A 144,179-nucleotide genomic window follows, 5' to 3' on the forward strand; every position below is an offset into this window, starting at 1 on the left:
TGCTTTGTTTTCCCTGAATTCCTGTAAGCCAAGACTTTAGATCTGAATCAGTCCCTTATTCCTTGGACCACTGTCCAAGCCTACTACTGAGTAGTTTAGGCTTATGTCTCAGCAGCTAGAGAAGGAACATACGTTGGCTCCTGATCTTTCTTTAAACAGATATGACAGGTATGGAAGGGATAGGAGCATCAGGATGCTACTCTTCTGGCTTTAAAGATAAGCATCAGTGAATCTCCATGCTTATGTGACTTTTTCCAGGCTTCTTGATTATCAGGACAATCTTAACTTTCCACAGGACTGCAATCCTTGAGACATACAGCATCACATCCCTAGTCACAGCTTGTCCTCTACTTCACTCACAGAAGCTGGCCAGAAATTATAATCAGCAATAAACACCAGCAACCTGAAGGAAATGTGGATTTGAATGATAGATTTTTCAATGAAAGTAAGTACAGTGGGGTGTGAGGGCTTGTGGCTTGGGAGAAGAAGCCCAGGGAAATAAAACTTCCCTAGTTTGATTGTATCCCATAGTGAGAGCTGGTGGAAACTTTCTTTCACTCTGCCAGTCTCTCAGATATCTCAGCAGCCACTACACATTGTTATAGTCTCTCATATATGGGAATGGTTCAACCTGATAATCTTGAAGGTCTTTTCCAACCTGGTTGATTCCATGACTCCTTGTATGTGAATACACAGTAATAGCATGCCTGTGGCAGACTCTTAAACATAGGTTCCCAGTCTATCTGTAAGGAGCCCAAATCTGTCACGCAGCAGGGATGGTTTATCTCCAAGTTCATCACTATGTCCACACACACGTCTCAGCGGATTCCCAATCCTAAATCAGACAGCAGTTGGTTGATCCCCCAGCCTCCACCTCAGAACAAGAGCACTAACAAATGAGGAACATGCAGAACATATACATCTACTTTAATTTCTAAATCTCAAGAATTTACCTGATGAGGTCTCAGCTGAGGCACAGCAGTGGAGACAACACTATGATAGCCCTTCCTTGATGAATGCCCACAAGAGCTGTCTTGTTTTTAAACACAGAAATAATGATGATGATAATTGACAAGGGCAGCCTCAGATGATTTCATGAGTTCTTGCTATGTGAGGTAGCAGGTACAGAAGCAACCTTATCTCTTAGCTGTCAGTAAAGGGCAGGTAACCTTATATTGCTTTTATGCATTGGCAAGTAATCAACCACCCCAAGCCCATTACCATAACAAAGCATCTCCCTGCAGTGATACTCAGCCTCAAATAAGGGCTCATTGCAAGTATACAGATTTATTCCATATTTATGTTCTGCATATTCCTCTGTACAATCTATATAATCTGCTATTGTTCAAGTTTCAGGGCTTATTGGAAGAGCTTGAACTCCACTACATGGTCTACCAGACTCCCAGCCATAGATTATCATTTTGTTTAAATAAGCACAGCCTATTCCTCAGCAGGTTACCACCTGTGTAAGACCAAGGGACATCAGGTATCTAAAAATTAAGCCAGGAAGTATATATATCAAAAAGGGTAAAAACAATTTCCCAGTTGAGCGATTGTTCATAAAGGTCCAAATGCAAAACAGAGGGCTATAGGTACTGAAATCACAAGGCAGGCCATGGAACGTCTGGGCTTTGCTGTTGCACAGATGCCTGTAACACACCCTCCCCACCTATTAAAGATGCTCTGCAGTGAAGGAGAACAGAAACCTTTCAGAAAAAAGGAGACATGCTATCAGCTTGGTAGCTGGCAACACACAGGGAAAAAACAAGACGTCACTCAGACCTAAGCTAACCCAGAAAGCAGATGTGGCCGTGACTTCTTTTCCCCTTTCCTCTTTTTAAACTTACTGACCACAATTTGATTTTTGGGAAAAGAGAGCGAGACAGTGGAGCTTCACCACAAGCAAAGCTGGGTCCAGGGGCGATCTCAGGATAGCTGTGGACGGCTGGCCTTCCTCCCCTGCAGAAGAGGCGATGTTTCTCACCAGGGCAGGGATGGCTCTTGCAGAGCCCAGCCTCCCCAGGCAGCCCCTAGCAGTGGTGATGCAGCAGGGCAGGGGAAGGGCTCTGCTTGGAAAAGGTTTTCCTGCAATCAGCGCTCTTCTGAAAAGATCTTTGGTGAAGTTCTCTGGCAAGCAGCAGTACAACAAAGATGCAGCCCCAAGGGATCTTGATGGAGTGTGTAAAATAAGGGCAATGAGATGAGTCAGTGGCGAATGTGCTGTGATATAAAAAATAAGGGGCAATTTGGATAAAATGGTGAAAAGTGGTACTAGTCTTCAGAATAGTTACTGTAATGGGCAACTTCCCATCGATACGTGGGATCTATTGAGGAAAATTTGGGGATTGCTTGCCAGCCATGAAAAAATGGTTTTGCCCGTGTTCCTGAAAATGAATGTACTGCAGATGTGCTGCGGGCCTTGAGTTAAAATGGCCAGCTTGGCACTAGTGCACATGAAAGAAGGGCTGCTTTGAAGTCTCCCCCTGCCCCAGCAGCTTTCCTGCGAGTGAGCAGAGGGGTCAGCTGAAGTCTCAGGCCTGGGGAAAGCCAGCATTGTGCAGTTCCCACTTCAGCCTCCCTCCTGCAAGCTTCAGCTGTTTAAAATCAGCTGCATTCCCTGGCAGCAGGCCGGCTCGCCTCCATGAGGGAACCAGCTCCATATGCTGGGCTGACAAAACCCCTCACTTTCTTCAGGAACACTTAAGTCTTTGGCTTTCCTTTTGTTTCTGTTGGCTTTAGTCCATTCTTAGTCACCACTGTGATAGCAATGGCATTCAAAGCCTCTCCTTTCCTACTTCGCAATAAGGACGCAAAATACTAATGGGACAACAGAAATAATGGACATTTTTCAGTTCAAGTGCTGTGTAAATATTGACCATCTAATCTTCACAGCAAACTGGACAGACAAATGTTTCTGCTCCAGTTACTGCCTCCAGCACCTTGAGTTACACAATCACAAAGCCGGAGCTCCCTGTGCCCTTCTCTGGGCTGTTCTCCCAGTTGAGTGACAGCTCTTCAGCACACGGTGTGCTCATTGCTTTAGCTCTTCCCACACTTGACAGTCATGGGCACCAGCACCAGCCCTCTGTAGGTCATAAAAAATCACACCAGTTTTTGACCATTCTGTTTTTCCCCATCTCTTTCCCGTTTGTAAAGTGAGGGGCTACCACCTCCTATTTCTTTAGCTCTCTGTTTGTTCATCTCTTTTGGCTGGACACCAAAATCATGACAAAGCAGGAGGAGCGCTTTTACATGGATGCACTACAATCCAGGCTTGGATGGGGGATCTGCTTTTTGTGGACCTCAGACGTTCATAGATTCATAGAACCACAGAATGCCTTGGGTAGGAAGGGACCTTAAAAGCTCATCCAGTTCCAACCCCCCTACCATGGGCAGGGACAACTTCCACTAGGCCACCTTGCTCAAACCCCTGTCCTTGAACACTTCCAGGTATGGGGCAGCCACAATTTCTCTGGACAACTTGTTCCAGTGTCTCACCACCCTCACAATGAAGAATTTCTTCCTGGTATCTGACCTAAATCTATCTGACCTAAAACCTCTTTCAGTTTAAAACCATTCCCCCTTGTCCTGTCACTACATGCCTTTGTAAGACGTTCTTCTCCAGATTTTCTGGAGACTCCTTTAGGTCCTGGCAGGCTGCCGTAAGGTCTCCCGTGAGCCTTCTCTTCCCCAGGCTGAACAAGCCCAACTCTCTCAGCCTGTCTTCACAGGAAAGGTGCTCCAGCCGTCAGATCTTCATGGCCTCCTCCTCTGGGACTCATTCCAGCAGGTCCACATCCTTCTTATATTCGGGGCCCCAGAGCTGAACAGATCCACTGCAGGTGGCATCTCATGAGAGCAGAGTAGAGGGGGAGAATCACCTCCCTTTACCTGCTGGTGGCGCTTTTGATGCAGCCCAGTATATAATTGACTTTGTGGCCTGTAAGTGCACATTGCTGGCTCATGTTGAGCTTCCTACCAATCAACATTGTTGCAGTATAAAAACCAGCACCAGACTGGGTGTATCTATTGGAAAGTAATAATAGAGACCACTTGATGAAAGTTCCTGGTCATTATTTTCTCAAGGTATTTTGTGGAAGCACTGACATTTCACTGAAGCTGAAGAAATACATTTAATTTCATTTAATTCTTTTCTGCAATTTCTGCCTCAGGGTGTTACATATTATTGTGTGCTGCTAAGTACCTGTTGTGTTTTATTCCAAGGTGACTGAAATAATTATTTTTTGAGTTACTAAAGCATTTGGAGAGCTTCCAGGATGAAAGTGAATACAGGAATGCCAAACATCTACTATTCGAATAGATTGCCATCAGTTCTCCATGAACTATCCTATCTAATCCAAAAAACCACTGTGATTTCACAAAGAGTCTTGAGAACATTTGCTTTAAATTGAAATACTCTATTTCTGCTATACCAAGAACACTGTTAATATTGATCCAGGTGCTCTATGGAGCAATCTAATCTTTCCATTGTGGCACTATTGAAAATCTGGTCTAGTGCACTGGTAAAACTGCATCTCTCAAAGTTATCAACATTAAAAAAGCAAATGGTTACATTTTTCATTAACTAAAAAAGGCTTACAATAGCATTAATGATCCTTTCATCAGAGTGTGTCATTTAGGTAATGGCAGCCTAACACATTAACTTCCCTCGGCTTCGCCTCGGCCTTCTAACTCCTCCAACTGATTATTACCTAATTTGTAAAGTCTCCCAAATGGGTCATTAGCTCTTAAATAGATTTCTCCTGCTGTTTGGTATATACCGTGGAAACAGTAGGCTGTCAGAGACATAACTGGTTTCAAAGTAGCTCTTTCTGGGAAAAAAAAAAAGAGGCAAAAGAAACGCCAGATTAAATTAAGTTTGTGAAATGCATTATGGCTTGCAATATCCCTGGAACACAATTAACTAAGACATCACACATTTCCCCCACCCCTCCACAAAGGAGGACCGGCATCAGAATGTGTGCAAGCATATGTGCCCTTGTAAGCACCTGCAACTCCTGCTGCTTCCGATCCTTAACAGGCAATCGTGCAACCAAGCAGTCAATGTGCTAAACCGGGAAACCAAGGAGAAAGGCTCAAGAGATCAGATTCTGTGCTTCTGGCATGGTTACCTTTCCTCTCTGCCTCCCCAGCTCAGCCTAGAAACTGTGAACCAAAGGCAGAGCAACCTCAGACCGCAAGAAATCAGCAGCATTTGGCCCAGGATACACTACACTCACTGACCAAATTTGTGGTAATAGCCACTGCCAAGTGAGGAAAGAAAAAGTTTGGCCTTTCTCAGCCATAAAATTACATTTTCCTATTTTTTGTTCTTACAATATGACGTAGAGCATTAGACTGAAACAAGTCAGTGTGACTAAGTAAAAACTCCTTGTGCTAACCCACTCATCTGCAAGCTATTCATGTGAAACAGAATAAATGACTACTGGCCAGCAGTATCTGCACTGCAGGAACTTCGAATATGTAGGTGTTAAATAAATTACATGTTTCCACACAAAGAAAATAACACTTAAGGTATAATAACACTCCAACTTTTTCAACTAAACTCAACTAATATAACTTCAGTATTAGCGAATGCTTCCATTTGTTTATGCAGCAACTTTTGTTCTACTCTTTTACTTTTATAAATCTTTCAGACTCCTTCCTTTTCTCTGGCTCTCTCAGTTTTACATATTTTCAATACAAAATCACCACCTCTTTCTGAAAACAGGCTACTCTGTACTAGTTCTACCTGCTTTGCTGAAAGGGCAATACCCTTTCATGTAATATAAAACACCTTTATGTTTTATGCCCTTAACAAGGACAGGAGATGTGTCCTTGGAGACTAAAATCACTGCCTGGTATGGCTCCATATATAGCGATCTGCAGAACATTAATTGACCTACTAAATTCAACATCCTCACTAATGTTTTCATAGCAAACAAACAGTTCTCTATCACTATGAAATTCCCAATTTCCTATTCCCATAATTTTCCCATGAAATAAGCCATGTATACATTGTATGTACTTCAGTCACTGGCCTTTATATACCATCACTGACCCGCAATACCATCAGAAGCAACATGCAATCATAAAGCTGAAAGCAGAGGACTTCATGATCAAACACTTCTAGCTATTTTCCAGAAATGCCTTTTTATTTAAGAAATCTGCTTTATAACTTGTTCTGACAAATGTCACGGCCGGAGAAATTCTTCCACTAAGGGAAGATTTATGATCTATAGTTTTCTTTCTCTGTATTTTTCAGGACACTGGATTCATCAAACACAACTGCTCTTTGATTTGTGTGTCTGCATGTTCAGCACAAAGAAATGAAGCACAAGAATGGGAAAAATGACAATACTCTTTATCTATAGGTAACATTTTGGCACAGAAATAGCATCTGGTGTGATCAACTGGAAAGTGCTGAGGTACGAGCACAGAATGATGTGGTAGGAACAGGATTTCCCACAGAGAAAATTATGCTTATTCTGTTCTTCATGCTGGTCACCATGTTGGCAGGCACATCAATATCCCAGCAGATGGTTTTGAGTAGGGACTGAAAACATACTGCATGCAGAAGGTTGCCCTTCATGGGGAGGATTTCATCTGAGGAACATCCATCTCTTGAGAGGTCAAGGGTACCAGCTGAAATGTCACAGGACATAGCCCACAGCAGCAGAGCAGAAGCAGTTGTAAGGATAACCTAGTTCAGGACTTGTCACATCTGAGCAGCAAAACAGAAGTTACTTCCTTGGAGTCTTCAAGGAACCAGCACCTACCAAAACCTGTGATGGAGCTCAGTCTTCCACTGACTGGGTTACAAATGCCTAGGTAGACAGTGGGCCTCTGACTCAAGGCTCAGTTTGGCCAAGGGTCACAACACAGATCTTCTGAACTGGTGAGGACTGAGGCGATTTCCGCTTTCAAGTGGGGTTTCAAGAGGATAAAGTTAGTCAGCCTGGAAAGGACAAATACCACTACAAAATCTGAGCAAGAACACTCAATAAGATCTTGTTTACCAGAAAGCCTCTGAATAACTTTTATGTTCAAAGTCATAAAGTTGCTTGAGTGCTTCCTGGAATTGGGACTGAATGCCAAAAATACCAGACTTAGGCTGTCAGCTGACTTCACTGAGATATGGCACCTTTTGCAAGCTGCTTTCTTATTCATTAATACACTGATAAACCTGAAGAGAAAATGAGGGCTACACTGGAAAACATCTAAATACATTCTGATCTTTGGTAATCAGTAGTAATCTGCAGTCTCTCCCTCTGAAACAGACCTCATGCCACAGCTGTCCTGGACTCTAGGTGCCATATTTTTGTCACCTTTCACTGTTTTGGCTGTATCATGCTCAAACTGCCCAGCCACCCAACTCAAGCTAAGGGTGTTCAGCACTTTTAAATCCTGAAAGAGAACCCCTGTCTTTGTGGTTTGCATATAAAAATGAGAAAAATGTTAGCCTCACAATTGAAGGATGATTCTTTACATTCTGAGATACTCTCTTTTGAAGTAAAACGGCTGCCTCTGAATTACAGTTAACTTCATAAGTATATAGAAAATTTTAAGTCATAAGGGTCTGGACTTCATATAGTAGAGGGTAAGTAATTTTGAAGAACATGCATGACAAATGCATAAAAGTATTATTCGGTGACTTACAGTTTTAAAAAGGCCAAGACAACAGTCAAAAGTAATCTGATGCTCATCTCTTTGGTTAGGCCGAGTATCATTTTTACTGGCAAAAAATATGATAATAGAAGTCTTTATGCAATCCAATTGAAGATAAAAATGTGATGTTTGAGTATTTGGTTTGTGTTTCTTCTCCCACTTGTGAGTGTTCCTGATTCAGTATTTTAAAAAAATCAAAGTATCATTTGCTGATAAAAAGGCATTGTAGAATATTTCCAATGTATACAGTTTTTAAGACCAGAGAAATTAGCTATAAATTAGTGTTTCACATATAAAAATGCTCTTTATGTTTTACCTTTCATACCACAAACTAGTCTCACACTATTTAAAAGTAGGCACTTAAAAAACCTGCACTTGGCCAAAAAAATAATACCCGTCATTTTTGGTTACTGAGTAACTCTGACAGCACTTCTCCCTGTAATGTGCTTATCAGACCAACATGCACAGCTGATCACTGGATATTATCAGTCTGAAGTAGAAACTGAAAATAGCTTCAGTCTTCCTTGTTCTTCCTTATAATCCTCATTTTAAGGAAAGGCGTAACACATACTTGAAGGCAACAGTTGGACGTTCCCCCAGAATAAGCCCCAGCAGCTGCCTCTTGTGCTTTTGAAACAGCTTGTTGAACCATTTGTAGCACTTGCATGTTCTTGGGAAGACCCCCACTCCTGTGTGCTGTAAGGGGCTGCAGGTGAAGCTAAGCACTAATGCTAAGCACTGCATCATCAGGCACTAAGTTGCAGGAACCGTTTCTTTGGTTATGCATTGCTTCATCATGAAACATGGAAGGTCCAGAGTGATCAGTATTTTTCTCCATCCTGAGCCATGGCGACCCTCCCAGGTTATTTCAACACTTAGCCATATGTGTTGATGCAGACCCCATCATATCTGTCCCTGAGCCGATAATATTTGTCCTAATGGTGCTGGCTGTTTCAACAGGCAGTTAATATCCATGTGAAGCCATGTAGTTATTTCCCTGGATATCCAGGGTATGGAGGGGGTGGGGGATACTGTATCGAAGTCTGTGGGGTTGGAGTATAAGGTGGAGGTAGGTCAACTGGGTACTCCATTTCATATTCATAACTGTATGGTGGTGGAGCCACTGGAATGGGAGAAAGAAGAAGACATAGTTACAAATCTTTTTATTCAGATGCAGGCCCCCAGATATTTTCTAGTTGACATTCAGACTTCCTTACAACAGATGTAAAGTCTCCTAGCAATGCACTTTCTTTGTTTTTAGACTGTCATTATACAGCTACTTCATGTCAATGTAAGTTCTGCTTAGCTGTGTGCTCACCAGCATGCTGTGCTGGTAACAGTGTTTGAGTGGCCATACAGCAGATGACACCAGGATGATGTGGCAGAGCTAAACTTTTTTAGGGGAGGAAGGTTAGGTTTTTATCAGATCCATTCCATTCCATCCCCGTCAGCAGCAACATGGATTTATGTTGTCTCAACATGACAATGTATTTTTTTCTGATCTCCACAGACCTCTCAACCACCCTCTCGATCCCCAGGAGGTGTGTGACATGCCATATCATGCCAAACATAACAGCATCACACTTCCCAGAGCAAACGCTGGACATCTTCCCAGGGCTCAAGCTGAGTTCAAACAAAGCTTTCGCCTTGTTCACCCTAAAAGAGACATGCGAGGAGAACCCAGCATTTGTAAACTGGATCAGGCAGTTTTGTTAAGAAACAACAAAAATATTCACAAACAGCTGAAAACATTTTCTCAACTACTTCCACTAAAACTTAAAGAGAAGAAGAATTCGTTACTGCACAGTAAATGCTGCAGAATGACAGCATGGTAGGAAATGAAGGCTCCATATCAGGACTCCATTAGTCTACAAATGTTAAGGTCCAGAGTCTGCTCATGTCTCCACAGATGGAGATATATCCCCTCCCTAGATGCCTCAAGCAGACTGGCAGTGAAATAGCACTTGAGTAGAGAGGAAACAGAAACCTAAGATGCATATGATGGGGGGAAGAGACATAAATCCCACTGTGCCATGGAAAGCACTCCCTGCCTTCTGAAAACCCAGCTTTTGCTGTGGCTGAGGCCAAAGGAAGGGCATCCACTTGGCTGCTCCCATCCAAAACAGGTAATGGCAGTGGGGAGGGTTTGTCACAAATCCTGCAGCCAAAGCCAGGCCAGTCATTACTCCAGAATGTTCATGACAGCAGGGAACATAGAAACCATTTCAGAGCTTCCCCATCCTCTAAAAACTGCTGCTGCTGCTGATAGGAAAAACTGCTCGAACTAATGTTTGCAGCAGGAACCAGGAGCGTGCAGAGTCAAACTGCCTGGAGGTGGAGATTGGGGTGAGTCATTGCAGGAACAGACTTGGGGAGCAAAAGGCTACAGCCCTGGAATCTTCATTTTGCTCTTGTTCTTACAGCTTGTAACAACTATTATCTTCTGAAGTAGTTCTTCAGCAATTCATGGTTGAGACTATTGCAGTTTTCTTTCATTACTCATCTCTCTATGCAAAACAGTATTGCAATGATAAGACTGATTATAGATGGTTTTAGTTTAACTGGAAAGTAAGAACATGAAGGAGCAAACAGACACTGACAGCAGTGAATATGATAAAGGAACTCATAAAAAATATTGCATAGCTTGCCTATAAGCATCCATAATGCACCTGGGATTTACTGCAACCTTCGCAACACTAGGGAATATAAAGGCAGGGATCTCTGAGTGGGATAAGGGAACTTAATCCCTGAAACACCATTGCCTTTTATTACAGTGAACTCAAATTATCCCAAGGCAATCACTCCTGGATTTGTAATTAATAATGCCACTGAAGCAGAGGCACAGCTGCATTGTATAAACACCGTTAGACTGCTTCCAGGGCCAGCTCTGCTCTTCAGCAATGTGGCCACTTTCACATGGTGGGGAGTCCAGACAATTGAGCCTTGCAAGACCCCAGCTGGCTCAGTGCCGATCCACCTTTGGAGCTCCTGCACCCCAGTCATAGACTGATGCAAACTGACAAGTGTGGTGCAGAACGTGGCTTTGCACAGAGCTACCTCAGGTACAGTGTGATGTACCAATCCCCACTCACTATGGGCACAACTGGACTGTAGCAGATGCATGAGGGGCCCTTATTCTCCCCCGGGGTGCTTCAGGGCCTGTGACAGCTGACTAGCTCAGTGCCAGAACTGACTTAGGCTCTGTGCTGAGCCTAGAATTGTGTCTGGTGCTGCCCTCCACCTAAAAAACATTATGTCAAAGCAATTTTAACCCACAGACAAGCCTGCACTGAGCATATTCAACACTCAGCTAACTTTGACCAAGGCACAGCAGACATCTCTGCACCATGCTACAAGTTCTTATCAGTCTAGGCGTGGTGCAAGGCTGATGCAGAGAACTAGCTGGGATCCAGCACCGCATGCCAGGCAGCAGTTCCTCCTGGGACTCACAGCAGAGAACACCCTGCAAAGATGCCTGTGTGCCTCTGGAGAACTCATCTGGGATCCTGCATCACCCAGCAGGGCTGGTGAGCTTTGCCCACAAATAATACCAGCCAGCTTGGGATGCATGAGACTTCACACAGCATCACTTGAAGCCTTTGTGCTATGATCCACAGACCTTATTGTCCAGGTTTTTCCCTTGTTGTGGTATGCCGGGAACCTGTTACATTAGGCAATGAAAGGGATCTGACTGCACATGAACATGAGCAAATACAAGAACTGGAATACAAAAGAAGAACAACTGATCCATTGCCAGAGAGCCTCTGGCACAGGAGAAGGTCTATCAGCACAGTGCAGCACTGCCCTGAGCGAGGTCCCATCCTGCTACTGCAGGCACCGCAAGCCATACAGCTGTGTGAGTATGGCACCCGGCCAGACCTCATTAGCCCACTGAGTAGCTGAATAAATTCGCCCAGGCAGAATGCTGCACTGACGAACACTGTGCACGCTGAGCTGTCTTGCGTTTCTCAGCAAGGCTTCATGCCGTTCCCCTCCAGGCTGAGAACAGCCTCCTGCTGTATTCACATCCCCTGTTTACTGTGGAGCCATAACTATCCAAAGATACGCTATCGCAAACACCGGCGCTCTTGGAGGGGTGTCATTTCGCTTCCTTACCTGGGTATGTGCTGATAGTGTTGATGTGCGTAGTTCGGATGACCCCTACTCGAGTCCCACGGCTGTTCTTCATGCACATGCAGATACAGATGGCAATCCCCGCAATCACTCCCATTATAAATACAATACCGAAAACGATTCCAGCTATCGCTGTGCCTCTGCAAGGAGAATGAAAACATGCAGTCAGTCTCAGTTTACAAAACAAAATTCTCTCCCAGGAGCAGCCCCCAGTTGAGAAAAGAAGTGCATATTGATTACTGGAAGTGCTGCAAATTCTGATCCATCATAGCATCTGAATAGAAGAAAGATCTTTGAGACCAAATTGACAAACTCTGTCAAGGTCGGTTTCGCAATCGTGCCAGCTCACTCTGTCAATTTACCATATATTAAATCCTCCCATTCCAGGGCCATCTGAATTTAACAACTTTTAAATATTACCAAGAATAATTTCTTCCCTTTCCCCTCATCACACAAGACTTTTTTTTTTTTCTCCCTAATAGCACTGGTATGATTTTCTTTTGAAAAGAAAGAGTAAGTTATCCCCAGTAATACATTCCAGAAGCATCCTAAAGCGCCTGCACGCTGTGCTTCCAGAGGAAAGCTTTTGTCATTGTTTTATCTTAGGTCAAGAAGTCTTTCTGCTGTGCTTCTGAGCCTGCACGTTAAGGAGAGCCTCCTCTTCTTTAGGATGAGCAGCAAGAAGCAAAGCAAAAGCCTGCTCTTCCACACATCTGCTGCTGCAGCTGGCACAAGTATTTGAGGCTTAAATGATTTCTTTTAAAAAGGTCCAGAGGAAAGAATTTAGCTCATCCCCTGAAGTAATGAATCACACCTTCCTTGAAATTATATAGAGAAAGGAAAGAAAGCCTTATTGCACAGATACATGGGAGAAAAACCTCACCAAGAGGCACTGAAGAGCTCCCAATAATACTGAGGGCAAAATCAGCCTTTCTGATGAACCCTAGTTCACTCAGCTTTGTTGTCAGGTACAGGCAATGATGCACAAGTTATATGAAAGATGGTATTTACAGCCTACCCTTTTATGAAAAAAACCACAGTGACTTGCCAGAATATTCTTACTCTGTGCATCTCTTCATCTTCCAGCAAAGACTTCAAATAGCAACCTTGCGGGCACCTTTTTTACTGGACATTTTAATTAATCCAAACTGATAACCTGATAACATGCATAAACTCCACCAGGAAGCACTTCCCCATAGAAGTGTGGGAACACATAGCAGGCCTGAGTTTCAAATTGCTGACTTACACCGCACTGGCTGCCACAAAGTCACCAAGGGTCAGGGTGCACTCAGTATTTGAAAAATCAGACCTTCTGCTTAGGAACCTAAGTATGAGTTTAAGAGCTTGTTTTTAGGCCCCAACTCCATTCAGGAACTTGGCCAAGATTTGCAGTACAATTGTGGAATTGCATAGCATAAATAAACACAGACAATTTGCTGTCTTTCTAAAATACACTGCCAGGGAGCTAAACTGCTCTCTGCTGTTATGTAGCAATGAATGAGGAGTGTGCAGGGAGAGCAAACCTGTTAATATTTTGCAGAATATATAAAGGCCTAATTTACAAAACCCTTTGTCATGGCAGCAAGCACCTGGCCATAAAACCAGTAGCTCAAAACACTGCTGTGACCAAGTGCTTTGGTATTAACCACCATGAGTAACAGAGACACTCCTCCCTGACCCCTTCGTATCCCCATTAGTTTGCTTCTAATAAACCCAAAGTCTGATGCTTTTGGAAGATGTGACCAAAATACCTCATTTTTTTCCATCCTGCTCTTGCTGGGAACATTATCACTACTGTGAGAGAAAACTACTGTATGAGAAAACAGTTCGATTCAGGAGGCACTTTAACACAATACTCTCTTAATTCCAGAAAGTTTTCTTATAATATCATGATTTAAAAATCAGACATAAAGCACAGAACCCCTAGTATTAATAACAGAGAACCACTACTGCCTTTGCTACGTCCCTGAGTGATGGCAGCATTGCATTACAGACTTGCGGGGAACTCTGACGCTGAAATAATCCCTCTCCTAGGTGGAAGAAGCAGGACCAGCCACTGTTGACTACTGGCCTCAAGCCCTAAATACATTTCTGCTTTTTACACAGTCCACTGCTGCCCATCTCCTGCATCCCAAGTACGTTCTGCCTGTGCGATCTTCTCAAATCCAGAAACCGCAAAGGTTTCTTGCACTTCCGACCAGCTGTACCCTGAGGAAAACCCAACCTTCATCCTAAGGGCTGACAGAAGTGGGTAACACACAACATGTGTTACCTTTCCACTGCTAACTTACAACTTCTATATGAATAAAGCCCATTTTAAACACAGTTTAGAGTTCGTCTCAGCAACAGTATCCCATTCATTCCAGAAGTGGTCAGCCAGATGCCATTTGCTCATCTGCCCTGAGTAATGAGTTGCACTCTTCGTGTGCCAGTGCCTACCAGACACCCCAGCCTCACACCCAAGCCCACTCTACCCTTCTGCATGAACAGTAACTGCTCCAAAGCAGTATCACTCCACTAGTTTAAATGATGATTCTGTGATACTTTACATAAGAAGTATTCATAAGGTAAAAAAGATTACAAAAGGTCTGATACCATCTTCAAAAGAAGTTTGCACCTTTCCTGAGATATTAAGCAGATAATTATAGACTTGCCAGCTTGCTTTGGGTAATAATGCCAAGATCTGAGGACTCACTTGCAGTCCTACAGCTTTTCCTACTGACCCCTTGGAGTTGCTGGTTGACCGGTGCTGTGCTGTCTCTGAAAAGACACACTGGCAGAGCAAGTAAAAGCTGTAGAAAGCCCCTCTGTATCTGCCTGTACCTGAAAGCCAAAAAGGGCTAAGTCTACCGGCAAAACTTCCAAGTTGGAAAAGGCCTCTCAGACTAGATGCAACCACACTGGAAAGCAAAATCCACTTCTAGCCAGAGTAGCAAACTTAGGTCAGTAAGCAAAATACGGAATATCCACTAAAGCATTCTTTGCTGATCCCCTCCTTGTGTAGCTCCTGCTGGTACAGCCATGAACCAGAAACAAAAATGGTCACTGATGAAAATACTCACCAGCTTAGCTTTGCTGACAAGACTGGTAAGTGCAAGTCTTGCTCACAGCTCTGAAATCAGGACAAAAAGTGGTTTAAATAGCCAGACCCACTGCTGCTTGTGGATTCAGGTTTTCACACTGCAGTGGTAAATTTAGACCCCCTATGGATGGTTACGCAAGGACAGCCTGAGATACAGAGCAGAAGATGTAGGTCACTTTTTAAATTCATTTACAGCCTGAGTACCAGCAGAAAGGTGCTTTCTGGCCTCGGTGGGCTTCAGATCAGACCCAATGCCACACACCTGAAATTGTTCCAGGAATCAAGTGTTTGAGTTGAAAAGGATCTGTCTGAGAGGACTTCAGGAGATGTACTCTCCTGAATATATATAATGCTGTGCCACTCTCTGACGGTGAGTTAAAGCATAAACTCAACCTAATTCAGAGACCCGCAGCTCTTGCCACTCACAGTGGCCCTCAATAAAACCATGAGCACTCTGCCTCTAAACATCAGGCTGCACCTCCTCAGCACTAAATCCTGGCAGCACAATGGTCACGCAATACCTGTTGTGGGCACACAGCACAAAAATAAATGCTTGTTCTTCCTGTGGAAAGCTGATGGTATAACTAGAAGGGATGGAGAAAAATAAGCATGCATTTTTTACAAAATGGTGAAGTTTCGCTTCATGCTAGTGGGTAATTTTTGAAAATAAAGACCCCATTAACTAAGCATTCCTTGGCTTATATTTAAAGATGCTTGCTTCGCCTCTGTCTCACTCACATTTTATACCTCTGCATAGAGACACAGAAGATACAGAGATTTTTTATGCTATCACCACCACAGAGCTGTTCAAGGAAAAGTGCCTAAGAGGAAAAGGACACTATAAAGCAAAAGAAGGCCTAGAAACCACACAGCAGAGTCACATAGCAACTAGGAAGTTAGAAATAAAGGATAAACTTTGAAATGGAGCAACCTGAAGGAAAACATTATGCAGTCTTCTACAGAAACAAAGCCAACGAAGGGAAAAAGACTGCTACAGAAAAATGATACAGAGAAAAGTAAAGATGGAGAGGGGGAGAAGTAATTTTAAAGCTGCAGAAGCGTCAAGAGTCATTGTCAAGGTAAAAATCAGATGTTCAAAGCAGCAGCTTTCCACCGGCTTTTAGCAACATCCTGCTGGAGAGCATATAAATCTTGTTCACAGTTTAACATTTCTGGCCCAGCAGAACCCAGTGCGGGGGATCAGGCCTTTTGCTGGGTGGCACCAAGGCCCTGGCAATGCTGGAGCAGGGCAGAGCTCTCACTGCTCCTGGACTTGGTGCAGCTGAGGTACTTGGGGTCAGATAACCCATCCCTTAGGGGATCTAGTAACCTGGGTGTTTTACCACAAGTGGCAGAGGTGTCACCAGATAGCTGGAGAAAAGGTGAGAGACTGAAGAGCAGCCCTGAACCTGAGTGGGAATGGAGTTCATTTAGTGCCCCTTTCCCTTCCATAAGGCTCCTACTTTGGGAGTTAGGCAAGCAAAGTGGATGGCAAACCTGCCCAAGATGAATACCACTTCCATGGTCTTCTGCGCTTCGGAGACAATGGGTCTCAGGGGCCTACAAATCTTATGGCTCAATAGGATAGTGTTTCCTGAAGGAAGAATGATTACTGGGTAGGCAACTTTTAAATGCATTGCCAACATTTGGGAGCCAGGCATACATGGCAGGCATTGCTGTATGGCAGGGACTTTGTAGTCTGTTGGCCTCTGGTTTTCCTTCTCAGGTTCTGCCTTAACTTCATACGTGGAGCATAAAACTTTGTCATGGAGCCTAGTTTATTAGTACAGAAATAACTACAAAGAAAAGAAAAATCTTTTCAGACAGATTTTTCAGAAAGCACACAGACTGCAGTGCAAAATGTGATAAGCCCCATTGCCACTGAGACTGTCACTCCTGAGGCTTCCTATCTGCCCCTGCTTTCCAGCCAGGGATCTTCAGCAAAGTGCATGTCCCAAACCCCCCACAGCACTGCAGCCAAGGAATGCTGTGCAGGATGTCCCCTCTAGCCTTCTTCTGCCTCTGAAGTGAGCTCAGAACTGGCTCCAGTTATGGGTCAGGGCTCACCAGGTGAAGCACAGAGGGGGATGCTCACCAACCCAGCCAAGCTCCATCACAGACCTCCAGCCACATGCTTGCATCCCAATGCTGCTTCAATCTCCACCCAAGCCCCTCCTGCTGAAGCTTGGAATGCTCTCCTTCCCTAATGTTTGCACTCATTCCTCCACGTTTGCATCTACTCAGTGTGCCAGGACAGCCCCAGCTGCTGGCACTGTTCTCCTCCAAGGAAGCCATGGGGACAGTTACCATTTGCACATCCTCCCATATCCCCATCTGGCAGCACCCCTTACCCCCAGGTGCCTTGGAGGGAGCGGATGATGCCTGGCACTCTGCTGGCTGTGTCTGCACCCCTGACTCCTCAGCTTTGTGTGACCCTCACACCCCTGGCCTTTCTGCATTTGTTGTCCTTCACAAGCAGATAGTTTCTCTTGATTCCTACTTTTCTTTAGCCTTTCCCCTCTCTGGAACACCTTTAAAGGCTGGAGAAGCTACTAGGGGCATGTAGTCCAAAGATGCCTTGGGAAGAGCCTAAGAAAACTTTCCTGGCCTCCTCCAGTGATCCATAGCTCAGCAACTTTCTGACCCAGACACGTCGGTTTGGTTTTTAACTGTACCACTCAGTGGAGTTCTCCTCTGCAAACCTGCTCTGCCTCATCCGGAGCTCATGTAAATTTTAGCATCCACAGCCTCATGGGGCAAAGAGCTCCCAGCTTAATTACGTATCTGAGGAACTGTCTTCTCTGGTCTATCCTGAACTGAATGTGATTTTACAGACCTTTAGCATCACACCCGGCAGGAGCCTCACTCCTATCTGGCTGTTCTGTGTACAGGGAATGTTTCATTACTCTCATCACCCTGGCCAGCCCTCCTTGCACTTTTTCTCATCCTCTTCTGTTGTTTTCTGACAGCTGCAGCAGAAGCACATAGAACACAGAGGCACAGTTAACATTTGCTGGTTTCTTCTCTGTTTTCTTCTCAAATAACCCACGGTATTAGATCTGTTTCTGCTTGACTGTCACACAGTTAGAACTAAGGTTTTATGGCACTATTTACCACAATACCAAGCTTCATTTCTGAGAGATGTCAGCCCAGAGCCCATCACTTCATGTGGGAGTTTGGCTTGTTTCTCCCTGTATGCATTATGTAGCATTTATAGGCTGTGCCTTGGTGACTCATACCTCTACCAGAGGGCACAGGCTAAAGTTAGCACAGGTGAGCTTAAGCCACCATCTTTTCCAAAGCCCAGCACACTCTGTAATACAGCATCAACTTAGAAACTAGAATTGCAGAATTGACAGAGCTCCACATCAGAGATATGTGTACATTGGCATAAAGGTCTTTTAATCCTGTAATAGCTCATGCTAGCAATTTTACAGCCATCTGACCGAGTACGGCAAGAAGTTGTTACAAGCATGTGAAGATCAGTATTCCCACTCTGCCCGTGCTATATTTCATTATCATATTAGTGCAAGGAAGACATGACATTCTCAGTCTTCACTTTGCACAGCTGATCTCTTCCACCTCGTCTTTCCTAATTTCCAGTACTTTTTTAGTTCTCCAGTTAATTTATTGCCAACTCTCTGTATCTGTGATTTGCTGGCACTGCATCTCTAGAATGGTATTAATAATGAATGCAACACATTTTGGAATACTACTACTAATACTAATATATACTCCTTAATTTTCCCCTTTCCGGGCATTCAAAAAGAAGTTGGTAAGGGATTTTTTTTAAAACCTCATTCTCTGAGATAAAACAATATTTAAAAAATCAATGAGCTTTGATGATCTGATCCAGACACTGACATTTTGAAAAACGTACTCTTTGGACTCTTCATCACACTTGATGCTACTTGGAAGGAGGAGGTGTTGGGCTATTTATTTAATTTGGTTGGCAAGCCCTGTTTTACTTGGATTGACAGCAGAAGTCAGCAGGGTCATGCACTGTTTCCTCTGCCTCTGAGGGAGCAAGCAGACTCATTCTGGGGCTTGTCCCTTTGTTTTCATAAGGAAAAAAACACGCAGTGAATGATCTGTGAACGATCTGAAAATGATAGTGACTGTGCAGGGCACACTTTAAAGATGGGCTACCTTGAGAACCCCATGTCAAAATCTGATAAAGGAGTGCCTGAATCAGCTGCGGTGCTCCACAGCTGAACCAGAAGCCTTCTCACCAGTTTTACAGCCCTGGAATGCAGATATCAGGGTAGTAGGGACTGAAAAGCCATCCAAGTCAAGAAGCAGTTAAATAGCCAGCTAGCTGCTGCCTCCTGTTTAAAATTAAATACTCAGTTTACAGAGTAGCAACTCACATGGACCAGCCTTGTCTTTGAGAGGTTCCTTTGCAAGTTGCACTTAGACAAAATTCCAACTTGTACTTCCTTTAAATACACTTTTTACTGCAAGGAGGAAGGAGATGATTGTCTGCTTCCGTAAACAAATCCCTCCTGCCTGTTAAAACTGGGTACAGACTGTACTTGGACAGTACTCCCCTTCTTTTCCTCCTACTCAGTTGTATTTAAGGTGTGTTGTTAATGTTTAATTCCTTCCAAATGGTTTCCTCTGTGCCATTCCCTCTCTACCTTGTTATATTTGCAGGATTATTAACTCAAGCACCAAAATGTCCTGAGTACCACCTGTACAATGAAAAGGTAGTGCGTAATCATTCCAATTCCTGACCTCCCTCCTCCCAGCTCCTTGTGGACGGGTCAGCACTTTGCTCCATATTGTTAAGCTACATAATCCTACAAAGGGTTAAAAGCAGTACTTTCTCCCTTTTAGAATTACCAGTGCCTGAGCAATAGGGTATCTTCTGCAGCTTGTTAGAAGGCTGCTGAGCCACTGAAGCGTAACTGTGGCACACTTGCAAAAGTAAAGAGAAAATCATATAAACTGCAAACCAAAAGGATATATAATCACAGCTTGCTCTGGTTTGGGCTATTGGCAGAAGGGCTTTTCAGCCAATTTGCCTTTGAGAAATACACAGACATTTTGTGCTTACTTCCTTTATATGAAACCATATGCTTTTCTCCCCACCACGCTGCTCAGCTGCTGCTTGGCCACTAGTGCTGCAAAGTGCCTCAAAAGAAGTGATCCTGGAAAGGCCAACGTTGCTCCTCCAGTAGAGTAAAGAAAGCGAGCTCTTCCTCTAGCTGGTTCCCAAACTGCTTTCCCCACCTGTGTACAAGGCTGAGATCCCCCTGCTGCCCTAGCCAGAGCGGGGAGAGAGAGGGATGGCATTGTTCCCACCCTGCTTAAGACTTAGTGCACGGCTGGCTCAGAAATAATTTTATGGACAGAGGAAATGATGCATGAAATATACCTGGGAGGTTCATGCCGCAATATAGCAAACACAATACTTAATACGCAGCGGTGTTATTAACTGATCGTGGCTAAGCAAATATGTTTTTATCAGTCCCAGCCTGTCCAGCATTTTCACCAGACTAATATTGTGCACACATGTGGATACTGGTTTTGAAACACTGAGTTTGTCTGACAGTTAAAAAAATTCAGCACATTACCAGAATATGAAAAAAACCCCAAACCCTACAATGCGTTTTTAAATTGAAATGAGACTTCAAACAAGTCAGAAATACAGAAGTAACGGGGGCAAGCTGGTTTGGGGTTTTTTTTGACCTTTCATGTGAAAGAAGTCTGATTAAAATACTGCAAGGTTTCCAGTTGCCACTTTCCACCCTCATGCTCTCTTGCTGCTTCTCTGTCCTTGTTTTGCAGCAGCTCCTCTTGCCCCACCTTTCCCTCTCAGACATCCTGTGCTGTTCCCTGCAGTCATGACCTTCCCTTGCTCTGTAATGTGTTTCACATGCTTCCCTGGAAAGGAAACAGAAGCCATAATGCAATTTCCACTTTCCAAAATGTTCCTGATTGTGCTCCTGAACCCAAAGCCAACCTGATGTTGACTTAAATAGAAACTTACAGCACAAATGTACCTAATGTAGCCTTTGCTTTAATTTAGGGGATTTTATTATTTTTATGCTTGCAGCTTGCATTGCTGGCTGAGCTTTCCATTTAAAACACTTTCTGAATCAACAGCAATGGGAGAGGCTGAAACTGCTGCTCAACTTCCAGCCCTTTAAGCGTTGAAGTACAAGGTCAGGACAATACAATAGGCTTCCAATAAGACCACAAGGTTAGTAACCCCTAGTAATAGCTCATTTCTGGCAGCCAGGTAACTGAGTATAAACACTTACGAGAATCCCAGGAATACTGTCTTTTTGGTAATTCTTAACAGACTCTTTCTGACAGTGATTTTATTTACACCAGCTTCTACAAATGCTTGGTTTTGCACACTCCGTGAGCTCAGTGCAGGAGAATCCTGCAGCTCTCTTGTGGGAAGCTCTTGCTGTAGAAGCCTGACTTACTATTGTGACCTCTCGCCTGTCACATCTCTGAGCTATCGACAGTCAAACCTGCCTAGTTCTACCCAGGCACATTTTTACCCAGCCTTGCCAGAAAGGTTGACAATTCAGCCCCTTTTATTATGGCTGCTCCCTGCTTTGTGCCTGTAGCAAATCTCACAGCCAGACATGCGTGATGTGTTTTTGATGTGCCAAGGAACACTCTGCACAGGGCTGTTTTTTGCCCAGTGAAACAAGTGTGTAGATACTAAGGGAAAATGCCAACAGATGGGGCTCTTAACTCTTGCTCTGGGAGGCAGGGTGGAGGTGACCTGCAGATTGATTAATTTCAAAAGAGAAAGAACTGTAATGTCTGTAATTAAAAGGAGCATTTCCTCACAAAGGAGAGCTCTGCCACACTCCAGGATGCCTTCTGGGCCCTTCCTTCATTTTCTTGCTGTTCACATTCATGTCCATCTTACAGTTTCACGTCACTAAGCCCATTCCTATCAACTTCACTTGCACAGTTTTGCACAGTGAAGGCTGGTCCTTACTGTATTCAATATTTTCCACATAAGACTGTCCCCTCAACAGCCTTCTGTGTGCCACCTAGCCACTACCCCATGCACTGTGGCATGAGTATGGGTGGTGGCAGAGCTGTGACCTGATGACCACACTTCCTTTAACTGGAACTAAGAAACCAGGGAAACAGAATGAACTGGTTTTTGGCAAAACTCCCTCTGCTTCTTAACATGACAATCACAAATTTTGATTGTCGTTTGTGAAAAATGTCAACAAAACCAACAACAAAAATAGTAGTAGCACTCTCAGTGTTCCATTTGGGTGGGAGGGTGCAAGGCATCAGGGTGACTCTCCTCAGCTGTTCAGAGCTGGAACCTGATCGCTGGATAAGTCATCCTCCAGGCATTTCACGGAAGTGCTCCTGCTGGCACAGCAGAGACCAGGGCTGGGTGGCTCAGGACGGCAGCACTGGAAAAGACTTCCCCATTGCTTGAGGCAGCACAAGCTCATACGAAACGCAACTGACCATGTATCCCTGGCTGAAACTCAGTGAGTAAAACAAGGTAGAAACACATTATTTTCCTGCCAGTTAAATATTTTCCAGGACAGGGCTGTCCTTGAGATGCAAATGCCACTTAATATAACTCTAAGACAATTTTATCGTTTCATTTGCTAATGAGAAAACTGTTTGTATTATGTAACTGTGGCTCTTCTAAGCTGCAACCCTGGATGTTCTACGTTCCCATAGGGGCTCCCTAAGAGGCCCTGGTTCAAGCGTTAATGTTCAAAATACTCTAATGGAGGCAAAAGCCCAAACTTGGTATTTTGCATTCAGTCCATGCTTCATATAAAATTGCATATGGCTGACTCAAGAACTCCTTCCCAATTACGGAAAAGTTGATGCCAAGAAAAACATTTATTTCCTTTTTGGTAGTCAGTTCTGAAGACAGAAGTAGCCTCGATGCCAACCTAGCAGCTTATGTGGATTGCTAAGTAAGACATATTTTTAATATTGAAAGATTTCTGCCTAGATGCAATGTAGCCCCTAAAACCACTGGGTGAATCACTGCAAAGAAGTGCACTATCAGCTCCCAACGGGGACAGCACAAGCAAAATACGAGCTTTCAGAGGAATGAATACCACAGAGTGCAGAGGGAGAAACGACCAAGCAAGTGCCACAGACCAGATACTACAAAACCAGTTGCAGTTTTGTTGCACAAATTGAACTGGAAAAGCATCGTAGAGACTCTCATTCCATAAATGCTCCCTGCTCATCAAGTCCATTTTTCAGGAGTTCATCGCTTTCCCTCAAGAAGGACAGCAGACCTACCTCTGGCATCGTAAGATATATCATCTATTTAAAAGTTGCATGGGACCCCAGATCATCTGGAGTAACTTCTTTTCAGGAATGCACTGTTTCTTCATGGATTGCCTCTCTGAAACAAGCTCTGTCTTAGGAGAGATCAGTAGACACTTGAACACAGCAATGCCAGGAATGCAAACTGTATTTGTCCACATCACTGGAAAATCATCCCAAAAGCATAATCAGATTGCAGGCTTTGGCTCCTCCCCCACCTCGCACCTTCAGGAAAGCACAGCAAATGCTCCTGCTCCCTGTAATGGAATGTCATGTGGACACCAGCACCATGAGGGAAGGAGCATGGTGACCCACTTGCTGAGGCAGTGTTAGGGCTGGTGCTGGTTACCTGCTGACTACATCTGCAACTGCAAACCAACTTTGACAGTGAAAAGCCAAGCCCTTTCCAGTTCCTGCAGAATTCGTTGCACATCATCAGCAATTTGTGATCCTTTCCTAACTAATATTGATGTTTCAGTTGTACTCTGACATTAGTGAGCTATAAGTTACTCCTGGAGCAGAAGCTTATTAGCTCTTTTTTTAATGATATAGAGGAAGAATATTGCCATTTTATGCAACAAAGAAGAGGAAGGTTGGAACCAAAAATCCTTTTTCACAACAACAACATAAAAATAACAGAGAATAAGGCAAGGCAATATAATACCTGAAAATGAACTGCAAACAACACTGCTTTATGGACCAGAAAAAAAAAGGTGTTGACTTTTTGAGAAATCTGATTCTCAGAACATCAAACTGTAGCTCCAAAATGCATTTATGATTTATTAAATATCAACCCCAATTGGAAGATTTTACTGCTCTTAGAATTCTGTCTGTTAAGACAAATGAAAAAGATGCAGGGTTTTTGGTTTTTTTTTGTACACTGAATAATCTGAAGTGGTTTCTGGAAGATCTGGGAGAAAAAGTCTGGATTAAGAGATTAAAACCCCAGTGCCATAAATTATGTTTCCATTTTAAAAAGAAAATAAATTACGTGCATTGCCTGAGTAACAGTGCAATAGCTTTTTAAAAAGGCAGCTCTAGCTAGCACTGTATATTTTGAGTTGAAATAAATCTATCTGGGTTTTGAATTATCCAGCATAGGGATTTTTCCCTCGTATCTTCCAATAAAAATATTAAGACACTGAGAGTTTAGTTTTAGAAATACTGGAGCAGAGTGAAAGAAAAAAAATGCTTTTCATCTTCTCTTTCCATCTCCCTTTTCTAATATACTTTAATATTCAACTCTTACCCCTGTGAAAGCAATAAAAGAGCCTCTTCTGCATTCTTTTCTGCATCAGATTTATGGCACCAATTACATTTTTCTTCCTCATTCTCTCTTCCCAGGTGCTGTGTCAGAGCTTACGAGGACCACAAAGACCCACTGAGTCTAAGCCAGTGGACATTCTGGCTCTAAATCACCATTTGCAAAAACCTACAATGAGCTTGAAAGTATTTACATAAGTCTTTGCAGGATTCAAACCTTATTATGTAGCATAAGCAAATTATGGTTTTAGTGGTTTGGAATACCCTCATTAAGCATGCATGAAGTGCCATTTACAAATGTAAAAAGAGTTAAGTGCTTGGGTATATGAATCATTTTATGTTTCTGGAGAAAGGACTATGAGTCAGAAAACTAAAAAAACCTGAAAATCAAACTGCAGTTACAAAAACATGCTGTGGCTCTTACAGATTCCATAAAATGATGAAAGTTGTTTTATCTGAAGGCAGCTATGCTGAGGATGCAGAAGTCACCACATGAGAAAGATGTGTGCACATGCTACATTAAGTAGCACTGAGCTAGATTTGACCTCTTCCACTTCAGGAGATGTTTGGGGGCTGGAGAAGAGCCAGTTACTGATGAATCAGCAGTAACTTCCCTCAGAAGTACATGAAATCCTGTTTCATCTGAATGGCCTGGATGAAGGACAGGGAAATCCCATAGAGCAGCGCGAGAGAGCGGACTGACCACTTCCTCCCCTATCCCAGGAGATGGGACATTGCTTATTCCTATAGAGCTGTGCACAAGAGATACCCCTTTGTGCTGGTCCCTTCCTCACAGTTTTGGTGTCACTTTACCTTGCTTTTTATGCTAATAAGTTGTAGCAAATAAGGAGCCCTGATTTCTTTGGGCACAGAGCCCAATGCCTTTTTCCCTCTCATGCAGGGTGAGAAGCGTTTTTCCCAAAAGCATCGCTTGGAAACCTCAGGAATGAACTTAAACATATGCTTAGGTTTAAATATCACACCTCCAATGAAACCAACAGACTTCATGTGCTTTGATGAATAAAAGCCTAAATTCACTGTCTGTCAGACAATTAAAATGCTATCCTTCCATTTGAGTTTTGCCTAAGGTAACAGCTTTGATGCTTGTTTGACTATTTGAGAGGAAACGCTCTGTTCCCTCCTTTCAGAAATGGGAGGAAGCCTGGCAGAAGGCTCTCCCATGCTGTGATTATCACATCTTGACAGTAGTTAAGCACAACCAGGAATGCCAAAGTGCAGCCAACCTTCAGGTATCCTTTCCCATAGTGTATGCTCTAGCAAGTTCATGCTCTTTAACAGGGCTCAGTGTCATGGCTCCGTGAAACAACAACGGCATCCACCAGCCAGAATGGCTCATATCCATGCAACTATCTCTGGCAGCAAAAAGAGACGTAGCAGCAATCTGAGTTATTTTGACAGAACGATCTGTAAACATAACATTTTGCAAAGTTTTCCTTGAGGCTCTAAGTACTGCTGCTATGTCAGGACCTGTTACTAATCTAGACTTTACACCATTTTGTACAGTGTGAAGGAGGTGACTGAATGCCATTATATGACTCGCAAATTATCCAACATCAGAAGCATTCCCAACATATTAATACAGTTTTCATTAAGATATATGTTCACAGGGTAATTTATTTTTTTTTTCCAAGTGTCCCAGTCAATTACCGTCATTTCAGACTGTAGCTGTTGGAAAGATCAGACGGGTCAGTCAACAGCGTGGTAAACTAACATAGAAAAATGTTTCCCCAGGAAAACAGACTGAATTATGTCCCTTGGTGTAAGCAAACCATGTGCCTGACTGATTAAACAAGAATTACATGCTTGAAACAAGAAAGGTACTTTAGCCTACACAGTCAACTAATGTACTGAAGAGGAACACTGTGATATACACAAGGACATACACTCTGCCACACAGCATCCCCCTGTAACAACTCTAGTCTGGAAACACTCATCATTAAGAAGGGATTGAAAATGCTATTTCACAGTTTTATATCAAAATGGCATATGCAGGGTCAATGCAGAGATGTATTACTGAAACTAACACACTTGTAGAGAAAGCTTGAGATTTTCAATAATCAGTTAATAAAAGAATATTTTCAATGATGAGAAGAGATGGCTCTGGAACATCTTTCCAGTAGATGTGGCAGGGGTTAGCTACTTGGGAGGTGTGAATATTGAGCTTGGCACATTTATGAAAGCAATTGTGTGATGGGTTGCCTGTGATAGCGGGAGCCCAGTTGCAATGACCCAGGACTGCAATGCAAGCAGAAGTTCTGAATTCTGAGCTAAGCTGCTGTAGGTACAAAAAAAAAAATATGCAAAGACATCAAAAGGACTCATGTCTCTGAGTCAGTGCGAAGTCACCAAAGCTCCGGGCAAGCTCTGGCTCAGCGATAGAGGGAGGGATCTAATTAGCAGCCTCCATTCCAAACCTCTCTGCATTTTCAATTCTTTTATTTCTGAAGCAGCTGCATGTACCAACTGTTCTCATACAAACACAGGAACGCTCTTGTATCCAGCAAACATCTACTCCAGCACCGATTTTTTTATCATGTCCAGAAAAATGGAGGTGAGATAGTACCCTTGGACAGATCTCATGGTCACTTGCCTGATGGTACCAGAAGCATGTCATAGCCCAGCCAATCTGAACTGACAACTCAATAATTAAATTGTACTGTACAGCAGATTTTCTGAGGCACAAAGTAGAATTATGCTTCCCAACTCTGGGGAAGACAAGTGGTAAATGAAAGAACAGAATGATGTGAAGCAGAAAGGCAGATGGTAGAATAAGGCAAAGAAAGTAAAAATGGAAATCTGAGAGCAACTCCACTGAAGAACCAAAAAGACCAATAAAAGAAAGAATTAATTGGTCCTCTCTGTGCTGCTGAGGATCTCTCCTTGTGCCTCTCAAACTTCAAAGGCTACTTGTACTCAGACAGGCCGAGTTGAATGCAAAGGTCCTGACTCAACAAAACACTTCATCACTTAGAGTGGAACATATGTTTAAATGCTTTGTGGCACTGGGACTCCAGAGCATAAGGGGAATGAAGAAAGCAGGAACACAAAAGTAAGTGGCAGTATGTTGGAGTTGGCAGAAGCAGTGGAATGCGCTGCATCTAATGCGTGACAAGAGCTGAAATGGAAGGAGGCTGTGAACAGAGTTAAGAATTGACAGGGTTTTAAGTACTAACAGCCTAGATGACATAACAACTGAGAAGGTCTAATCCTGAAGTGAAGTTAATGAGGCATGCTGATTCTCTAAAACAGAGTTTCATAAGCAGTGGTGCTGTACCTTTGGATTGTGCCTCTCTATGGCACAAATGCTGCTTCTCATCCTTTACGTGAATTGTAAACATTTCAACCAGCCTCAATGTTTGGGACAAGCACACTTTAGGAAGAGGACAGCAATGGCAAACACAGTGTGGGAGTGAGTGAGCAGGGGTGTGTGACAGGAGTATCTAGATTCTGGATGCATGACATGGGAGCATCCAGGAGTAGCAGAAATGCACCAGAAACCTGTGGCTGTATCACCTGGCACACACGTACACCCATCACAGAATGAGAATCCATCATGGGAAGCCACAGCATTTTGGCCTCATGATGAAATTGCACAGGCACAAATTGCAAAAAAAGGTGATGGAGAATGAGAACAGCAATTGAAGTGAGGTGTCAGCTGTGTTAATTAGCAAATTAGCCACTCTTGTAGGAAATGGAGGAAATTCAATCACTGCCCAAAAGCAAAGCATCACCAGGAACACTGAAGAAAACTTTTAAGACTTCAAAAAAAGGAGAAAAGCAAAACATGACTCTGTAGGATGAAGAAACTAGAGAATGCAGGAAAAAAACATGAAGGTGTTTTATCATATGGTTCTCATTTTCAGGCTTTTGCAACAGACAAGTTTACATTCTGAGTCATTTTTTTGCAGTTTCACTATTTCATACTTCAGCTATGTATGTGTGCCTGAACAAAAACCATGACTTAACAATCACGTAAATGCGTATTTATCTGCCAGTCTTTAATGCTGCCCTCATGTCTACAGCACTGCATAGAAGGTAAAGTCGATACGAAACCTATACAGCAAGAGAATATAATGCCTGGTGTATGGGACTTAATGATGTAATTTATTGGACCTATTTCCTGCCATAAAAACGCACTTGTGCCTGTCTTATGACCTGCCAGCTTGTGAGTAATGAAGTATGCTATCTTCTAGCACTTAATTACTGTAATGTTTTTGTAGTTTGGTTTTGCTTAGGAATTATTTAATAATCCTTTTTTCCCCATTGTGTATATGCCCTCCTTTATCACACAGATAATTACAAAGAAAGAGATTTACAGTTTCTTTTGGTTTTTTTTTTCAGATCAAAGAACTCATGTGGATAAAGTAACATACATGCTTGCATGTTTTCTAAGACTTAATTTCAAACATTAGGATATCACCTGGTTTTCAACCTTCATCTCTTTCACTCACCAAAGAAGACAAAGCTTATAACAGGATTGTGACATTATTTTTAAGAAGCTATTTTCATTTTTTTAAGTGAATATAAGAAAATAAAATAAAAAGCAGTCACTGTATTTCCAACATCTAAGATATCTATGTTGGAGCTACCATTCAGTATATGCCTCATAGCACAGTCACCATAGTAAGATATAAATACTGCAGCTGTCAAGAAAGTAGCATGAAGTATCCAAGGAATCATTTCAGTCCCTCTGTGCTTCTGCTTTCTTTTGTCAGCAACTTCTCTTGAAAGGTGTTTCATCTATTTAAAAATGTTTTTACAACCCCCTCATTTCTTTAATGGCTTTGGGGATTATGAACAAACCCTCCCACCACAAGGGAATCAGATAATGCTCTGATAAACATCTGTTTAGAGACTGAAGGTTGTGCTAGACCCATTACCAGAATACGGGTAGTCTGGAGACCCTGTTGTAAACACTAACTTTTGGGAAGCAGAGAAACAGATAAATTAAATCCTTCCATTTCAAAACAGCAATTTGACAAAGTGCTTTTTCCTTTCTTTTTTTTTCTTTCCCTTCAAAAACAGGGTTCAGGATATTTCAGAGAAAAAGGTTTTCACTACTGATCAGAGGCTTAGCTTAAAGCTCATATGATTTGTGTCTGCCTTTCTTCCTATTTAGTTGTCAAAGGGAATAGCCATGTTTTAATTTTGCCTTTTCCTCATTTGCTAATTGCACAGAAATCTGTTTCATTTAGTTTATTTAGTTCCTTACGGAATTAAACTCTACAAAAACTAAATGTAAATAATGCTCAATCATTGACAGTTTAGACTACCAGCAAGCAGTCAGGTCTGATATGAAGTGAGAGAGTTTAAATGCATATCCAACACAGAAGTCATTATGAAATACTCTGCTCTTCCTAGCCTTACAGCTGTGCTGGATTTCCAGAGGTGCACACTAAGACAAGGGTTTTGATTGCCTTTAACTGGTGTTTTGCACCATGCTTCTGGTCCCACTGCTCAACCTTAAGCCTCAAGTGAACAAGCTGTCTCAAGGTGAGGAAAACCAGGCTGTCGGGAGAGATCTCCTTCCCAGCTTCCTAAAGAGCCTCACTTCTTTTTAATTAATCAACACCATGCATGTGTGACAATATTCACAATATGGAAAACAGCTTCTCCTTTCTTTCCAGAGGACAAAAAAGTTGTTTCAGACCCCCAGCTGGCTGGAGAGAACACAGGTCTATGAAAGTTGACAAATATTAATGCAGATACTCACCAGCCAACGACCTAGCCCAGAGGGTTTCAGAATATAACTTCTCCTTCAAATAACCCTTATGGTACTTCCTCCCTGTATATGGTCAGAGAGAGAGAAGAAATAGTTTCTACAGCTCCTACAGCACTGTATCAAGCAGGTACCCGCAGTGCAGCCCAGTAAGGAGAGCAAGCTGGAGCAGGCAAAAGGTGTGAGGAGCAACAAAGCCAAGCTGTGACAGACACACCACACCTCTCATTCCCCATCCCACTTTGTGTTGGTCATGGTGGGGAGGCAGACGAGCTGGGGATGAAGGAGTGAAGTTGAACCTGCGATAAAGCCTGGAGGAAGGAGGTAAGGGGAAGGACTTTTAGTTATTGTCCCATTTCTCACCATCCAAATCTGTATTTAACTGAAAAATAAATTAAATTCATTTTCCACTGATTGAGTCTGGTTTGTCCATGAAGGCAGTTGGTAAATGACCTCCTTGTCCTCATCTCAACCCACAGCATTTGCTATCTTATTTTCTTTCCCTGTCATGCTCAGGAGGGGGAGCAATCAGGTGGCTGGGAAGGCATCTGACAACCATACAAGGCCAAATCACCACAAGCAGATAAATAATCTAAAGCCCTAAATCAAATATTCTTCAATGACTCAAGCTCTTGGAGAGAGATGTTCCAAAAAATCCAAGTAACCAGCACCTATACCAGCAGGAGTCAGATTTTTACCTGAGTGGAAGGGAGGATCTATCATAGAAACCCCTAGGATTAGTCCTTAGCTGCCCAGATGTTCCCATACACACTGCAGGTACTGCTCAGGTTTCTGCTAATTACTTACTAAACTGCCACAAATTACAGCTTGATGTATTAAGAGAACACAGACGTGGACTGAGGTTACTGTAACTGAAGCTTGACTGCCATTTTTGGGGAGGCAGCACATCTTTTCATTGAATGTCAGAGCTTTTGTTTTGTTTTGGCAATGTTAATGTGACCTCCAGCTCAGGACAGTAGAAAGTTCTGCCTCTTCCAAAGTTTTCTGCTTGGTGCAGGCAAATACAAAGCAATTCACTATAGACATACCAGAACTGGCACAGACCAGCAAAGAATACATTCTATTTAAAAACGTAACACGCAGGTGCTCAGAGGCAAAGCTCACCTATTCTCGTCTCAAGCTGACATGACATAAAATCAGAGGTAGAACAGCTTTTGTGAACTGAGCTGAGGGAACAGGGCATTCATTAAAATGTCATACTGAAACATTGGAGATAAGTAACAATAGTTTAAATGGAAAGAAAAAATAGAATTGAGGGGCAGAAAAATTCCCTGTGTAGCAGTCCAGTAACATTTAAAAGGACAGTAGCTGGTTAACCATCATTTCCAGAAAACCCCCAAATCTCCATGGCTGAATGTGGAAAGAGAAAAATAAAGACAACCCCAATGCTACAAAAGTAAAGGAAACACATTTTCGTCGTTAAGGATAAACTCACCGAACACCTGTGTATCATCTAGATTTATGAAGATAAAGCTGTATCACACCTATTGCAAATACCTGTGCCCACCAACCTCCCACATGGAAACTTTAGGTGCTTTTTTTGGTATGCAGCGTCCTGTTATGGGGAGTTGCAAAGAAATTAGTGAGTGCTAGAAGGGCAAAGCTGGGAAATGCAGCCAAGAGAATCATAGCCTAGAATTTAAGAGTGGTGGCAGAAAGCATATTTGCCGCTGTCCTGAGGCTAACAGGGAGAAGTGGATGATATTTAGTCCTTTCGCAACCTACCAGTCTCCACTCCTGGTGACAAGATCTGAGTAAGTTTGACTGAAGCAATCAAATAAAATGGAGATGTACTGGAAGGAATAGCATGTCTATGGTAACTAGAGGTCACAGGCTGGATTTTGCCTCCAGTGCCTGTCTTAAGATAGTGAAGAGAAATCTGAAAAGACAGATGGATTCTTTAAACATTCACTCCTATGTAACAGATTTGCTTTGCCAAGATAAGCACTAGAAACCACATTTTCTAAGTTGTGGAAGTTGATGCTGGTGTCCCTAACTGGGTTTTACAATCTTGTTTAGGACAGCAAATTTGCTTTATAAAAGCACTCCTGTAAGGTAAATAAACAATAACCCTATTTGATAAAAGGAGGCACAAGAGGTTGAACTACAGCAGTTACTGACAAAGAACCAAGGATTTTAAGTCCTCACTTGTGTTAGCTGCTTCCCACAGGCATCCACCTCTCTATTGCAAAATAAAGCTTTATAATTTCCGAGTGTTTCACTGCATTGATGTGAAGATACTGAAAAGCAATGCTAGAGGCTTCCTCAACAGCTGGAGCACAAAGGTCTGTAAAGAATTGCAGAGTTCGATGCAGGCTGTAGGATCTCTTCCCTTCCCTTAGCATATGCATTCAGAAGGTCTAACACATAAAGAATGTGCTTCAAAATGGTGCTGTGCTGAAGAGCCCTTCAGTGATTCAGTCTGACTCCAGGCTTGATTTTCCTTCACTATTTGCAGGGAGTTCTCACCCAGAGAAGCTGGCAGACATAAATAAATGTACAGCAGTTTGTGGCTACCAGCAAATTTCCATGATCCATCAGTTTGGATCTGGGCTAAATATGAACTGAAACTGAAGAAGTAACGAGCCAAGGGCACTGATGTACAAGCAAGGCTGGCAATAAATGGGAAAGTCCAGCCCCAGAAGGTACTACAGACAGTTTCAATTTCATCCAGGCATCTCTAGTCAAAAACAGGCTTTGGGTTTACTGGGTGCTTCTCCTGACTCAGGCACCCTGGCAAATGGGAAGCTTACTGAAACACTAACCCTTGATGTGCTCAATACACAAGCACTGAGGGCTGCAGGTAAGCTGCATATAGCTGCTGAAAGCAGTAAACTTTAAGCATTTCCCCTCTTTTGTAGAGTAACCATTAGATTTTTTTTTCCTCCTTTGACTGGATGATGAATGGAAAGGGTGAATCCAAGGCAGATTTACATTGTTGGTTGGTTTGTTGTGTGAAACCAGGGGAAAAGGTTTCCAGCTTTCTTGAGGTCCATGTAAATACAGAGTACTTCTTTTAGTTGGCACCAAGTCATGGGGCAAGAAGCTGGGTGGGATGGAGTCACTCCCTGGGAGAAATGTGATTTCCCTTTATTTGTTAATAAACAGGGAAACAGTCTGGCAGCACATCCCATTCTTCATAGTGCCTTGCACTTCATGTGGCCATTTACATTCATGCAAAAGGTAAAAAGTCTGCAAATTAGAAAGGCAGGAGTTTAAACTCATTCTGTTCCTATATTACCACGCAAGAGGAAAAGCAGTGGAGGGAGGAAGAAGGTAAATGGTGCATGCATTCACAAGAGAAGAGGTAGGAAAAAGATTGTAATGCTTCCATGAAATCTTCATGGCAGATTGTGGAAGAGCTTTTTAAGCACAACGCAGACAGTGCCTGGGACACTGTCATGCCCTACAGGTATGAAGTCCATGGCCCAAAGCCCCCGTGGATTCCTATGATACTCCTTTCACACAACTGGTGTTTGACAAGCAAAATGCATTTCTCAGACCATTAATACATGCTCAGACCTTAAAAACCAGGAGTGAAACGGTGGCACGAATGTAATACAAGAAGACGGTACCCATTCCCCTGGCAATCCTAATGGCACTGCTGTGCACTTCTGAACCATACAGAAAAGCCAAGAAGGTATGTAATAAAATATAAATGAGCTTTTGTAGAACAAGTCTGATCAAAATCCCCACAATGTTTTTCCCCTTTTCAACATTTCAGGTCTTTTAATCTGTGTCAACCTTCCCATGTTTCAAATAAACCAGGAACTATTAATGCATTTTCTTTCATTTTAGGAACCAGGCAGGTTCTTGGCTCAGGACTTGGTGATTGTAAACAGTTACTTTTGAGTCTGCATGCACATGAAATGGTTTGGAAGCCACAATGACACTGGCAACATAATTCTTTCAGTGTTATCTATGCGTTGTAAATCCAACCTTTTTTGAAATTCATTGCCTGCCAGGCAGAACTATTCATGCATAATACATATCTTGGAGCAGGACACAAGATTACTGACGTTATACTACTCCCTATTTCTTTTGTTGTGAAAACTCTGTGTTCCTGGCAAACAGAAAAAAAAAATAAAATAAAAAAATCTCACATCTTTTATAAAAAAAGACCTCTCAACCATTTCTGAGCACTGACTCAAAGTTTGGCATCAGTGTAAGAGTTACTCCTGCCCCTCCTTGTCATAAAGTTTTAAATTTGTTTGCATCGTTCATAAACTACCCTCAAAATGACAATAATAAGGGGCATGCTTTTACAACAAGCACCATCACAGTACAAGTAACAGCATGCGGTATAAAGAAGGTATGTATCAGTCATTCTTGGGGTAATTCTAGCTGTTACAAAACAAAAAATGAAGCAACTCTGAAATTAAGCCTGTAATTTTCCTCTGAAAGCTGCAAGTCTACATTCTGCTAATATTCTTCACACTTTCATAAGGCAAGTCAGTGCCACATTTTAGCTCTGCTGTGTTGTCTTTTTGAACCTAAGCTTCTCATTAACCACCCTCAAAACAAATACTTGTTCTCAGGAAAAAATATGTATTTACTGTGTTGCATATGTATGGGCTGTGCATCCTGGACACAACAGGACTGCAGATATTCAGGAAGAAAACCTTAAAACCATGCCAGGCAAACTGTCTCTGTGTCAATGGTATAATTCCTACTCCTAAGGTTTGCCAGCTATGGAAACTTTGGCCTTACTGTGTACAGCCCTTTCCTTTGGGCACAGATGGTCTTACCTGGGGTGTTTGAAAAGGAAATCCTTCTGGTTACAGGAAGTCCCAGGACACAGCACCAAGTCTGCACTAAGAAGGCCCATCCCTCACTCACACCTCTATGAGCATGACAGATCAGCCAGAGATGGGTTTGACAGATTACAGAATCACAGAATCATAGAAAGGTTTGGGATGGAATGGACCTTTAAAGCTCATCTAGTTCAACCCCCCTTTAACAACCAGGGATGTCTTCAACGAGGTCAGGTTGCTGAAGGCCCCATCTAACCTGATCTTGAATGTTTCCAGGGATGGGGTATCTACCATATCTCTGAGTAACCTGTTCTGTGTTACACTCATGTAACTCAATGTCACACTCATTCATGGTAAAATAATTCTTCCCCTTTATTGAGCTTGAATCTACTCTCTTCTAGTTTAAAACCATTCAAATAATTTCTAGGGACTAGCAGTGCATCAAATGGAAAAGAAATTCAGCCTCCGAGATAAATAAACAGCCTGTAACCATGTCTTTCTGAGTTGTGCCACTGGCCATTTGGAAGTGTAACTGTTCACCTGATCAAAGTTATTCTTAAGGTGCTTCCAAGAAGGTGTTTTTGAGGAAATCGGTGCGATTTAAACTCTCAGCTTTGTACTAGATAACAGTACAGTGAGCAGGAGAGATATGCAGAATTAAATTCTGGAGCAGAAGTCAAGCTGGCAGCAGCTGGTAGCATGGACCTACAAACATTCAAGCCTCTGACTCAGGTGTATCGGGTTCTTCCCCCACTGTTAATCACATCCGAGTCAGTATTTCTTTCAAGGATTATACGGAGTACAATGATAGTAGGAGTACAATGACAACATCTGTACTAGCAAATTATGCAAAATAATACATGGTAATTTCTTGGTAGTTTCAAAATAAGGAAATCGAGCTAAGAGGTCTTTAGGATAGCTTTTCAGCAGTGACAATATGCCCACTGATGGAGGGAAGTATTTGATTCTGCCATCTCACTACTGTGATTTTTTTTTTAAAAACAGAGTAATTGTTAAATCCAGTCTGCTTTCACTTCAGAATCTGAAATGACAGGGCTTAAAGATTCCCTTGTGTGGTTCAAGTTTCTTTCATTATAACTCCTCCCTCCTGGTTTATTTCCCTATATAGGTGTGTTTACTCAACCTGCCTTGGGGAACAAGGATGAAGAAAAACAGTGGAGAAGATGGGCACCAGGGCAGTTTGCAGGAAGACACCAACATGACTGCCAGAAGAGGAAAAAGGAACTTCTTACATGCTAAAGTTATTTTCCATTCTATTCAGAAGTAAATTTAGTCTTGTATGAAAAATCACTTTAAATATGTGACAGTCTCTGCTACCGCTTTGGCAAAAGTGACTTTTCCTTCTGAGCAGCCGTTCAAGATTATTTTCATTCTGCTGGTTTCCACACTTGGCCAGGCTGATCTCCTGCCAAGGGCTACTGCTAAGCTCTCCACACCTCTGGTTCTCACAGCATCTCCACCAGTGCTACCTCAGGAGGAAGAGGGTGGCTCAGACAGTCAGCCCTGGGAGAAGCTAACCTCTAAATACACCAATCAAAGGGAGCCATGCTATTGCCAAGAAGGGACAGCAACAAATCACACTCCATTGCCTCTCACATGGAACCATTTAAAGGCTCCAGAGAAAGAAAAACCCTCTCCTTCCTACTGTGTCCAGCAGGATATTTCTTACTGAAAACCAAGACTGAAATAAACCTCCAGAACCTTGCCACCACATGTAGAAGCAGATGCAAACCATGCCCTGTTTTTCCAGGGGTAAAGTGACACAAACTCAGAAATACAAGACCAGAATTTTCCATTTAAAAATTATACCACAATTTGTAGTCCTGATAGAACTTCAGGATTTTTACCTTTCTGATTCATAAATCAGTAATTTCCTTCCCAAGGGTAAAGAAAGGATTTATATTTGAAAGAGTATTTAGGATTTATTGGCAGGATTTGTACTGTAAAGGCAAAGAAGGATTTGTAAATCTAATTTCTGACTTATAAAAGCTTTTGAGGATTTTTGTATGGTAAATCCAATTAATGTAATTTTAATGTCATGATTAAAAATCAGGCAACCCTGCCCAACAAATTTTGAACTGTGTCATATCCTCAGCAATGACAGCCACTGGAATAGTTAAGGGTGCCCTGCCATTGAGCAAGGTCGTCTGGAAAAAGCCTCAGCTGCATACCTCAGGGGCAAGGCAAACAAGGAGCATGGCTACCAGTCAGATGGGTGCTGAAGAAGAAGAAGAAACACTGACCATACAGAGGTCCTTGACTTTTTTCTCAATACCTTCTTTGTTTGCTCGTTGCTGCCTCTCCTGAGCCACAGCAGGGAAACAGCCAGAGCTATTATCCACAGAGAGGCAGATGGGAGACTCACCTCCTCCTTTGGACCCAGCTGTGTCCCCTCTCCCAGCTCATCCAGGGCAGCAAATATAATGAAAGAAAAGGATCTGGTGGGTGATCAACCCACAGTTTGGGACAGCTGTCTGCAGAGCATGGCTGTCTCCAGTGTGATGAACACAACTGCACTTCTGGATGCTTTGACTTTCATGGACCTCTCTTCTGCATCTACCTCTGTTTGAGTCAGGGCCGTTCCAAACATACAGAGTTGGCACCTGGGGAAAGCCTGGGTGAGGAAGGGAAAAACACTGCCCAGCAGTGAGGGGAAAAGGGTCAGAAACAGCCCTGCGAGCCCCGAGTGGAGAGGAAGACAAGGAGGGGATGTGACAGAGGCATCCCCAGCAGCCCCTGGAGAGACCACACTGGAGCAAGTATTCACACTGCAGCCATGGACAACCCCACACTGGAGCAGAGTATGCCCTGAAGGAAGCTGCAGCCCATGGGAAGGACCCATCCTAGAGCAGGTTTGTCCTGAAGGAATGTAGCCCATCAAAAGCCCACACTGGAGCAGTGGAAAAGTGTGTAGAGGAAGAAGGGACAGAGGGGAGATGCTTATGGACCAACAACAACCCCCCCATCTCCTAAAACCCCCTTGCACTGCTGTCCTGGGTTCAGCAGTAGCAGTCATTTTTCTCCTTCTTAGTAGCTGGTGCAGCACTGTGGTTTTGACTTTCGGCCTGGGAACAGCGCTGATAACACCCATGTTTTCAGTTACTGCTCAAATGTTTGGTCTGACCAAGGACTTTCTGAGCCTCATGCTCTGCCAGGGAGAAGGGGAAGCCGGGAGGAAGCAGAGACAGGACACCTGACCCAAACTGACCAAAGAGGTATTCCATACCACAGCATGTCATGCCCTGGAGTAACTGAGAGTTTCCTGGAAGGGCTAGTTCACTGGGAGGTTGGACGAGGTTATTGGTCAGTGCTTGGTTGGGCTGGGGGGCCGGGTTATCGGTCGGTGGGTGTTGAGATGTTGTATTCTCTTCCCTTGTTATTTCCTTTATCATTACTATTATTGGTGGTAGCAGTAGTGATTTGTGTTATACCTTAGTTACTAAACTGTTCTTATCTCAACCCGTGGGAGTTGCACTCTTTTGACTCTCCTCTCCATCCCTCCAGGAGCAGGGGGAGGGCAAAAAGGGGGGGGGGGGAGGGGGAGTGAGAGAGTGACTGCATGATTTATGGCTGGCTGACTGTGTTTAAACCTTGACAACTGCCCAAAGGAGGAGAGAAGAGAAGGAGCTGGTGATGAAGGACTGAAGTTGAGCCTGGGGAATGGGGAGGTGGCAGACCTAAGATGTAGTTTTTAACTTTGTTTGTCACCATCTGACTCTATTCTAACTGGCACTAAATTGAATTAAATTCCCACAGGTCAAGTCTGTTTTCCCACTTTTGGTAACTGGTAAGTGATCTCCTTGCCCTGATGCTGACCCTCATGATGTCTCATGATGACAAGCTTTGTCGTCTCGTTTTCTTCCACTTGTCCCCCTGCTGAAGAGTGGCAGTGAGAAAGTGGTTGGGTGGGTGCCCAGCAGCCAGCCAAAGTCAACCCACCATAGAAACAGAGGTCCTGGCACAATTCAGGCTGTGGTGGTAGCAGCACCCGTCATATTCTTTTCCCATCACTAAAGTACCTTGTTTCACCATTCTTCCTTGCCAGCCTGTCAATACTTTCACTTGTTAACCTAATCATGAGTTTACATTTTAGAGAAAAACAACAACCACCCTGTTCCTGATGTTTGAAACAGCTAATGCAAGACAAAAGAACTCCAAGTACTTAATTATCCACAAGAAATTGGCCAAGTTGATTACAGTAGCATTAAAAACAACTGGTATCACATATGCACTTGGATTTTAACCAGAGTCTGTTTTCTGCATTCAAATTTGCCAATCAGTTTCTAAGACTCCAGTGTCAGTCTGCTTCTTTTCAGATAATGAAAACGACTTTTAAAGAAACCAGATTCCAAGGGTAAGATCAGGGACTGAGTCCATTACTATGCCAGGCCCTGTCATCTGTATCTGGTAAAGATTTGCAGTTAGTGGAGCAAGGGACTGGGTATCAGGAGAAATGGGTTGTGAGTGGTGATACAATTCCATCCCTTGCTCGTTAAAAATGTTTAGACAACTCACTGCATCTCATGGTCCCTCACTCCAAACACAGGGGGAGAGGGAGGGAAGGAATGATTTTCTGCTACTTCCAAATGGAGCTGTAAAGCAGTATCTAGTTCCTAGCAGCTTTGGGATTGCGGGGCAGTATAAAATGTGGAGGCAATTCTGATTTAATTTCTCTCTTAAATTCTGTCAAAGTGCATCCAGTAAACAGGGAATATTCTTTATTATGACTAACAGTACCACAGGGTTTCAACCAAGACTATGAACCTACTCAGCCAGGAAGAAAAAAGAAAACAGAAAAGACTGTATATACATGCTCACAGATTGGGGAATGCTTGATTCCTTCAACGTGCTTATAGGCTGCGCTGATCACAGCTTGCCCAAGGCTGCCTGGGACATCAGTGCCAGAGCCAAGAATTTACCTGTGACTTTCACTAGTCCTTATCCAGCACTTCAACCTAATTATTTCCTTGGTACTTTCACAAAATAAACCAAGAGGGAGGAAATCCCAGGATTAGCTAATTCTGGTGAATCACAAAAACTACAGTCTGCCTGGAACATCCATTTCTCCCCCACGCATCAGAAACAGGGACGATGCAGATAATCCCCAACAAACCACTGGCTTGGTAAAACAATTAATTATTGACCTTATGAAGGTTTAACAGGATAAAATATCCTGCTAACAGAAGAGCACAATGCACAATTAAGATTTATCTCCTGATGAAGAAACCTCATTTGTACTAAAATATTGGGTGATTTATATTTTCTGTTTCAACAGATCGTTTAAGATTTAACAGATTGCTGAATAAATTGTTTAAATATGCAAATCATCTGGGCATTTTGTAATATTTCTCCAAGGGCTTTTTCCCAGTAGTTCTCACCAGATCATGCAAATTACTACCGGTTCAGAAAAGGAAGCATATAACATTCTAATTGACAGAGTGTTTATTTCTGCTCCAGTTCTTTTACATCTTCCCTCTCAGATTAACTAGAAACATATGACCTCCAGGAATCCCCACATTTTGTGGGGTTCATGACAAAATCAAGTATTGAAGGAGATGGAGCACCGGAAATTAAGTGTTTCTTAGATAAAATGAGCTGACTTGGGGAATATAAATCGTACTAAATTAGACTATATAGCGTGCCCTGTACACCTCATTTCCATGATGAAAGACGAGCTGTAATGGGCATTCATACACTCCTTGCACATTATCCCCAGAACTTCATCTTGCCTCTCCCCTCATTCTGCTTAGAGGGGACACTGCTTCCCAGAGGTTGCGGGGTAACCCTGCAAAGGGAGCACAGCCATCAGGGTGGGGGCAGCTCACCTGCCTGTGGTTTCAGCCACCACACACTGCTGCAGCGCAACCCCATTTCCATGAAGCACTCTCCACTTGATGCTCAGGGAGTCCACATTTCCACCTCAAAACCACAAAAAGGAAAGAAGGTTTTATCCTTCTTTACCGTAACTGTCTCCTGAGACTAACTCTTTAATTACCCTGCTTAACCACCAGCAGTCCAAAATCTGAACCTCTGGGACACAAAATGGGGAAAAAAACTCAGAAGGAGAAAAAAAGGCAGTTTTTGAGTCATGTACTGATTTCACTTACCCAATACCTGGTGAACCAGGCAATGCATTTGTGATTGCATCACAGAGTAACATTAGACACAACAGTATCTTTTATTCCTGTTTTCTTAAAGCCCAACCTCTGTACCAACTTAAAAAGCAAGCAACACAAATCATATCCCCACCAGCCAAATGGCTTCCCTCTTACACTTCTGCTGAGAAGCAAACCCTGCAGTGGCAGATTTGGGTACCCTGGCTTCAGCATATGCACAGTTCCCCAGTGATCCACTTCAATCTGAATCTGAAAAGAGCAATTCCAGCCCTGCAGCGTGGTGTGAGCTCTGCTACCTCATGCATTATTTCAGCATGAAATATTTATAAACTGGAGAACAGGGGCAGGCTCCTTCTTTAAAGAGTGCAATGAATTTTTTTTTTTTTTTCAATGCAGGAACACAAGAATCTGCAACTTGTTTGACATCCTGGGTTTAACAGCCCAGTCCCCACTCCTCCTCTACATAAAAGGAGCCAAGATTTCACCTTGCAATTGATTTCCCTTTAAAACCAAGACCAAGCAGGTATTTTTACATCTTAGGGCTAATTTTGTTTTTCTTTACATTAGCTCTCAAGACCACACCTGGGTGTTTTTTTTCTGTAGAAAATAAAAAAAAAAACAACTCACAGTATTTGTATCATCATTATCTTTCCCCTGGCAGCAGTTTGTGTTCTGAAATTAAAGCAGTGGTCACAGTCTACAGTGACACACTGTCACAGAACTGGCCCTTGGAAAGCCACTGCTAAATCTGACAACTTCAGGGCCAAACCAGTATTTCCATAATACAAAGCAGTCGGTGGGTAAGATTCCCTCGCTCTACCTGATTAGAGCTATAAAACACAGCTCCTGTTTCAGTTGGAAACCAGAAGGTGGAACTTCAAAAAAGCTGCAGGTAAATTGGTCCTCTGTGGGCACCAGGGCTCTCGAGTGAGTGCAGCAGTCTTGTCTTATAGCTTGGAGGACCTGTGGCCAAAGAGCACAAATCTCTGCAAATTAATCTTCTGCTTTGACATGTAACTCTGCAAATGAATTCTGCAGAAGCAGTTACACAATTGACCTGTTCTCTGTAGCACTGATGAAGCTTTGCTCTTTTTTCACCTACAGATTTAGAAACATTTACCAGGAGAGAACTAATTGACTCTCAGGAGAACAAACCCAATTCTACTTCCTTTGAAACATCAGGAAAACAATTCCAGATGCGTAGCACCTAGCGAACAGGAATGCAGCAATTGTTAGTACCTAGCATTTCTGAAGTAATTTGATTACAGAATAACTAATTATTTTTATTTTTTATGAAACATGGAATAATTTCATGTACATTTTTTTGCATTTCCTATTTGCCAAAACAAAGGGTAACTGACCTGCCTTCCACTCAACCCTAAAACATGTCCTATCTCTGATACCTGCTAGTGTACACCTTAATTTATGTTTCAATCAAGCCTGCACTATAAATAGACTTCTGTGGAGGTACTGCATGTGCAGACCCTTATAAATACCAGAACTACTGTGAATCCAGCCCAGAGAGCCAAGAGATGGGCATGGAGCTGAGCAGCTGAGCATGCCCACAAGCCTCTGCCAGCTAAGGGGAGCTCAGCTTTCAGGGTGAATGGGCAATTCCTAAGTATCCTGCACACATGCACACACATACAAAGGTATGTCCAGTGAGAGAATGCTAAGAATTAGTTATAACTTGGATTATCTGTGGAATTTTAAATTCCTGGTTTGGAAACTGCACTGTTTAAACATCAGGACAGATGCACCAGAGCCAAGTTAGTCCTCTGAAACAAGTAATTTGCATCCCCTTACTAAAGTGTTAACAGGAGAGTACTAAAGTGAGTTGCTAAAAAGATTATGCTGTTACTTTATGAAGGGTACCTTACATAGCTTTAACCACTTAATCAGTACAATCTTCCAGGAAATCAGCCATTTGCTTAAGCCAGTAACTCTTCTGCCTGGGGTCATCACTCGCCTTTGGTCATTCATTCCTACAGAGCATCGTCTGTTCCACTAGCAGTTAAAGGTACTATGTAAGGAAGAAAACTCTGTACTTAATCTATTTCTATCTTGCTGAACATATCCTTACCAGCACCAACAAAAAAGGCTCAATTGCACTCAGTGCAGCACAGGCTGTGCTAAACCTATGCCATCTGGTGCAGATGCACACAGTAAGTACCTACTTAAATTTAGAGAGCAGTTACAGCATGACCTGCAGACCATGGCAGTAGATATTCATGTCTGAACAACAGTATGTGCTTCCATTATCACCCTGCCTTTTAAATGGAGCCCTAAAGCTGACAGCACATTAGCTATTTTTGCAGGTAATGTCTGTGCAACACATCACCTTCTTCGTGGCAATATAACTAATTCACAGGAAACTGCCAGGCATGGACTGTACATTGCAATATTCACTGTTCTGCTTTCTGGCATTAAATGAATAGATTCAAAATGCATTGGCTTTACATCAAAGCACCTCTCTTGGAGTCAAACTGCAGTCCTGTGTTTAGTATATGGCTTTGCTTCAGGTTCTAAATGGAGATTACACCGATTTTTAAATGTGCTGCTTCACAGCATGAGACATCAAGGGTAGCTGTAATAAAATTTATATCCATGTGATCAGTTCAGAAATACTGCTGTAAGATCAGCAGTGAAATGATTTGATAGCTTCAGTCCACTTTTTGAACTGAAAGGGACCCAGCTCCCAACAACCATAACTGGCTATTAAGCCACCATAACTGGCACCAGTCATGAGGCTGACTGGTGAAGGCAGCAGTAGGACTGAAAAGCAAATGCCGTTTCTGCTCAGATGGGGGAACAGAGGGTAGTATTACCACAGGAAGGTGACAGCCCTCTATTCTCTCTCACCACAGCCCATAAAATAGAGTGTGAAACTTCCTGCTGATTCCCTGGGAGCTGAGCTAGGACCCAAGTTACAAACCAAGCAGATGTTAACAGTTTATTACAAAGAAAACAAAAAAAGAAACCACCTACCTGAGTTACAGCAAATCCATACACTCTCGGCACAACCACTTATACTTACACAATAAACAGTATTTTAAACAACACTTACAAAGCTATTCTGGTTCCCACTAAACACAAAGGCTTTCAGAAACTTGTACCATGCTGGACAGGTCACTTAGGTTCAGACATCATTGTATTTTGCAAGAGATGCCTTCTTAAAAGTTGCTAGATCTGTGCAGTAAACCACAGGGAAGGCAGACAGTCTCAGAGGAAATTTCTAGAGCCCATTTACTGTATGAATTTGGGTGGTACACACGCTGGTTCACAAAGAGATGGAAGAATGCCACAAAGATTCTACACGGATAATGCACTGCTATGCTGACTGGGCTTCAATCATCATTTCCATACATTTTATTTCAGAGATTAAAATGGCACATGTGAACCATGCATCAACCATCAGTATGCAGGTGGACCAGAGACATTTTGTTACCAGGCCAGTCCTACAGCTTCAACAAGATTCCTGTTAAGTTCAAGATAAATAAAGTTAGTATTTTTCTGACCATTGGAAATCTGTTTTCAGACTGTAGGTATTAAACCCCAGAAAGACATCTAAAGGCAGATTTTAGATTCTTTTTAAAGAAAGTCTTGAAAATATCTTGTTAAATATACACCTAAAAAAAATCCCATTTCACAGATTAAATATAACACTATTTCCATAGCTATCTCCTAGCTATGAAAAATATGCTAAGTAGCTGAAGAGAAAAAAATATATTGCTACCGAAATCTATTTCAAACAGGATAGAGCTTATTTTTACTCTCTTCTTGACCTTTACATGAGAAGATGCCCTAAAATGCTAGGTATCTCGTATTACATCTGATGTCACTAATTCACAGGAGTTTTCAACCTATATCAAACTATCAGAGATGACAAAAGAATCTAAGCTTTCCCTCCCCCACTTAATTCACCATCTTGGAGAGCTTTCAAAAACAGGAATGCAGTCACATCTGATTAAGAGTTTATTTATTATATTCCATGGTTTCACAGAAATAATGTAAAGATGGTAGTGAAAGTATGGAAGGGTCAAGAGTAACTGAGTATGCAGAGAACACAAAGGCTTTTTGAGGTGTCCATGTGTGTGTGTGGGGGGCTTGTTTTCTTTTTTTAAAAAGAGAAAAAAAAAGCCCAACAGGAAAAAGCCACATTGATGAGACTAAAAAGTCAGGAAGTGCACTGAAGTTAGCGTACACAAAGGCATGCAGTTTTCCAGTACAGTCGGTAAAATGTTAGTCACACAAAGCAAATGTCCCAAAAGCCAGGGGTGACTCCACAGGAGACCACCTGCAAAAAGTCTGAGTCTTTTGAGGCCTCCCAGAACCTGTGCTCTGGAAGTAAGCCTCTTCCTGGATAGATGAAAATGGGACCTGGGATGTTAAACACTTTAAACATAGGGGCTGGAAAGCACGTTGTTATGTTTTTTTAATTAGGTTGCATAGATCATTTGTATTGTCAGTGAATTTCTGAAACACCACAATAAAAATGACAACTAGTATGCTGAAATTTCTGTTGTCTTTCCTTAACGTGCTAACATCACAGAACACAAATTGTTTGTGTTCAGGTAAGTTACTACACAGAAAACAAGAAAAAAGCATCCCTGCACTGCCTTGCTAGCTGTTGCTTGCCTTGGCCAGGAGGTACTGACTCTCCAAGGAGGAGGCGCACACAGTTCTCTAGCGCTTGACCTTCTGAGCCACCCAACTAATATTTTGCCTGGCACCAGCTGTGATGAATTTTGGTTTTAATTAGTAACATCCAGAATAAGGCCAGAAACGTATTTCACATGAGCCAGTAACGAATTTTGGCCATCAAAGGCCTGAGCCACTTACAGGTCTGAAATCTCGCATCAAGACCAGAGAAGGGCTTCCACACTACTACATGCAATGAGCATTAAGGGGCCAAGTTTAAATCTGTATGAAGATGTACCTACCCTTATGAATTTAAGACATCTCCATGGAAGATTATATGAATATATATGAATATTAGAATCCCACTGCTCTGTTAAATCCATGTAATGGAAGGCTGCACCACAAAAGTATACAAAAGAGGAATAAATTAAGGTCACAGAAACACCCTTAAATCTGCCATCTGAGAAATTCCGAAGTGTGTTCATTTAAAATGTATCTTTCTCACACACACATTTACAACTGATAGCGGAATAGACTCCACAACTTCGTTAAAGTTGTAAAGTAGGTATGCTTTATTCAGCTGAAGACGCACGGGGGATTGGTCCTCCAAAAGGCATGCGTGCCTCAGTGTTGTTTCCCTCTACATTTATCCTCTAAAGTTACAAGGTTGCACAATACGCCTATACATATTCATATTCTATCCCCGCTTCGTATTATAATGACCTAGAAAGTCCTCTGCGCCTGCGCAGTGCCCCCTCTGGTCATGGGCAGGGGTCTCAAGATGAAGTAAATGAGTCTTCCTCCTGTGGGTAGGGGTCTTCAAGATGAAGTAAATGAGTCTTCCTCTTCTTGAACTTGTCACCTTTTAGTCTTTACACATATGGCCTTAGGGTTTGGTCGGTGCCCCAGCCATAAACCATCTGCTTCTTCCCGTATCCGGCGCCTGCTTTTCCTTATCAATAGCTACTTATCATTATAATCAGGTGTCTGCTTATCAATACGACCAGGTGCCTGCTTTTGCTTATCAATAGGACTTGGTGTCTTTGTTCTGCTTAGTAAGCACTTACAACAGACAATACCTTGTCTAGGCAAGTAAATTCCTCTAACACAAGTAAATTCCTCTAACGCAAGCAAATTCCTCTAACCCCCCTGTACAACCCCCCTGTACATTGGTCAACCCTCTGCATCACAACCAGGGATTTCGCATTTACATCCTAGGTCCTGATTGGCATTGGAAAATTTTCAGCGCTAGTACTAATCCCCGAAGAACCTTACTACAAACAGCCCTCTAATTCTTTGCTGCCTCCACTTTTCGACACGTCAGCCAGTTCTTAATCCTTTTAACTTCTTAATGAAGTAGTAGTTACACAACAGCAGTGTCCTGTGGAAGATCACTGATCTGTCCCTTGAGAGCGCTTCCCTGGCACATGGTATGGAGACAAGGGCTGGGATAATGCCCGCAGGGACAGCCAGCTCTGGGAGGATGGGGCTCCCACCCTGCAGCAGCAGGCATTTAGGGCTGAGGAGTTACACTGCTGGAATGCTTAACTTCCTCTGAAGAGATGTCCTTCTTGCAGCTCAGCTCCCTGGGCAGAGGCAGTGACAACTCCCACGCACAGGCTGCAGCCTGACCTCCTTCGGGATGGCTGGTCCATGCCTCCACTCATCCCCACAGCACGAGAGGCACAGCATTGTCCCCTAGGGAATGGCAGCAATGACACTGAGCCTATGCACACATGAGAAAAGAGAGCTTTCCTCTCTGAACTGTCACAGTCCTGCAGCAGATAAGCCACACTTTCTAGTCCAAACTGGTTTTATTTTGGCTCCCAGCCTGTTTGGAGCTGCTGCAGCAGAAAAGCAAATGCCTGGCGAGGGGAACTTTTCCAAGCGACATGCTCATGGGTGAGGCTTTTGTGTCCTGCAGCCACCATGAGGGCTTTCCAAGACCACTGGCAGGCCAGGCAGGTGGACACAGACAGAAAGTAACTCCGTTTTCTGATGAATAAGCAGCTAAAACCCACAGGAATAAAATAGGACTGGAAACACTTGGCTACAAAACAGGGGGCCAGACTGAAGCTCAGCCTCAAGCAATTTCTTAAGTAGGTCAGAGCACAAAACCCAAAGCTGAATATCTGCATTCACAGGGGAAGAAACCTCCAATCCCTATTTTATGGCACAAGCATTTGGACAGAAAGGTTTGTGTTGCTCTTGTGAAGCCAATATGAGGATTTTGTTGACAATACAAAGGAAGAAGGTACTTTTCACACCTGAGCATGGCCAGAGAGAACAGGGGATCCTTATGGTGGAGCTGCTCTTCTGGACAGACCAGACACAGCCCAAAATCTCATAGCTCTTCTCATGCTGAACCATATTTTCAGTCAGTGCATATCAAGTGATTTGAGGATTTGGCCCAGTTAATTGACAGTTTGCATCTTGTGACACAAGCTGAAAAAACAATGAGAGTGATAAAAAATATGGCAACAGCTATAGCAATGCTACTGGTGGTTGTGAAGGAGCTGTTAGTTCTGGCAGTTATTAAAAGCTTTCAACGTTAAGTGACAGATAACAGTAATAAATTAGCGGACTTGTTTCTCATATCCACACATGCAGTTTTTTCTGTGAGCACAGAAAAACAACAGCATCTCATCACAAAGCTCTATCAGGACTTGCAACATGTATTAAATTATTAACCATAACGAAGCCTAAGTGAAAACCCTCACTTGAGGGTGCAAACAGATTTAAAACAGCAGCTGCTAACTAGTAAGTTGCTTTCCAGTTGCTAGTCTAGCAAAGCAGTAATTGCTTTTATATTAGCTAAAAGAGGTAATGCATTTTCCCTCAATGCTGTATCATGATGAGGTGGCTCTGGGAGCCTACCGGGAAGGTGCAAGAGGGCACCCATGCAGCACATCTTCATCACCCACAAGGCCTCCATATCTTCCCTGTGGAGGATCCAGCCTCTCCCAGGGCCTCTGGTCACCCCCTGCTTGCCAGGCAAAAGATAACCAGGTTGGACCAAAATGCCTGAAACTGTGCCCTCCCCAGGGCATGGCACCATGGGCAGAGGCAGGGAGGAGGAGATGCGGCTGCCCACAGCTGCATCTACAGTGATGGGCAGATGATGGGCAGGAGGGTCAGGCACCCACTGAGTGACCACGCTTGGGGAAGAGTCCATAGCTACTGAGGTATAACCTGCTCTTTTCTTTCAATTCAGGAGCACAAATGTCGTGAACAATTCTCCTTTAAACCCCAGTGTAGGATGAGGCATAGAGAGTACCAAGCAGCAGTTTTCCATTTTGACTCAGCCCTGATCCTCAGAAGCCCTGGTGATTTTCTGGGTAAGCCAGCTAGGCTCTTCCCTGGGGAGTAACCTTCCCAGCTTTTAAGAAACAAGAACTTCCAAGTAATGTAGCTTCTTCACAGAAGAGATGAGTCAGCCTTTAATGGGAGTGTAATCTATTAGTTGCAAGTTCCTGGGAAAATAAACCAGAAGTATACAGAAGTGTAACTAATGCTGTCTCAAGGGCACCTGACTGTACCTGTACCTGATAGATCTCAAATGTCAGGCACTATTTTTATGCACTCCTAAACATATCCAATGATCTAGTGGACACTCAGAAAAGAGCCCAGGGAGAAGCCCTGGGCTAGCAATCACACCAGCCCTCCCCACTGCTCACCTGCCCTAGTGGAATCTCCAGCAAGGCTTCCCAGCCCTTTGGAGGGATTGCAGGCCTCTTCAGGTGCCTACTGGGGCACCCTTCTTGGTAACTACTCACAGATACGCAAAACAAGCCCCACCTCACTGGAGGTAAAAAGAAGACCCTCCCTGCTTTAAACAAGGACCTACAGCTCAGAACCAAATAAACTTGCTGGAGTGGTATAAACCAGGGCTGTTTCCCTAGCAGTGCACAGGCCAGTTCACACACAGAGGTGACCATCCCTGCTGGCTAAACAATACCAGTCACTGTCTGCTGTGCAAACAGCAGTCTGAAGGTCAGCTTGTAAGCAGCTGCTGTGAGCCCAGGGCTGCAGAGGAACATGGGAGAGAGATCCTGTACCTGCCAGCTTGCTGAGAGCTTCAGAATGTTTGATCAGCCCAGGTCCAAACCAGAACAAATTCTTCCTTCTGTGCCCAATGTGAAAAGACCCTCCCAGACCAGCAGATCCATCCCCTGCTAGTACAGGCAGCCATGCCAAAGGCTATTTCATCCTCACCTACTTCAGAGGAAAGGATGACTGGGGAGAGATGTGAGGAACAAGCAGGAAAATGCTATAGAATTTTAATGCAAAATAAATCATGTCAGAAGATAGGGACAATGTAAGCTTACCAAATACAGATGTTAAACCCCAGTTTCCCTCTTAATCTCAGAACATTATCTTAATGTAGCATATTATATGAAACATACAGCAGACATGCCACTATGTTTACAGCACCCCTGTCACACAGCAATTTTGAAAGCATTATTGTCAAGCTGACATTTTATTACATTTCTGGAAATATGCTAATTCAATCATTAGGTTTCAGCCATGAAGGCTCAGGAACAAAGAAGCATTGTGCTTTACTTCAGACAATTTTAAATGTTGCTGAAAACAGAGAAAGGGGGCAGTAACTTTTAATGCATTCCCTATCCCCTTGAATCTCTATTCTTTCGCTCTCCACTGGAATTTAGTATCAAATTATCCCTCCAAGGAGCCACTGGAGGAAAGCAGTGCAAGCTAAGCAGACTGGTGATCCTGTCATCCATTTTCATAATTTCAGTTTATGTAAATAGGCCATCTATTTCCAAGCCAAACACAGGGTTACTGCCATGGACTGAAAGAACAGTATTAGCTTTCAGCCACGTAAATACATTAGCCATCATCAGACAAAGCCTCACCAAGGTCTTTGGGGACCACAACCATGCAGCACAGCAAGCACTCATCACGCTGCAGTGTGGGGGAAGCTGTGCCCCACAGCAGAGATCTCGACAAACAGGCAGGGAGATGAAAATAACTCATCTTAAAAGAAAACAACATTTGCACATGACAAAATAGGTTTGTGGGAAGGTTACTACTTAGATTAGATTAACATCAATGCTTCTCACTCACAGCTGACAGCACTTTTGTACTGGACATGGCACACAAGGACTCCTCACATGCAAGGTCATTCTCCATCTCAAGAGGTTTTCATCTGAATATGTTTATCGATGGCATTTTCAATGCCTATATTCAGACATCAAACTTTGGCTCTAAGTAATCAAAATCCTGCCCATAACCCAAACAATCTGTGTTTGTAGTAGTTTACACTGCTTTTAGAACTGAGGAGCCCCATCACCAGCAGAAGCACACTCTGTGTGAATGGCAGACAGGATATTGTGAGCATAAGACTGAAACAATAGACAATTTTAAGTATTTTGAAACCCTTGGAAGATAATATCCTACCCAAGTGGAAAGTAAAGATGATTACAAAAAATTCTGTATTCTTTATACAAAATATTGCACTAACAAAATTCTTGCTACTCTACCTGGAAAATTGAGAAGATTCCAAGAGATATGATTCAAATACAAGGTCTTGTACAAAATACTCTTAGAGTTGCTTTAACGCCAACAATGAAAAGTGAAGTGTTAAATTTATGCTGGCTGCTTATTTTCTCTTCTCTTGGTTTACATTTTTGAAGCAGCAGACAAGGAGAGGACAGAAAGTCAGGGACTTGAAGGATCTGATGCAAACAAAAGAATTTTAAGAGCTGCTGTCATATACCATTTAAACACCATTATATTACAAGTGCTACTTATATGTAAGCAATTAATTTTGGGTCTCTCCACTGCTTGTCTTCCATTTCTGAAATCCTCCTCAGTCTGTTACCACAGTATTTCTGCTTCTCTTTTTCTCCACCAGTCTACTGCATTGGCATCATGACATGGGAACAAGTGCTCTGCCATGTTGCTCCCTCCTCCTTGTTCACCACTCCTGCCAAAATCACAGAGGCTGTCCAACATGGAGTGCTCCTGACACCACAGCACCTTAAACCTGAACCCTGACTCACGTTGATGGGCAACAGTGATGTGGTGCTTCAACACAGATACCAGAACAGTACTGTAATGCAGCCAGTTCTCTAGATGGTTTTAGTGTTGTAGGAAATCAGTAAAGTAGATTTTCAGAAGTAAATACATTATAAGATAATAATTGTGTGTATACACAAACACATGCATGTACACATTATGCATGAAAGAAAACAGGCAGCAGCTGCAATCCCCTGCCCTCCCCTTGACAACCTTCCTGTTCCCCCCAGTTTATGTTACCCTACCTGGAGGGTTGCAAACTGCTTCCGGGGGGCTCTGTCCTCTGAAGGGCAAGACATATGCTGCTGAAGGTGCTGCCTCCTCCTCCATGAAGGGACATGCCACTGGCCAAGGCTAACTGATTCCCTCCTGTCCCAAAAGGGTTATTTGTATTTTATTCCTTTTACTGGGGATGAGGAGGAAGCAGCAGTGATGAGGGGAGGAAAGGGAAGGGAAGAAAAGGAAGGGATGTGCTTACATCCAGGCCCTGTCTTACCATGACATTGGAAGGGAAAAGTGAAATGCACAGGAGCGATAGGAATAAGCAGTATATGGTACCGGAGATCAAGCCTGCAGTTAATGTGATAGCATAAGCACACACATTTGAAACTGCATTTCATATGTTATTACTAGTTTACTAACACTGGTGCCCTATTGTCTGCTCAGCAGCTGCAAACAGCTACAGCATAGCAGTATCCAAATTACACCTTCACTAGGTCATCCTGATCATGGACTATACAAACGACTGGAGTAGAGAGAGTTCATGCAGCCCCTTTATGCTTCAACAGCAGTGTAGCAACTCCACAAGGCACCTAAAAATAAGGTTCACCGAATCTTGGCTATTGAACAAATGTTTCAACAACAGTTGTAGAGTCTTAGTACCTCTTGTGTTTGTGCCAAACTGTACCACGGGCCTCAATAAAGACAAAGAAGCTGGAACATTCAGCAGCAAACCAAGCCTCCCTTGTGAACAGGAGTAACTGCATTTAATGGTAGCAGTAAAAAATCTCTTATCTGTGTGGATGAGCCAACAGAGGGAGACAAGATGATGAAACATGCCTGCCCAGTTTGTGAGATGAGCATTTCTCCATCCTATACTAAATACTTATGTATAGAGTAAGTCCCAGCAGAAATATTTCACAAAAATAATTCATTACAGGGAAAAAAAAAAAGAGAGAGGAAAAAAAAAAAGAAGGATTTAATGGTAGTGGAAGTGATGCTGAAGGTAAAAGTCAAAGCTTTTTCCTTTTTTAAACAGAAAAATAATTGAGAAAACTTAACTGAATTTCTAAGGATTATATTAACTATAGAATTTCTATCCAGTTGTGATAAATCTCAAAGGAACTTGTGGCTGCCCTGTGAATTAACAGTTCATTTTCTTTAATTTTTAGTAACTCACTTACATACGCCAAACTTTGTATCTGTGCCTTAAAAAGGCACATGAAGATCAGAATGGGTTTATCTTTCTAGGACAATATTGTCCAAATATTGAATTAGTGCACCTAGTTTTATTTGGATTGGCTTCAATTACACTGCACTGCATCATATGGACCTCATGCACAGCTTCTGACCCAGAAGTATCTTCATTAATAAATGTTCACAGTTGGTGTGATACTACTTGCTACAGAGCAACCAGTACAAAGCACAACAGATTAATCCTCTGAGAATCAAGCTCAGTGAAATCTCAGAATTAGCCAATAAAACAGAACCCACCTGGGGGTAGGGGAGGCATATATGCATTGAATGTGCAGGGAACAGATGGATCAGATGAGGTGGGATTTGGCCTGTGTCCCTCCTGACCCTCCAGGAGTGACACACCTCCTTAAGCAGTACTTGGACTGGGAACAAGAAAGCATGAAGTGACACTGAATGTGGAAGGTATCACGGTTATTAAAAGAAAAAAAAGAAAGAAACTTGGATACAATGAGATACTTCAGCTTACACCTTGTCCCATTAGAGCCAAGTGCATGAAATCCCCACTGAAGTAATTAGCTTATTGATTTCAACAGCATGAGGACTTTCTCCATGGCTTCCACTCACCACCTTGAAGTTACAAATGCATTTAACTACTTTGCTGAACTGGTGCCTAGCAGACTATCTGAATTCTCTCGAAGCTTTGGATGTACAGATGACTGAACATAGTTACAGATACTTACAAAATTTGGAGGTGGACCTTGCCACCATTTGAAAAAGGGAAAGATGTGTGAGGGGGGCATACAATAACAGGCAGAGGGTAAAATTCTCACAAAGAAAGGACAATCCTCTGTGATCAGCATAATCCCTAGGCTCAGTCTTTACATCAGTCCTACTAAGTGTTAAGGAAACATTTATCTTGTGCATGACCCAACCTTATGGGAAAATCCTGCAGGCTTCCAAAACAGACCACTGCAAGTGATAAACACAAAATTATCTCTCCTTTTCACTAAAAACATATTTTCAAAGTAGTACAGTATAAGCAAGTTAATTTCACTGAACTCCTCATGAATGTTTGTTTTCTCCCCCTCAGAGTCTTCTCTAAGCCACAGAGAGCATTTCAGTGATTTATACCTTAATGGTTCCACTTTCAGGACAGATTTTAACAATCTTCCAAATGATGAGAACCAGATGATCCACAGGGATGTCAACAACTCAAGTTTTAGCACAAAACAGTGCTAGCCTTTTTTCTTCTGAACAACTGAACTTGCATATTTACAAAGACTTCCAGTTTTCACTGAAAAAACTACTCTAGTTCTTATGGCTACCTATTAATATAAAAAACCCCTAAACTCTCAAAACTGATCAAACAAATGAACCTAATCCCGTTAGTCCCAAACATTTCAAAACAGTTAGACATTCCCTTCAAAAAAGAGGTGGGAAACTTGAAGTAGGAGCTATCTTTTGAGAGCTGCTGTTTGGCAAGCAAAACAGTTTTTTCCCCATTTTGAGCTGCCTGTCACAACACAGGGTCAGAAATGAAAACACAAAGGGCCAAAGAAGAGGCACCCTGTGTTTTAATTCTGGTGCTGACAAGGGTTTCCTCTGCAGCCGTCATCAATAGCAGATAGCTCTCTGGTCATAAATCTGATCACACATTCTCTGCTAAAGGATATGAACTGGGACAATAGGCATGGAACAAACAACAACTGGAAGTTCAAACACTTCACAAAGGTCACATTTTGAATACTAGTTTTCTCTCCAGCAGATCTTGCAATGCAGATGTGGTCCTGGATCTTTTTCTAATCTGTGGTTAATCAACCCCCTGCACAGAGGGAGAGTTGGATACCTCTTTTGTGGAGGTCTTCCTATGCTGAAGCACGGAGAGCATGCTTCCACAGATGTTGAAGACCAAGGATTGAAAGGCTGAACTGTTATTCACCTCTTAGAAGAAAAGGGAAATGGTTATCAGTCTTGCCCTTACTGATGACATGTTTAAAGCCAGCCCCAAGCACTCAGCACAAGCATCTTCAGGCTTCACTGCGTGTGCTCACTCAGGAAGACTCTCCCGATCAGAAGCCACAACTCAAGTCACATTGAAAACATAAATTATTAAACCAGGCCTTTGGCGCACCTCTGGCATCGTATCAGGAGTCTCAGAGCCAGAGGCATGATACGACAACAACCAGGTAAATACAGTTTGCAGCTTTATGTATCAGCCCAAAGTACTTCAGTCGTGGGAATTTGTGAACATTGCGTTGATGAAGAAAAACGCAATTTTATTTTAAGCAGAGTACCATACAACTGCCGTGCAGACACGCAACCATCCCCAACCCATATGCTGCTTCACATATTTACTGTGGGATGCCTGAGAGTGTCTAATTTTAATTATTTGGAATCTACAGTGAATACCAAGCTTCCTGATTTTTTTATTCACTATGAACTCCAGAGGTTACATCTCAATATTCCTAACTCTTAAAATGTTAATTCTGTCCTTTGGCACACTTTAACTCCGTACCCAGCCTCCATCCCATATACTCATATTAAAGGAATCAGCTTAAGGGACATTTTCTGAGGTCAGCTGCTTTTCTCAAAAGTACTACTGGTTATAAAATACTCCACGTCAGATGCCACACTTAAATACACTACTCATGGCTTTTTCTTTGGTTATACAGGCTGAGGCATGCACACAATTTTTATGTTAAATGTACTCTCTGCCTCTTTTCCTCCCATTCTGTCTGCCTTCCTTCCTGGCCACATTGTGCAACCTCTCGACTTAAAACAAAACAAAAATACACCCAAAAAACTCAGTCCTTCCAACAGAGATTATGGTCATGTAAATAACACCTGATATTTCAGTCGTAACTACACAGGCTGTTGCATACTCTTTACCTCTGGTAAGACTTTTCCACCTACGCTCTTGCAAATAATCATCCACTAACTGCAATGAGATCACAGTTCTCTAAAGTTTTTACTTTTTTCCTCCAGTTACTTTTGAAGTCCTTGGAATCATGTGTTTTACTTTGTTTTCCTAACTAAAAGTTGCCTTAGAGTAAGTCATTCTGAAGACATTTACCAAGAAAATTCATACACTTTACAATGTAAGTTAGCATCACTGCATCTTAGCTTTCTTCTGCTTAAGTCAGTAGTTCAGTTTACTCCCCTTAAAGGCTTAAGCAGGAAAATACAGACCAATCACCAGGGCTGAGTATTTTATCAATGAGTTTTCTTAAATACTGTAGACCAAATCTGGGTGTAATCCCCTTCATTTCCCACTGAATATTCAACTGGCCCAGAAGCATTCATTTGAAAGAACAGCTCGACTTTCTGTTCTTTTTACTCCACTATTTAACTTGGAATCTGGGTTTATTTCACATCAACTCACAGCTTTTGGCCATGAAGTTGCTGTGCAAGAGCAAAGACAGCATCCAGAACCACTCCTGACAGCATGCATCTACTGGCATCTCTGCCCAGAGAGTCTCTGTGGCTCAGAAATTACCTATGAGCCATGATAAACACAAGGCACAACATGGAGAAGACAAAAAAAGTTGGAAATGAGCTGACAGAAAATCCACCAGGGAAAGCATAAGGGCCAGACAATTTGGGGCCTCTCAGAAGCAAAAACAAAAAGTGCTGTCAGAAGCACAAATTCAAATTTGGGTTCTGCAGAAGAAACCGCTTTCATACCAACTCCCACCTCTGAGGAGCACTGGGGTTTGAGGCTGGAGCTGAAGGCAATAACCAGATGTCTCCAACTCCTCAGTCAAAATGCTGCTGGTTTGATAGTTAGGAAGATACTGTTGTGGGCAAACCTGGAGCACCCGTCACAAGAAATAACACTGCAGTTGTCGCAGTCCCTAGCCTGGTAGCGAGCTGCAGAAGCAGACGGAGCACAGAGAAACTGATAAAAGGTCAGTCACAAATGAGTCCAATTGCTTAGAAACTACCTTCTGAAGGGCAGTCTCAGTTTCCTGACTCTAAGATCTGGGATGACGCTGAAGGCTGGGAAGGATGCCTCCAAGGTTTCTTCTGGTGGGGAATGAAAAGGTGGGCAGGAGGAACAGTTTGAGCACCCAAGGATCCCTGCACCTTTCCTTCATCCTACAGACACATCTCTATTATGTTGCACAAGTTCAAAAATAAATACGTAATTTGTCAAAAAAACCCCAACACAAACCAAACCCTTTTTAGAAGGGCGAACTATTAAGCAGTAGATGCCAAGCAAATAAACAGGAGGAAATACATATGCATCAGAAGAAATAATGCCAGGCTGTAGCTATTGAAAACTAGTAGGAAGGGAAATATAGCTGGAACATTAATGCTGTAACAACTTGCTCTGAAAGGGCATCATGAAGCAGGCAGAGGAGGAGGAAGGATGTATTACTTTACATTAGAGATGCTCATGGGACTACAGATGATTCAATCACAGACCTTGAAGCCTTACAGATTATACCTGTAGTCCAACTAAAGACGGAGTTACTGGAACTTCTCTCACAGGCCCTGAAATCCTAATACTAGAGTAAGCTTATAACTCTGCATCTGTTCTTCATGTGTGGAAAGAAAAACAGGCTAATCAGAGATGCACACAGCCAGGAGGATGTTTGCTGAAAACCTCATCTGACTGAAGAAAAAAATTTCCCTGGTGTCCTAAAAAGATGACGATTTCCTAAAATAGGAAATTCTAAACCCTTACATGGAATAATTCAATGTTGATCTCATTTTAATGAGTGAAGAGAGTTAAATTAATCACCTAAAAGCTACAAGCAACATAAGTATCAATGAGCATGATCTAGTCACACTGATTTTGTTTTAAAATCAGTATATACATCACTGCCTGGTGTTTATAGCCTGTCTGCACAATTGCTGGCATATGGGTCTAGAGAAAGAAGAGTGAGAAGCATGAAACAAAACAGAAAATTGTTTAAAAAGAACCTATTGCATGCCAAGAGGCTTTTCCAAAACGGCAACAGAGAGTTATGCTTGTGAAATAAAAATCAACCCAGAAAAGATAAAGAACAGAAACTTCAGAACGACATACAGATTTATAAAGAATAGACAGAGCACAGAAATTAGTGGTAAACACATGAAGCACAGACAATCTCTAAAGAAGGAGAGGAGCCAAAACAACACTGAGGACTACTAATGGTGTTTAAGACAGTAAAAAGACACTTCTGAAAGCACTCATGCAAGATCAAGTGCACTGTTTGGTGTAGACAGTAGGATCAAAAATGGTGACACAGGAAAAGAAGGGTATTTAAAGAACAGCATTCCATGGAACTAGCAGAACACGTAATTTGTTGGATTAAAAATCATTCTTTAAAAGATTTCAATACACAGTTGTTAACAGAAAGACATAGGCAGGTAAGTAGCTAGTGGCCATTTCCCAATTCCAGGGATTGTGTCTCCTTCTAATGCAATTTCATTGGTTTGTCATTTGAGGGTGAGGCAACATGAAACTTCTGTGTGAAAAGCTTGCACATAAAAGACCAATATAATGCCAAATAATGAAAAGGGAAGGTTATTCTTATGGATCATACTTAAAAGTCACAATAACGTCTTTTGCAAGGCTATAAATGCAAGGTAGTAAGCCTAGCAAAGAACAGTTTGCAGGCTTAAAGCAGTAGACATGCTTTGAAGACCTTGGCTTAAAGACTTAGAGCTGGAACGAATTGCTAAGGTTGTTTATGTCTTCTGTGATGATCACAGATAGCTGCTTCAGAATAGGTACTCAAAGAAAGATACAGGAAAAAAAATAATCCTGGCAAGGCTTCTGTCAAAACCGCATGCTCAGCCCTACTAGCCATGCTTCAACAAATACTAGAGGGAGCTCAAAGGAAGGCCAAAGTATTGACCCCAGAGCAGGGCAAAGCAAAACAAAGCAAATCTTGCATGTGAGGCTGACAAGAGTTCATCCGTCTCAGCAATAAGGTTTAGAGCTGTCATGATGACTACTTAGGGCCACATTTCAAATTTGCAGGTAAGTTAAGAGTTGACAGTAGGATTCCAACATGCATTTCCCAGCAAAATTTCTCAGCAATGTTAGTAAATGAACTACCGAACAGTTTACCAGGAGAGATGGTCAACTCATTAATGCCTGAAGTTTTCAGGGAGATTACACACATTTAAAAAAGACACCCCCAAAACAGATTTTAGGGGACAAAAAAAATAATCTTTGCTCAATCACACAAAACGTCAGCTCAGAAGAGTATAATGACTCCTGGTCTTCCAGTCTATGAACTGGAGTGCTTAACCATAAAAAATTAGAAGAATCAAATGTCTCCTTTGAGACATGTTGTGGCAAATGGCACTTTTAAGAGCCCCTCCAGTATTTAAACCCATCCAAACACACACAAATGCTTCCAGTGTGTCAAAGCCACTGGCACTCAGCTCTAATTTAATAGCTGTTTACATTTGTTAAATAAACATACAAAAGATTCTGTGTTGACCTGGTGCTGAAGGCACGGTTTGAACATTTCAGCAGTTGCTCTAAAGAATTCCCTGGTCGATCCTTCTCAAAGCACAGCTCTGTCATTAGGCTGGACAAATGCCACTGATGCTCACATGGAAGTGGGAGATGAAATCCATGCACTCTATGGGATACCTCTTTCTTATAATGTGATATCCTAGGCTACTGTGTCTGTTGTGTCTAACCATACACGAGCTGGAATAAAGTACCCTAAACCAGCACCTCCTTCCACACATGTAAATGGGAAAGCAATTTTGGAATGAGAAAAGAAAAAAACACCACCAAATAAATCAAAGCAGACGTTCCCTAGGTAAGCAGGAAAAAAGATTTGTTGTCATTCCCCAACAGTAATCAATCTTAAGTACATGTTTTTTTCTTCCCAGAGCAATGAAGGATTCTAGTGCTCTATTATAATTTTATTTACTTTAGTCCAGGAAGTGTCTGATCTGCTTTAAAAACTGTGGATTGATTCTGTATTAAAACACCATCACTCTGCCTACTCCCTCAAAGTGCTATAAAATATGCTGAAGGGAAGGAACACTGGCATGCTCCCCAGGTACCATGGCTGAAACAAAAACTGCAAGAGAGGAGTCTTTTTAGAGAAAGCAACTATCACCTTCCCACTCACTCCTCCCAAAGCACCAAGCAGTCTGTATGACGAGCCTCCTTTTCCTTTTCTGGTTTAGTCAAGAATATAAACCAAAAATACATTATAGAACACATGTTAAAAGTTAAGGAGCTTACTGGTGGGGTTGATGAAAGAGAAGGTAAGATGCCCTACCCTGAAGGTGAGGTTGATGAAACAGAAAGTAAGATACCCCGTCCTGAAGAACAACAGATTTAGATTAGGAATTCTTCACTATGAGGCTGGTGATGCAGCAGAACAGGTTACACAAGTAGCTGTGAATACGCCATCCCTGGCAGTGTTCAAGGCCAGGAATGTTCTTGGATGGATGGGGCTTTGAGCAACCTAGTCTAATTGAAGGTGTCCCTGCCCATGGCAGGGGGCTGGAACTAGATGATCTTTAAGGTCCCTTCCAACCCAAATCATTCTATGACTACGATTTTATGTTTCATTTAGATTTGTCCTCACACATGAACATAATACTTGAGGGTTTTCACTTAAATTAAGCCCAAAGCCTAGAGTCAGGTTCACTAGCACTCAAACTTATTTTCTTCCTCACTGATGTATAGCTGAACAGCTTCACTAGAGCTTATGTTTTTAATCAACAAGTTACTCCTATATTTTTCTCTAGATGAGAAATATTCACAACTACCCCACTTCACCTGCTGTGGTCTTTTTTAAGCACTGTGAAACATGCTATTCATACCATAGTGTTAAAGGGTCAGATTACCCTCACCTAGAATCTACTCCGTAAATTCCAGGAAAAGCCAAAACACCACTTAATAAAAACAAACAAGTCATTAAAAAGAAAAGGGGGTTTTTACTCAAAGCAAAAGGTCTCAAATTCAAGTGGTTTGACTCAGGTAGTGTAACAAAGCATTTCAACAAACCCCACAAGATTTCTATTCACAGTCCTTTTCATCTGAAGAGCTCAAAACAAAGTTCTCACTACCTCTAAAGCTTACGCCCACAAATTATATTATTGTACACAGGCTAAATACATAACCCTCAATTTTAGCATACTTAAGCATATTTTCTGGTATGCTTCAAAAATATATGTAACATGAGACTTCAGAGGAATACCAGTGTTTGTTACCAGCAAGAAAAATAACACACCAAACCAAAATCCCAAAACCCCAAACCCTGCCACCGTTTACTGCCAAAACAGAGTTTCCTGCCCCCTGAGTTTAGTGTTCATGAACACAGCACATCATTCCTTTTCAAAGTGCAGATATACTTACGAAAGGACATTCCCAATGTAGGCATAATATGAACAGCAGTAGGGAGCAGTCCCATCACAGCAGTAAGCTTTGCAGTCATTATCACACTGAGCCAGGCAATCTTCTGCTGAATAAAAATAACATTCACGCAGTCAAACAGCAGCAACAACAAAATGCTGTACAGCTCAGCTTTGAAGAAAATGCAATCTAACAGTTTTACACAATCACAGGACTTCACTCAAGGCACAGTCTGACCCTGTAATCCTAGTGGCAGCCCATTCCCACTCATTCTGCATTTCAGAGTTAGATGCTTTGTGCATGGGTATTTTATATCAGGCCATATCAGTTTATTCTCATGCTTAATACTTTAAAATAAAATAAAAAGGCATTTTTTTAAACCTAAAGACACCACAGACCACCTCCTTCCATTCCAGCAAGGAGTCCAGAGGGAAACCTGAGGCCACGCTGCCTGTCTTGCTCAGCTGCTGGGTGGCAGAAGAGAAGGAAGCTGCCTGGGAACTGGCTACCTCCCCCCAGTCCCTGCCCAGCCCTAGCCTGGGTGCAGGTTAGAGCTGCCTGGGGCTCCCTCATCCCCTGCCAGGTGGTGGCAATCCCCTCACTCTGCTCCAGCTCCATGGTCATGGCCAGCGTGGCACGGTGGTGCCCATCAGCCCCACTGCCGAAGGCTTTGTCTTGCCCAGCCAGGGCCGCAAATGTTTCCAGCAGCAATGCTGTGTCAGACTGAGGAACAGCACACGCTGTGACACAAGAGAGCTCTTTACAATTAAGAAATGTGGAAGAACACGTATCCTTTTATTGCTGTGAAAAGCTATTTTAAAGCTATCGGCCTCTTGTGCTGTCGCAATTCAGTGTTTTCAAAGCCCTAAGTCAGGTAAATAACACCCTACAGTATCTGGGTACTGACACTGCACTGTAAAAACTCCCTCAGGGATCCTGTGCTTCCCAGCTTTCTTCCCCACTGCCAGGTCCTCAGCTGCAGCCTGGATGAATCCAAATGGACTCCCTGCCCCACACACCGCCACCCCTGGTGACCTCTTTGGTCACACACTGGCAGAGCACAGACCCGAAAAACGAAGATGGCAAACAATGCGGAAGCATTCCTGTTCCCTAAGCAGCAGATCATGCTAAGTGGTTCCCACTCCCATTCCATTACTGACTTTTATACTTGCTGACCCAACTTTCCACGTGCTGGGATCTGGGCAACCCTGCCTCATATCAGCTGTTGACACAGTCCTGTTCCCGTCCCACCTCTGTCCGTAAGTTCCCCCCTTGCACCAAGGCTCCTTTGCGCACTGACTGCCCAGTGAATGGCTCATGCTGATGATCCATCCCAAAACCTTAATCCTGCTTGCTACATTTCCACAGGTCAGCTCTCCGAACCTGCTCATGCTTGGTCTCTGCTTGAAAACAAGCACCAAGGGTGAGGGCTGGAGAAGGCTACCCAACACATCACAAGGGGCAGCTCATGCAGCTGTGCCCTCAGCCTGTACCCTTGTGCTGAGGAAACTCACAAGCACAAAACATGGAACAAGTGACCCATCAGTTGAAGGCCAGCCCCTCGGTCAAGTGAACTGCAGCCAGATGGACTTCTTGCCTCCACAAAGAGGAGAGAGGAAGCCAGCAACTGGCATGGGCTCTACTATGAGGTAACCTCCATGCCTGAACGAGGGACGCTCGGTGGCATGCCCTTCACACCATTACCCCGCAGGACCCCCTTGACAGCAGCTTCAGCCGTTTGCACCATTACCCACTTTTTCGGCACACGCACCTACAGCTGTGCCAGCAACATGATCGGTAAGCACAGCTCCTGGACCAGCCGCCTCCTGGGGCTCCTGCTCTCTCACAACACCCAGCGCTACCGAGGGGTGCGGGGCAGGACACCACACCTCATCTCTCCCGTAGGACACGCATTTAACCTCCCTCCAGCCCGAGAAGGGCTCGCACACAGCACTCTCTGCCCGAGAGAGCTCTGCTGGGACACCCCGAACAGCGCCTTCCACCTCTGCTGCCAATTCCACCTCCAGCAACCAGGTGAAGACCCTGCGCCTGCCGTAACCCGCTGTGCCCCGGCCCTCGCAGCCCTCCCAGCACCTCTCGCACCCTCTGCCTGCGGCTTCGCGGCTCCCCCTGCCCCACGCACCCGCCCGGGGCCGCTGACCTGCTAGGAGGAGGAGGAGGAGGAGCGGGGGGTGCAGCACCCTCCAGGCGGGGCGCCCCTCAGCTGGGCCGCGCTGCCCCGCTGCCTCCATGCCGGCGGCGGGCTCGGAGCCGCCGGCCGCCCCAGCGCGAAGGCGGGCCGGGGGCGGCGGCGGGCCGGGGTGGGGAGTGTAGCGGGCGGGCCGTCGGGGCCGGGCCGGGCCCGCTGCCCCCTGCCGTGCCGGGGCCGCCCCCGGGCTGGCCCGAAGGCGCCGTGTGTTGCGGCGGTGGGGCCGCCCCGTCGCGGTGCGGCTCTTCACTCTTCCCCGCCTCTCGCCGGCTTTGTCCGCCTCGGCCCTGCACGGCCGGGCCTGGCTGCGGGGGGAGCCCCGGAGGGCTGTGAGAGGTTGCGCTCGTCGTTCTCCCACCGCCTTGGTCAGGCGCTGCGTTCGAGGGGTTGTCTGAGAACTGGTATCAGAACCGCGGTTGGTTTGTAAGCCCAAGAGCAGAACCGGTGTGTGGGACGCGCTCCGGTGAAGGTGATGCTGGCCATGCTGGGGGCTGTGATGTTGGTTAACACCTGAGTGCTTCCAGCATGGTGGCCTGTGCCCGTCCTGCGCTGTTTGCCCCCAGGAGCCACAGCATGACCCCGGCACTGGCCAGAAACCCCGGGCACAGTTCTCTGCTGCTCGGTATTAAGGGTTTTCCATGACCAGGCCAGAACCATGCTCCATCTGAAGTGGTTTTCAGGAGTCCTTTTTTATAGTTGTTTAAATGCAGCTGCAACTAACCCTGTGTGAGAGTTCCCGCAAACAGGCCCCCAAGCCAAAATATTTACCCCATGGTCTCACAAACCAAGTGGGTGAGCTATGACTTTGCATGAAGGGCTGCAAGCCAAGGAATGCCCTTTGAAATGTTGAAGTATGCACACAAAAATGAGAAACATCCACAGGTGTTTCTGCTCATAAAGGGCTTCCTGCTGCCGGCAGCTTAGAGGGAAAGGCTGACACAGAAACACATAATGAAATATATTTTTTAAAGGAGTTAGCGATTCCACACCTGTGACAGCAACAAAACCCCGAACCACCAAGCCATTGCTTTGTTGATCAATGCACAGCTGAGTGTTTTTCCAAATGTATGCCAGAAACTGTCAACAAAGAAAAACAACTTCTCATGTTTTTAACTACCCTGCAGTGTGTATCCCTTAGTTTATGCAACAGCCTGAGTTTAATGTATGAAAGGAAATTTCAGTTATATATTAGCTGCTGAGAGTAAAGCTCGGACCAGGTGGGTTGCTTAATTTCAAAGGAATTGCGTCTTCTCCCTGCGTCTTTGACTGGTCAACAGGTCACAGTTTGTCCCTGAACAAAAGCTTGAAAAAAAAAATTTGCCAATAGACAGCATTGGTAGTAAAGGAAAGGAATTTATCAGATAAAAGAGGCTCAGATCTGGTAGATAACTCCCAGAAACCCAGATTTTAATTAATCACCTTCAATCACCATGCCAGCCTGTCTTAGATAAAAAATCTTTTGTTGGTATTTATTTTTTCTCTCCTTCCATTTTTTGTTGTTCATTCCTTCCTTTGCAGTGCCCCCCCCTTCGTAGCTCTCTTGGCAAAACACATTTAAGTATTTTCCCAAAATGCTGGGTAAAATGGCCCGCAGTTGTAAGCCAGTGTAGCATGCTTGGTTTCAGTACTGATTTATGGGCCTTGTGTAGCTGTTACTTTATTCTGTCAGGAAGGTCAAGTCCTTTGAACCTCTCTCACACTCCCCAGCCCTAATTATTCCCAAGTACTGTCTTTTTGACCAACGATTAAAAGGTCCATCTGACATGAGGAAATGTATCTTCAAATTAATGTTGAAAATAATCCATGAAAAAAAATCAATCTAAGGTTTTACCTGCTTACTCCAGTGGATTTTTCTTTTTCTTGGGAGAGAATAAGGTATATGTGGGGAAAATCACAAAATTCATCCTCTGGCACTGTGTTTTCAGCCTTTAACCCTCTCCTGCAAGTGAGCCAGGGTAAGAGAGCTGGGGGCAGTGTGGTGCTGCTTCTGTTACAAGTTATCACCCTGCTCCTGGCAGACCCCTGCCTGTGTGAAAAGGGCATCCAGAAGAAGAATCATAGCCCTGGGCTTGCGCATCATTTAGGCTCTACTGTCTGCTCTGAAAATGAAGAAATCTGCTGGAAGAAGGCATTCTCAACTTGTCTCCTACTCTGTCCTCTTTCTGCTGCTCCCAGCATCATGCGGGGCATTTGTAGAAGGCTGAAAAGAGGGAGAACAACGTGAGGGTGGTATTATCTGGTTGTGCTGGGGTGAGGTGAGGGCCTTCAGGGACCAAAAACTGTTTCATGTTCTCAGAAAGAGATTTTAAAGGTAGACTAATTCATAGTGAAGAACAACAAAAGATTAACACTAAAATCCTAGCCACGATGATACTCGTTATAACCAACTCCATATCAGCATCACATGATGGCAAAATCATCTCATCAGAAGTGTTTCTTGAAAAATGGTTTTGAAAAGCATGCAGGATTGATAACATTATGTTAAGTGTACAACCCTGAAGTGCTGATCTTCAGGCACAGTTCAAGGAGAAAATCCCACTCCCAGTGCACTAGTGTTTTGAAACTCACTATAATCAGGCATCTCCGTCTCTAGAAGCTTAATTAGCAGTTTAGAAACAGTAATTATCACACGTAGAGCACTAGAGGAAACTTAATAGAGGAGAAGGCACATACTTAGGACAAGCATTTAAACTTCTTTACCTCTAGACTACCCCTAGAGAAATCACTTCAAAACGATTAACAGGATACCTGTATGCATACTAAAGATGTCTCTTGTTGAACTCAAGCTGCTGAGTGGATCAACATGAGGAATGGTAAGTCTTCTACGTTTTCCGGCATGTGGCAAGCTGAAAAACTTCTGAGTATCTCCACAAGAGCCGGGACATCCTTTGCAGCAGCAGGGGAGCTGTTGAGTTGGGCAAACCCCTGGTTCTGGAAAAAGGGGTGGCTGGAAAGATGTTTCTTCAGCTCTGCCCCATGCTACCCTGTAATGGCATGGAGAGGTAGTCTCATCCTTTGAGCTCTATCGACCCCTGAGCATCACTTTCTCCTCCTGGCTCTGCAAGATTCGGGTGCACGTTCTCAGAAGCAGTGCCTGGATCTGCTCTGGTACCTGGGAGAAGTGTAAATATCACCCTTGTTTTCCTTGTGTTCCTTGGCAATGTCCAGCGGTAGGGAGTACAACAGATACACTGTACTTCACATGTGAAATATAGTTTCATTGTACATTTCATTTTGTATTTTCCCTTTTCCTACACCATAAAATAACAACCAGGATTAACTGACAGAGGACCTACTGCAGCCTCTGCTGAAGCTAGTGAAAGGCTTCCCAATGACTCCACTCTTAGATGGACTGGGCTTTTAATTTCTGATTCCCTTATGTCTCCCATTACTTACCTACCCACTAGTCAAAAAGGCTTAATCTTTTCTCCTCCTTCAAATTGAAATCTTTTCACACTTCTAATCACTTTGATTGCCACTTTGGGATGCAGTTTCTGCTAAATCTTTTTCTGATGATGAATACTAAATACAATATTTAAAATGGATTTTCAATATCAAGCTCTGGCCTCCTTTGACAGAGTGCCATGTCTTTTCCTGACCACTCCATTAGCATGCATTAGGCCTATTGTAGTATTGGCATATAGTTACACTACACTATTAATGACTATAACACAAAAAAATATATGCTTGCTTTCTTTTTCAAAAACGTTGTCTATGATTATATAGCTACGTATCTACACGCAAGCCACTGTATTATCTCCTTTGGGGTTTCTGACTTCTGACAGCATCTTTGACAATGGAGATTTATCACAGAGAACCTGGAAGGCTACAAGACAGCCTTATTCTTACTGTACATCCTGCTGGTCTCTGTCACATGAGGAATGTACTCAACACTCCTGCCTGTTCCTGTGTAAAGCTCACAAAAAGCATAGTGCAGGAATGCCATTATTCACAGTATCACAGTATCACAGTGTGCTAGAGATTGGAAGGGACCTCAAAAGATCATCTAGTCCGATCCCCCTGCTGGAGCAGGAACACCTAGATAAGGTTACACAGGAACGTGTCCAGGCGGGTTTTGAATGTCTCCAGAGAAGGAGACTCCACAACCTCCCTGGGCAGCCTGTTCCAGTGTTCTGTCACCCTCACTGAGAAGAAGTTTCTTCTCAAGTTTAAGTGGAACCTCTTGTGTTCCTAGGCAGCAAACAACATCTCTTACGGGCCCTTCAGTTATATCTACTATGTTAAGGTAGATGTAATCTCTACAGTATAGTGGTTTTATTTGTCAGAATTATTTTAATTCTACAGATAGAAATATTATTTTTGGTGACTTGTGTAAAAGCTAGTGAAATCTTTACCTACATTTTACCTCCAGAAGTGTAAGGCAGATGTTTCTACATACATACCATCTTCACACATTTGCCTGCAGGAAGGGAAATAGTGGAACAACTCTGGCATTATTACTGTTAAGAGCAAGAAGTGTCTCAAAAATGCTGTATCCTTTCTGGCAGAGCAGCAGACAGTGATTTATAAACCTATGGTGACTGTAGGGATCTGCTAAAAGGCTCAATTTCATTCAGATTTGATGAACACAATTTAAAAATACAGGCACTTGTGTGCTTTATTGGCTTCCTTAATGAAACATTTATTCAATAAACTGATCAGTAGTGCTTGGTGAAGCTTAGCAAATGGTAACAACATCTGGAGAAAATTGACTAACCACACAAGTCTTGGGTTTAGGCATTAGCATTGACGTTTTCTCTCCTTCAGATCGCACCCTTCTCAGACAATTATTTTTTTTCATATTTGTGTCAGTGACACTAGATAATGGTCCGTGGTGAAACACACAAAAATAGAACAGTACTGTTTGGCACCAGTTGTGGGAACATAACCTTGAAAATAGGGGAGTTAACACCGCTGTTTGCAAAAGGGAGTCTTATACCAGTTGCAAGACACATCAGGTAATGGTCCGTCGTGCCTCCTCCTTGAAAACTCCCGCTTTGACTCCTATCTGGAAAGTCCTGCTTTGGAAATCCCCAAAAAGTCCCCAACCCCCAGGGACCCTTTTTGTAATCCATAGCTGGATACACTTCTTCCAGTGTAGGCTGCTCCCCTACATCAGAATGAGTGTGCATTTTCCACTTTTAGTGTAAAAGCCCGAGCCTCATGCGATGTGGGGAGGCAGACCCTCCTAACACCCAGGTCAACGTTGCCTCCGCAGGGATGCCTGCTAAGGTTGAACCTGTCACCTCGCATTGCAGTGATGTTTCTCAGAGCTGGTTTCCTGATCATCATCATATAGTCTTTGAGGTTGGTAAGATAACCAGACATCAGCAGTATCCTTTAGTGTATCTTCTATTATCTCTAGATTCTCCCTGTATTAATAAACTAGTTGTGATTTCTCTATTGTGTTTCATTTCTCTCAGCCCGGAATCCCCAAACTCTGGAACAATAATTCAGCATGAGAATTCAGAATCTGAGTAATTAAATGGTCTTTCTTAAATATCTGTATTGCTTTTGAGGATGTATGGATCAAAATAAAAAATGTAAGAACTTAATCCATACTAGATTTCTATTTCCATTTGAAACAAAGCATTAGTCATTAGACACCTGTGACATGAAACTCACGGTTGAAGTGAGTTAACTATCAAAGTAGAAGGTACAGCTAGGAGAGCTAGTTTATCATCTGGCTCATAATCCTCTTTTCAGGGGCTTTATTGTGAAAATTTTATCCTGCACATGGTTTTAAGGGACAATGACAAGTTTTTGTGAACAGCATCCTTTGTCAGAATGATAGTCAGTCAGGAAGATATGTAAGGGGATGAGCACCAAGATGGAGATTACCAAGCTAAAATGTGGTATTGATGTCCTGGTAACTGTTACTTTTCACATTCCTTTTACAGAGCATTTTAAATGATCAGCCAAACCTTCAACTATGTTGGAAAGCACTGAAATAATATGGAAAGCTCTGTACCAAATTATCTCAGTTCCAGGAAATGTGATGTACCCCAGAAAGCAATAAATCCCCATAGTTTGTCAGTGGCTATTACCAGCAGGCGAGATTTAGCATTATTCTGATACTTAGTTTTGTTCTATAGGAAAAATCCATCAGCCCAGGATTCAGGGAACCATCAACATGATTTAAAGTTCTCTTTCACATTGATTCAGGATGCTACGTGTAAGAATTTGGCTTTGAATATTTAAATTATCTAAAATGCTTGTAGAAGATATTTAGAAAATACTAAATATTATCTTTAATGAAGTTGATAGTTTACAAGTATGTATTACTGTACTCTAAGCTTCATAGGAACTGTTGGCCTCTGTCACATTCAGTGTAAACAAAGCAAGACCTCTGAAGACATGGCAGAGGCTAACATTGCAGAATTATTTACAAGAAGCAGATGAAATTTGTGAACTTCAAGTTTCTGCTCTGAACGGAATGCTTTTTTAAACAGAATCATGCAGAGCACAGGCACGATGCCTCCACCATTCAATGCTGAGTGGCATTTTAAAAGCTTATGTTCGGGATAGGTCGATGAAGGCTTCACTGTATCAGCAGTTGCTGGTGAAGGGTGTGTTAGAGTCCAAAGAACAGCTCTGTCTGGTACAGTACATTTTCTCTTCCAAAGTATGGCCTATCTTCTGTCATTCCAACACATCATGTATTATCTCAGTTTGTTATTTAGCACCTATGATCATGCAAATGTTGGTGGAATGTTGCTAGCTCAGGGAATACCCTATGCTAATACGCCCTGCTTATCCCCTTCAGTATCCTGTTTCCGTGGATTGAAACAGGAGGGTGCTATTTGGTAACATGATTCTGTTAAACTCTCACACAAGAAAGAGTCAAATCCCTGTTAGCTGGAGTCAGTGCCTTGAATCAAAATTCTTTTGACCTGAATGTCTACACCTCAAATTCATATATAAATTGATGAGGCACAGCATTGGTAGATGAGGAGGTGGTCAGATAGGGAAGATAAAGAAACCCAACTACCATAATCACAATTTTACAACTGTGAGAGAGCTCAAAGCCACATCTTTATGTGGCCACTTTCATTAGCTTCAGTATTAGAACTGCTGTAGTCAAAATGAGGTGGCTCTTCCTTGAGCAACTTAAGGCGGTGGAAACAAATTTTTTGGCTATTTCTGCCTTACATTAGGATGCTTTCAGAAGTGGCAGTGTACTGTCTTTGAAAAAAAACACCAAAATGTTCTAAACTTTTCAGTTAAAGAAGATGACAAATGTTTTGGAGCATGGTAGAACTCATTCAAGTTGGAGACAGAGAGAAGGGTCAAGACAGCACCACTTATATTCAGTAATGTTCCTAATCATCATGGCCAGTGGCACTGGAATTACTATTCAGACTGTATGCTCATTAGCACCTGGCAGCTTGCTAGTTCATTAGAACTGGCAATAGAAACAAGTGATTTGAATTAATAAACTGCGGAAAAAACACATCTTCACAATTGCTTGATGTTTTTCAGCTTCCCAAAAAAAGCTCAGCTGAACAACTTGTGTCTACTATTTTCAGTGCTTTATTGAAGTGCCTATGTATCAATCCCCGTGAACTAGAGGATGTTAGAATAAATACATTGTCAGTGTTCTTACAGTGGTGTTCTGCTTCCTGGTCTGTAAGGAGATGTGGGAGAGAGACTACATGGCTTTTCTAATCCACAATGAAAAGTCAGTGACAGAACCAAGATTTGAATCTAAATGATTCTAGGCTCTTCCTTCAAGTGCAGTCATGAACGCCAGCCTGAATGCAGCTCTTGAAATATTAAGTAGAGTGGTTTTGTGAACAGGTTCTGTTGAGAAAGTTAAGACAAAGCTGGCATATCTTGCCATCACACTCTGGTCACATGCATTAATGCAAAAATCTGCTTCAAGAACTATGGCTCTGCTCTGGTTCAAAATGCAGAGATTGGGTAACCCCATATAGAAGTTATAAACATGTTCCCCCTAGTAATACACTAAATGCACTTATACATGCATATATATATAGATATTTTTACGTGCATACATACATATGCACAGACACATAAATACACATATGTGCATAAATAGGCAATGAGCCTGAGTTCTGATAAACAAGCACACAAAAGTCCCCAGCCATTTGGAAGTTTAGTGAAGCCGGGGGAAGGAAGCTGAATTGCAGTGCAGAATTCATACATATCACTCATGTTGTAAATGAATAGCGGTTGGATGCCGCAGAAGGAGGAGAAGGGACACAGCCTAATGGTATCCTCTTAACATTACTGCTGTTCTGTTAGCTAGATGGTGGGTAATCCCAAGCCTTACTGCTCACTTCCAAGCCTCACAAGATGTTACAGCAGAAAAGTGAGTAGTGATAAGTCTCGTCTGTAGCAGGCAGCAGGAAACACCAGGGCTGTTTGTTCTGGTTCTTGGTAGTCTGGCCTCTGGGTACAAGGGCAGCACAAGATGCTCATTGTGGAGCCAGTGCTTCTGGCTAAGGTTAAGAGGCAGAGTCCATAGAAGGCACTGGATTCAGAGGAGGAAACTGCAGGTGTCAGAGACTCCCCTCATGCTCTTCTGTGGTAGCACTGTGTTCTGGCCCTTATGTGAAGCAGCCACAGGCTTCCTCTTCAGATCCTGAGACCTGATGTAGTTGACAGTCTTCAAGTCCTGGGCTAGAGACAGAGGAAAAACACAGGGATTCAAAAGTCAGTGCCAAGGACTACTAAGTGGAAGATTAAAGCTTACCCTTCTGAGAAATGCCCCACAGACATCTCACAATGACTTATTTTCATAAGAAGGACTTACTGGAATAAAGGAGCTGTTAAAACAAATAAATACTGTTAACAACAACATGTGTATCAAGTTACAAAGGCACCTTTTCTTTCCAGACATTTGGTCCTTTGAAGGTCCTGCTCCCTCTGACAGAGATCAAGGCTCAGAGGCTTTCATTTAAGGAATAATTTTTGAAGCAAATGTTTTCAAGAGATTTAATGGTCAGCTACTGTAACAGTTCAGGTGATCTGTTTTCAAGCAATGGACCACTTTTCATGGTATGCCTTAGCTTTGGGGGTGGAAGGTTTTCAATCAGCATCTTTTTAAGGTTTTTCTTTTGAATTGGGAGGCAGCTCGCATGCAATGTCACCCTTGCCAGCAGCACAGCAGCTGTTAATTGTATTCCACAGAGTTCGTCATGTGGTGACACAAGATAGGGAACTGAAAAGCAAAGGGCTGGAACAGCACAGGCATATAATCATAACAGGGGCCTGTTATAATCAAGCCATATACATACCGTTTGGGAACTGAAAGAACTATCTTTTCAGAGTGATGAAAGACTTGGTAAATTGGACTGTAGGAGTTAAGCCAAGAGATTACTAACTTAATCAGAAGAGAAGGCATCTCCGTGTACATTTACATTTAATTGCATCTATCCAGAATTATCCTGTTGTAGTGGATCAGACAATAGATTACCCAATATGCAATTAGTAAGTGTTTTTATAAAGGGTAGGGAAAAAGTGAGCTCTTCTCTACTGTGTTAATCCACGGGCACTGGATGCAGTAGGGGTAATATTTTATCAAGTACTTCAGCCCTCACCCATAGGGACATTCTCTCTGAAGCTTCTATTTAGACATGAGAATGGGTCAGCTTGTGAAAACTTGCAGCACAGGACATGGCCCTTACCATGTCATGAAAGCAACACTCTGTGGCAGACTTACTTATGGTGCTGTGAAGGTGGGCAATGGAGGAAAAAGAGATATAGGGAACTCTATATCCATGCATGGATGCTGAGTGGCTAAAACTCTGTTCTGTTGGAAAATTGTGTCTCTACAGCTTTCCAGCACCTAGCTTGTCTATGTGTCAAATTTGATAGGTACGAATTTTTACAAAGAACACACCAATGCAATCATGCAATTCACTTACAGTTTAGCTGCCTAGCCTCTCCTACCATCTTGGAGCAATACCCATGAAAAACAGTGGCATTATGTCAGTATGGACAGCTGTAACTAAGCTTAGTCCTCCCAACACCTTACACAACAGCTTACTTCAAAATAAGCCACCTCATTACACACCTGTGCTCCCATTCTGCTCCTCGTATCCCCTTCTCTTGTTCCGGCTTGGGAACTGGTGGCATTGCCTGGTGAGGAGGACTGGGAAACTTCTCTGGGATAACCATTGCTTCCTTTTTTATTTTTTTTAATAATCTTTTCTGGTTGGATGATTTTGGGGGAGCAGAACTAGGCCAAATTGCTGTGCAAGGCACAACATATGTACTCAGTATATCTTTTCCATTTCTTTTGTTCTATCTGAAGTCCCTGTCTAAGATAGCAGCCTTCTACGTTGTATTCATTATTTCTCTTTCTGTCAGACATTCCTGTGATACAGCATGAGTTTAGAATTCCATTCACCTGTTCACAGTGATCAGGGGTTATTACTGTAACTGTTTGATGACCAATGAGGGTCACTTCAGGGAAATCAGCTAGAAAACTGAAGCTATGAGAGGTCATTTTTAATCAATTTCTCTCCTGAAAAAGAGAAGGTCTCTTACTTCTGCTTGTTTACCCAGCCAGGAATGCAACACTGATTAAAAAAAAGAATACAAATAACCTCAAAGATGCTTCACAGCCTATGCATAAGCTTAAATTTCATTTGTTACAATAAAGTGATTGTCAATGAAAATCAGGATTTGCAGTTATCCCACAATGACTGGTATTTGCTCTATTCAGAACAGAAAAGATTTCTACCTACAAAATCGTTGATGTCTTAATTATAACCACTATTTTACACCAGCTGGCCACATGCAGCTTTACTAAAATGTTAAAAAGAAGTTGGCACATATAATACATATGTGTTCATTAACATAACTCTCAAAGAAATACCATTTTGGCTTCCTAAAGACAAGGCTGTTGGTCAATATTATGTGTGTCCATATGACAAGCAGTCAAGGAGTGACCTCTTCAGGAAACAGTGATATTCTAACTTCTGTTTGACAGAGGCGTGATGGCACCTGGAATAATATAAAAAAGAAAAAGAAAATACCTATAAAAAAACCCCAGTGTTCTTGAGGATTAGGTAAATCCTGTGTTAGCATTCAGATTAAAAACCCCCACTAAATTCATGGTAGATATTTGAAACATGCCATTTATGTCTGGAATTTGTGACTAAAGCCTTTGCTGTTGTAAACTGCAGCAGACCCACTGAAATCTGAGCAGTTACACCAGACTGCAGCGAACAAGGACCTGGCTCAGTATGTTTATTCACAAAGCTTGTAGAAGGTGCAAACTGCAGGAAAACATGAATGCATACTCATAACTGCAAAGGTATTAAACCACAGGATCAAACCCCAATTACTTTTTGGAAGCCACAATGGGAAACAGAGTAATAGGAAAAGAGGGCTGAAAACAAAACTTTCAGAAGTGGCAAGGATTTCCTTTGTAAGCTCCCTAACCTTTGTAGTCCTTGTTTATCAAACCATAAATTAAATTGGACAATAACATCTATCCACAGCTACCTACAGTAACAGCTGTATGACAGCTACCTTAATTGTTTTGTGAGATACGTTGAAACCCACAGACAGAATCTGCAATAGAACATAAGTTATACCTTCTGGTTCAAATTCTACAGGTGTAATAAATCAGTAAGTAATAAATTGAAATGTTTAATGCTTTTTTGTATTGTCAGCATGACAGTAGCAGAAAGAAGGATTTTTTTGATAACCCAAAGATTGCTGGTGAACTTGTGTGACAGTAAGAAACATCGTAACCAAAATTCAGAGAAGAAAAGTCTCGGTCATTTGGCAGCAGAGAATGTAAAAATGAGGCTTTAAAAACTTTTCTTGTTCTTTGTTCCATTATCATACCAGGATAAAAGAAGTCTTTACTAATATGCTCTGCAAGTGAATGCATAGTCCATGGTAGCATCCACATCTGAAGACCAGAATGTAGCTGAATATATCCAAGGCTGTATGTTATTTGGAGGAAGAAAGAGAACTGGCATCATCCACATTTTCCAGAACAGAGGTAATTTTACGGATTTTAATAGGCTTGGATTTTAAAGGTCTGTTTCCTACAAGAGCTGCTTTTGAGCCCAGGGATTCCTGCTCAGTCTCTTCTTCAAATTCTATGACAAAGACCACCACCCCCCTCTTCCTAGTTTCAAAAATATTTTTTACCTAAATTCTGTGTCCACAGAATTCCACAAAAAACTTTTTAAAATCTCTGTAAAAGTGCAGTTGATTATGCTGGCAGAGGAGAGTATTAGAAAGCTACAATAGTATTTAAATTGTTTGTAAAAAATACCTGCTTTTCTTCCTTCTGACAGTAAACTTGTGTAAGCCTTTTACAGGTATCTAGGATATGAGGAATGTGGGCATTTATCAATTTGGGCATATTCTTCTTCTGTGCAAAACTAAAAAGATGAAAAACCTAATTTTTACTATTTCTAGGCACGGTCTCATTACTTTGGCTAGCATAGGACTACCTGTTTGGTAAAGTTAAGCTTGTGCTTAAAAGCATTGCTGGATCAACACGGGAAAAGTTGTAACTTTTACCAGATCATTTACTTTTGCAGATCAGTGCTCATGGAGGAATCCATTAAAAGTGGTGGTCCTGCATATTTTATTGAAAATTGCAGTATTAAAGTGTCATTTTAAGGCATTTTTAATTGCGTACATAATGTATTAAAGTATAATAAAAACATGTTAGAAGTCTCTAGAAACTATTTAAAAGAAATCACTCTTCAGTGTTGATGTTTTCAAACTGAGAACCTTCTCCTACTCATCCTTAATTTTGATAATTTTGATTCACTTCAAAGGAAGAAAACGTGTGTCAGTATTTGCTAAACAAGGATGAGTTTAATTCATAAAAGCTTCCATGAAATAGTCCTGCTACCATTAGCTTTATTGCATGTTTATTCTGTCATTAGTCAGGACAAAAGTACCATATATTTATATGTCATTCTCATGTTAAGGCAAATTATTTTTGTGGTGGCAGATTTTTCTAAATCTCAGATGCTGATATATGATTCATGATACGGATTTGGCAGGCTTGGAGAAGCCCCATGAGAGGCAGCAACAAGCAGAAGGTAAGTGAGGCACTCTAGATGCAGTTTTTTTGTATGACTAAGACTTCCCTGACATGTTGGATAACATATATTCCTTCATGCCTGCCTCACTAACAACTCAAAATGTATTTTCAGTTGAATAAATGAAACTTTATTACATACACAGATGAACAAGAGTACTGTCTTTAGAAAATTTAATGGATTTGAATGACTCTGCCTTAAATGGTAAATAAAATTTGAATAAAAGGTGCAATTGCCTATTTACCAGATAGACTAGAGCAACTTCTGTATTGTCATTCTGGTCTGCTGAGTACATAATATGCTTTAAAAAAAGCTTAATTACATACTTAGCTGATAGACTAATAGCTCCGGTGGGAGCAATTTTGCTCTATTAAGTATGAATAAATATGTATTTACCCAAGATGGAGCCTTCCTAGTCTCCTGAATGAAATGTACAGAATTGTTGGTTTCTACCTAGACATGAAAGAATAATAATTAACAGAAACCCAAAACCAGAAAAAGGGAAAAATAAGGTATTCATACCTACTAGAACAACTGTAAAAACAAACACATGAATAAGATTTCACAGACAACAAAGCATTAAAGCAACACTTTTCCAGTCTCTTCCCAGATACTATTCCAGCTATAAATACCTGCAGGTGAGAAGGAAACTTCTCTTACATCTTTAAAATGCCAACAGCTATATAATAATTTCCTTCCTTGCAGGACAAATTGTGCTACAGAGAATACAGGGGCATGCAAGCTGGGAGATACTTGTGTTCCATGGGGCTTGACAGACATCAAGAGGGACCTTGGGGAGAGAGTCCTTCCAGGTGCTCTGAGGGGCTGCATAAGCAGCTCCACACCAGCCTGTTCAGCACACATGAACAGGTGTACCCAGTTCTCTTTGGATGTGCTTGAGAAGTGCCTGGCATCCCTGTGCATCCCAGAACAGGTAGGTGCTGTAAGTCTAATTCAACATGCTGCTCTAAGCAGAGCTAACTTCAAAGTCAGAGTACGTTAGTCAGTCTTTGTACAGTCATAGTTTCAAGTATTTCCAAGGACAGATATTCTGAAAATTCACTGGGCAACTGAAGCCAGTGGTTAAACACCATACTTGTGATCTTTCTACCTTACAGTTGGAATTTCCCTCATTGTCACTTGTGAACATTGCGTCCTGTCCTTTTGCTGCGCACCTCCATGCATTCTGAGTCTGTCTTTTCTAGAAACCCCAGAAAACAGCTGAAGGAGGTAATTAGTCCCCTAGCCACCCAGAAGCCATCTATTCTCCAGTATAAACAAACTCCTCAGCCTCTACTTGCACATCACATGCACCAGCCCCTTAGTGTCCTAGTGATCTGCCTGAAGACTCGCTCCAGTGTGTCTTTCTCTTGCCAGTACTCCAGCTGATGCCTCCGTACAATTCTAAACATCCATTGGACTGACTATGTGTCTAATGTCACTGTCCTCGAACAGGCAGGGGTCACCAGCATCGAGGCCACATTGCTGAAACTGCAGCTGCGCTGGGCAGGGCACGTCTCTAGAATGAAGGATCACCGCCTCCCCAAGATCGTGTTTTATGGTGAACTTGCCACTGGTAGCCGCAAGAGAGGTGCCCCAAAGAAGAGATACAAGGACTCCCTGAAACAATACCTTAGCCTTGGCCATATTGACTACCATCAGTGGTCCACCTTGGCCTCCAATCGGGAGACTTGGAGGCACACCATACATAATGCCGCTGACTCCTTTGAGAGTTCACGAAGAACTAGTCTCGAGGAGAAAAGACAACGCAGGAAGAATCGTGTCCCACCTGTTCCACCCAAGGAGACCTTCTGCTGTGCTTTTTGTAGCCGGATTTGCCTATCCCACATTGGCCTTCTTAGTCATCAGCGCGCTTGTAGTAAGTGTGGGTAAATGCCCTTCCCAAATCTTCGTTCGCGAAGTCAAGCCATGACTCCAGCTGAGGCTGAGAAGAGCTGCATATAGAAGCATCACTTCCTCTGACCTGCTGGTTACACTCTAACTCTACCCAGTATCTGTGGTAGGCTTGCATTACTGCAAGGGTGCACTGCTGCTCATGTTCAACCTGTCAGCCACCAGCACGCCCAGCTCCTTCTCTGTAAAGCTGCCTCCTAACTGGACAGGTTCCAGCCTGTGCTGCTTCAACAGGATTGTTCAATACAAGATGAAAATCTGCATTTGTCTTTGTTGAACTTGAGGAGGATTTTTCCAGCCCATTTCCCTAGCTGCTTGGGTCTCTCTGCATACAGGTATATCCTCTGCCTTGTCAACCACTTACCCTTGGTTTGGAATTATCCATGAAGCTGAATCCAGTCACATGGCTCAGGCCACAGGTGGAAATGTCAAACACCTGGGCTCAGTACTCAGCTGTTAGTAATGCTGTCATTAATCAACTGCTAGCTAGATTTTGAACCACTATTTTTGAGACCAATGCTCTTGTCAGCTCTTCACCCATTTTATAGTCCACCTATCCAGTTCACACTCTTCAAATTGACTACAAGGATGAGAGATAAATGGTTTGTTTTTTTACTTTATCACTTTTAGTCCATACCATGACTCCATACAGATGCTGAATGGAAAAAGAGAGAAAGAAGTGATCCTTGTAGCAATCCAGAAATGCAATTTCAGAATGCAGCTTGCCATCCTCCCTATGCATTCAGTACATTTCTCTATTTAAGTGTACACCCTTGACCATATATCATTTTTCTGATGAAAAACTACAGTACTGCATGACCAAGAGTGTGAGTTCCTGCACAGAAGCTCAGAATGATGAAAATGGCCCTCCGTCATCATAAGGAAGACATACATTAGGATTCTTAATCCCTGTTCTGGTCCAAATCTGTATTGCTCCATGTCTAAGGTACACAATACAAGGAGTGTATTTGCAGCTAGTTTTTAACTATATTTTTCCTAAGAGCTTGCTATGGAATGGCAGATACAACACTGAAGTAGCTTCAGTGGATGAAGGATTGGCTTCTCCACCCACAATTGGCCCACTGATAATTTGAAGTTGAAAGGAGTTCTTCCCTTGTTTTGATCAATAATTTCACCAGGAGCTCAGGGATAGCCTTCAATGGTCAGAAAGGAAATAGGGTGGATTTGTAAGATCAAGACTCTGCAGGGAAGGCTGATAGCTTTTCAAAGCAAGCATATACAGAACTGAGATAAGGATGGCCTAACTGTATAGAAAGCACAGATCCATGGAACATAGGAAAACTTGCTGAATGTGTGATTATCATACTTCTAATGTGATGAAATAATAATAGTTTAACATAAGAATTCCTGGTCCAGGACACAGTGGATGCCTACTTCATTCAGTACTATGTCTATGATGGTGGCTTAGAAGGGATGCATAGCCACACAAAACGACAAACCCCCAAAACCCCACAAAAAACACTCTGCAATGCTTCTTCAGTCTGAGACTCAGACTTCTTTTTTTTTTTGGTAACCCTTAAAGGACCTTTTTTATATGAATGTGTCTGAATTTCTGTCTGAACCCCTGAGAAAGCTTATGGTACTCAGCCCCTAGCAGTCAGGGACTCCACACTTGAGCTATGGATTGCATAAAAAGGTGACTTCTTTTGATTGCTTTGAGCCTGTTGCTTTTATGGTTCATTTGATGAACCCTTTGTCCTTATCCTGGGAAGCAGTGAATAGTCACCCTTTATTTACCTCTGCATTATTAGGAGTTTGTAGATATCATAAAGGTAATTTATCTTCAGGCGGAAGGGTTCTAGTCAGCTTAATTTCTTCTTGTAAGGAAGCTCCACACCTTAACCATCTGTGTTACATTTTGTGCACCTTTGTTACCATTTGTGTGCACCTTTGTTACCATTTGTGCACCTTTTCTAATAGTACGGTACTCTCTTTAGATGGGGGGGGGGTGTGAAGGTTATGCATCCTACTGAGGATGCAGTTACCATCTAGATCTATACAGCAGCCTAGTGTTGTTTGTTCTTTTGTTATCTGTTCTATTTGCTTTTTGACCACTGCCAAGCTTTGAGCTGACATTTACAAAGAACCATTTACTGTAATTCTAGGTTCTCTTTTCTGAATGGTAATTGCTAGTTCACAGCCCATCATTCTATAAGCAAAGTGGGGGTTGTTTTCCTCTCGTGAATCACCTCACAAACAGTGAAATTCATATGCTGTTTTGTTCACCCATCATTCTTCTAAAAACCTCCTGCAGCCTGTCACAGTTGACGTTTTTCTTTTCTTTTGACCACTGCCCTGAAAAATTTAGTATCATCTGCAAATTGACACGAACTCATTTGAAGATCATTTAGAGATGTTAGATGGTATAGGTCCTAGCATCAATTTCTGCAACCTCTCTCCTTTTGTAAAGATGCCATTTGTTCCTACCTTTTGTTTCATGCCTTTTAGTAAAGTACTAATACATGTGAGGACTTTCCCCTTTTAGTCTGGAGCAACTGAGCCTCTTGAAGAGATTTCTGCTTGGAGAGGGAAGGAAATCTTGCTGAAAGCCTTCAGGAGGTGAAGCAGACCATAAGCCTGCAATACGTGTATGTGTGCTTAGTCCACTCAATCCACTTCAGGGGATTAATGCGTATTTGTGAGGCATGACTTGCCTTTACAGAAACATAATGTGAAATAATGTGATATTTGCCAATGTCATATTTGTCTGTGAATTTATGAACTTGTTTTTATAGTGCAGCTTCTGTCAGGATGCCTTACACTGATATCAGGCCTACAGGTCTTAATTTTCTAGTGTAAAACGAAAATACAAGAAAAATGATGCTGCTAAAAGTTGTTGGGGAAAGGAAGTGTCAATGTTTTGTTTTCTGCTCTGAATCATCTCTGGTGAATTCTCTATCCCACTAGATTTACTCCCTGTTATAGTGTATAATAGGGTGCTACAATAGCTATTCTCCCCTTACAATGATAATCTGAGGTGCAGTTAATGAGAAGAATGACAAGGCTCCTCATGCAAGGACATGGCTGACCTTGGACTCCTCATGCAGATCCTAAACAGCGTTCTCTTGAATTAAAGTTTTGCACATGCAAAGACTGATTTAAAAAATCCCACCAGTAAAGACCTCAGATTTGGTCTGGTTATTTATGGACACGGCTATGTGTTGATGTTTACTGAAGCCCACCTTAATATGGCTTTTCCCCTGTCCTTCAGTATTTTAAAAAGGTAAATAGTAGTTTCATAGGATACTTGGATCTTTATGCATGCCATATGACAATAAGGTTGCCATGGAGACTTCTCATCCTCTGTACTGATGTAATTAACATACAATAACTCATCTCCTTTTATCTGCATGAAAGTTACAAGACAGTCTTCCTTTTTGTTGACCTTTTTTTTCCTAGTGAATATGGATGTTTTGTGTCACAGAGCAAACCACGTAAATCTGCAGCCTCCTGACCTCAGAAATAATGCAGAAAACATACAAATACAATGTTTGCTGCTGCAAGCAGAGACTGTGATTACAGCCTATGTGAAAAATGCATCAGTAACAACACAATAGCAGCTACTTGCAGTAGGATGCATACAGAACAGAAGGAAAGCTGGAAACATGATGAATCACAAAATGGCAGCTACTCTCTGATACTCCTCTTCCTTGAGTACCAGTAATAATTTGTCACATATGAGATGGAAATATCTCTTTAATTCTTTGAGAGCTTAGTAGTCACCCAACCTACAAAAATATGACCTAGAAATGCTCCTTTACCTGACGCTGCAGAAGTACGTGTGGTGTTGTTTGGAGAGTATCACCAAAAGCAACAAGTTGCATTGAAAATGTAATGCTTTAAAAAAAAAGAAGGAATTTGTGTATTTAAGAGCTTTTGGATGAAGAAAGGGATATTGGCTTTAAGTGAGAGGAAAGATTCTCCTGCAATTCTGTGTAATTTTTTATTTACATTTGGGATGATCTCCAAGGCTGGACTAAAGTTGGGCTGCCTTATATATTAAGACCTTTTTGTGCTTTCCTTCCACCCTGTCTATCACTAGGGATTTGGATCTTGCCTGGGCTGGATGATTCTTTTCACTGCAGAACTGCCAAAACCATGACTGCATGAAAGACAAGAAAATGCCCTATTACAATGAAATAGGGTTTTGACACAACTGTTTAAAAGTATTAGTTTGCTTTTGTTAGCACCTATTTAATAACTTCAGTACCTCATATTCTGTATAAATCAGCAAGATTCTGTTAAAATTTCTACACCCCCAGAGTTTCCCTTCAGAATTTGAAATAAACAACCATTAGACTGTCTCCTGACAGAAAAAAAACCCAACGTGTTATTTATGGTTTTATATATTCCAGAGTATGCTGTCAGTAGAAAGTAATATATGTTCGCAAGTCATGTTAATTAACTCAGATCAAATGCTGAAAGACAGTCTCTCATGCTGAACTTACTTAATGGTCTTTTTTCCCTCATAGAGACATAAACTAAGTTACAAATCAGGCAGAACTTAAGGACAACTGTAAAAAGCATAGAAAACATCACCTTTCAAACTCTTTGCTATTCCATCTGATATTCAGTAGAGCTTCCAGCAGTCACAAAATTTCTTTTTTCACCTGTATACTTCCATCCTCTCTGCTAGTTTTGAAGTGGAAATGTAGGAGAAATAGCTAATGATAAAAGCCATGCAACTTGGTCCTTGTGACTTTATTTTTGTGAGACTAATTGAGGTAAGCAGACCTCATCTTTCCCTTCAGCACATGCACTGTTTTTACACCTACCAATGAAATTGTCAGGTAGACTTAAAATGAAACAGACTCCAGGAACAGCAATATCTCCTAGCATACAGGTAAGAGAGGCCAGACCAAGTGGCAGTGCTGCAGCTGGGCAGAGTACAACCAATGGCTATTGTTAAAAGCAGACTTTCAGAGAACATATTACTTCTGCCCCCTGCAATAGTTGTCCCTTAGTCAGAAGCCCAGGGACTGGACTGGAAAACAGAGGCTGTGATCTCAATTTCTGTCTCCCTCACAAGCTTCTTGGGGACCATATACTCAAAGGGTTTTAAAGGACCTGATGTGAACAGAGGTGCCCAACGACTTCGAAGACACTGGGCTGGAGTTCCCTGTCCATCAGCAAGTCTCTTCTCATCTTTCTCCTTTCAGCCTCTTGTTCATCCTGTCTTTTAAGACTGAGAGTAATCCTTTATTTGTACTGTACAGAACACCTTATTTAACTGAAAACTTGCACTCATGTAATATGGATAAATTAGTGGATGAGATGTACCCACAGGGGATGTGGCTGGCACACTGCTCTTTGTCCTCATAATAGTTGATATGAGCCAGGTGGGCCCAAAGGGTGCCTCATGCCATCTGAGTGGGACCCTACATTGGCTTCATCAATGGAAAGGGAAGAGCATAGAAAGGCTGGAAACAAGCCTTCCTAGGAGTTGGGAGCTGTCAGACCTCTCCACACAGGACTTTATTAGGTGTGTTGGGCCCTAATATAGTTACATTCTTCATGGGAACATATGGTATTAAGCAAGAGAAAGACACACAGAGAGGGAGAGGGGCAGTGTCTCTGCACGCATGATTGTGCCTCTGTGACTAGAATGTTATTGAGGTAACAATAGACATAGAGCTTGTGGCAGCCTTTGATGTTCTTTTGGTGTAGCCATTAAGAAACTTAAACCATCAGATTCCAGTTTCTGGAGCCTGTCCACAGCTTGCTGCAAAACTTCTGTTATAGAAAATGTATGCACCTGTATTTTCATTTCACCTTTAGGTTAATTTCTAAGGGTCCTTCTGTCTTAATTTTAAGAATTCAATTGAAAGTGATTACAAAATGATGGTGAACAAGCAGAGCCAGCCACGGAATGCCTGACATCTCTAGTGAATTGCAATGACCCATATGGAATAAGAAATAGGACCGACTTTCCTATCTGAGAGTATTTTACTGACAAGAGTTTTGAGATTTTGTTTTCACTTACAGAAAAATGTTGTCAATAGAAGCAGATCTCCCTGACATATGTGTAGACAGAAAGGTTATTAACAACATTTGTTGTCCAAACATTGCAGGTGGTGAGCTCAATTTGAGGCACAGGGATTATTATGTGGTATAATTTGTTCTGTGCTATTTCTGGTTCACAGAAGTTGAAAGGAAAGGAGAAATAAGAGTTTGTGCGTACCATTGTTCCTTGGAAAGCATATTACTGTGTCAGTGTGCAAAGTAGCCTGTTGGCAATTATACTGCAAATGGCCAGGTAACACTAACGCACTTTAAAAGGAAGCCCGTGTCAGCAGCCAAATTTTATTTAGTGAGCAAGAAACCAGAACTGCCATGCTGGCTGCTGCGAGGTGTCAGTATCAGATGGGAATGCAGAAAGACCATGGGTTGCCTGAAGCACTGTTTTGTTCCCTATGTGGTTTATGTGATGTGTGACACCTAACTCCACTCTGCTATTGGTCTGATCCTGAGTGAGTTCTCCTGCATGATTCCTTATGCTGGCACACACTTCCTTTTAGAAAGTTGGGAATACTGCTAGCCATTGCAGTGAAAAATACCTGCCTTTGTGTGCTGTTAGCATTTGTCATTTCTGCCCTTGGGAGTATGGGTGTCCCAGCAAGGATGAGCTTGTTCTGATGGGACCTGTGGGATGGGACCTGGCTCGAGAAGGAGGGCACCACACTTCCCTAATGGCCTCACATCCCCCTTCTTCCCCATGCAGGAATTGACTGAGGTATTTAAATTACCCATTGCTTTTTCTTTTTAAAATCTTAATAAACCACAAGATATTTGGCTCTCTGACTGCAAAGCCTGGCTTTCTTATTTCTAATCGGAAGGAGTGCCTCAGATTTGCAGTCATCACTGATACCAACACTGAGCATTAAAGCAAAACCCCAAAATCAGGTGTATCTTCTGCTCCTCTTTACCCCCATTGATACAGTCAAAGATTGCATCGGCTACATCAGTCATGTGATTGCATGTGTGGTTTTGCTGACTGCTACCATGAGCTCTTACTCCAGTGTGACCTCCCAGATGTGAGGCTACACCATGCTGTATTGAGAGGAAGATGGCTTGCTAGCTTGCCTCCCACTTATCTGGATGACTCTGAATCAGTGACTTCATCCTTTCTGCTATTGGCTGATGTCCTACCACTTGTGTTCATGCTAACTTTGTTAGCAATGATTTTATAGAGTCTTACAGAACACAATTCAAATGTTAAACAGCACAAAAACAAAGCCAGAGATAGAAAAGTCTTCAGAGAGAGCCAGCAACCCCACTGCATGTCATTTTTGACAACTATATTTGAGATAACGTCACTTAAGCCAGTTTAGATCCCTTTAGTGAGTATCAGGTTGATTTTGAATTATTCTTATTTCTTGACCAAAATACAGAATAGTGTCCACTCAGGCAAACTGCATAAGCCAAAATACATTACCTCCATATGTTCCATTTATTAACAATATTTATGATGACCTAAAATTATTATTTTTTTTTAATAAAGAGGTGTGTGTAGGCTGGTGTGCTATGTCACAGCTTCAAAGAGACATAACAGATACACCGCATTTTTCTGGTATGGGTTAAAAACAGTGTTCTTACTGAGGAATCTGTATTTTGTCCAGTATCACTTTATGGTATATGCCTATAATAAGCTCCCAAGCACAGGACTGTTAGAAAGATCTATGATATTTTGATTTTGCTTTTCAGAAAGTATAATCCCAATTCTGCTGTCTTCAGTCACATTCAGATGTTTATTCATCAAGCATTTACTTGAATTCATGGGGAATTCACAGATTAAGAGCACATTCAATGCAAGAAAAAGTAACAGGATCCAGTTCTAAACAGCAGTATATGAATGCATATGGTGTTTGAACGATTGTTTTGAAAGTATATGACAGTAATAACCCATTACCTTCCCAATAAATAGAAGTGACCTGTATTCTCACAGTTATAGCATGTTATCCTTCTCGATGGGTCAGATTCTCAAGAAACCTTCAAGCTTCTGATTTTTTCTGCCCCTGCCCCCACCCCCAGCCGAGGAACACTTCTCAAGTGATCTGCTGAAGCTTATACAACACATGCTTTAAAATCAGTAAGAGTGTGAATTTCCCAGTGCTGCCTGATTTCTTTTACATCATCAAAATGTTTTCAAAAGACAGGAGTAAAGCACTCACCGTGGCAGAAACAACTATTATGAGAAAAATTATAGTGATAAAATCAGTTTCTAGTAGTAACGATGCTGTCAGGCAGACACAAATGCAATATGAATCTTAGGTTTTCCCAAAGCTATGCACTGCATTTTATGGTTATAAAATGAGGAACTTCCACAATGAAAAATGAGATGAGTTTACTCCTGATGTTCGCTCTTCTTACCATGAATTTCCCCACTAACTGATGCTTTGGCAATGAGATCTTTTTATTTTCTAGGAAGTAAGTTGTTATTTTAGTAGAGTGAAACGGACTGTTCACAGAGTAAATGACTGAGAAGTGTGTTGAGAAAGATGTCCCCTGCCCCAACAGGGTCCTGTTCTTCATTTCTCTGCTTTGGTAAATATTCTCACTGAAATAAACAGGATTGCTTTCATTGCAGGCGTCTGCAGAAATGTGTGTAATTGATGTCACTGCTTGCATCCAGTTATGCAGTCTGATGCTGAGGATGAAGAAGAGTGCTGGATCCGACTAATACCAGTCAATTCCCTGTGGCATGGGAAGATCTTATTCCAAGGTTCAAGGGAGAACTACTTTGAGCAGCCACTGGGTAGTGCAAAACCATGAAATGACAAAGCAATAGCAGAAAATATTGTTAATTGAGTTTCAGTGTATTTTATTTGACTGGCATAAGAACAGTGAAAACACACACTGCTAAATACACTTTTGGCTGTTCCAAGTCATCCACAGACCCACGAGGGTTAGAGCTGGATTTCTAATGTTCCCAGAGAAATCTTTTTTTAAGTTCTCCCTTTATTTCTATTAATCACAAAGAATGTACAATGCTTATTCCAAAATTATTTTTAACAGGCAGTTCAATTCTGACAGCTGCTGTTATCCTCTTCGAATGCATTATCTTTTCATGTTTTATGGGTCACAGACTGAGGTATGTGAAAACTTCCCTTCATGCTGATAGCACAGGACAGCCAGACACAAATCCCTCTACCTATATAATTAGGCTATCAGACCACAGAATTTCTGTTTCGTTTTATTACTGCTGCTCAGCACCCGGGCAAAATTCAGATGCAATCACGATCATTTCCTTAATGTGATTCTCCCATAATTGTGAAAAAGGGGGTTGGGATGAAAAAACCACAGTTCTTACTGGAACAACATGTTCTTCTCTTGCCTCTGTGTGCTTGAAGCACTAGTCTTGGATGCAGATTTGGATTTTCTAACTGGCTTTCATGAGCTCTGGAGACTTTGGGGACTTCACTGGCTGTATCTGTGCCTTGTTTTTCAAGCTGTGCAAGTAACATACACATACTGCCTCTCTTGCTGGCAGAGTGCTGAATAGAGAGGGGCTCCAACAACCAAATCAAGAAAACCCATCAAAGTCATCTCATCTGTAACACCTCACTCCAAATAGGTCTGAAAACCTTTCAGCACCTTTCACTGAATCATACTCATAAAATCATAAAATCACAGAATCACAGAATGGTTTGGGTTGGAAGGGACCTTAAAGATCATCCAGTTCCAACTCCCTGCCATGGGCAGGGAAATCTTGCACTAGACCACGTTGCTCAAAACCCTGTCCAACCTGGCCTTAAACACTTCCAGGGATGGGGCATCAGCAGCTTCTCTGGGCAACCTGTACCAGTGCATCACTGCCCTCACAGTGAGGAACTTTTTCCTTACATCTAATCTAAATCTACCCACTTTCAGTTTCTTGCCCTATCCCTACCTGCCCTTTTAAAAAGTCCCTCTCCAGGTTCCATGTAGGCCCCCTTTAGGTACTGGGAGCTGCTATAAGGTCTTCCTGGAGCCTTCTCTTCTTCAGGCTGAACAAGCCCAACTGTCTCAGCCTGTCTTCATAGGAGAGGTGCTCTGGCCCTTGAATTTTCTTCATGGCCTTCCTCTGGACTTGCTCAAGCAGGCCCACATCCTTCTTATGTTGGGGACACCAGAACTGCACACAGTATTCCAGATGAGGTCTCACAAGAGCAGAGTAGAGGGGCAGGATCACCTCCTTTGACCTGCTGGTCACGCTCTTTTTGATTGCAGCCCAGCACACCATTGGTTTCTGGGCTGCGAGTGCACTTTGCTGGCTCATGTTAAGTTTCTCATCAATCCATAAGTTGATATACCATAAGTCAGTACCAGCAGAGATAAGCAGGACGTTAATGTGTCCCTACAGAGGAAGAAAGCTGATGGATTTTTTTCCCCCATTTTTTCTAAAACTTCAGAATCAAGTTTTCAGTTTGGGTTGTCAGTCAGAGGAGCTGTGACTATTTCCTCCTGCTGAAAGGGTCTGCCTACTATGTCTTTCTTTAGCTGCGTGATATGATGCTGAAGAAATGCAATTTTAGGGCTAATATTAAATTCTTTTATCACAAAGCTGTTGTCATATCAAATACAGTATCAGCATGTGTCAAAGGAGAATCGTGAGAATAACAACACTGAGAAAGCCCCGTAATTCTATTTTTAGTGGGAGTAAAATCTGTTTGAAACAATTCCAGAGCACATGAAATGCAGCAAACTGAGTCATACTGCAATGATGGGAAAGAGATCAGTCCTTCTGATGAAAGTTTAGAAGCAACTGTAATTGCCGTGATCATGTCTATCTATTTAATACAGGTTAGATACAGCAGTCTTTTAGACTAGTTTACTTAATGTGATTCAGAATCTTGCCTGCTGCAGGTAGAAGCCTTCAGCCAACCCACTCACAGTTCTGCCATTTAAAAGTACTCCAACTCAAATCCAGAAGAGGTACTGGGTAAGTGACATTGGTGATCACCAAGTTTATGTCTGGTTCCTGAGGCCACTAATGGGCCTGACTGTCCCTGACCTGTTTCTTTGAGGCTCAGTCACCTGCCCATGGCTCAGGACCCCATCCCAGCCCCCCCCAGGGCCATCGGCCCCTACTCCAGTGATGCTGCAGCCATGGGTTCCCCAACCTGGGCCCACCCATCCCCAGAAGGTGACTGATGACCAGGGCTGGGACTGCCCCATGCCCTGGCTGGGAAGGAGGATGGGCCCTGCCATCCTGCCATTCCCAGTATCCTCATTCCCAAGAAGCTGATGACCCAGGCAGAGCATGGGCAATGTAGGCCCAGGGTCAACTTTCTGAATAAAATCTATATATTATAAGCAATTTTTGGTCAGAGTCTCAGATTTCAAGGTTAAGAAAGATTCGCAAAAGATTTTTCATCATCATTCAACTGTTGAAACTATAAATATGGAAAAAGAAATAGTCTCTCTGGGTCTTCAAACTGTCTAGGGAAAATCCAACTAGGCTGGTTTTCAGTGTCTTAATAAGCATGCTTATTCTGGATAGATCATGGAAACACAGCATATGGTAGGAGAAATCTAATGTTTCACATTAGGTAAACACATAAACAGAAGTTTGCGCTCCATCATTGAGATGTGTGTGCTCATGCGTGAGTGTGGTAACAGCAGGCACAGCCTGGAATCACTGCTGCAGAGCAATGCGAGTGGGATCTTGTTTCCCCAACCAAAACCAACAACAAGAAGTATTCCTCAATAAAATTCTTTTACAGCAAGGCAGATACACATAAATAAAGGAAAATTGCGGTTGTGATTATATAGACAGCATCCTCTTATTAGAATATTGATCTTCATAAAGGTTAACCCCTTTCAGGAATAACTTCACCATTCCCCACAGACTTATAGTTCCTTGGAGAGAAGGAAGAGGTTTTCATAGGGTACATTTCAATAGCTTAGCAATTTCTTACTTTATGTATTAATCTTTCCATGAATCAAATAAGTGTACAACTGTTTAAAGGGAAGACTTTGCATGGGCAGAGTATTGTCTGGAAGCTGATGCTGCAGTGGGTAAATGAAGTGACAGGCGTCCATGTAGTAAAAGACCTAACAGTAAACTTGAGGTCAATGATGTGTAACTTTGGCTGGATGAAAAACAAAAAACACAGTGAAGCACAGATGTCTCAGTGAGAAAAGCAACTACAATTGTTATAATCAAGAATATCATAAAGCAAAGCCTAGGCATGTAAACGGAAGGAGTATTTGCTGCACTGCAATACATTTCTCCATACAGGTCAGTCCTGCAACATAGGAAAATTCACGTACGGGAACATTGCATAATTTTAGTGCAATGCTAAATCATACTTTGTTTGTTTACTCATTGTATAGTTGGCACAGAATATACTACTTTGGGGAGGAAAATGCCTAACAGAGCTTCCACATTACAAACACATATGCTGCCCTATTATTTTGAAATCTCATCATGGTGCCCTTTTCCCCATGGTGGATTCCTTCTGTTAGACAGGAAGCACCCACATCTCCATCACCCCCTGCGTCTTTTGGGGTGGTTCCAGAGAGGAAATAAATAGCAACTTTTGGACTCCACATTAATAAGTTTCTTACTATCTTCTTAATATACTGTGTTTCAGTGAAAAAGGGATCAATTCTTCACCGATTAAAGGAAAAATTATGAAGCCATTAAACAAATTCCAATAGTTATGATAAGGAACCAGACTCTATTATGGCTATAAAAGGCTGTCATGAAGAACATCAACAAGGATGGCAAAAAAATGGAAGATCTGGAAAAGAGAGAAAAAACCCACAAGCATGCAAGGCTATTCAGATGTGAAAGGGAAGCTGAAGTTAAACTGTCAACAGGAAGAAGCTGTTATATATGAACAAGGAGGCAAAAGCTGACTGTGGGGCAGCTGGCATAAGGACAGTCAGTCTGCCTTGTGAGCAAAAGAGAAAATCAAAAGAAACCTCACAACAGTCTTATCAGAAACTTCGTGGACAAATGTGTCAACTCAGTCATTTATTCTGTATATAACTGTGGTCTCTCTTCAGACAGAATTTTGAACTAGCAAGATAGTGCATGGCACCAGGAGCCATTGTTGTACTGCAAATGACCAACATGCAGAACACATTATTATGGTCAATAATATTGACCATAATATTGAATTGCAGTATTGAATTATGATTTTTTTTTTAAATCCTTTTAAGATATTTTAATTTTTACTGTGGGTATTGCAAGCAAGCATCAGAAGTCACTGTGTTAGCTTGTCTCTGTATTATACAGCTCTTGTCACCAGAGGCTGCCTTTGGTGAGGTAGTAGACACAATAATTCTGAAAAACCTTTTCATAGTAAACAGAGATGAGGAGAAAATATTGAAATGCACATAAGAGAAGCTGCCTGATGGGCTGTGCTGGTGGAAACCAAACAGTAGTAGTCTAATATCCTGGATCCAAGTAACTCCTCCCTAGGAGGCCAGAGAGGCTTGTTTGCCTTTGAATCTGAGCACATGGACAGTAGTGTATGGACCACAGGAAGAAAACACTGTAGATACTTTTCCTGCTTTTTCTGTTTGATTACTCAGAGACTGAAACAGGAACTACAAAATGGTAAATACATCCCTACAGATTCAAAAGAATTATTATATACCTTCACCATAACAACAGATTAGACCACAAATAACAGATGGGGAATTGATACCATCTCAGTAATGAAGCAAGAATAGACCAATAGGCCTTAACAATAGCTACAAGGTTTTCAGCACTTTCTAGGCAGGGACCTCAAAATACTCTAACTTTATACTACCTTTCTGAGTTATGTTTTAATATCCCAAGTAAGTATCAGAAAAATGGAAGCACCAACTATTACATGACATGAGATAATAAGCAAAATCAATAACAGGTCTAGAAACAGAACACAGGGGTTTTAACTTCCAATGTTACTTTCTCAACACACTCTCTAAAACGGAATTGTTTGCTCAGATCTCTTTAAAAAATTGGGGCAAAAAGCCATCAAAGTGAACATCACCCCACATTTGGTCCTGATAGGTGTTTTGCAAAAAAATCAACTGTTCTGACTGTGAGATACACAAGTCTAGCAGGGAGTTCAGATGCCAGAGGAAGTGAAGATGTACTAGCTGCTTTTAAACAAGTAGCAACCAAACTGAAGCACATGGACCTCTATGCTACCATGGATGCCTGCTCCCAGAACCTGAACCACCTTACTGAAAACTGCCCGTAATATTACTGTATTAATACTGTGAATGTAGGATATTGTAAGTCTTCTCCACTGAAAACTGCAGGAGGAGTCACACCACTTGCCTTCAAAATTGTGTATTTTCTTGCAAAACAGTAAAATAAATGATAAAGTGTTAAGTTCATACGTTTTAAATGTAATGATGTTCAGAATTTGAAAAATCCATTCAGACAGGGTCTGAATAACACAGCAGGGAAAAGATGAACCAGTGTGGCCTACAAAAGAAAGCAAAATTTTGGAATTTAGAAGAACTTAATACATACATTAAACAAAAATGAAACCAAAACCAAAACCAAAATAAAATATAACCTGCCTATACCCAGTCAGTGATACACACAGAAGAAAGGAACTAATTACTAGTAACTACTATTTCTTTCCTTCTCAGGGAAGAATTTATCTACTCAAATGCACAGAAGAGTCTCAGGAAGGCCAGCAGCCCTCTCCTTTTCAATATACTCCTCAAAGTTCCTCTAGAGAACAGAATTAGAATCATTATAGGGCTATGCAGAACTTCCTTTCTGTTGTACTCCCAGAGCATGGCCAAAAATATGTTGCTTTACAGATTACCCCCCACAGGCAGTGGAGGATAGTGTACAGCTCCCATACTCCAACCAGTCCCTTTACCTTACTTAGTGTCATTACTGTAGCAAAGGGATAATTTATACTGGCTTTATAGCCAAATACACAGATGTACAGCAGAAAATACCCAAACCACTGATCTTAGCTTCTCACCTTAAAAAAGAAATTAAAATCTCAGGATAGCAATACTGTATTTTTCTGATCTAAACCCTAGGAAATAGTTCAAAACATCCCTATGAAACAGCTATACCACTTAAACCTCTAGGAAAGATTACTAGTGATAATTGACATTGCTCTAGTGAAAACTGTGTGCCCTTGACTAGCTTGCAATGCTCAAGTGCTCACCTCAGTCAGCTATGTCACAGTAATATTGATGTCATCATGTTTTACTGTTTGAAGATACTGTCTGACACTGAACACCAGCAAACATTCAGCCTGTTGCACATGAACAGTCAATGGCTTACAGCCTGTAATTCTCAAAGTATAATAAATCTAAAGGAAAGAAATGTTGTGCTGAATGACAGCAGAGTTACTGCTCATTACAATACAAGGGGTAAATGTGGGGCTGAATTTTCTGAAGGGTCAGACACAAAACTTGATAAATCCCTCATGCTTACAGTTCAATCTCTTTTGAAATCTGAATAAAGAAAACTGGAAGACAAAAATGCCCCCATAGTCTTTGAGAGTGTTCAAATACTCAAAATATTACATATTAACACAATTTTAATCCAATCTGCTCAAAAAGCTTGGAATAAGATGATAGTCCCTGCACTACATTTGAGACCACCTGATCCTTGGTCATAGTGAGACTAAGCCTCTTTTAGCTGGAAAGAGACATGACTCATATACCCTCCTGCAGAGATCTATGTATTCCAGACTCAATTAATGTCCTTTCATGATGGCCTGAACTTCAAAAATAGATTAAATCCCAAAATTTAAAACAAAAAATTACTCTTTTGAGAAGTAGGATATTATAGTTTACCAAGCGTATATGCCAACCTATTAGGTCTTCTTAGCATAGTGATTGTACCTGAGTCCTAAAGTCCTACAGACCAGCACTTTTTCCACAGTGACAATTGTGTGGGAAGGGTAGTGACTTTCTTCTTGGAGCTAATCCTAAACTACGTTTATTGCTTTCTCACTTGCTTGAGAAAAGGTAATTTGCTTTGGTCCTATACCGAGAGAAATCTGCAATCATCTCCTCTTGATTCAGCCACACTAGCTTCTTCAGTGGAAGGGAGAAAAACAGGCCTCTATGTCCTTTACACACTTCTCCCTGCCAAACCTTCAAGAATGATGCAGATCTTGGCTTGGGTTTATCATCAAACAAGATGGTATCAGGCATCCTCTGGGTGCCTGAGAAACGCTCCCTCCTCCACCCTTCTCTTAAAATCTGCTTTGAGTTTTACTGTGGTTGGTTATGAGGCTGAAATTTGAAGTTTTATAAGCTTATATGAAAAGCCAGAATGTGTTATAATGTTGGTTCCAACTCTGCTCTGTTAATAGAAAGCTTCCTCTGCCAGGGTTTATCTCACCTCACTTCAGATACTTACACTTTAGATGTCTAACTATACTCACTGCCTAAATTCCTACTGTGGTCAATTGATAGATAACAGGCAGCACTCAAGAATGATTTGACAGACATGCTGCCTGTGGAGACATAACATACTTCTAGAGGATGCCTGTCTCCCTGTTTCTCCCTTGATTAACAGAATCAATGCCTAACTTCTAGACAGTTGAACAGATGGATCACCCTCCAGAGAACACCAAGGGATTGGATCAACTTCTTATTAATATTTTTTATCTGTGGACTCTGTAGATAAAGTTTGCAATTAAGAACTTGAATTCAGTAGTTCAAGTACTGGAAGTAGGTAGATTTTTACGGTAATACTGCATCGCAGTATAGCCACGTTAAACCTCCTGGGCTGAAAGATGCTGTGCTGTCTACCAGTCCCCTACACCTGACCATTTAGAATTACTCACTTATTTGTAAGGAGATTTAGAAAAAAAGATGTTGCCTGGTTTATACTAAAGATTTCCTTTAGAATACTGCATGCAACAGTTCTAGTGGGTTTTGGAGCTAAAAGTTCAAATGTTGCAGGAAAGAGTCATACAGTGTGGATTATCCCCTGCAAACTCTTAGCCAAATTTGGCAAAATTTTATGCATTTGTAAACTTCAGTTCATACTGCTCATCAGAGCATCTGGCAGCTGTTAATCTCTGTTTATTCCATCTGACGTGGATTATGCACTGCAACTTGGAGGCTACTCATCCTCACCCTGATCCCCAGAACACACACCTGCCTAATGACCCACAAAGATCTAGGTTAGAAATGAGAAAGACTGACACAGAAGGAACTTGTGATTAAAACTGAAGAAGGTCTGGGAAAGAGAGGAGAAAGGAAGAGCTGCTTGATGAGGCCAGAAGTGGAGGGTGCAATATTTACTAAAGCAGACCAGTGTCTGGATGGGGCACTAGGACTCTTACGGATCAATCCTAACGACTCCTCAGGAGGTTAATATCAGGAAATGAAGACTAGCACCTCCCTTAGTGTCAGCCATGAGTGGAGAGAATGGATCATGCTTAAAGAGTCCACGTGGTTCAACCTGGATTTTAATTGCTACCTTATATATGGCTGACTGAGAAAAAGCCTGTCAAAGAATCCTGCTACCTCCACAATTCACCTGCATACATTTCTGTTTGAAATAACGGGTCATACCACACGTCAGGTCATGGTTCAGTCTTGCAATCTTTTGCCATATAGCTTGTACCTGGAAAGTAAAGAGTGCTTGGAAATGCAGGCTAGAGGCAATAGACTAGAATTCACAACCACTGGAATTTTCTTGCTTTTGCCAGCCCAATTATTCAGGCATCATAAACATACCTCTATGAGAAAATAAGAGTTTAGAAATAAAATAAATATAGCGTTACTTTTATTCACCTTCTGGCTTTCTCTTTCCACCATCCAGGCATCAAATGTCACTCTGAAAAAAATAATGTTCATAAAATAAAGAGAAAAAAAAGAAGAAGCTAAAATAAAGTAGTCGCGTGAATTAAGGAACAGAAAGGCCTTGGTGGAAAGACAGGACTAACACTGAGCATGGGAAGGAATGGTAATACAGCACAGGTCTTCTCATTGCTTGTCGCAGCTGCATTCATTCCTGTCACGTGAATTATGACAGAAATCGTGTGCAGCACACTCTATTTGAAAACCAGGGAGCAAACACAGCAAGCATAGAAAGTACGTACTGCCAGTGCTCCTCTCTTCTATCTAGTTCCAAGAACAATATAAAAAGAAATGTTATTAATCTGTTTTCTCGGCCTCCTCCTATTTTCTTCTTTATTCTTCACTGAAAGAAGAGGAAGGGGAAGAAAGGTTAAAAGGTGAAATTGTTTTGTGCCTCATCTTTGAAATGAACTAATCTTCCCTTCTTGAAACTCCAGCTGCCAGGTGATTCTTCTTTTCAACTGCCACTTCCAATATGGGATTTTCTGATGCAACATGTTGCTTTCACTTTTGAGATTCTTACTGTTAAATTTTACAAGAAGAAAACAAAATACAGCTTTTTATATCCCCTGCTTGCCCTTGCCTGCAGTAAAGAATAAAAAAGCTATAACATGAAAGGAATTAAAGGCTTCCCACGACCTCCCACCTGCTTTTTAACACAAATGCATTGCCTACCACCATGTCTGAGCTTTTTTCCTCTCTTCTCTTTTGTGACTGCAAATCCAAATCTGCCAAACTGAACAGTTTATATTATGGAGTGAAAGAAACAAACTGTCCAACAAAAATGCCGCTCTCCTGCTGAAGCTGTTGACACATCATTTGTTGTTCACAGCTGAGGTCTCCATACATTACTTGTACTTACAAGGTCAAAGAGTGACACAAAAACATGGCAAATAGTGAGTTAAAAATGTTGACCTGGGTGCAAAAAGGCCCTGTCACCCTCCTGTAGAGAAGCTAATAAAGTGCTTACAAGATTCCAGTAAAAGTTAATGGTGCAAGTCCATCAAAACTACACTTAATATTACAAACCCATGCTATTAAGATATACTCAAAGAGGCCCTTGATAACATTATGCACTGCTACCCTTAACACATGAGGAGAAGGACACACATTAGTCATTTAATGCGTCTTTTAGGTGCTCAATGAACCTTCAGCTGAAGGAAAATGTTTAAAGCCTGAACCACCACAGGGACTACTGGGATAAGTGATGAGTGTAGAACCCAGCCTTCAATGAGTGCCAGAGTCCTGCTGGCCTGTCCCTCTAAAATGTGCCTCTGAGTTCATTCAGAGGGAAGTGATCTGCAGCTAATGCCTTGGGACAAGAGCTCACAGATCTCTCCATCCTAGAATCAAACTTGGGCTGGTTTGTAATGTAACCATATAGGACTGACCATTTAAAAAATATAAATACTAAGTTGTCCAACTTATTCATTATGTTTCTCTGTGCTCAGTCTATTTCCATTATCTTTTTAATGCCCTTCTCAGAATAACTATTGAGAATTATTTGGCTTTCAGTATGGTCATGCCATATTAATTCTCCTTTAGGAGTTGAAAGGAAATAGGTGGCATTAAAAAGACAAGGAAATGCTGCTCTGCTGTAGTCAGATGTTGGTGCTGCTTGCCCAAGAGTGGCAAACCTACCCACCAACACCAGCATCTTCTGGCAGTTAAACTTACTGTGATCTTTAGGTTATGTTTGAAGACTGTAACTGGGACAGGGGAGGCTTTGTAATAGCTATGGCAGAAACAGTGCCCTTCATGGTTTTCTCTACACTATGAGTGCATAAAGCTGCACCAGCTCTACAAGCTTACCTATAAACTATTAAATCAACTAGTTTAGCTGAATCAGGACAGTCAGGAATAAAGTGTTCTGACATTTCTTTATTGCAGTAGGAATTGTTCTACTGCTGCCATTGCAGATGATGCAGAGAGGGTTGACCAATGTACAGGGGGGTTGTACAGAGGGGTTGGAGGAATTCGATTGCTTAAGCAAAGGTATTGTCTGTACCTATCATGCCTACTAAGCAGAACAAAAGCACTAGCTGTTGGTAAGGAAAAGCAGACACCTGGTTCTATTGACAAGGAAAAGCAGACACCTGATTCTACTGATAAGCACCTTTTGATAGGGAAAAGCAGACCCCTGAATCTACTGTTAAGGGGGAGAAGCAGATGGTTGATGGCTGGGACCAAACCCTAAGGCCGTATGTGAAGACTAAAAGGTGAAAAGTTAAAGAAGAGGAAGACTCATTTACTTCATCTTGAAGACCCCTACCCACAGGAGGAAGACTCATTTACTTCATCTTGAGACCCCTGCCTATGACCAGAGGGGGCACTGCGCAGGCGCAAAGGACCTTCTAGCTCACTGTAATACGAAGCGGAGATAGGACATGAATATGTATAGGCATATGGTGCAACCTTATAAACGTAGAGGGAAATAACACTGGGGCACGCATGACTTTGAGGAATTATCCCCGTGCATCTCAGCGCTGAATAAAAAGCATACCTACTTTACAACTTTAACGAGTTGTGGAGTCAATCCGCCCATCACAGGCACTTTTTCAGTATAATGTTTTCTTTCGCCTTGAAGGCACATGCCACCTAATGAACCTAAAAATCATCATCATCTATCTTTTCTAAAAAACCGCTTCACTGTACGCATCTCACACAGTTCCTTATTGAGTGGCTATCACAACTGGCAGGCAGCAGGACACTGGGGACAGTACAGCCTTGTTGCTTGTATGTTTTTGCTCCATGACTAAAATAACCTAATATAAACATTTTAGTATGTTTGCTTCCTTTACTTTGAAAGGCTGCACCAGCATCATTTTCACCCTATTTCTTCTCATACACAAATAGGGCCCTTTAAAACACACCTACTTTTAAGAACAGTTAGCAGCTCATATAAGCTATGAAGGTATTATAGATGTACCATCCTGGTGTTAAAGAGTGATAATTAAGCGGTAATGTGGCACTTTAACTGAGCCAAGCAGCAAATAAAAATGTCTGCTTAGAACTGAATCACATTTAGTAACTTTGGGCATCACGGGCTCTGCTCAACTGGATGCCCAGCTCTATGTTTACCATGGGAAGAGCCAGATCAAGTGCTCTGAGAAATACAAAGCACAGAAACATGAAATACAGTGCTATGATAAAGGTTTTGAATAGAAATCAAGCTATTTCCTTACTGTACATTGAACCAGATGATAGTGTGCATACAGGATTTGATTCTGAGTATCTCAAAATGAAGAACAGGATCGGGACAGAGCATACACCAGAAGCATTAGTGGCACTCTAGCTTTTTTTTGTAGGCTGTTTGACAATTTTCATGCTAGGATCACAGGGAGCTTTCTGTTAAAGTCCATTACATTTATCACATTTGCTTTCTTTATTCTGCTGCAACATTCCTGCAGGATCAGGATCAGAATCAGAAGGACCTTTATTTTGCTGTATCCCACTTCTCAGTCAGGTGAGACTTGTGGCCTGGAGTGAAGCTGGCAGGAAAGACAGGGCCGGCTATGTTTGTCAGCTGGCCTTTTTTCTCTTCCTTCAGAGTGGGAGTGCATCCTTAGTGCACAGGACTCTTGAGTATGACTGGAAAACATGGCTCAGGTGTGCTCACATCAGGGTGCCAGAAACACTTCCATATTGGTAGTTCAGAGTGGGTCGTACACTTGTTACATATTTCCATGATACCCTGTTTTCTTAATCGTTTTGCATGCATGGCTATGCCTAACAAAAAACAAAGAAAAAAAAACAGAAATCCCACCACCCTGACATTTCTTCATTACTGAACGAACCATTAAAATGGCACACGATCAAATACCACATTAATTTGTTTCATTTTTTGCAGCTGAACAGCCAGATAATACCCTTTTCACAGTTATGACACCAGAAGCCTGCAGCATCCTTGGGTGTCAAATCGGTATGAAATAGCACATATCTTTCTTCAAGTGTAGACAAAGCTATGAATCATGCATATGTTATAAAGTTTCAGGTTCTGGTATGTCACATTTAACAGCTTGGTAATCACGCTGTTAAATGCATCTACTTATGGTAACTTCAAAATTACTTTCAATTTGTGAGGCTAATAACCTGAAGGGCAAATGAACATATTTATTTCTAAGACCACAGATTAAACCCTAAGAAATAAAAACTAAATGTGTAGGATCTCACAGAGACTTACTCTGCAATCAATGATGATTGTGCTGGAGTTACAACAGAGGGGACAATAGGGAAGTTTGCAAGAACATGATAAAAGAAAGAGCTCTTGCTGTTTCAGAAACATACCAAAGCCTGTGAAATAATAAAAGGTATTTATAATGTACTGTAAAAATTACATGGAGGGATTTAACTAATTAACGTCTGTGGCTAGCTCCTTCTGTCTTTTTTTTCTCTGCAGAGCAAATGGTCACAAGGGTACCTTAGCTTGGAGGCAGTGGTTCATTTTCTGAAGAGCAGCATGCTATTTGCTTGAATCTGTTCATTATTCATTTCCCTCAAACAGTTTATAACCAGTCTCTTGTGACTCCCTTACAATCAAAATTCAATCAGTTGTGCTGGATCTCACTGCTGAAACCACTTGGGTGAACATTTGTGGCCAGAGAGACTTGAATGCAGATCAAGGCATGCAAAGCTTGGTCCAGACTGGATGCATATCCTCAGGGGCTCTTTGCTCTTTATGTGTTTTATAAGTGTAATTCTTTCAGTTTTTACTGATTTTATGAATTCAAACATCATTTTGTGGATATCTTCTATAACTGCATATAATTTTAATGCTGCAGTGACTGGTCCCACTTGTAAATGCAGTTGCTAGAATATTCAAGGCTGCAAATAATCTGAATGCAGGTAAAGCCATTTCATTTTTAAAAGTCATTTGTTAATGAATAAATGCTAAAATGTTTGGTATCCCACAGATGGGCAAACTAAAGTAAGTAATCAATCAGTGGCTTTCTGCTGTTAATCTGCACAAGAGTTTTGCATCCCTCATTTGAATTTGAACTTTCCAGCTGAAAGTGGTGAGTAAATGCCTCTTATCCCTTCTTCCTTACATACTTCTGCTGGGCAAGGCTCCAGGCCTGCACCACACTCATATGGGTGCACTGCTGTTATGTAAGGAAGGGCCTCAGCTGCTAGAAAAGCTGATTCCTATGGATGTGGGGGATGTGAGGGAAGGAAGAAAGACAGGGGCCCTATCTCCAAAGGTGCAAACTCATTAAAAACATCTAAAAGCTATATTAGCCAATTCAAGAGTTATGAACTCTGTTCTAACTTCCATTTTCAATATCTTGTTTCCTTTTTCTCACTTAAAAAATAACCAAATTAGACTGCTAAAATAGTAACTCTTCATAATAATCTCTTTCTCCTGTTTGATTAATGCAAGTTCCTACCTCTTGCTAGGAACCCTCATTGCCTTTTGAAGGAACAGAGCATAATACTTTATATGATGATTTTTGTTCTTCCATATAAATAGATTGTAGAAAACATCATATAATTTTTATATCACTGATATTATTGCTTTGTGTTTCACAGCTGAATTGGCAAGAAAGAGCAACTTAAGAGGTTTAATAGTGTAAGGTGCCATATACATTTCAAGACATATAAAAGCATAATAACAATAAATTGTAATGATGGACGTAGAAACATCATGTAGGCAGGATGGGATAATGTGCACCCCTCTAACTAGGGACACGTCATTATCTCTAGACATTCAAATTAGTCATACCTGACTTTATCTCTTCTCCCACAGGCTCACTATGTTTCCTGAAATGAATCTGAGTATCAGTCAGGCAGTCAGTGTTAGGATGACTTTTGCTTTCAAACCTATTCTCACATCCTTTGCCCCCAAATTAAAGAACTGAATGTATCCTACAGTGTTTCTGACTGAGGAAAATTGTAAAGTTAACTAAATTTCTTCTTTTTTTTAATTGTCTGTCTTTGTCAACTATGTGTAATGACTTCTAGTCTGGTACAATCTTTACTGCAGACCTTGTAACACAACAGTGTTAAGTACTGATACCTTTTTCCAAAATAAGATTTAGCTTACAAATACATTTTCTTTCTTTTACATCACTTGCCTCCATAACATCAATGATGAATCTGATAAAATCATTAGCAGCCATATCTACTGTTTAAGAATTGTGTTGTGCATCTCTCACAATGCTTTATTTTAACCTTATCATTCATCCCAGAAGGTCCCAGTCCATTGCCACTAACTAATCTTTCCCTATCACTGGAAAGTAGCTCTTTCTACAAACTAAACTGAGCCAGTCACTCCACTGTACAGCACTGGGAGAGGCGAGAGGCAAGTCAGCGTTTTGTACCCAAGCATTAAAGTTGATGACTTCCTTTCTCATTAAGTCTGTTATAGGAACTTTAATAGCTATGTAGGAAACACAAGAGCTAAAATATTAAAGTATCTTTCAAGATCCTACTTAATAGCTTGGAACAGAATGTCTCTAACCTTAGAGTGATGCAGACACGGGCTGGTCCTGTAGCAGTGCGAAAGCAGAGCTCCAAGGAGATCTTCCCTTGGGCTTAGATGGAGGGAGCGTCACTTTCTGCCCATACCTATTCTTGCTGATTAACACATTCCTATTGTTGCCATGGTATCTTCTATCCCTACCCCTTCATTTTGTTCACTTGCTCTGTCTCAGCTTTATGGTGGTCAAATCTCTTTGGTTCTGTGTGACATTTTGTACAAGTTACTTTAAAGTTAGTTTGATTATCTGGGAAAAAAAGCAAATCTGAAAAAGTCAACGTCCCTGATGCACACACAGCTGAGGAGGAAGTGCAAGAAGCTCTACAGAAGCTGACAGCGCTGGCCAAGGGAGGCTTTTGTGTGTGTGAGCAGGTGCCGTAACGCAAGGGTGTCTGTCTGATCTCTTGTGGCAAGAAGGTCATTCAGGTAGAAGGGGTTGGTTAACCAAAACATAGTATTAGTTAAGCACACTTTCGATTACTTCTACTGCGATCCCTACCTGAGAGGAGTCCTGGCCATTCCTGGCCAAAGGTGAGGCTGCTTCAAGGCAAGCTCAGCCAGGAGCTTTTGCACATATCCCAGCTGCACTGAGCCCAGCAAGAGGAAAGTGGTCCCAGAATATCCCTGCTGTGTGAAACACCTGACCAGAGAGCATCTATAGCAAATTGTCCATGGCCACCAGGTCAACAGATTACAAATGCCAGAAACTGTCATTGTGGGTACAGGTCTGAGTCCTGGTTGTTTGATACATAGTGGTCTAAAACCAGCCGCAATGGGAACATTGTTCTCAGCTGGGGTATCAGGCACAGATAGAACTATTTATAACCATTTGAAAATATCCACGGGTCCTGAAGGAGCTGGCAAATGAAGTTGCTAAGACATTGTCCATTACATTTGAAAAATCATGGCAGTCAGGTGAAGTTCCCGACGACTGCAAAAAGGGAAATATAACCCCCATTTTCAAGAAGGGGAAAATGGATGACCCAGTTAACTACAGACCAGTCAGTCTCACCTCTGTGCCTGTCAAAATCTTCGAGCAGATTCTCCTGGAAGGCATGCTAAGGCACATGAGAAACAACAAGGTGCTTGGTGATAGCCAGCATGGCTTCACTAAGGGGAAATCCTGCCTGACCAATTTGGTGGCCTTCTATGATGGGGCTACAGAGCTGATGGACAGCGGTAAAGCAGTTGATGTCATCTTCCTGGACTTGTGCAAAGCGTTCGACACTGTCCCACATGACATCCTTGTCTCTAAATTGGAGATACATCAATTTGATGGATGGACCACTCGGTGGATAAAGAACTGGCTGGATGGCCACATGCAAATGGCTCAATATCCAGCTGGAGACCAGTAACGAGTGGTGTCCCTCAGGGATAGGTGCTGGGACCGATGTTGTTCAACATCTCTGTTGCTGACATGGACAGTGGGATTGAGTGCACCCTCAACAAGTTTGCCAATGACACCAAGCTGTGTGGTTCGGTTGATACGCTGGAGGGAAGGAATGCCATCCAGAGGGACCTTGACATGCTTGTCAGGTGGGCTGATGCCAGCCTTATGGAGTTTAACCATGCCAAGTGCAAGGTCCTACACCTGGGTCAGAGCAACCCCAGGCACAGCTACAGGTTGCGCAGAGAAGAGATTCAGAGCAGCCCTGCAGAGAAGGACTTGGGGGTGTTGGTCGATGAGAAAATGAACATGAGCTGGCTTCAGTGTGCACTTGCTGCCCAGAAAACCAACCGTATCCTGGGCTGCATCAAAAGGAGCGTGACCAGCAGGTCAAAGGAGGTGATCCTGACCCTCTACTCTGCTCTTGTGAGACTTCAACTTGGAGTATTGGGTGCAGTTCTGGTGTCCTGAACATAAAAAGGGCATGGAACTGTTGGCACAAGTCCAGAGGAGGGCCACGAGGATGATCAGGGGACTGGAGCACCTCCCATATGAAGACAGGCTGAGAAAGCTGGGGCTGTTCAGCCTGGAGAAGAGAAAGCTGCATGGAGACCTCATAGCAGCCTTCCAGTATCTGAAGGGGGGCTGTAGGGATGCTGGGGAGGAACTCTTCATTAGGGACTGTAGTGACAGGACAAGGGGTAACGGGTTAAAACTTAAGCAGGGGAAGTTTAGATTGGACATAAGAAAGAAGCTCTTTACTGTGAGGGTGGTGAGGCACTGGAATGGGTTGCCCAGGGAAGCTGTGAATGCTCCATCCCTTGTGGTGTTCAAGGCCAGGTTGGACAGAGCCTTGGGTGGCATGGTTTAGTGTGAGGAGTCCCTGCCCATGGCAGGGGAGTTGGAGCTTGATGATCTTAAGGTCCTTTCGAACCGTAACTATTCTACGATTCTATATTATAGAGTATAATTTCTCTTCTGTTCCTCCCAGTCCAGAAAACGGGGGGGGGAAAGATACAATGATAAAATCAAATGCCATAGAAGGTAAAAAAAAAAAAAAAGACCTTATGAAAGGGATTGATGACCCTAACGTGAAACCACATGCAGCTGAGGCAATTTACAAACACAGAACAAGCAAACAGAAGGATAAGTTGAGTGCCATTTAAAGTAAACCAACCTGGTTTCTCGTTGCCCAATATGGTGTTTTTTGCTTTGGATTTTGTTTATCCAGCCTTTAAATAGCTCTTGTGTTCTGTTTGAATTGTCTAGGGTTCTTGTTTTACGTTTTCTTTCATCAAGAGCTTTTAATTTAGGTCATTTAGTACAGCTTGTATAGAAAAAAATAAAGATGCTAGGAAATAAAATGCTTTATTGCTGTAGGCTACTGCTTGCTGTGTGATCTTTTCTGAAATTAGTACCATAATTATTATTTGTGGCATCACGCCATGTTCAACAAATGAACGTGTTTTAAAGCTTCATTGTCTGCACGACAGTGGCATTAAGTAAGTATCAGGCAGTGTGCTCTTTTATGACTTAACGTGAATACAGTAGAAGGGTAATGAGTATAAGCAGGGAAGAAAAGACCCAGACCTCAGGCTGCAGCATTACAGTGTTTCTTCTTTTTTCCTTTTTCTATCTGTATCACTGTGGCAGAATTTACAGCTCCAGCAGACACTTGCATAGCCATTTAGCCTATGAAAGGCCAAACTGTAGGTTAGACACAATTTTGCATATGGTCATAATGAGAAATAAAATTTAGTTGCTTATGTCAAGTCTGTGAAAATCTCTAATTCTTAAGAAATAGTTTGGCTTAGCAAGAAAGAGAAACTAATAAATAGGCATTCTTATTTTATTCCCTGCATCAAAAATGGCCCAAAGGGAAAGCAGTGCTAAGCAACCTCCTGCTGTTCCTGCAATATCTTCCTCAGAAGTCATTCCTTTCACTTTCCTTTCTTTCCCCTACTGTCCTTCCTTACCCCTGTGCTATTACCTTTTCCTATTGTTCTCCCTTTGTCTTACAGCAGCCACCCATGGGCTCTAATTGGTAGTAGGACCTACTGTGCTGGGAACAATATGAATACAGGTGGAGAGAACTAATAAGTTAGTACTTTCACTGAAAAACTTCCAGTGTGCAGAACAATCTGTTCTCTATTTCTCTTCCTGACTTTATTCACTTCTTTAAGAATAAAAGTGATAGGCTGTTAAAGGTCTGTGAGATGAGTTCAGCCCCCTATCAGCTGTAAGAGGTTTTTGAAATTTCTAATACGCTGCTGGAACTCTCACATGAACACAAGAGTAAAAACAGTCTTTTTGAGCAGCCTTCGTTTTAGAGGAAATCATTATGATCTGCATCATCTTCTGCATCTTCTTTCATATACCTTGCTTTTTCTAAGGCAGTCATTCCCATTTTTATTTCTGTCTGATATGGCTGTAAAGTTTCAAGGTATGTTTAGCATGATTGTGTAGGGAGCTGTGTGAGGAGCTTTGCTTATGTAGCGTGAAACAGATACTTGCTAGTAATAAAGTTCATGGCATTATCTATGGTCAAGAAGAAGTAGCTTGAGAATTTTCACAGCAATCAAAGGAAAAAGCAGTTAAAACCAGATTTTGCCACAGCATGTTTTTAAAATTTGTAGTCAGGCAGTAGTAAATATGTGTGGAAGGCAGGTGTGGCCAAAGGCGTGACTTCTTCATTCTCCAACCCTACAGTCTAAAAGTCAAAGGGGAAAACAATTCTCTAAGAGGGAAGTTCACACAGGAAAAGAGTCCTTGTCTGTATCTGCCTGCACTCAGCCTGTCATTATCTCAGATACATAAAGCAGCACAAGGGCCTCACCAGCAGTTAGGAAAGCAAATAGAATCATAGAATAGTTAGGGTTCAAAAGGACCTTAAGATCATCAAGCTCCAACTCCCCTGCCATGGGCAGGGACTCCTCACACTAAACCATGCCACCCAAGGCTCCGTCCAACCTGGCCTTGAAACCACCAGGGATGGAGCATTCACAGCTTCCGTGAGCAACCCATTCCAGTGCCTCACCACCCTCACAGTAAAGAGCTTCTTTCTTATGTCCAATCTAAACTTCCCCTGTTTAAGTTTTAACCCGTTACCCCTTGTCCTGTCACTACAGTCCCTGATGAAGAGTCCATCTCCAGCATCCCTACAGCCCCCCTTCAGATACTAGAAGGCTGCTAATGAGGTCTCCATGCAGCTTTCTCTTCTCCAGGCTGAACAGCCCCAGCTTTCTCAGCCTGTCTTCATATGGGAGGTGCTCCAGTCCCCTGATCATCCTCGTGGTCCTCCTCTGGACTTGTGCCAACAGTTCCATGCCCTTTTTATGTTCAGGACACCAGAACTGCACACAGTACTCCAAGTGAGGTCTCACAAGAGCAGAGTAGAGGGTCAGGATCACCTCCTTCGACCTGCTGGTCATGCTACTTTTGATGCAGCCCAGGATACGGTTGGCTTTCTGGGCAGCAAGCGCACACTGAAGCCAGCTCATGTTCATTTTCTCATCGACCAGCACCCCCAAGTCCTTCTCCGCAGGGCTGCTCTGAATCTCTTCTCTGCCCAACCTGTAGCTGTGTCTGGGATTGGTCTGACCCAGGTGTAGGACCTTGCACTTGTCATGGTTAAACTGCATAAGGCTGGCATCAGCCCACCTGACAAGTGTGTCAAGGTCCCTCTGGATGGCATTCCTTCCCTCCAGCGTATCAACCGAACCACACAGCTTGGTGTGTAATGTCTTAATAATTTTTTACATGGGACAAAGATATTTCCTCTGGGAGAGACAGAATGAAAATTTCTGAGTATGAATTGCAGATATAAGGAATATCCTCCCCATATATTTGTAATCAGTGATTTACAGATATTATCAGCAACTCCTGAAAGGCAATTGGCATTCGGTTAAAGTATCTCTTCTTAGTTAACTGGCTTGGAAGCTTCAACAGCCTTCAGTTCTGTTTTTAAGTATTTGTTACCTGCAAATTTGAAATCAATTCCTCTTTTTCCTCAAGCACTGATGAGTCTGCTTAGACAGGCTGTAAAGTGAAGCATGATGGTTTTGCTTGAAACTATGACACTCAGAAGTGCAAAATGGCAGAACTTGAAAACATGGCCTTGCTTTTAGGATGGAAAAACACCTAAGTAGAGTAAGAGCTGATTTTCACTGAAGTGTTGTTGGACCAGCATGAAATATTCTGCATGAAGGGAAGAATACTTTTGTCTAAGATCAAGTCTCACTATGAGCTAGCAATGACGTATTTACCTCTCATTAGAGATTTCTTGACCTATCTGTATCCAATGCCCACTAACTTTCTGAAGTTGTTTAAGGAGCATTTCAGGTTCAAGTAAAATTTATCAGCAAACCCAGATGAGGAAAAAAGAGTATTCAGATAAAAAAGTAATTTTCTCTGACTGCCTTACTCTTTCTATCTGTGTTGTGGTGGCCTTGTAATAGTTTTGCTTTGTGTAACTGTCCCAGTTTTGGGGCTATCTTAAAAATAATGAGAGCAAAAATTAGAAATTAAGTCCTTGTGGTATAAGGAAACTTTCTTTCCCTTCTTGACTCCTAATAAATAAATATCTAGACATGCTGTCTTTCTCTTTCCATAGCTTTTTAAAAGCTCTGGGAACATTACATTTTCAATCATGTAAATTAGTAATAGACACTCATTTACTGACCTGGCTTGCTGTTTTGGCTGGTTTTCTGCTGATCTGGGATGTTGTTGAGGCTTGCACATTGCTATTACAGGGTGCTTACCAACATGGACACCAGTGATACTGCAGATGGAGATCTGGAGCATATCAAGAGTTGCCACACAGCTCTGGGGGCTGATAAATGGGTCCATAGGTTCGTTCAGGTCTTTTTATGATTTCCAGTGTGTCTCCACACTAAACCTGTGAAGGGAATGGGTAAAAAGATGTGGACATCAGTGGCTTGGAACTGAAAATCATCTCACCAATTGAATCTTTATTACTTCGTTTAGTGGCAGTGAATTGCAAAGGGAGGAGGGCACTGGAACTATAAAAATGTTACACAAGTTGCATTCTTCCTCCTCTTCTGAACAGATCTGTGTATTTGATTGCAGTGGATTGTTAAGAAATGTTTGTCAGCCTCCTCCAGAAAGGGCTGAGAAAAACCTAGGAATGAAAAGTCAGCATCTGGAGCAAGTTCATAATCTCAATATTCCACACTACAGTAGCCAGAACTGAGATCGCCAACCTTTTATTGTTTTCTAAATAAACCCTTTTTAATCTAATCTTTCTGAACATTTTGAGGAGGCAAATACTTCTACAGAATGAATTACCAAGCTTTTTGTACCAGCTACGCATAAATCAATTTTTGTTGTTTCCCTTCTACCTCACTTTCTCTTCACTTCCATAGCAAAACAAGAAAAAGAAGTGTGGCAAAAAGCCTCCAAACAACCAAGAAGAAATGGCAGAGAAACAGTCATCTCCTTCCCTCCAAATTTAAAAAAGTGACGGCTATCTGAAATACAAGATATATATATACATACCTATTTAGAGAAATTGCCAAAGCCATGGCATATAAAAACCTTGATCACAAACTAAAACACGAGTACCCTTTTGTTGTGCACCATTTCATAGGTGGACTCCAGTGAAAACCTAATACTTCACGTTCCTGCTTTGCATCCACACAGATACTCTATCCTTTTCCTTTTCACCCTGATTATGCAAGTCTTCATAAAAAAAACAACAAAAAAATTCCCTGAATTGACAAGGGGGAGGTTGAATAATGTTAGTTCTCCATATTTGAAACTACATTGACTGCTACTTGCAGAAACACTATGGAAGATGGTTAATCCATCATTGCTTTATAATGCCAGAGAGAGCTCCCTGCAGGAAAAGTATTTCCTGGAAAAAGTGTGCAATGCCATAAATGGCTATATTAGAATAGACATCAAGGGATGATATACAGAGACACTTATGAAAAATCAAACAATACTTCTGACACTGTCCTACTGCAAGACTAGAGGCCGGCTTTTGCCTCTAGCACAGTGCACTTATTACTTATGAATGTATGCTGCAAGGATTTTCTTATTGTCTATAAAATTGATTTTTAAGATAAAATTAAAAGACAGACCAGTGAGTTCTGATGTGGCTGTGATTCCATTCACTTTCTCCAAAAGCACTATTTATGCCCAGTTATGAAACGTCTTTGATAATCTGCACATATTTCTGCACTTCATTACATTGCAGTGCTAACACAATAATTTTTAAAAAATCCATAATAAAATGTTTGTAAAAGGATAGGATTGGAATATAATTTGATGGACAATTTATTATAAAGAAATCCACATTCAGCTAAAAAATGAGTTTATGACATCTAATTCTGTTCATTTAAGCATTTAGATTCAGTTTTGTATTCTGGAGCTGTATTCATAAGTATTTTTCTTCATGTTCATCTGCCTGTATTCTTCTTTAATGACTGCTAAAAAGCCATAGGAAGGAGCCTTCAAATAACAGAGTCAATTTTTCTTTAGCAGAAGTCTTATATTGCACATCTGAAACATTTTCAATACCTTAACCTAAACCAATACAGGTAAGACCTACTGAGAAAATACTGAAGAAGCCACACTGAAATTATAGTCTGGACAACCAGATATTCATCATTATTGTCTCTTCTCTCTGTTCTAGTGATATTTTGAGGAGGTTTACCAGCATTCAATGCAATTACTTTCTGGACTGGTTATCAATCAATAGACATTGCAATGCCCTCTTTCTACAGCCTCCTCAGGTATTTCTTTTTTTCACTTTCCTCAGATACATCTCTCGCTAAATAAAAAGAAAAAAAAAAAACCCTATGTTTAATTCATCTTGAGCTGCCTGCAAAAAGCCGACATGCACTGTAAAAAAACCCAGAGCAAAATCCCCTCCCATACTAGAGCTCTGTGTTGGCAAATATCTTGCTTTCTTCTTGTCTTCTGAACAGACAAATGAAGTCAAACACCCAGCTCTAAGAAACACCTTATTTCAGTTTTGCTAATTCCAAGCTATGAATTTGTACATTCCTGTGGCCATATGCCCTTATTGCCTTCAAAAGGAAAATGTGATTACTTTAAGTATATTAGTACCTTTCTGTTTTTTTCTGTTTCACTTTACACATTGAAATGTGTTCTTACTTTCCAGCTGCCTTCCAGACTCAGGAGGCTTGGAAATTTTTATTTTTGTAAATGACATTATCATATCCACATGATCCAGGAGATATGATAACAAAGCAAAAGGTGCAGCCATTAAAACTCAGTAAAACTGGTGGAGTTAATCACAGTACTGTCAATCAAACAGCAGGTATGCCTACAAAACTAAGTACTGCGATTTTCCCCATGCACTGGGGTGAACCAAAAAAGTGTGTTATAAATCTCTGCTGCTTTTAGGAATAATGTGTTTGGTCTGATTGCACTGCTAAGCGTTGCAGAACCCTTTGCCAAAACAAAAGGCTGCTGTACAGGATTACTTAAGTGCACCTCAAGGGAAGGGAATGCCATGGACTCCACAAGGAGTGCTCCACTCCATGTTGTTAACCACAGAGAAACCCTCCATCTTGCTTATGATTGTCCTGATTTACCTAAGAGAATGAAGATCTAAATGATCTGTTAAAAACTTGCTCTGCACAAAAGAGGAGGTATAATCCAGAAGGCTTGCAGAGGTTTTGCAAGGGGAAACATTGGCAAGCTTGGAGGCAGAGGTGGGACAAAACAAACCTGCCTCAGCTGTTGCTATGGAGTTCAGCTCAGGGAAAAGAAATTATTAACCTTGGCCTTTCACTTCATGTTGATTTTGTTGTGCTTTGTGTTGAGGAAGCTGCCTGCGCCACCTGGCCGATTGTCAGAGCTCCAAAGGGAGGACCTGTAGCTGAGGCTGAACCAGCTGAACTCATTGTGCCTGGAAGCTGCAGGTAGGGAGGGAGGAAGGTGAAGACCAGCCTTGGATCGGGCAATAATGGGGGAGGCAGTTCAAGGCCCACAGGTCCTCTTGTGACTAGAGGGCTGTGTTCAATGAGACTCAAGGAGCAACATGCAACAAATACCTCACTTCCCCTGTTACCAAATATTCAAAACTTCTGCAGATGGCAATGCTTGACTTCACTTCAAATATGAAATTGCCAAACTCAGATAAAAAACGGCAAGAAAGGTTGTTCTTCAATGTGGATTTAATAAAACATTTCTTCACCCTTCAGGTAGCCAGCAGAACTGAGCAAGCACAGATGCAGAGACTGTGAATTTCAACATAGATGTAAGAGACCACAAAAGAAATTGAATAGGAATCAGAATCATAGAATGGTTTGGGTTGGAAGGGACCTTAAAGATCATCCAGTTCCAACCCCCTGCCATGGGCAGGAACACCTTCCACTAGATCAAGTTATTGAAAGCCATCCAACCTTGTCTTGAACACCACCAAGGAAGGGGCATCCAGAGCTTCTCCGGGCAACCTGTTGCAGTGCACCACTAGCCTCCTAGTAAAGAATTTATTCCTAATATCTAATTAAGATTTCACCTCTTTCAGTTTAAAGCCATTCTCCCTTGTCCTGTCACTACTTGCCCTTGTAAAAAGTCCTTGTCCAGGTTTCTTTTAGGCCCCCTTTAGGCTCTGAAAGGCTGCTATAAGGTTTCCTCAGAGCCTTCTCTTCTCCAGGCTGAACAAGCCCAACTCTCTCAGCCTGTCTTCATAGCAGAGGTGTTCCAGCCCACAACGATCTTTGTGGTCCTCCTCTGAACATGCACCAACAGTCCCATGTCAGAAGGACCATCTATCTCCCCAGGCAATGCGCTCCGGTTGGTGGGTCATCAGCCTCATGCACCCATCCTTCGACACTCCTAGGATAGAAGGTGTAGAGAAAGAAAAGGACCCTGAAAAAACTCACCAGAGTTCCAGTAAATGAATAATAGTTGGGATATCTTTCTCATAGCTGTTTTTCCCAGCTAGAAAGACTAGCTCCTTGCTGTCTCCCTTCTCAGGCAATGTAGCAGCAGACTGAACAAAAGTTCCTCAGGGATTATTGGAGGTAGTTTCACCTTTCAAAGCAGGCGGGAAGGAAAAACTTGGCACAAAATTCCCAGTGTTTGATAGGGCAAATTTTCAGATACTTATAGTCTCAATGGGTACCAGCATCAGATACTTTTGTTAAGAAACAAGGACAGTCATTGTGCCTGTACAACCTATCTGACTTGTAAAAATTAATCTGTATGCTGAAAAACATTTAATTTTCCATAATACAAGAGAGTACAAAGAAGTCTCTGACTTGAGAGCCAAAGTAGGAACTTTTCAACTGTAGTTTTGCCACAGTTTAACTACATCAAGAATTGTATTTTTCTTATTAATAGAATCTACATTTAAGATGTCAATTTTATCTACCTGTGGAATTAATTTAAATTCTCTTTAAATGTAGAAAATCAGCAATACTGAGCAAGAAATATAGTGTCTAATCATCACAATGCCTGAATCCAAATAAAATCTAAACTCAGAGCTCAAAATAAAACTTGCCAATGGGGCAAATCAACACAGAATCATTAAAACATAAAATAATCTGGGTTGGAAGGAATCTCTGCAGAACATGTGGAGCAGTACTCTGCTCAGAGCTACCTTCTTACAAGGCACTGATTGCCAGGACTATCCTCTAGTGCCCTGATCATCCGGTTTAATAGCACCGATCACCCAGGAGAACTGTACTGATATTAAGATCAATAGATTATTTAAAAGAAAAAATCATCAGGGTAGATGACATTCAATGTAAATAAAGTGAAGCAGCTGGAAGATGAAGCAACTCCACCAATACATACACAATAGGAGAGGTATAAATACCTGAGTACAACGGTATGTACTTAAAACAAGTGGTATGAAGTATGAGCTCTAAATGGGCTAAGTAGAACATGGGTCTTATTAAGCATTTCAAAAGTACTAAAGCCTGGACAAATTCCAGTCTCTCTGAAGTATCCAGTAGCTTCCCACTGTAGCATGATGCTAGGAAACACTGAGCATTCAGCACTATTTCAGTAGGGGGAAGAGTGTCTTCACATTTTATACAGCCTCCATTTTGTAACTGTACGAAGATTTTTGAATGAGTAATGTTATGAAAGTCTTTGCTATATACCAGTAATTAGTGCACAAACCGACGTGTTTAATTTTAAGTTATCATTTATTATTAAATATTTGTATGAGGTGACTACAAAGAAACACACTCTTTTAAAGAAATAGCTTTAACAAATAGCTGCATGTTCAGAAACAATCAACGGAATATGAAATACTATTAATGCAGTCAATATCCAAATCCAAACATAGGTTAGTACTTATTAATAGTACCAATCCAATGATTTTCAGATTACAATAATTTCAGAAAAGATCATTTTAAATGGGAGAAACGACAGCAGTAGAAATACTGATAATAGAGCTCTGCCAGCTTGAATACAAATCTTTCTGTCTCACAAGGCAGGACAGAGCGATGAGATGAAGCTGTGTCATGCAGACTGACTGTGGAGAAATGCTAACATGGCCGCGGCAGGCAGGCCTACTTTGCTACTGCTCACATAAGGCTGTTAATGCTCTGTCATTAACGCATCCCAGAAGTAAAGGCAAACACCTACAAACATCAGAGCCTTGCAGCTATTTCCTACTTAGCTTGAGGAACTGAAAAGTGAGCCACTCCTACTGCCACCTCATAACCACCAATTAGACATGGAAGGCAAGTGTGAAATCTGCCTACAACATCCCTGCCTCTGTCCTGAGCTGTGCCCACACCAGTCATGCAGCCCAGGCACACACACTGCACATGTACGCACTGCCATACCCACACTCAGCAGAACTCTGCTCTCTACTCTGCTCATTTCTTATTTACTCATCAGGCTGTTTCCCCTCACCACTGACAGAGATCCCATCATTAAAAGAGCCTCTCAGATCAGACATTTCATCTGAAGATGTTGAGTGGTCAATATTCACCAGTTGTGGTTGCACTGGACTGTGGTATTCATTTGGCATTCACTGTAGTAAGAGGTGGTATTGAATGCTCTACTGACCACTGCAGCAACAGGTCTTGTTCTGAGAAGGGCATGGTATTGCTGTTTCATCGCATTCAGCTGAATTTAAACATTGTGGCCTTAATGCTCAAATACATGGATCCACTGGTGTGTGCAATACACTGAATGTAGCAGATCAGCCTTGATGCAGTGAAGCTGGAAAAGGTATACCCTTCAGGAAGGAAAGCTGATGAATTAAAGAGACCAGATTTTACTTATCTCCACTGATATGGCATGAAATTTACCATATTAACTTACTAATGTGGTTCATTTTTAATGCATTTAACTAACTTAGGGCCTCATCCTTAGTCCCAGATAAGTGGGAAGGTTAGTCTCAGCGAGCTTGGAATCCACAGTTCCCACTGTATTTTTCTCTGCCAGAAGAAAGCAGTTGCAGATATTAAACATTATGCAAGGGAGGTCGTGGGGCTTGGCATGTCAGCTCTTGTGATCAGCCGAATATGAGAGAGCACTTCAGCTTATAAAAATAACCTTCCTGTAACACAGGGATCATTCTGTGTGTGTAGACTTCAAGACAGCAAAGTCAACCTTCATCCAAAACCATGAGAAAGGAAGGTTTTCAGAAATGAACAAGGGAGTATTGCAGGATTTTCCGTAAGAAACAGCTGTCTTTGAAATTGTACCCTCAGAAATATATGCTACTTTTTTCATTTTCTTTCCCTTTTGATCAAATTGATCAGCCATTTTACTAACAAACAGCTGTAGAAAATATACTTACATCCATTTTCAGTATCAGTCAAATCAAATTAATTAGTTTTAACTTTCTCCTCTCCACAAGCCTATCAAATTCTCTTTCAAAAAAAATTGTTTTTAGCATCTGTCTCATTCTGTTTAAAATGATCTGTTCTCATCCATCACAATTTTATACTGGGAGTCTTACATGTCCATTTATTTAGAAGTCAGTCATATAAGCAACCCTCTGAAATACTATGCGGGACTAGATGTGACCTGACAGTTTCAAACCACCAATTTCTTCCTTGAGCGAAGAGATTTTGGTTAAGCAATGCATTCATTTCTCCTCCCAGTTTGGAACAAGACTGCCTCTTTTCACTTGCCAAGTTATAAAAACATTCAGAAGGACTTCTCTCAGCTCTGCTGATGTAAACAGCAGGAGTGCCAAGAAGAGGAAAGCAATTATTATAAGAAAACTTAAGACATCTTATCGAACTGTAGACTTGTTTCCAAAAAAAGAAGAGGCAGACACATTACCAGAGTCATCTCAGTACAGACTGGCCCAAGCATTTGAGAGTACACAACAAACACCAAACTTTCTTGATTGGGTGGTAAGTAAATAGCTTCTTACTCCCAGGTCTTTAACATGTGCCTCTCAATATAGTTCCACGTAAGTTATTACATAGTTTATTTCTATAGGTGTTTCTCCTATGTAATAAGCTTGTAGATGGATGCTATAATTATCAGATGTTTAGAAAATTATTATTATGCTTAAATTCATTACATGATTTTCTTGTAACTGCTAACTAATACTAGTGTTGCTCTTAGCAGTGAAGAGAGGTGGACAGGGGAAAGGTGCCTCCCAACAGACCACTAACACTTCCAGGTGTTTCACTGCCATCCTCCCTAATGCTAACTTTTTCTTTCTGAAGATTTCTGTAGCACTGCAGAATGAATACATTAATCCTCTGAATATTACTGCTGCTGGGTATGTATCAGGGAGAGCCAGCTCTGTTGACAAAGTTCGTATTTCAGCAAGTTTCCCTTCTGTCAATGCCGATAGCACCTTCATGGTGATGGTGTTGGCAGCCCTTATGTAGATTGATGAACAGGAGTTTGATGGATTAGTTGTTTAGTCCAACATTAAATTATTCCTGAATGTCTTTGTATGGAAGAAATCACTACTCCAGCAAGAGAGTAGGTTTCATCTATCACTCAGTCACTTTCCCTACAACTGCAAAGAAAATCTTCTGCAGACAAGAATAGATGCTGGGGAAGAAAGGTGGGGACTTGACTGGTGGGCAGCCTTACCAGCCCTTTAATGAGGGTGGGAAAGTGAAAATAACACAATCTGAGGTTATTTTACCAAATATTGTTTCAAACTGAAAAGTCAAAATATTTCATTTTCAGTTTATCAAAGCAAATTATGAGAAGTTTTTTGTTTGAACCTTTGCATTCAGAAATATTTGAAGTCTCAATAAAATACTTTTTGGGAACATGGGGGACAGGAGAAATTTGCTACACAATTATATATATATGTATTTTTTTTTTACTCAGCTCATCTTGCTCCTGACAATAATGAATAGTTCAAAAGCTACCTTATATATTACCTAGGGACAGACAGAGGATGAGATGACCCAAGAACAAAAAGCATTACTGCTGTTCTGCAGCAACATTTTTGAATAAAGGAGTAGTCTCTATAATCAATATTTCAGTTAAAACAAATGCAGTGGCATCCAGGATGGTCATGAACTACGTCTGGAAGCTATGTTGTCACAGGATGTCTGTCACCTCTTGGAATGGATTGGAAGGGTAATGTTGAACTGCTGACAAGCATAGAGTATGGCTATCAAATATCTGATTACTTCTTTAGCCTATATGCAATATAGCAGGCTCACATGAGATAAGAACTTAGCACACATGGCAACTGAGTCTAAAAGAGCAGGAAAAGCACATTTTCAAAAATAGTAGTTAAGAATAAAAATAATTAAAAAAAAAAAAAGAAAAAGATCATAGAATCATAGAGTGGTTTGGATTGGAAGGGACCTTTGAAGATCATTTAGCCCAAAACCACTGCCATGGACAGGGACACCTTTCACTAGATCAGGAAATACAGGTATAATAATGGAGTACATAAGGCTTTAGAATATAATTTCCCCACAGAAAAATCCTAATGGAAATCTTTTTTGCTGCCTGCTATTCCTGAAATGTAAGCCTGGGAAAGTGTATATAAACTTCCTTCCTATAAACATAACCTTCCATAGAATTGTAATTAGCATAGGATATGCCACCATGAATTATTTTGCAGTATACACACACCAAATACATAAAAAACCCCATAACCTACTCTAAAACTGAGAGGGGAAAAAGGTGTCCCTCAGGTTTCCTAAGCATCCAGATTACAGCAAGCAGTCCCAGCACTTAAGATAGGAGCCCCTTCAAAGTTCACATGCAACTTTTGGATCTCCCAGAAGGCTACTGCTACATGTTTTACTCTGATATTCTTTTAAAACCTTTTCTTTTCTCCAGCAGCAATACCTTTAGTATTTAGAAAACAAAAATACTGAAAAAAGCATGGAATAGCTCAGGTTTTACTACACATTACCATATGGAGTAAGTAAACTAAACCCCCAAAAGTCCAAGCCTGCTGATCATCTATTATTCTTAATTATCTAATTCACTAAGCAGGGCTAAGGAGGCTGATATGACCAGTTTATCCAAGATGAAATGGGCCATCTAATTATGCACTTTTATAGCTCATTATGCTTCATTTTGAACTTGAAGCACAAATGAGTTCAGGGGAATTCAGTGACTGTGTTAAAAGGGAGGCCGTGTTATTTCACCAAGGAAGTCCTCATTGATATTAAAAATGCATATCTCTGAATCTATCTTAAATCCTTATACCTCAGCATTTAGCGTTATTATTCTACTTTTAACATTTTCCTTGAACCAGTTCTTTGAAGCCGCAGCCTGGCGCGTTTCTGTTGATGCAAGCACAGTATGGACCTGCCTGGCTGCTACCGAAACAGGTAGCCCCCACCCCAAGGGTCACTAAGTGGTACAGAAGGATGGTCAAAGGGAGGAAAGTCACCAGGGCGTGAACCAGGACTCTCGCCATGACATTGCCACTCCCAAACACTTCCATGTTAGCTCACTGCTCCTGTGATGGGTCAGGCAGGTGTCCCCAAGAAGCCAGTAGGGTGGCCAGCAGCCACCTGGCCCTGCCACACGCTGAGTCACTGAGCCCCACAGACCACGTTCCCAACAGGAAAAAGTGAGCTCCTGGTTCCTTTGGCTCTTACCCCCTGCTCAGGCACGTTGTTGAAGGCAGGGGCTGCCTGTCTGAGGAGGGGGTCATGAGCAATGGCCATCAGTCCTGGGTTTGGCCCAGAGGTGCCTCGGGGTGGTCATGGGCTCCCTCCTCTTGCCCACCCAGTGGGGCAGGGCTGGGATTCACCTCTTTTAACAGCACAGGGCTCACGGCCACTGCAGGGACATGGAGACCAGGCTGGACCTACAGCCGAGGCCCCACAGCCGCTCCAGCAAAGGCAGGCAGTGGGCTCGTATCAGGCAACCACCAACAAAACAGGTCTAACTCCTTCCTGTTTAGGTATGTGGTAACATAAAACCGGACTTCATTATCACACCCGAACATGTAGCCAAGTCAGATCTTGAATGACAGACTCTTAGATTTAATGAAAGATATATGAATGGACTGTCCTCCCATCAAGTAAATTAAATGTTTCACTGCAACTGAACATTGATTTACTTACCCGTTTCAAACGTGCATTTAAATTTAATCAACACGTGACGTTTATCACAGTTTTTGACAGAAGGTGAGCTAAAAATCCCTCGCAGCCTTCATTCCAAAGGCTTCTGAGATGCAGATCAGGTTTGTCACGTTAGAGACGGTTTACACCGTATAACGTTCAGACTGCACCCCACGGCGCCGCTTCCATCTCCTACCCGCCGGCGGCAGAGGGGCCGCCGGGACCGGCACCGGAGGCTGCGCTGAGGCTGCTGGAGGCGTGCACTGCCTGCCACCTAGCGGCCGCCGGGCGCAGCGCCTCGCCTCCCCCGGGCTGCAGTGCTCCCTCCTAGCAGCAGGGCCCATTCGGGAAGCAGCGTCCCTCTGCCCTCCTGCTGCTCTGCCAGACGCCCTCAGGAGTCTCACACCTTCCCATTGCGAGTTCACGAAACAGCTTTTGACTGACAATTCGATGTGGGTTTTAACGAAGCAGTTGAGGAGCCAAGCACGTCGGTGCCACAGCTTTGAACTAAGAGCCTGCTCCTATGGCAGCTTCTTTTTGGAACATAAAAACGTTATATATGCATTATTTTGCTGCTAGTAAAAAAAACCAACAAAACCCAACAACAAAAAACCCACAAAAACCCCACAACAACCCAAACAGTAAAAACAGGTTGGTTGCTGGAAAAAAAAAAAGGTTGGATGGAGCTTTGAGCAACCTGCTCTAGTGGAAGGTGTCTACCTATGGTGAGGGTTTGGAACTAAATGATCTTTAAGGTCTCTTGCAGCCCAAACCATTGCATGATCTATTTATCCTTGAGGGTTAATTAAATTTGTACTGGATATACCTAGACAAATGAGCGGATTCAGTTTGTTGTAATATCCAGCTGATTCTACAGGTGAAAGAAAGCTAAAATGGCCAGCACGTTGACATTAGAGCTGTGCGCATGTCTTTCTGGGACTTGTTTCCCCATACAGCTAAGTGCATTGCAGCCATTTGCAACCATCATTGACTAGACACCAGCAGGGCCCATTTCAGCAAGGTCTGTGCAGTGCGTGTAGATGCCCTGGGCTAGGGATTTATTACCTGTGCACTGCCTATCTATCCTGAGTTCTCCTCTGAACTTTCCCTTGCTACTGTTTGCCATGTGGAGATTGCACTAATGTATTTTATTGGTTACACGTCAAAATAACAGAGCACAATTGTGACCAGATATTTCAAAATATACAAGTAGGCAGCAGTTTGCGGGGCCTAGGTGAAAATTAACCAGGAAAATCTAATGTCCACCTTGCCTTTTTTTCGTATTTGATTTACAAGCCATGCTTCTACCATTAACTTACCAAGCAGCTGCCTTTGGTTGCTGAAGAGCAACCAGCTCAGCAATTAGATGCCAGTGAGCAGAAGTGAATAGAAGAACATCTGTCTGTCTTATCATATGCTTCATATTCATGGCCAGGGGTTTTGTGCCGTTTCTGCAGTCATTCAAGCAAATAATGAATCAAATTTCAATGCAAAGGCACCTTTTGCTTTATTTACAGTTTTACAAATAATGCAGGAGCTTTTGTTTTGATAAAATAAACACTGGATGCCGATGTTTACCAAATAACATGCATTCACATTATTTTGCTAAAAAAAGCTGCAGAGAAAGAGCATTCACCACTGGTAGTGACTAGTCTGACAAACCCCTACTTGGCTATAGCAGATGACACTGCCTCAGAAAGCCCAGATGATCCCTTCAGAACCTGCAAACCTCTTCACAGCCGCACTGTTATTATTGCCTGCACCCAGGACCCAGGTGCTACTGAATTAGGTGCTATACATAAGCAGATAACGATGGCCATGATGCACTTTGATTGACTAGTCAAGGAAGGTTTTGCTGTCCAGGTTCTGCTGAAGGGAAACCAACAAATTCTAATTTGCTCAACCTGCTTTTGAGTAATGAGCTCAAGCCACTGCCAAATTTCATCCTGAGTGATAAATGTACACTTGGTCTGAAAGCTAATCCAAAAAATTCCTGTGCATTAATCTAATTTCTGAGCAGTTTTTACTCTTTTTCTGAGAAGTCCTTTGAGGCCATAAAGGAAAGGAAAGGCATTCATTCCCTGTCTCACACCAGAACTAAAAGTCACCTATGACTTTAGGGACTTGCAATCTGCTTATCTGCAATTCACAGCTGTTTCAGCAGTCTGATCTGGGTGAACAACTCACACCCCAGCTTCCATTAGTCAGAGAATAAACCACTTTATGCCAGCTGGGCTTTTCTGTACTAGAGGTATTGCTGCCTCCATTGCTGCTCGCTGCCCACTAAGGTGGCCAACAGATGTCACTGAGCAAAACCACTGAGATGACAGGGACTGCCACAGCACTTGGTCTCCACCCCTCTTCCTTCTGTCTCCAAAGGAGAACAGGTCTGACTTTAGTTTTATTTGACTTATATCTGCATCTGCAAAATTAAGAACTCAGAGCATCTGCTCACTTTTCTGTCCCTAGGGAAAAAAACCAACCAAACAACAAAGAACCAAAGCCCCACAGATCATTCAGTGCACTCTCAATGTCCTGTTCTGTTCTTTCAGAGGTCTTGATGTTCACATCCAAAATATTATATACAATGTTGTTATTGGCTGCAGGTAAATGTAAAGAGAATAAAACACTGGTCAGGTTTCTACAGATGCATTTTTGCCTTTCAGATGAAACATATTTCTTAAGGTTTTTACTGTAAAAGTTAGAATCCTTTTAAGATGTACTTAAAACAAACATCACCACCACCCCCCAAACCCACAATCCAAACCTCAGACAACCTAATTAAGAACCTGTATCTGACATTCCTTTAAGAGATTCTGCTACTGTTGAGCCCATGTTTCTCAGGCAACAGCAGAAGAAACCCCTGGATAAAATCTCAGCAAACTGTTCTGGAAGAAGCCTGATACTGCATGAGAAAGGAAACAGCAAATGAAAATGAGTGCGTGAGTGGGTATTAACAGATCCAAGGAGTCAGCCCTTCAGCTTTTTAACTTTCTTCTTTTTTTCTTGTCTTCCAGTCCTGTTTGTTTGGTTGGTTTGTCAGGGTTTACATTTCTTCACAAACAGGCTCATAGTGGTCCTTCTTTTCAAAACTCTACTGTAACCTCATTCAGCTTACAGCAAGCAAGACATTAGTCTGTCACAATTTAAAGACAAAATGATGACATGCCTTTGAAACCCATGAAATATATGTCTCTGGGTGCTGTGCTGCTTCCATTATGTTCTTATTCTACTGCCTACCACATGACACGGCTTGGCAGAAACAAGTCAGCCTCTGGCTTTTCTCAGCTAGCACAGAATACATCACTGTTCTGCATAGATTCCTCACCTTTGCATATCTAACAAGCCTCTGAAAGCTTACTCTTCGACCTCACAGAGAATGGAAGTGAAAAATTTTGCATTTGTCAAGGGATGAGAATTCCAAAAAGAAAGAATAAAGAGAAAGAAAAGTATGAGAAATCAGTAACACAGATCTATTACCCCTGAAGAATTTGCTGCACAAAGTAGAATGTTTTAACAGTGGCAAGTGGATGGTCCTGCCCTGACTTGTTAGTGATGCAAAGAGCAACTCTCACATTAACTTTCTGAAGCATGCAGAAAACCATAAAATGCATATACAGCCTAGAGGAATGATTTTTCAAGAGCTATTTGCTTACCAATGCTAACAGATTATGGTAATAAACTATTATCTATTTATTCCTTAAAACTTAAAAAAAAAAATCCCAAACCCACCTCTTCTACAATGCTGAAGCAAGGCATATGATAAACATTTTTGTCACATTACAGAAATAAAAGCATGCATATTTTTACTTCTATGCAGATACACAGAAACATGATGGTAGGGAGGGCTTGCTGAGAGAGGCCATATCTTTAACTAGAACAATAGAGACCTGGAAAAAACCTACACAGGCTTTTATTCAGGTTTGAAATGTGTAAAAACCTTTGCAGTCCTGAGTTGGCAGACTTCTACCAGCAAATAGTTTATTTGTTGGGAAATGCAGTTTTAGGGCAGACAAAACTCTTTGCCAAATCTGAAGTATTCACCATGACTTACAGCCAAGAAAAGAAAGAGCTATAATGTCAAAAGGATTTATCTTATTTCTTCTGAAATGGAAACAGTGACCAAGCTCACAAACAAAAGCCCTGACACAGACACGCAGACACAGACATGCATACAGTTCATGTTCCATTCATAAAATAGCAGGCAGTCCTCCATAACCTAACGCAGGGCAGCTGGTGGGCTCCAGTGTCTTTCTCACATTTGTACATCTGAGTTTTCCATATCCCAGAGCACATCCTGACTGTCTTTTGAGGGTTCTGAGGTATAGTTTTGTTGCTTGCGCTGGTAACCTGCATTATATTTTTGACCTCACTAGATCAGTGAAGGGGATTGAGCCAAAGTCAGATTTTGTGTGACCATACCTAAGAGAGGGGGAGAAATAAGAAGAACAGGGAAAAAAGGTGTACTCCTTGCATTTCCATGCCACAGCTTTTAAAAAGACAATTTGTCTTTAAAAACAAGAATTTTAAAAAAGTAAAATATCTGACAACTTCAACTCTTAACTCCCTTATGTTCAAAATATCTGTTTCTACGTGATGTTCTAATATATGTGCAACCAAACACCCATATGCAGCAATATTTCTTGTTAGACTCAGCAATAAAGATTTCTTTTTGAAAAATGTCCCATTTTCAAGCCAGTATATGATTTTGAGCATTTTCATATGATTGGAATCGAAAGGGAGCCAAGGTGAACTAACAGCATAAACAAAATAGATTGGATGACATGATTTATTGAATGAGACTAAGTGATTTACTGTTTGCAATTTGTAAAATGGAAAACAATCACAACAACATTACAAATCTTGATTTCTGGTGTATTTTTAATCTCAAGAGATAAATGCTGTACAAAATGAACAGATATAAAAACATGCAGTTCATGCAGTAGGGAAATATAGCTGCCTTTAGGATGGGAACAGCAAATGCTGATTGGGACAAGAAGAACAAACCTCAGAGGTTTTCTTTCAACAGAGAAAGGGGGTGGGCTGGAGAGCAAGAGCTGGTGAAACTGTAAATACTGTATGTGGTAACATCTGCTTCCATGGAACAAAATTGAGGATGGCTCTGTTAAGCCCAGCACTAGCCCAAAACTAGGAGCATAGAGGCAGGGGCAAACTTTACTCCTTGAACTTCCAACTTCCTCATTGAACGTCTGTCCCACCTCCAAAACTGGTGAGGTCTAGAGAAGACTAAATGCTCAGGAACACAAATGCCAAACTGCCTCATGGTTTTCCCTGGGAAAACAGCAGGAGAAACTGCCAGCGATTATTCCCCACAGCTCAGGGGATGAAACTGTGAGCATCTTCCCTCACAATGAGAGTGCCAGACTCCGTAAGGGACAGGGTTTATAACCTGGAAGGTGTTCCTAAGACACACACAAGCTGCAGCAGAGTCCATATTTCCTTCCCACCATCCCAGTCCCCAGCTGGGCCTATTTAACACACTGTTTTTCAGGATTTGCAAGGGGTCAGGTCAAATCTGGCTTCCTGTGGTGTAAGAATTAACATTACCGGGGTGAGGACCTTACCATGCTGCTGTGTGATGTGATGGTATGAGAGGAAGAAAGGGGATCAGTGAAATGGAATGCCAGGAAACCCTGGCCTTGACTGATGTATTGGTCACACACCAAGTGTCCTGCATGTCCCTCTCCCCTCCTGTGTGCTGGTAGTTGCCCCTTCAGATACACACATTTGTGATGCGTGTTCTTTTCCTTCAAGTTAACACGTACATGACAGCAGGAGCACAGGAAAGTATTAGTTATTAGGGGGCTGCTTGCCCACTTGGCAGCTTTGCCCCAGAGTTTTCTTCTCAGCCTCCGAAGAGCTCATTATCAGAGGGCAGAGCAACGCCTCAGCAGCTGTGCAGCAACATCTTGCTGTTAACACCTCCAGCACACATCGCATGGGGAAATCGACTTGCAATAAGCAGAAATATTTCCTGACCCAGATTCAGGTATTTTATAAACTTCGAGCCTCTTTCCAGCTGTAGAGATAAAACACTGTGCTAGAGCAAGAAACAGCGACAGCTGTCAGAAACACACATCTTCACCGTCCCTCACTGTGTGTGGCACAATGGTTAAGGAAATTTATACGGGATTTCACAACAGAAACGAATGCATGTTTTGGGTTCAAAAGCCTCTCCACTTGATTTGTTTCACTGTTTCTGCTGACTAGCACAGTGCTGACTGCAAAGCCGTGCTGTAATGCAAAACGTTACACAACAAGTCATTTGCTGAGCGCTATGACAAAAAGTAGAGAATTGGCACCTTCCCAAACTGCAGGTACTTCTGCTGGGACCAGCTGGTGCCTCCGGCCTTCCCGGAAGGCTCCCACAGTACCTCAGCCTGCGCAGTGCCCATTGTCACCCTGCATAGCTGGGAGCTCACAAGGAACTAGGCAGGCACTTGTGGCATGAAGCACCCCACTAACATCCACTGTTAGGACTAAATTAGGAAAGACCAAGAAGTCTTTCAAAGACAAATATAAGGCTTCCATTAAAAAAAAAAAAAAAAAACAACAAACAAACAAACAAAAAAACCTAAAAAAATCTATGTTAAATAATCCCAATTTAAACCCGGATTCTGCAGACAGCAGAAAAACAGATTGCCCCAAACTATGCTGCCCTTTATTTTGAATCGAGGGAATGCATTTAACTCCACCATATTCAAAAACTTCCTAATGTCTTCTAAGAACAGAAGACCACTTTTCTGATGAAGGCAACATGGTCCATTACTGTCGGTAACAAGAGGGTCTTTATACGTGGTTACAACACAAATGTTAATTGACACTTAAGAGTAACACTACCAGAGGGACAAATTGTATGGAAGTGCTTCAGGCCTTCTTTTTTGATTAAGTCTTCTATATTTATTCCTTTTAAACTGAAATGATTTCTTATGGAATTCAGTTGACAATTCTGATGGAACTTGCTCCTGGATCATGCACCTCAACCCAACAGGCATGCCATTTTACAGTCACACTGCTTGTGAGGCATGTTTTATGGCATCTGTGACACCAAGCATTCTGCACTAACACCATGCCCTCCCCTCAAATACGGTGCAAAGGTGATCAAAGGGCATCTTTGATACGAGTTGCCAACCTTAACTCCAAATTGCTTTTGCTAATTTAGTGATTTTGAGGATGGGAGAGAAGCAATGTTACAAGGCATCTAGTGTGCTGAGTTTCTTTCTCCTGTTGCTAAACTAAATCTTACTCCATTATCTAAACTAACATGAATGATAAAGTTTGGTTTCCCACTTCCACATCCTCCAACCTTTTTCTTTGTTCTATTGCAATTCCCTCCACCTCCACTATGTCAATTCCTTCCAGCTGTTATCCCCACACAGAACACAGCCTGGGCTCAGGTGCTGCCAGTCATGGATAGTAAATCCAGCAGTTGGAGCTCATCCCTGCCTCTTTTCACCCCTGGCAGCATGCTGGGGGGTTATGCAGCCATGCACCAGGAAGCGTGAGCTTGGCTCTGCTTGATGGACATGGGGGATTTCCTGGACACTACTTCTCCCCTCCATCCCTCCGTGGCTGAGGCCTGTTCAGCTCAGTCTTCATGCTGCGTGGACAGCCCTTGGCTGGCCAAGGGGAGCTGTTGCCTCCTTCTGGCCCCTGTGGGGCTGCCTCTGTCTCTCCTGCCCATGGTTTCCAAAGGGAACCAACCAGACTCCTGAGCCATGAGGGTCACTGGAGCAGAGCCATGAGTCAGACTGGTGAAAACTCCCCTTGATTTCCCCACGGCAGGGCAATGTTTTCTAATAAACTCTGTAAAAGAACCAAAAAATGCAGCAGGGGTTGAAAATGACCCAGCTGAAGTAGTATAATTGGATTTTGAGAGGGGAAGCCTGTTTCAAAAGTAAATTCCTGGGATGCTTGTTTTTAAAGTGGTAGCAGCAACCTCCAGAAAACAACAAAGCATCTGCTAGAAAACGAAGGGTAACGCAAGGTCTGACCTCAGGACTTACCCTACTGTGGCTCTGTTGCCCTGCAAGTATCTTACATCTGGAGAATAAAATCATCTTCAGCACAACAAAATCAAGGTAAATCACTCCAGACATTTTTGAGCGCCATTTGTCTGAGAGTGCAATTGCCACTGAGGTAAAAAGGCCACATGTAAAACTGGACAGGAAGAAAACTTTCAGCCAACTAAAGCAGGCAATATTTTTTTGGCAACTTTTTGATATGATTTATTAACTCAACCAAGTTCCAGTGCTGCTTAAATCAGGTTGTTTGTAATTGCACTATGCAGATGAGGAAGCAGGACTCTATATATGACAATGTTATATGCTGGATTCAACTAAGCATGAGGAGCTGCTGTGCTTAAAACAAATGCTAGTATGAATGGTAAGTCTGAACAAACCAGACAGACAAAAAAAGTATTGCAAATAAGACTTCATCTTCAGAGAAAAGACACTGTGACAGAGCCTCTCTTTCATCTAAATCAAAAAGCTTTCAGGAGACTTCATAGTTTTGTTCGTAGAAAAAGAGTGTGAGCCAAAATTAGAGACAAATTAGGAGATGGCAAAGTGCTGAATGTCTCTATTACCCAAGCGAATTCTTGAGAGGGATGAATTATTTCTAGCCTCTGGGGGGATTAGGTCTACACTACAGTATCCATATGATGTATGAGAAAGACACAGTTAAAAGCTTCCTTGATGAGGGGTTCAATGAGTGCTTCTGCAGATCAGTGAGGTTTTTTGAAGTTGGAATGGTTGCTTTTGTATCAGTTGATTTGCTTTCAAATCGTCAGATTACACATGTTAACTGTAGAGCTTTTTTACTTCAGGAATGTACCTGAAATACACATTTTGGATACATTTTGTTGCTACTTGGCTGGATGAATATAGATAAAGACTGGGTTTTCCTTGTGATATTTGTCCTCCTGAAGCCATCACTTGCAACTGATGCAAGTATCTAACAAACTGTGCAAACTCGTAAAGGACACACAAACAAAAGAACTGCTGCATAACAATTTTCAGTCTGGACATGAAGATACCCTGTGTTATATAGTATTTACTAGTGCCAAGAGACAGCAGTGAAAGAGAAAGCGATAGGTATATTGCAGATACAGGCATAATAAAAAAGAAAAGGCCAATAAAATCTCTGTATGCCAGCAGTTCAAGTATATGGTTTATGTCCACTTCTTACTACACCCTCTTCCTGTTTGTCTGAGAGCTTATCTTTGATGAAAAACACAAACATTAAGGTCTGACTAATACACACAAAAGCAAGCACAGGCAGAGAAGGACAAGAACTCCCATTTCTGTACATTCTCTGATGTCTTATGAGTTGGGTAACATTGCTGAATGAAGCATTACACTTAAATCTGAACAACTGATAATCTGCAGTTGTTCAAGTTAGATTTTTTTTTGCACAGAATAACATCACTTTTTACATATACAGGTAAAATTTATCAGTAATTAAACATAATCTTATTTCTTACTAGGTTACATAAGCCTAGTTTCTAACCTAATTATTATGCATAAACCTAGATTTTACTAGGTTACTTGCAATAACTAATGCATATAATATATACACTAATAAGTGTTTTGCATCCCTAACCCTCTTTGCTTTGTATTTAGGCTGACATATAAAGCAGGCTTTTTCTTTTCTTTTAAGACCCAAGTGACATTTAAAATCAGGCATCTCAGCAAGTTCTTGTACTAAGGATTTCAATATTTACTTTCCATAAATAACCTCTTTAAAATTTTCTGTTTCTTTGCACTTCTCTGGAGGAAAAACAATTTGATAATATCAAGCATTAAGGAAAATTTACACAAGGGCAGACAAAGCAAATCTCTGTGTTTAAACAAGGCACTCCCTCAATTTTTGACCTCCTTTCTTTGAAGATCTGTAAGTTATTAAATTCAATTTTCATTTTTCAAGTTGAATTAAACAGAATTTCCCACTTAATACTTCTAAGTACCCAACTTCAGGAGAAACCACATAAAGATATACACCAAATAATCTCAAAATTTATACAAAAGCTTTGCTTTGGCTGCTGCATATTTGTCTTCAGTGGGTTTAATTGTGTGTAAAGGTAAATGGGTCCCAAAGCACTTAAGGAATCAGAGGTCTGGGTTGCTACTAAGTCCACAAGAGGCTTACTTAAGTCCTTTGAAATTCTTTCTATCCTCCCTGGCACACTCAATGTGTCTGAGCACGCATTGTTCTCCATCATCAAACACTGAACTGCAAAATCATACTGCAATGTGACTTTTCTATTTGCAGTCCCTTTCATAGGTTTATAGGAACATTGTGAAAGCACCAAGATATTTCACCAAGAGTAGAAAAAAGGGTTTTAAAAGAATTCTGTAGTCTGGTTAATTGGATCATTCGTCACTGACATCTGTCTTTAGAGCATAGTTAGTATTTGCTTCAGAACTGATCATTGGTTATTTTACGGAGATGAATACATTTATTAAAAGAAGGTATTGGTCTATAATTTTACAGATTTCTGTGTGCAACCAATTATGTAACTGGTAAGTTACTATTAATAAAACTCCCTTCCAGAAATCAACCAGCTTGAAGAAGTATTTCAGCCTAGCTTCTGCATTTTAACTCTTCTAATAGTTTTGTTTGGTTGTTTTTTTGTTTTCTTTTTTTTTAACTCTGCATTTTTGCAACCTCTGTTTTTGATGGAGAAGGAAAAGCAGGACTCTGGCCACAAAAAACACATTTCCTATGTTGTGACAGATAATCCTTTTAAAGACTAACCTAACTGGTCAAGGCACTTCTATAGCAAAGCAAAGACTTAGTGTGCCAAATTCATGGTGCATCTAGCCCCATCAGTTCAAGGGGCAACGGACCAGAGGTCATTGCTGAACCTTAACCTCTCTCAGAATGGCATGCAGAACTGCCTGGCCAATTTCCTCTGGGTTTTATTTAGCAGGCATATGGCCAGCATGGGAAGCAGCCTTTCCCACAGATGTTTAGTATAAAAGAAGCTATTTATCAGTGTGAGTTATACAGTCAGGCTGTGATCAGAATAGATCAGGTCTCTACATAACACAGCAGTTCTCATGTTCTCTGAAACAATGGGTTGCAACAGCTAAATTAAAACTAATTCATGCCTGAAGCCTGTTTTCTTGCATTATTCTCTTTTGGACGACACTGATTTACACCCATTTCTCACTGGGACCAATGTTGTCTGTGAGAATGGAAAGGGTCACAGGGCAGATGGTGGCACTGTCCCAGATGACCAGCTGAACAAACCTGGGGCAAACACCAGGGGCTTCTGACAGCCCACGTCCTATCTCTGCTAACCATTCCATCAGTTCCCTGATACAAGAATTTTTGTTCCCCAAAAGCCTTCTAACATTGTGGTCTTTTTGCTGCCCTATTAAAAAACAAACCCAACAAAACAGATATTAAATCCATCTGAGTTTCCTTCACAAAGAAGTTGGACTCTATCGTCTCATATATTTGTCATTTGTTAGAAGTACCACTCCGCTTGTTTCACGTGCAAAAAATACCTCAGACATAAATCATTAGTTTTTTCTGGGAACACAAGGACCGTGGGTATTAATCCATGGTAATGGTAAAATGTTTGATTGGACAAATTCTCCATTAGGCCTATGAATGTCTCTGAATGTATGACTTACTTCTCTCTAATGTAATGAGATGTGTTTTCTGATGTATATCTTTGCAGCACATTGGAAAACTGCTCTCTCTTTAGTGATTTATATTTACCTCAGACAGACAATTTTCTTCCTCTGCCATACCTGTGTGAGGACAGAGGTCTTGAACAACCTCACAAGAATTTATTAGCAGCTCTGTAGACTTGAACAATTCCCTTGAGTATTCTTACTTCCATCCTTCATCCTAAAGCCATATGGGTCTTTTACAACCGGTTGCCTTGCAACCATGATAAATATAATTGAATTTACTGATTTACTGAACTTGATTAGACAGAAAACATCATAAACCAATCCTTCCAACACTTGCAATTATATATAAAAAAAAACCAAAAAGCCTTTCTTGGGCAGGCAGGGGGGAACTGGCATGAGTTTAAGCAGTGCACTTCATTTCTGGGGCTGTAACTGAGCCATCCTTTCAGAGCCCAGTTTTTAAAACTAGTCTTTGCAGATGGGTTTGAGAAATTCATGGGTTTATCCTAATTTGCTTCAATTGCAGAGCTTTTCTTAAATTCTAGAGCTTTTCAAAGCCTCTGGGCTTCTGTTTGAGGCAGAAAAAGTAGAACTCCCTGGATGAGAGCTGTAGAAACCTAAGCCTCCTCCCCTAATCAAACCAGCTTCATTCATTTTCTCCCCTAGAACTCACTGATCCAGTCCATGCCTTTGTTCCCCATGCAGAGGCCGGATGGTCCCAGCAATGACGGAGTGATTGGGAGACCCAGGAGAGCCACCAGGATCTTCAGTCCTGTCTCTGCTCTGGCATCAGTGCTGAAAACTGCTGAATGCAATCTTGCACTCAACTCTGAACCCATGGAGATGGAGCATCAGAGCATTCGCCAAGAAACCCTAGTGAGTTTCAAATTAGCATAATAGAAGAGAGATGCTTCAAAGGCTTCTGTATTTAACCACATTTGAGCAAAATTTCATGAGCAAAGCAGTTTTTCCGTGGAGACACACACGGCTCTCCCTGTCCAGAAGTCAAATTGATACTACAAAGCTTGAAGATCTTGTCCTGTCCCAGTGGAAAACTTTTGAGAACTCAGGGACATGGGAAAATTAATCATGCCACAATTATCTTCAGAAGAGATGACTTTTTCTCTTTTTTTTTTTTGGCAGAAATGTTAAAAAAAGCCATCACTAACTGTAAAATAAAAGTGCAAGTATTCACCCTGAGACAGAGGCCTGGCATAAGACATTTCAGAGCACTGAAAAATAATTTACCCCAGGAGAAGCAGGATTTTACAAGGGAAATTGTTGGCCAAATGTAACTATTGGCAGCACTGCCAGCTCCACTTATAAGAAATAACACGCCTATGCAAATCATCCAGTTATTGAAAATTTACAAACCCCAAATGCTGTGGCTCAGTCATATAGCCAAAAGGAAAGTTTATGACTTCAAGAGACGTTAGCCATATTTTGAGCAATGTCTTTTCAGGAAAGGCTTATAAAAGATTAAGGAAAAAGAGAACTCAGCTGGCACAGTTTTATTAGAAGTTACTTGGTAATGCCTCCAGCTGCTCTGCTGCCACTCTTTTCTTCTCCCCCACTTTCAATTGGAGCTACATCTTTCCCAGGCAGGGTGAGGCGCCTTCATGTCAGGACTGTTACCACATATTGTCTGTCTCCGCACTTTCAGCATAGCTCTTTCAGCATACCTCTGCAGCAGTCATATAGGCTTCCTTTGTGCTCGAGCCTCTCCTCAGCACATATATACTGATGTCACTACAATGTCACTTCACAAGTGACTGTGGAGAATGAGGGCTATGCCATGCTTTGAGCCGCTTTGCATGCAGAGCCCTGCCATGCCTGTGTACTTCACGGATGGGTATTGATGCTTTGCTGAGAGGGAACACAGTGAACATCTTAATGCAATCCTTTTGGCATGTTGAGAAGTGAGATAATATTATCTTTCTCACCTTTGCTCTTCACGCTCTTGTAGTATGCATAATATATAGAAAGCCGCTGTGAATTTCTAGTTCTCTTTATCAAATGTCAGAGGATACACAGGAGCTCTTCTTCAAGACATAAATCTGTATGAAAATGGACTTTGGTGGTTTTGCTATGCTCTGCTATAACTTGCTTGGTACTTTGGAAATGTGATCACTGGTGCCCTGGTGCCAGGTGTGCACAGGACTGCAACCTCTATTTCAACCAAGTCTGGAAACAACAAACTTTGTGTTCAGTTATCACAGACCAAAAAGCCGGTGCTCCAAGTAATAATTCACACTGCAAGACAACATCTCTAATTTGGCAGTTTCCTACTAGCCTGTATTTCTACCCTCTTGTAGTAATGAGGCACCACTAAAAAATAAATTTTTTGATTGGCCAATCTTAAAATATACTTGCTTCTATCAGACTCCGTGTAGCAGCCACCCTGTCTGTAATCTCCGCAGTTTGGACTCCTCTCCATTTTTGCATGCTGGTATAGAAAAGCTGTGGCTGCCCCATCCCTGGTAGGGTTCAAGAACAGGTTCGATGGGGCTTAGAGTAACCCAGTCTAGTGTAAGGTGTCACTGCCTGTGACAGGGATTTGGTATTACGTGATCTTTAAGGTCCCTTCCAACCCAAACCAGTCTATGATTCTATGATCTCTGCCTTTTGACATTTACCCATGAATTTATTGTATGTGCCCACATCTCTATTCTGCTTAAGAGAGTCATCATGAGAAAAAAGTGAAATAATAGGGGAGAAAACATCGATAAAGGGAGATATAAACAGAAAAAGAGGAATCAGCTCATTTTTGATAGATAGAAAAATGTAGCAAGCCTACAACTCTCCTCAGATTCTGAGAGCAAAGAAAGCAATTTGAGAAAGATATAGTTATTCATTGCAAGGGTAAAATAAGATGCATTTTAATATTTTTAAGCTAGCTTATGGTTCACATTTAGTATTCTTACAACAGACAGACGAGTGTTCTAGCATTAAGTACATTTTTCCCAATATGCCCTTTTATATTTTACACACAATTTGAAACATCTGGTAAATGACTTGTTTTCCTGAAACACAGCACAGAGCATGCTTGGATGATCCACTGCTGTTTGTGAAATGTCTTTCTCTGTGGAACACTTCTTCAATTTCCTCTCCATTTTTGCTATTTGCTTATTCTGAAATAACACTAATCTGAAAGTACCATAACAGATTAGAGTATTGATTGTGCTGTAAGAATGAAACAATAATATACTACAGATGCCATGTTTTACTACTGAAAGATCACAACGTTAGTAAGACAGGGTCTTTAGAAATAAGAATGGTTCTCTTGAGAATGATGAACTGAGATGCCACATTACTGTAGTACAGACCATTGTGCCATAGCTTATTTGGAATCTGTTGTTTATTTTAAGAGTGAATATTTTTTGGCAGGCAGCTTTACATAGAGGTGTTCTCTGACTCTATTTATTTTGGAAATACCATTCAATGCCATTTAATATACGCCCTAGTCATCTTTTCCACTCACTTCCTAGATGATACATGAGATTTTTCAGTTTTTAGCTACAGTTATAACTAACCCCTAAAGGTGGGTTGACTTTTTGTTGCAGTAAACCATACAGCCTGCTATAGTACCAAATAGCCTTCCAATGGCATGTTCTTTCTGATGATGCCACTATCAACCTTGCCTAATATAACTTGTTTATAGTCATAAACAAGATAGGACTTCTGGCTAGATCAGATTGAATTTGTTAGGCAGATATTATGGGAACTATTACCTTCTGCTCTTTGACTAGAAACACCATAAGGGGTATGAAAATAAACAAATCTCTGCAACGCATTTATATATCTAGCAAAATTTTATGTTGAGTGCTCATTCCACTTCTTAAGCCTTACAAGCCTCACACCTGTTGTTTGTTGGGTTGTTGGTGGGTTTTTTGTGTTAGTTTTAACCCTGAAATTGGTTACATTCTTATCAATAGAATTCTAGCAGTCAGTATGCCCAAAAAGGTTGCATTCAAGTACAGCAAAATAATATGACCTTATACAAGTCTCTCTTCCACCAAGCCAGATGCATCCCTCTAGTCATTTTAGTGCCATCTGCATGCTAGTTTAAACATTTTTTGTTTAGAAGAAATAAAGAATGAGGTGAGCAAAAAGTATCAGCCACTGCAAGCCCACTCTTGCAATCCATCCAAGAATGGTGCTCTCTGGAGATGAATAATTTATAGCAGTAGGTTTTACATATATGAGTCCAATGGGTGAATAATTTGAGCATGTCGATTTCTGGACTGAAGATTATTTCTTTTCCTTGTATCTTGTGTGAGATTATTTCCAGGGGTAACTAACAGTGAAGGCTTCTACTCCCTCCTTCCTTTAAAAAGGGGGGGAAAAAATACATTTTTCACAACACCCATAGCGTATTTAAGAACTGGATGTGAAATGCAGAAATACAAACCTTTCCTTCTAATGCAGATGGTTATTTCATCCAAAGCAAAGCACTTTTTTCACACAATAATAATTTTAAGAAGCTTGGGGTGTGGAAGGGGAGGGAAGCTTATAAATAGATATTTAAATATATAGATATATAAATAGAGATATAAATATATCTAAGATATTTATATCTTAGGCAACTTATCTTTTAAAAACAAAACCCCCAAACGTTAATTACCATGAAATTCACCCAGACTTGGTAATGACCACAATTATTCTCACATTATACCACAAAATACAGACATACATTCAGAAGTACAGCTGGACAGGAGAAGTGATGAGATTATGGAAAGGTAATGGGGAAAGGTTCAAGGAATCTCTCCCTCTACATACTACAAAAGTTAAAGAAAAGTGCAATCACAGGGGTAGAGTGTGTTTCCTCTGATTAAACATGAAATGCAATCTGTGGAAACTTGTCAGATTTTCTGACTGGCAACTACTATCTTCAAAACCATAATGAGAATAGCACTTCAGACTATGAACACTTGCTATGAATTTTAGTTTGTAAAAGAAGTTATTCTGTCAGTGAAGTCTGTAATAGACCCATCTTCTAAGTGGAAATTAGAGAATCTGTAGGAGTTTCAATTGCTCCAAATGTTTTCAGAAGTTTTGTAAAAGCAAAAAAATCATCTAACAGCTCGAGGTCACTGATGGAGAAAGAGGCAAAGGAGGAAAGGGAGTGAGGGCATCCACAGGGACATATGACCTCCAGAGTTCACATTTCGCCATCCCTTCTTCACACCAGTTGGCACAATAAGGTCAGCAAGAAATGGTCAGCGATGAACAGAAAAATACAGAAGGAAATGTAAAGATTTTAAGCTGTATAAGAGAAGAATGTGTAAGAAGAATGCCATATTCTTCATAATTCTTTTCAATAAATAGAAATGACACTGTCTCTTGACTCTTGTGCCTCACAGACTGCTCATACACTTTAGGTAAAAGCAGAATACAATCGAATCAACACCCTTGTGTTAACTGGAATCATTACTCTGTTTCTTTGCTGTTATGACTGTTTTTCTCTTCTAAGAGTTCCTTATTAGTAGTCTTATTGCAACAAGTCAGGATGACAGTTTATTACTCCATTTCTGTTAGAAATAACATCTAGCAATGTGCAGTCATCTAAAATTTACAGAAACTGTGGATACAAAATAATATTTTATGGACTACAGAAGCGATAGAAAATTTAAAAAAACCAAACCAAACCAAACCAAACCAAATCCAAAAGAACAAAATCCAAACATACAAACCCAGGAGGACTTTGGTGAGGTGAGTAGACAAATTTAAAAATAAATCTATAGATAACTTCGTATGTCACAGTAATCCCCCAAACTGTGATCATTCTAAAGCAAGATTAGAATTCATCCCTTTACTAAATACTACCAAGCCAACATCAATAAAATCTTCACTCAGCTCCAATATGAACAACAGCAAAAGATTGACACTTACGTGGTAAGAAGTGGAATTAGGAAAACACAAAACTTTCCTAGAACTCCATCTATAACCTGACTATTTATAAGTGGGTATATATATGAACACAACCTGTTTTTTCTGATGTTGAGGGCACCTGATAGGAAGCTGACCAGTCACAGTTCCTTGAAACTGCTGGCATAAATAATACTTCTACCAGCCTCTGTGGCAGATAAGATTGAAAGGAATTGCTTTCCAAACTGTAACTGAGCGAGAACAACTCCATCTCTGTCTCCGTGTCCAAAAGCATGTAAGCACAAGAAACAAGTGAATTTTCTGTAGTGGCAGTAATATGCAAGCCTGGATGTACATTTGTGAAGGACTGAAGTACCTAGGTGGCAGCTGCATTCACTGACTAAAGCAAGATTTGGTTGCTGGAAACCTACTGTGATGACTTGTAAGCAGAAAAACTCAGTTTATATGCTCTTCCCATCTCAACACACAGATGTGGAAACACTGAAAGAAATTTTCATTAAAATATCTGATAGTACACTAAATGGATCCATAGCACTTAAATGAGTCTTGTCAGAGGAGTCACCAGCCACTTATCATCAAAGAATCCAGAAAGGAAAACAGAAATTGCTGTTTGAAACACAGAATAAATCCAAAACCTCTGGCATAATCTGTTGGTCACTGCAGAAGCTGGAGTAGCACATGAAAGAGGATGCTCAGAAACTGTCAATAAAACACCAGGAGGGAAAACTTCCAGGGCTTCCCAATGCAAAGGACTTGCAAAATGGAGCCACCATGGGTAGGGATGGCAGAACCTTGTTTGCTTCCTCAGAGACATCCAAGTAGGAGAAGGGATTTAGACAAGGAATAAGAAGTTACAAGGACTCTTTGCTACATGTGTGTACAAGCCAGACATTCTGCCCCAGGAGGAAGAGTACTGTCAAATAAGTACTCAATTACCTAAAATTAGAACCAGTGACCTGGTTAACATTATTCTGCAAGCTGATGCCTTAGGACATGCTTGATATTGAGAAGATTCATTTCTATTCATGTATTTTAGCCTACCAAGCAAAATTTTAATAAATAAACGTTGTGGCCCTCAACTTTTCTGTGTTTCTATGCAGATTTGCAAAATCAGTTTGCCATACTGCCTGGATAGAAGCTTATTTGAAACTGAATGCACTGGAAAAATGTCCAAGACCAAGATCAAGATGAAGAAAATAACTAGAATTTCATACAAGCACTAGTAAGGGGAGAATAATTATGTAACTAAGCTCCCTGCAAGCTCTTCACAAACCTTTGTAAAAGACCAGTAGAAAAACCAGTAACTTTTAAGGAAAAAAAAAACATTGTGGAGACTGCAAGTCAAAAGATTTTATGAGAACCATTAAAGGGCCTTTGTTGTCTTTACATCTGACTTGGCCTATGTTGTAGGTTTCATGCTGCTTAGCTAAATCTAAAATATGGGAACAGAATTGCTTTAAATCAAGCAAATATACTGTTAATGAAGTCTAGGTCAATAACTGATATATCTGTAATTTTACTTCAGAGGTTGTTTATTCATGTCTGTATGTCCTCCACTTTTTACTTAGTTTACTTAGCTAAAAAAAAAAAAAGGTCACATGTAAGAGTTTTTACAGTTAAAACCATAGGCTTAATACTATTTAGTAAGCTGATGTGACATGTCACAAGTTAGACCAAGTTATACAACCTGTGAAGAATAATTTTAATTTCCTTTTCCCAGGAGTCATTTATTTTGTAGATTCCCATGTCATTTAAAGGTTTATTTTCACAAATAGTAATATATTATAAATTTATAGTATTTACTGGAAAAAGAAACTAATGCTGGAAAATCAAAGCCTGTCCAACTATACATGCAGTGCAATCCCCACTACTTGCCCAAGTACTCAGTATTTGCCCCTACCTTCCTCACTACCACCAGAAAGAGAACTGTGGTTAATCATTGAAAGAGCCATAGTATTTTGCGTGAGGTTCTCGGGCATGAATTTTATAGCTTGGATTTCATGTGTTGATGCAAAATCATTCTTTTTGCAGTTCTCTACAAAAGAATTTTGCCTAACTTTTATGTCTTTGAAGGAAGTAGAATTGGGGAAGGGAAACTGAAGACACTATGGCCTAATTCTGCTCTCACTCTCTACAATGTCATATTTCTAGTTCACTTGCTTCTGAGTACATACCTCTAATGTCAGCAGGATAGAAGAATGGGGTCAATGTCATGGAAACACCAAAGTTTAAACCTTCACTGTCAAAGGAGGCAGGGATTTGCATGTCTCAACTTGATTGGTGGTATCTACCTGTCACACAAAGCCTGAGCAGCATTACCCCAGGAAGAGGAGACATAAGTGAGGGGAGGCAGAAGCCTTGATGGTTTGAATTACTATGCCTCCTCAGCCAAGCCTGTTATCTTCCAAAATGCCCATCTTTCTTCAGTGATGATACTGGCAGCTGCAGTTCTCCAGAGTACACCTGAAAATACTGGCTGAGAAGGTGTTCACAGCATCATTTTAACAGGCAGGACTGATGTTTGGCAAGGCTGTGTTTTCTAAGAAGCATTAGTTTTTCCTTTTTTTGTATAGACTTTAAAGTGCCCTGGAGTCCTTGCCACCAGTATGGCAATATAGACTTGTCTTTCCAGAGTAATTAAGACCCTATATATGAGCTATCAAGTCTGATTTGCTCCTATTTCAATTAGCTTTGAATTTAATTCATCTTAGCTGTACATGGCATGGGGCAGCCATAATGGGTGCTGAACAGCAACAAATGTTTTACCTTCATTTTTGTGTTCCTGGGTGATTGCACTTTGCTAAGGCATGGGTGTCCCAGCTGTGGGATGGTGCTAAGTGCCACACCATCACAGGAAGGGACTTCCTGCACCCCAAAGACCTGTCCTTACCATTTGATCTAAGGGCAACGAGATCTGCCAGCACTGCTCAGGCTGGAGTCAATGAACTGGAGCATTTATTTTATGACAGTCATGCAAGTTGTCAGTGTGCTCAGCACACTGCTCAGAGCCATGGTGGGTATGTCATTACAGCAATATACAGGTTGTCAGAGGTAACATGAGACATGGCAATATCATGTAACGTTAAAATGAACTTACTGTACATGCCACGTGGCAGATGACTGGAGGCGTAAAGATGTATCTGCAAGAGGTCTGAGATGTGATGACCAGTAGCTATCTGCATAGTGCAAAATGCAGAGTGAAAAAGCAAAGTATATTCACAGTAAAAAAGGCTTTTCTCCTCATAGGAGGTTCTGTTAGTAGGAAACTAAAATAATGTCAACAACTCAGACATAAAACCAGCACATTAAGGCCTAGTCTGTCCTACAATTCTGAATGTATAGACAGGATTACCCAAAAGCATCTTCTATTCCACACCTCCCTTCAGGGCTTGTGTGAAGAACGGGAGCTTCCTCTCAGGAGGAGACCTTATAGCATTGTTCCAGTACCAAAAGAGGGCATACAAGAAAACTGGAGAGGAACATTTTACAAGGACATGTAGCAACAGGACAAGGGGGAATGGCTTTAAGATGAAAGAGGAGAGATTTAGATTAGACATTAGAAAGAAATTCTTCACTATGAGAGTGGTGAGACACTGACACAAGCTGCCCAGAGAAGCTGTGGATGCTCCACTGCTGGCAGTTCAAGTCCAGGCTGGACAGCCCCGATCTAAGTGGAAGGTGTCCCTGCTCATGGCAAAGGGGTTGGAACCAGATATCTTTAAGGTCCATTCCAACCCAAACCGTTCTATGACTCTGTCAGATAAAGTGCAACTGCATCTGCTTGCAAACGGGAATCCACCCTAGCCTGGATGTTGGTGAGATTATCCAGGGGCAAGTATTGCCATTTGGGTTCCCTTTGTGTCATTCGCATCTCTGTTTACTTGGTTGGCATTGTCCTTCCTGAATCTACAATCCAGATGGTCTACCCTCTTCATCTAGAGGAAGCCAAGGGCAGAGATAAATTACCTCACAGCAGACAGGCACTCTCAGGGGGTGAAAATGGAGCCTGACCCCAGCCCAATGGGTTAGTGTCCCAACCCTCACCTCAGATCAAAGGGGCTGCAAACCAGCGGAGGTCTCTGAGGCAAGGGGAGGGGAGAATGGGCCAGTGTGGCTGCAGAGATTCCTCTGGGATACCAGCACCCACAGGCATGGCATCCATCCCCCCCCCTGGGCTGGGTATTAAGGGACCTGTGGCCAGCAGAGCCCACAAACCCCAGTGAGTGCCCTGCCAACCTCAACTGTGAGTCTCTCTGTCACCTGCTGAGCAAGGGAGAGGGCTGGTGAAGCCTGTCTGACCATTTATTGCAGGGGGTGGTGAAGAAGGAGGGTTAAAAACTAAGCTTACTTCTCCTGGGGGGTTTCAGGGACTGAGGGTATCACATTGATTTTGTAGTGAAGCTCATCCTTAATTTCAACAGAGTGTTTGAATTCTGCTTTAAAACAGCTATCGCATTATCTCACCCTATAAATTAACTTCCTCTCTCTCTTTTTATTTTAGCACTCTGTGTGCCCAAGAAAAATACACATTTCATGGGTGGGAGAAAACAAAAAAGATACAAAGAAAGCAAGCTTTTCAATGCAGAAAGATAATGGAGGAGAAAGAGAAGGCCATATGGTCCAGATACTATGGCTGCTTATTGTACAACATGCAGAGACAGGAATTTAGGCTCTGCTGTTGTGCTTGAATAACACATGGACATTTGTTAATGTAGACCCCATCACATTTGAAAGACCTACTCAGCCTTTGGCAAATAACAAATAATCCTATCCAATTTAAAACTAAAAAAAAAAGATAATAAAAATAGAATGCTTATTTGCCCAACTATTAAGATGTAAAAAGTTATAGACTAATATAAACAATAAGGGATTAATTACCTTTATTCTACTCCAGCCATAGCAAATAGGCCACTCATTATTTTTTACAGCACCTGCTAACAGCTTTTCAGAATTTCTTTCTAACATCTGCAACATATACACCATTGCACAATATTTATATTTCAAACAAAAAAAGAAAGCTTCCTGCTCTCAAAAATAGTTATTTCTGATAAAGCCGTTTAAGATAATTCCGTACCTCTTGATCTTAAACTTGCCAACAGCATCATTTCACCACTTATTACACACATAAAAGAACATACAGGCTGTAAAGATAAGTACCAGAAAGGCAGGAAATTTAGTAATTAAAGACTGCATCACAATACATCTTAACCTCCATCCCTTACAGCAAGCATTGGCCTGTAATTACCTCTGTTATTGCAGCACTGTAGCACAAAGCTACTGCCCCACATTCAACCAGCTGCAGCTAATTCAAAGGCTGCAACCAACATGTCCCACTCAGTCTTTTCTTCCAAGGCGTATTTTTTGCATCTGCCAGCTGGGCCACATTAAACTAATCAGCATGAACAGAGCAGGGAAGGTGAAGGGGACCTCCTAGCTTGGGGCATCTCAGTCCTGTGCTTGGCTTTCCTGACTGGCTGGGGAGAAGGACATGGTCATTCCATGTCATTACCTTGGAAACAGCCCTTGGATTTGTGAAACAGGAGCAAAAAAGGGCTCTGACCCATACTGACTGCAAAGAAAACGTCAGTGCTAAGAACTCTTTCTTTGGAGACCACCACACTCACCTGGGCCTTTCTTGTTGAAAGCTACCCATAAGAAGACTTTTCAAGTCAAAAGCTTTATCTGAATCTGTGGTCCTGCTCAGCTGAAATAGCTAATGATTAAATGCTAGCATATACTGTTAAAGCTAATAAACGGGCCAAATACTGCCCCTTGTTGCCATTGTGTCCCTTCCTTTGGTAGGATGAGAGGTCTGAAATTGCTGGATCTTCTTCTCTGTCCAAGGACTTCCTTAGGTAATACGGAGAACCTTGTCAGTGAAGATGGCCATGTCTCTGGCATGGAGGAAGCCTACCTGAACAGCTCTCTTGTAGCAGAGGCTACCTAGCCATTTGCCTTCATTTTCCTGTGATGTAGGAAAGTGTTACAGCTCTGCATTTTCTTGCTTTTTCTCTGTGGTGTGCCATCCTTCCTCTCTGCACAGTTTGGACAGACTGGGGAGTCTGGAATACTCCAAACTCTACTAAAACAATTCCAGTTGTAATTGTGATTTTAAGAGTTCTGGGTCCAAACCTCCCTTTTGTGACTTTGCTAAAAGGAACAGATTGATCTTCCTCTGCTTATAAAGGGAATTCCACTGACTTCATGTGGCTCTACTGTTATAAGCATATCCATAGGGCTCAATTCTTTAATCAAGACACTGAGGTTGACATTTATTTTTACTATGTAGCACTAGCAAATGCATTTCATTCCCTACTCTCTCTTCATCTGTCAATATGGTATAAGAGCAAAGTGTTGTGGAAAATCACTTCATCAGGAAGGAATCAAACACCATTGCAAAAGTTTCCTTAGAGTAATCCCATAATCTGGCAGTTCTTTGAAGAAGTCGTGCATCTGTAATGTGCAGACATCTTATTGCTAGGGAACAAAGCTCGCCTGTAATGACTATTTGATGTTAAATTTAAGCTGAAACAAGACTGTGGTAACCGTTGCTTCTGCATGACACTGCCTACATATTTGGATTTCAAAGGATTGTAATATTAAATTGTATAAAAATAACATTTATTGTTTCCAAAAATAGTGCTTCCATTCTCAGATTTTAAAGTGTTGCTGGCTGTGCTTTATCTTCTGAGAGTTTGTCAGCTTTTCTATCACAGCCCCTTGCTGAGAAGCATATGGGGTGGGTTTATTACCTTCAGCTAGC

The 144,179-nt window shown here is 41.7% G+C and overlaps 1 protein-coding gene across 2 annotated transcripts; it reads right to left on the minus strand.

Annotated features, from left to right (window-relative positions):
• Nucleotides 1-7,796: 7,796 nt before the first annotated feature.
• On the minus strand, nucleotides 7,797-63,811 carry CYYR1 (cysteine and tyrosine rich 1). 2 transcript variants are annotated; one of them, XM_061358974.1, is made up of 4 exons: nucleotides 63,681-63,811; nucleotides 61,523-61,622; nucleotides 11,785-11,942; nucleotides 7,797-8,791 (listed from the first exon to the last, which is right to left on the minus strand). In XM_061358974.1, exons 1-4 carry the CDS (start codon nucleotides 63,769-63,771, stop codon nucleotides 8,658-8,660), a joined length of 483 nt encoding a protein of 160 aa, XP_061214958.1. In that variant the 5' UTR covers nucleotides 63,772-63,811; the 3' UTR covers nucleotides 7,797-8,657. The 2 variants fall into 2 exon arrangements, with proteins under 2 accessions (XP_061214958.1, XP_061214957.1); XM_061358973.1 differs by having other exon boundaries at nucleotides 61,523-61,625.
• Between the last annotated feature and the right edge of the window lie 80,368 nt (nucleotides 63,812-144,179).

Source organism: Neopsephotus bourkii, unplaced genomic scaffold (genome assembly GCF_033783945.1).
Source record: "Neopsephotus bourkii isolate Nb327-2 ecotype Australia unplaced genomic scaffold, CSIRO-AGI_Nbou_v1 NB_962, whole genome shotgun sequence".
NCBI classification, from domain to species: domain Eukaryota; kingdom Metazoa; phylum Chordata; class Aves; order Psittaciformes; family Psittacidae; genus Neopsephotus; species Neopsephotus bourkii.

Bases quoted from the DNA above. Each gene is read 5' to 3' on its own strand.
- CYYR1 (XM_061358973.1), bottom strand. From the start codon at position 63,771: ATGGAGGCAGCGGGGCAGCGCGGCCCAGCTGAGGGGCGCCCCGCCTGG. The intron at 11,943-61,522 runs GTAAGTATATCT...TTCTCCTTGCAG, and splicing joins TACATTGGGAATGTCCTTTC to AGGCACAGCGATAGCTGGAA. The intron at 8,792-11,784 runs GTAAGGAAGCGA...CTCCCATTCCAG, and splicing joins CACTATCAGCACATACCCAG to TGGCTCCACCACCATACAGT.